General features: G+C 42.1%; 2 protein-coding genes and 1 pseudogene across 7 annotated transcripts; 2 read left to right on the plus strand and 1 right to left on the minus strand.

Annotated features, from left to right (window-relative positions):
* Nucleotides 1-15,562: 15,562 nt before the first annotated feature.
* Nucleotides 15,563-52,356, plus strand: CASP8 (caspase 8). 4 transcript variants are annotated; one of them, XM_012739007.3, is made up of 10 exons: nucleotides 15,563-15,930; nucleotides 18,404-18,611; nucleotides 37,056-37,393; nucleotides 41,026-41,131; nucleotides 42,254-42,392; nucleotides 42,509-42,553; nucleotides 43,631-43,695; nucleotides 45,709-45,850; nucleotides 49,747-50,248; nucleotides 51,778-52,356. In XM_012739007.3, exons 3-10 carry the CDS (start codon nucleotides 37,089-37,091, stop codon nucleotides 51,911-51,913), a joined length of 1,440 nt encoding a protein of 479 aa, XP_012594461.1. In that variant the 5' UTR covers nucleotides 15,563-15,930; nucleotides 18,404-18,611; nucleotides 37,056-37,088; the 3' UTR covers nucleotides 51,914-52,356. The 4 variants fall into 4 exon arrangements, with proteins under 4 accessions (XP_012594461.1, XP_075861917.1, XP_012594463.1 ...); XM_076005802.1 differs by having other exon boundaries at nucleotides 18,458-18,611; XM_012739009.3 differs by lacking the exon at nucleotides 18,404-18,611.
* Nucleotides 52,357-53,194: 838 nt separating this feature from the next.
* Nucleotides 53,195-99,367, minus strand: FLACC1 (flagellum associated containing coiled-coil domains 1). 3 transcript variants are annotated; one of them, XM_012739012.3, is made up of 17 exons: nucleotides 98,884-99,367; nucleotides 84,812-85,209; nucleotides 83,675-83,832; nucleotides 83,068-83,139; nucleotides 81,339-81,387; nucleotides 80,596-80,694; nucleotides 79,810-79,943; nucleotides 77,872-77,965; nucleotides 75,796-75,857; nucleotides 66,270-66,367; nucleotides 65,236-65,288; nucleotides 64,817-64,916; nucleotides 62,842-62,945; nucleotides 59,687-59,749; nucleotides 54,339-54,428; nucleotides 54,100-54,209; nucleotides 53,195-53,433 (listed from the first exon to the last, which is right to left on the minus strand). In XM_012739012.3, the coding sequence occupies exons 3-17, from the start codon at nucleotides 83,785-83,787 to the stop codon at nucleotides 53,307-53,309; spliced, it is 1,368 nt and encodes a 455-aa protein (XP_012594466.1). In that variant the 5' UTR covers nucleotides 83,788-83,832; nucleotides 84,812-85,209; nucleotides 98,884-99,367; the 3' UTR covers nucleotides 53,195-53,306. The 3 variants fall into 3 exon arrangements, with proteins under 3 accessions (XP_012594466.1, XP_012594465.1, XP_012594468.1); XM_012739011.3 differs by lacking the exon at nucleotides 84,812-85,209; XM_012739014.3 differs by lacking the exons at nucleotides 80,596-80,694; nucleotides 84,812-85,209 and having other exon boundaries at nucleotides 98,884-99,346.
* LOC105856962 (proline-rich protein 11-like) lies at nucleotides 86,302-94,023 on the plus strand (annotated as a pseudogene).
* Nucleotides 99,368-103,727: the final 4,360 nt, after the last annotated feature.

Below are 103,727 nucleotides of genomic sequence, written 5' to 3' on the forward strand. Positions count from 1 at the left end.
CTCATGACAAACTCTGAGTTTTAATTACTGGACAACAGCAAGGAATTCCAAGGGGAGAAATGTCTGTTTGCAACCAGCTTAAACAGTACTGCTGGGCCTTGGTGTTTTCAACAACTCCCAGGCTCTTCTTCACTTGGCAGAGACACTAAAACCAGCCACTGAATTTCTATTCTGAAAGGTACATCTATCAGGCAGTGAACGAAGAAATGTGGGGAGTAGAGGCAAGGGGATAAAGAAAATAAATAAATCTGGAAAGCTTTCCTGGGTCTCTTTCAGGCACATTATATATCCTCTGAATTACAGTACAAAACAATACAAAACAAACAAACAAAGAAACAAGCAATCAAACAAGAAGAGTGGTGTGACAGAACTTTTCAACTGAAGAATAAATTTAACTGAGAAGCAGTGTCAAATTATTTTTACTCCCCACTTAAATCTTTAGTTTTTGATTCTCTTTATCAAAATCTTTTAGTGTGTCTATCAAAATCTTTAGTGTGTCTAATCTTTTAGTGTGTCTAGTGTTTCTTTTTGCCAATGTGATCCTTATTTATTTATTTCAGATAGGGTCTTGCTCTGTTGGCTGGGCTAGACTGTAGTAACCTCATGAGAGCTCACTGCAACCTCAAACTCATGGGTTTGAGCGATCCTCTGCCTCAGCCCCCCAAAGTGCTAGGATTACAGGCATGGGCCACTGCACCCGGCCCCTTCTCTAGCTTTATGAAAACATGTAGCAAGATCTAGGAGGAAAAATAGAAAACCAAAAGATTGGACTGAGTTATGTCGCTTTTTTAAATGTAAAATTTGTGGTAAGATTTTACATAAATACTGAAAAATTCTTTACTTAAAAAGCCATACATGTACAGCTTGATGAACCATTTTGATACCTAGAGAGTCCCCCCCCCATTTTTTCTTTTTGTCTCCAAACCAACGGTCTCACTTCTTCTCCCAAGCACGTACTCCCCCCAAGACAGCATCCTGATTGGTAAAGTCATTTATTTACCTGTGCATCAGTGGCTGGTTCTGTGTCTCCTGGCTTCATCCTGGCCCAGAAAGACAGAAGTTAAAGTTGAGAGTAGTGGTCTTTGGTCTCTGTACCAAAGCTGCTTGTGGGCCAGTTTTGTGTAATGATCAAGCAACAGCCTTAGATGTCAGGTGTGACATGGGTTAAAGGCCAGCCTGGGGAACAATGGGAAGAGGCATTTTGCAATCTCATCAAATGACCTTGACATAAACCTTAAGAGCAGCTTGTTGGCAAATGAAGAGCAGCTGTAGGTTTCTGGCAAATGTGCAAGAAGAACTTGGACAAAAGTGATACCCTAGGCTGGAGCAGTCAGGGTGAGCTTCCTGGTGGAAGTAACAGTGTTTTGTGGATTTGCACTTTGGAGGTGTCAAAGTGAAGAGAGTCTTCCAAGCTGCAGCAACAAACAGCAAGGAGGCAAAAGAGCAAAGGGTGAGGAAAGAACATGGTGTTGCCAGGGACCTAAGGCTCAGCTGGAATTGAGATGACCCAGGAAAGAGCCCTGAGAAGACCTGGGGTGTCTTTTGGAAGAAGTGGGGAACTTGCTCTGTTTGAAGACATATGCCTTGTCTATATGGGATGTCACTTACATTGTCTAAAGGTTAAATAATGAGATCATTTCAGAGAATATTCACTCCTGCCTTCAACACGGGTGACACTGAAACTTTTATTCTCTTTTCTCTTCTGAAACACGTTCTTCCTCAACTGTTGGGTATCTTCATCTAATTTCTGGGATTTTTTTGTTGTTACTGGATTTGATTTTTACTTTTTGGTTAATAACAAACCTTTTTAGCGGTTGTATAGATAGTTATCAGCTTACTTTTCTAAAATGTTTCTCCTCAATTCTCAGGTATCTTGGATTGATTGTGCTTTTGGTTAATTTGCTTTTTCTTGGTTTCCTTCCCCCACGCCCCTCCAGCTTGAGAATTTTCACCCTTTTCAAGCGAGGGATCCTCCTTGTTGAGGCACCAGCGGTGATGGGCTGTCCTTACCTGGAACTTCCCGGAGCCTGCTCTTGGGGAGCTCGTACTGCAGCAGAACTGTGAAGCTTCAGATGTCATCCCTGGTGGCTTCTAATCCAGTGTGGGCCAGCAGACGTCTATGGATAAGCCAAACCAAGTTCCTCACACCTCGCTCTCCTTTGCCCTTCTTTCCAACACTAGTGAGCTCCTACTTTCAGAGTATTTTGGTGACTTATGATCCCTATGGGTACCTGTTCATTGTCCCTCTTCCCTGCCTTGGAGGTGAGTCTATAAATGAGCAAGCTCAAATTAGTTCATAGCTATTCCTGAAGCACCCAAGTTCCTGCAGACAGGCCCATTTCTAGCATGTGGAAGATGAGGCCTGGACCTAAATGTCTTGCAAGTCAGACAGAACCAATTCTGTGCATGGATGCAGATCTGACCCACGACACTCTTTCCTCCAGGGCCCACTGTCGTGGCCTGATTACAGAATGGGGGATGACATACACAGATCATATACTTAAGACGCAGACAGACAGAATTGGCTTCAGCCCCGGAAGAAAAAAGGACAGAGACAAGAGACGGTTTCGGACTGCAGCGCTGAAAAAGTGCTGGTCAATTTATTATATACGGTTTAATTGGGCAAGCGTCCCACAGCTATTTTCTCATGCCAGCTACTTTCCCAGCTACTTTTTGGTACGTGACTTCCCACGGCCAACAACACCTGCTTTTCCAGTCAAAGCAAAAAGCATGGCCCTCTACAAGAGATCTCTTTGATGTTTTGCACTACTTTCAGATAACAAATAATCTCAGCTCGAGTGCGAGACCTTGAATTCTAGACCATCTTGCAAGTGCCTAGCACCGCGTGCTGGTTACCAGGCAAGCGTGGCTTGCATGCAAGGCCATAGGTTCTTGGCCGTTTGCCTGGAGAAACAGTTCCTTCAGCCGGTCAACAAGCCATGTCCTGCTAATCATGGGAATAAGCAATGGGCTCCCGTTCTGCTGACTTGGGGTCTCAGCCAATCTGACCCTGCGAAGGCTCGTTTCAGCTTCCTTCACCCATTGTCTTCAAGGACAGAAAAGAATTTTAAGGCCCATTTATCATCTCATATTTTCTATTATATTTCTGTCTTTTCCTTTCCTCCCTACTTTCAGGGAAACATCAGGATCATTCCTCTTTAGAAGAGCAGAAATATAATGTTGCCTCTTGTCAGGGATGGAAAAAGATGGTAACTAAAAGAGCAGGAGTGCTCTTTTTATATTTATATTTATATCAGACAAAATGGACTTTAAGTCATAAACTGCCACAAGAGGCATAGAAGTACGTTATCTAATGACAAAAGGGTCAGTCTACCATGAAGACATAGCAATTATATGCACTCAACATCAGAGCACCCAAGTGTATGAAACAAACATTGACAGAAGAAATAAACAGCGACACAAAAACAGCAGAAGACTTCAATGCCCTACTTTAAATAACAGACAGAACGTTCAGACAGAAGGTCAATGAGGAAACAGAGGACTTAGCAACATTATAGACTGAACGGACCTAACAACAATATACAGAACATTCTACCCTACAGTAGCAGAATACACTTCTCAACTATGCACGGAACTCTCTACAAGATAGGTCACATATGAGGTCACAAAACAAGTCTTCACAAATTTAAGAAATTGAAATCATACCAAGTATCTTCTCTCACCACAATGGAATGAAACTAAAACCCAATGGCAGAAGGAAAGATGGAAAATTCACACTTACGAGGAAATTAAACAACACGCTCTTGAAGAATAACAATTAGGTCAGGAACACCAAAGAGGAAATTAGAAAATAACTTTGAGACAAATGAAAATGAAAGCACAGCATACCAAAACTTACGGGATGCAGTAAAAGCAGTACAAAGCGGGAATTTTATTGCAATAAACATGTACAGTAAAAAAGAAGAAAGACCTCAAATAAACAACCTAACTTTGTACCTCAAGGAGAGAATAAGTATAAGAAGGAGATCAACAACAATTACTAAGCCTGAAGTTAGCAGAAAGAAGGAAATAACAAAGATTAGAGCAGAAATAAACAAAATAGAGAATAGAAAAACAATAGAAAAAATTAACAAAACTCAGAATTTTGGTTTTTTTGAAAAGATAAAAAGAATTGACAAATCCTTAGCTGGACTAAGAAAATAAATGGAGAAGACTCAAATAAACAAAATCAGAAATGAAAGGGGAGATATCCCAACTGAGACCTCAGAAGTAAAAAGGATCGTGAAACTACTATGAAGAATTACACCCCAATAAACTAGATAACCTAGAAGAATTGCATAAATTCCTAAAATCATACAAGCTGCCATGACTGCATCATGAATAAATAGAAAGTCTGAATAGACCTATAACTAATATGGAGATTTAATCAACAATCACAAATTTTAAAACAAAGGAAAGCCCAGGACCAGATGGCTTCACTGGTGAATTCCCAAACATTTAAAGAAACATTAATGCCAGTCCTTCCAAAACTCTTTCCAAAAATTGAAGAGGAGGGAATACTTCCAAATTCATTAAATACAGCCAGCATTACCCTGATACCAAAGCCAAAGTCATCACAGGAAAAGAAACTACAGGCCAATATCCCTGATGAATATAGATGCAAAAATCCTCAACAAAATACTTGCTAATCAAATTTAACAGCACATTAAAAGGATCGTATATCATGACCAAGTGGGATTCGTCCTTGGGATAGAAGGATGGTTTAATATACAAAAATCAGTTAATGTGAAACACTGCATGAACAGAACAAAGGATACAAAAATCACATGATCACTTCAATAGGTGCAAAGAAAGCACTTGAAAACATTCAACACCCTTTCATAATAAAAACTATTGACAAACTAGGAAGAGAAGGAAATTACTTCAACATATAAAGTCCATATATGAAAAATTTTTTACCATTGAGTATCATGTTAACTGTGTGCTTTTCATATAAGGCCTTCATTATGTTTCAAAATATATTACAAAGCTACAGTAATCAAAACACTATGGTACCAGCATAAAGACAAATGCATGGAGCATTGGAACAGAATAGAAAGCCCAGAAATAAATCAGTGCATATATAATATAATACCTGAGTCCATTTTGACTGCTAAAACAGAATTCCATACACTAGGTGGCTTACAAATAAGATAAATTTATTTTCCTAATCCTGAAGGCTGGAAAGTCCAAAATCAAGGCACCAGTAGATTTTGTGTCTGATGAGGGCCTGCTCCCTGGTTTACAGATGGCCATCTCCTCAATGTGTCCTCATATGGTGGAAGGGTGACGAAGCTCTTTGGGGTGTCTTTATAAGACACTAATCCTATTCAGGAGGGTCGATCTTCATGACCTAATCACTTCCCAAAAGTCCCACCTCCAAATACCATCACATTGGGGATTAGGTTTCAACATAAACAACACACAAACATTCAGTCTATTGCAATACTACCTAAAGCAATCTACAGATTTAGTGCAATCACTATTAAAATCCCAAGGCATTATTTATTTATTTATTTATTTTTTTGAGACAGGGTCTCGCTTTGTTGCCCAGGCTACAGTGTGTGCTGTGGTGTCAGCCTAGCTCAGAGCAACCTCAAACTCCTGGGCTCAAGCAATCCTACTGCCTCAGCCTCCCTAGTAGCTGGGACTACAGGCATGTGCCACCATGCGAGGCTAATTTTTTCTATATATATTAGTTGGCCAATTAATTTCTTTCTATTTATAGTAGAGATGGGAATCTTGATCTTGCTCAGGCTGTTTTCGAACTCCTGACCTTGAGCCATCTGCCCACCTCAGCCTTCCAGAGGGCTAGGATTACAGGCGTGAGCCACCGCACCTGGCCCCAAGGCATTTTTTAAACAGAAAAAGCACTCTAAAATTTATATGGAAACACAAAAGACCACAAGTAGCTAAATCAATCTTGAGGAAGTACAAGACTAGAGGCATCATACTTCCTGATTTCTAAATATAGTACATTCCATGTACATAGCAGCATTTTTCACAGTAGTCAAGATGTGTAAACAACCTAAAATGTCCATAGGCAGACGAACGAATAAAGAAAATATGGTATGTACATACAATGGAATATTATTCAGCCTTAAAAAAGGAAATTCTGTAATGTGACCACATGAATGAATCTTGAGGACCTTATGGTAAGCGAAATAAGCCAGTCACATACACACCACACACACCCATTCCGCAACATCCCATTCACTTGCCAACACATCCCAGAGATCTTTCCATATCAGAGTTCTGTTCTCTAGCCTGCCTTCCTACTCTCAATGGTATCATTTTTCTGAAAAGAAGCTCTTAGTTCTAAAATTGGCCTGTTGACCATTTTTCCCTCATGGTTAGCAATTTCTGTGTCATGTTTTTTTTGTTTTTTATTAAAATTCTTTTTCTATTTCGGCATACTATGGGGGTACAAATTTGAAGGTTTCAATAACTGCCCTTTCCCCCCTCCCTCCACAAGTCTGAGTTTCCAGCATGACCATCCCCCAGATGGTGCACATCTCACTCATTATGTATGTATATACCCGCCCCCCTCCCCCCTCCCACCTGCCCAATACCCTATTACTGTAGTACCTATGTGTCCACTTAGGTGCTGCTCAGTTAATACCAGTTTGCTGGTGAGTATATGTGGTGCTTGTTTTTCCATTCTTGGAACATACTACTAACTTCACTTAGTAGTATGGGTTCCAGCTCTAACCAGGAAAATATAAGATGTGCTATGTCACCATTGTTTCTTAGAGCTGAATAGTACTCCATGGTATACATACACCACATTTTATTAATCCATTCTTGGATTGATGGGCACTTGGGCTGTTTCCACAGCCTTGCAATTATGAATTGTGCTGCTATAAACATTCGAGTATAGGTGTCTTTTTTATAGAGTGTCATTGGATCTTTTGAGTAGATGCCCAGTAATGGGATTGCTGGATCAAATGGTAGGTCCACTTGTATTGCTTTAAGGTATCTCCATATTGCTTTCCACAGAGGTTGAACTAATTTGCAGTCCCACCAGCAGTATAGGAGTGTTCTTGTCTCTCCGCATCCATGCCAGCATTTATTGTTTGGAGACTTTTTGATAAAGGCCATTCTCACTGGAGTTAAGTGATATCTCATTGTGGTTTTGATTTGCATTTCCCTGATGATTAGAGATGTTGAGCATTTTTTCATATGTTTGTTGGCCATTCTTCTGTCTTCTTTAGAAAAGTTTCTGTTCAAGTCCTTTGCCCACTTTTTAATAGGGTTATATGATTTTTTCTTGCTATTTTCATGAGTTCTAAGTAAATTCTAGTTATCAGCCCCTTATCAGATGCGTAGGATGCAAAAATTTTCTCCCATTCTGTAGGTTGTCTGTTTACTTTCATGACTGTTTCTTGGCTGTGCAGAAGCTTTTAAGTTTGATCATGTCCCATTTATTTATTTTTGTTGCTGCTGTGATTGCCTTTTGGGGACTTCTTCATAAACTCTATGCCTAGGCCCATGTCTAGGAGAGTGTTTCCAACATTTTCCTCTAGAATTCTAATAGTTTCATACCTTATGTTTAAGTCTGTTATCCAGCGTGAGTTGATTTTTGTGAGAGGTGAAAGGTGTGGGTCCTGCTTTAGCCTTCTACAGGTGGCTATCCAGTTTTCCCAGCACAATTTATTGAAAAGGGATTCTTTTCCCCAGCATATGTTTTTGTCTGCTTTGTCAAAGATTAGATGGCTATATGAGGATGGTTTTATATCAGGATTCTCACATCTGTTCCACTGGTCAATATTCCTATTTTTGTGCCAATACCATATTGTTTTAATTACTACAGCTTTGTAGTATAGTTTGATATCTGGCATATTAATGCCTCCCATTTTGTTTTTGTTGCCTAGAATTGCTTTTGATATTCGAGGTCTTCTTTGGTTCCATACAAAGCATAAAATTATTTTTTCTATATCTGTGAAGAATGCTGATGGGATTTTAATAGGTATTGCATTGAATCTGTAGATCAGTTTGGGTAGTATAGACATTTTAATGATGTTGAGTCTCCCGATCCATGAGCATGGTATGGATTTCCATCTGTTTCCATCCTCTGTTATTTCCTTCCTCAGTGTTTCATAGTTCTCCCTGTAGAGGTCTTTTACCTCCTTGGTTAAGTATATTCCTTGGTACTTTAATTTCCTTGTTGCTATTGTGAAGGGAATTGAGTCTTTGATTTGGTTCTCAATTAGATTGTTGTTGGCGTATATGAATGTCTCTGATTTCTGTGTATTGATTTTGTATCCTGAGACTTTACTAAATTCATTTATCAGTTCTAGGAGTTTCTTGGTTGAATCTTTGGGGTTTTCTAAATATAATATCATATCATCAGCAAACAGTGAAAGTTTGATCTTTTATGCCCCTATTTGGAAAGGTTTACTTCTACTTTCCTGTCTGATTGCTGTAGCCAGGACTTCCAGCACTATGTTGAATAGAAGTGGAGATAGTGGGCAGCCTTGTCTGGTTCCAATTCTAAGTGGGAATGCTTTCAATTTTTCCCCATTCAGTATGATGTTGGCTATGGGTCTGTCATATATTGCTTTTATCACTTTTAGGTATGTTTCTTCTATGCCTATTTTATTAAGTGTTCTTATCATGAAAGAGTGTTGAATTTTGTTAAAAGCTTTTTCTGCATCTATTGAAAGAATCATGTGGTCTTTGTTTTTGCTTCTGTTTATGTGGTGAATTGCATTTATAGATTTACGTATGTTGAACCATCCCTGCATCCCTGGGATGAAGCCCACTTGGTTGTGATGGATTATTATTATTATTATTTTAGACAAAGTCTCATTTTGTTGTCCAGGCTAGAGTGAGTGCCATGGAGTCAGCCTAGCTCACAGCAACCTCAAACTCCTGGGCTCAAGCGATCCTCCTGCCTCAGCCTCCCGAGTAGCTAGGACTACAGGCATGCGCCAGCATGCCTGGCTAATTTTTTCTATATATATATCCATTGGACGATTAATTTCTTTCTATTTATGGTAGAGATGAGTCTCACTCTTGCTCAGGTTGGTTTCGAACTCCTGACCTCAAGCAATCTGCCCGTCTCGGCCTCCCAGAGTGCTAGGATTACAGGTGTGAGCCACTGCGCCCGGCCGGATTATTTTTTTGATAAGCATCTGGATTCGGTTAGCTAAGATTTTGTTGAAAGTTTTTACATCTATATTCATTAGGGATATTGGTCTGTAGTTTTCTTTTTTTGTTGCATCCTTTCCTGGTTTTGGTATCAGAGTAATATTCGCTTCATAAAACATGTCGGGGAGGTTTCGATTCTCGATGTTGTGGAATAGTTTCTGCAAGATAGGTACTAGTTCTTTGTAAGTGTGGTAAAATTCGGGTGTGAAACCATCTGGACTGGGACTTTTCTTTTTAGAGAGATTTTTAATTGCTGTTTCTATTTCAGCTCTTGAGATTGGTCTGTTCAGGGAATCTATTTCTTCCTGGTTGAGCCTAGGGAGGCTTGTGTTTCTAGAAATTTGTCCATTTCCTCCACATTTTCCAGTTTGTGTGCATAAAGATTTTTGTAGTATTCATAAATTATATCTTGTATCTCTTTGGGATCAATTGTGATATTTTGTTCCTGATGGAGCTCATTAGAGATTTCTCTTTTCTGCTTTTCATTAGCTTAGCCAATGGTGTGTCAATTTTGTTAATTTTGTCAAAGAACCAACTTTTTGTTTTATTAATCTCCTGGATAGCTTCCCTGTTTTCAATTTCGTTTAGCTCTGATTTGATCTTGTTGATTTCACTTCTTCTGCTGGATTTGGGGTTGGTCTGTTCTTCTTTTTCCAGCTCTTTGAGTCGTTTCATTAGATTATCTATTTGTGATCTTTTTGACTTTTGGTTATAGGCATTTATGGAGATAAACTTTCCTCTCAGAACTGCTTTAGCTGTGTCCCAGAGGATTTGATAACTTGTCTCTCCATTGTCATTTTCTTCATAGAATTTTTTTATTTCCATCTTTATTTCCTCACTTATTAAGTAATCATTTAGTAGGAGGTTGTTTAATTTCCACGTTTTTGTGTAGAAATGCGAGTTTCTGTTAGGGCTGATTTCTACTTTTATTCCACTGTGATCTCAGAAGATACATGGTATGATTTCTATTTTTTTTTAATTTCTTGAATTTGTGTCCTAGGATATGGTCAATCTTAGAGAATGTGATCTGAGAAAATACATGGTATGATTTCTATTTTTTTAAAAATAGAAATATTTTTGTGTCCTAGAATATGGTCAATCTTAGAGATCTGTGATCTGAGAAGATACATGGTATGATTTCTATTTTTTTAAATTTCTAAATTTGTGTCCTAGGATATGGTCAATCTTAGAGAATGTCCCGTGAGCTGATGAGAATGTATATTCAGTGGATTTTGGGTAGAATGTCCTGTAAATGTCAGTCAGACCCAATTTTTCTAGAGTTTTGTTTAAGTACATTATTTCTTTATTAATTTTCTGTTTGGAGGATCTGTCTTGTGCCATCAGTGGGGTGTTGAAATCTCCAGTGATTATGGAGTTGCTATTAATCCATTTGCTTAGATACAATAAGGTTTGCTTTATGAATCTGGGTGCACCTAAGTTGGGTGCACATATATTTAAAATTGTTATCTCTTCTTGTTGAAGTGTGCCCTTCACCATTATATAATGACCCTCTTTGTCTTTCACTACTTTTGTTGGTTTGAAAACTAAATCGTCTGAAATTAGAACTGCCACGCCAGCCTTCTTTTGGCTTCCACTTGCTTGGAATACTGATCTCCACCCTTTTACTTTTAGTCTATATGCATCCTTGCAGGTTAGATGTGTTTCCTGAAGACAGCATATATTTGGCCTGTATTTTCTTATCCATTCAGCCAGCCTATGTCTCTTGAGTGGAGAGTTTAAGCCATTCACATTTATTGAGAGAACTGATAGGTAAGATAGATTATTGTTCATTCTGTTGGGTTGGATGTTGTTGCTTTGATTTCTGTCTTGAGCCATTGTAATATCTGGCCTTTAATCTTTGGGTTTTGGTTGTTTTTATATTCGTGAGTTTTTATTATGGTGTTCTGTGCATAGCACTGTTTTGAGTACTTCTTGTAGGGCTGGTCTTGGTGAATTCTCTGAGACTTTGCTTGTCTGAGAATGTCTTTATTTCCCCTTCATATATGAAGCTTAGTTTTGCAGGGAAGTAGATTCTAGGCTAGGCATTGTTTTGTTTCAGAAGAGTGAGAATGGGGCCCCAGTCTCTCCTTGCTTGTAAAGTCTCATTAGAGAAGTCTGGTGTTATTCGAATTGGCTTTCCCTTGTATGTTACTTGCTTCTTTTGTCTTACAGCTCTTAGAAGGGCCTCTTTAGTTGATATTTTGGTCAGTCTGATGACTGCATGTCATGATGCCTTCCTGTTTGCATTGAATCTCCCAGGGGTCCTCTGAGCTTCTTGGACTTGTATATCGAGATTTTGAGCAAGGCCTGGGAAATTTTCCTCTATTATACTGTGGCTTGCCTTCACTTTCTTAACTGTGTCTTATGAAGAGCAGGTGTCCATGAATATCTGTCCCCTATAACATGTCCTGTCAGGTGGAGGATGACTCATTTCCTCAGGAACTAGAAGTTTGTGAAATAACATTGTAAACCACAGCTAGTTAGTTTTATAACCTAGGGTGTACATCTACTGAGAATGCAATGTCATCTTCCCTAATAGTTTTAAGGAAAAAAATCATTGTCCTTTTCTTAAATCGAATGTGTTTTCATTGTTACTACCATAGATATTCTTGAAATCCTCTTTTTATAGAGAAAAAAATGAATTTCCTTTGCAGAAAGTGAGGAGTGAATTGTTTTAAAATGGGGAAAATATCTATTTCAGGGAATAATCCTCCCATCTTTTGATTTTCTTTTAAGGAAACAGTTGCTAGTGCTGTATGTAGACATAGTAGCTGTGTAGTCCCAGCTGAGTCACTTCACTTTTCTGAACTTTCATTTCCTTCGTATCTTCCTCTTCATCTGACATATATATACCCTTCCACCCCTTAAACAAAAATCATTTGCCAGTGAGGATCAAATGAGATAAAGTAGAGAAAATGCTCTAAAACTGTATAGTGCTTCATGCATGCACTGTTATGGCACCACGAGAAGTGATTCTTGGGGCCAGCGATGGCTGCACAGCAATGTGACTGCACCTGAGGCCTCTGAGCTGTACACTGACACACGGTTACAACGGGAAATTTTATGTTATATGTATTTTATATGTAATTTGCCACAATTAAAAAAATTTAAAAAGTGACTCAGCACTTATCCTTAGGGTGCCCCATTTCTTGAGGTGCCCTGTATCCTTGAGGTGCCCCATTTCTTAGGTACAGGCACATAGTGAAGCAAGAACATTGAGGACCCTCATCTCTTCTATGTTCGGAACTTCAAGAAAATTCTGGCAAAGCTATATCAGTGACATGAATTTGGGAATCAGAGCCTAACAGTGATCTATTTCTTTCTTTCTAGATCAGGGGTATGATTTCTTGTCTGCAGTAGTTTCTTTTGAGAAAATAGAGGTGACAGGTGTTGGCAATCAATAAGATTGCAGAATACACATGTTGTGGTCCCTGGTTGTAAATTCCTCTGTATTAATACATATGCTCATGACTGTCTAATCATTTCAATACCAAAATGAAAAACAAATAACTTGGAATCCCAGCTGCTGAAAGCTTTGTATTAAGATAACTCTTTTTTTTTTTTTTTTTTTTTGAGACAGAGTCTCGCTTTGTTGTCCAGGCTAGAGTGAGTGCCGTGGCGTCAGGCTAGCTCACAGCAACCTCAAACTCCTGGGCTCGAGCGATCCTTCTGCCTCAGCCTCCCGAGTAGCTGGGACTACAGGCATGCGCCACCATGCCCGGCTAATTTTTTATATACATATCAGTTGGTCAATTAATTTCTTTCTATTTATAGTAGAGACGGGGTCTCGCTCTTGCTCAGGCTGGTTTTGAACTCCTGACCTTGAGCAATCCGCCCGCCTCGGCCTCCCAGAGAGCTAGGATTACAGGCGTGAGCCACCACGCCCAGCCTAAGATAACTCTTTGAGCATTTCCTGACAAGGCCCAGAAGATGAAATAGCTAGGTTCGAGTGTGGTCTCTTTTCCCTTCTCTCGCCGCACTCTGGAGGAAGAGCCCAGGGCAGTGGCCAAGGTCAGCTGCCAGAGAGTCAAAGAAGGGAGTGGAGAGACCCAGTCAAATCCACAAACTGTACCACCCTGGCCCATGGGTTAGTTATATACTACTTAACAAGGAAGCAACAAACAAAAGAACATGCACATTCTGGAGATTTCTGTTTCACTGTCAGTATTTCTCTTTAAATAGTGTCCTGTAGTTCAAATCCAAATGAATGAGAAGAGTGCACTGCAGTTGAGCTTTAGTTGAGGTTTAGTTTTTCTTAGATTTCTTTAGGAGACTTACAGATCCAACATATTTTTAGTGGATTAGTAAGCATACTAGTAGACACAGTAGTCTCTGGAACAGGCCTTAGGTGGGAGCTGAGATTTAGGACGGTGGCAACCACCTGGAGAATGAGTCACACCAGGCTGTCTTCACCCTGCACTGGGCAGAGGCCAGCTGCCTGCCCCCTGTTCCTGCAGGGTATGGCAACAGCTCTGGGTCTTCCAGCTTCCCTGCATAAAGACCATGCACATTATTAATTTTGATATAAATAATTGTACAGACATATCTCAAGATGGGAATGAGAAGCTAGTTAGAGCAAATGAAGTAGGAATGATCCTCGTAGATCACAATAACCAACATGAGGTTCATGATTCGTTTATTAGTTATTCACATTCCTTTTTTAAAAGAAGTAAGACGGGGGAATCTAGGATCAGTGCCTTACAAATGGCAGAAGTTGAAGCCCTGAGACATCCTCCCCCCATCCTCAGTACTGCCCACTGTGTGCCTCCAGCAACTCACCTATCTCTGCCAGGCAGGGCCTGGGTCCAGGCAGTGAGGTGTGCACAGGGGCCGAGAGTGGAAATTCAGGAGTGAGACACTCCTGAGTTCATGCGCTGGCCCTGCCTGCCTTTTGTCAGCTAATGACATTGAACTTAGCTCCTGCATTTATCTGTACACAGGCTTAATAATTTATAGCCATCTTACAGTTGTGAACTTACTGTAACAATGGTAGTGAGTATTTATTGAGAGCTGTCAAAAGCCCAGGCACTATTCTAAGTGCTTGAACTGTTTTATCTCCCATGATTTTGCTCAGGTAGGAATTCTGAAGCTGGAGCCTGAGGGCTGGTATTTTTGGAGCCTCTCCAGTTAATTCCAAGGTCAGTAAGGTTGAGATTCATGATTGTGTACTAATGTTTACACAGTGATGAATCATTCAAGTCCTTAATGATGAACAGACTTCACTCTGTCACTCTCTAGCAGAATGAGGTTGGCCAAGTCTTTCGACCTCCCCAAGCCTCAGTATCCTCATCCATAAAATGGGAACAATAGTAGCATCCATTTCTGAGAATTGTTTAGAAGTTGAAATGAGCCAGTGTGGGTGATCACGTCTGGCATACACAAATGATTTGATAAGTGTGAGCTCATGCCTTTAATTAGACCAACTCCTTTTGCTAGGCAACTGAGAGAATCCAAGGACCTGCCGACTTTCGTGCACAGGTCCCTGTTTGTTTAAATTTGTTGTTCTTCCGTCCACATGGTGCATTCCAAATCCCAAGTATTGGGGAGTTATTGTGTTATTGAGTTATTGTGTCATAGTAGAAAAATCTTTGCCTTTGGCCCAACAGGACTGAACTTGAATCCACGTGACCTTTTGAGGCTTAGTTTCCTCATCCATGATAACATGGGGGAACGATACCCCTGCATTGGTGTGAGAAATGAGATAGTTCATGAAAAGGGTGCAACATGCAGTTATTGTATCATTGTTGGTGCTTTGGTTATAAAATGTACACGATGTGGAAACAAAAGGGCAGAAAATCCTTTAAAAAGTTTAAACAGGAAACAGAGGCAGAGGGTGGGGAGTGGATGGCAGATGGGGAGACGCAGGGGAAGGCCTGTGGCAGGGACAGCCTTGGGGGCAGAACTTAGTGTCCCCACCGTTCCAGGCTCAGCACTGCAGACACCGGGTACCACTAAACCCAAGAGCAGGGCCAGGGATGGGGGCTGGAGTGTCCTCGCCCCTACTCAGTGTTGGGCCACAGCCCTTCCTCCCTTTTGTGCACAATCTCCCCACATTTCAGCTACAGGCTGGCTTTGACCAAGAAGAGCCCCTGAGACATGATGGGGTGCAGGGGCTGTTCACGGCTTCAGTGCTGAGATTTGGACCGAGGCAGAGGGAAAATTCCTCTCCCCAGACTCCTTGCAAGGAAGAATGGCATATAGCTAGCCACAGACAGGGGTTCATAGTGGAAAATGGAGTCAGTATAAATGCTTTCCAATAAAGCATGGCTGGCTGCCTGGTTCTTAGTTTGCATATCAGTGAATTGTCCGCGACCTCCCTCTTCTGAATGGTTGGAAATGGGCACTGGTTCCTTTAAATATCAAATTTCCTGTTAGAGTGAGTCATTTCTGCTCTCCCATCTTAGGAACAAAGTTTGCTCTCTAGTTCTTTCTGTTGAGGATTTTTCTTTCTCTCTTGCTGAAGACCAGATTCTGGTCAGATTCACAGATTCTGCTTCTTTTATCTCTTGTGATTTGTTAAAGCCCTGCTGAATTCACTGCTTAACTCAACAGGAAGTGAGTCTACTGAGGGAGGCAGAGTCCAGTGAAGAGCGGAGGAGCTGGAGTGATCAACTGAAAGTAAAAGCAAGCTCCTTCCTGGTGGTGGTTTCCTCCTCCCTTCCCCCACTGGTTCCTGGGATTTGTTCTAGCAGTGAGCAGCGTAGGAATTTGAGCACGTGGAATGAGGCAGTTTAGGGGACTCAGTGGCTGTCCTGGCGCTGGGAAAGGGTGAAGCAGGTAAGTGCCTGGTGCCACGTGGCTTCTTTAATGGGAAACCTGAAAGTACTCCTGGCTTCATTGGCTCACTCCAGGCAGCTCAGACTTGCTCTACGGAGGAGACCTCTGGGTCCTGCCGAGCCGAGCCCAGCTGTCCTGTGGGTTTTCTCTGGGGCCACAGCCACCGGCCTTGCTGCTTTGCCACTCAGAGGAGTTCCCAGGTCCTCTGCTTTTTGTCCTCAGACACAGTCTCCCTCCTGTGCACCCATGTGGAGATTCCAGAGAACGTTTTTTTTACTTAAGTTTGTTTTCTTTTTCACTTGTTCCTGGGCTAATGAGTGGGCCACCTGCCAGCTCAGGATGCGCCTGAGGCCTGCAGCCTTCTCCCCTCCCAAGTTTTAGGTACTTCCTCCCCCCTCCCCCCTCCTTGCTCCCCAAGACAACTCTAGTGCTTTGGTTTGGATCCCTGCATTTATCTGCACCTTTGCAAAATCGAGTTTTGCTTTGCGTTTATATGCTATTTTTTTTTTACCTACGTGACCTCGGACAAGTAAGTAATTCCTCTGGGCCTCTGGTTCCTCACCGTTAAATGGGATTAATAATGAACACCTCTGTGAGGTGGTTACAAGGTTTGAAGCAGATAATCCCTGTAAACCACTTAGGACGGTGACTGGCCAACTAAGCACCCGTGGGCATTAGCACTAATAATACTATTTGTATTTTATTTTACTCATCCTGTTTCTTACTTTTTATTTATTTAGTTATAATTGCAACAGGGTCTTGCTCTGTCACTTAGGCTGGAGTGCAGTAGCAGGATCATAGCTAAATGCAACCTTGAACTTGGGCTCAAGTCATCCTCCCTCCTCAGCCTCCCAAAGTGCTGGGATTCTAGGCGTGAGCCAGCTTGCCTGGCTTTTTGTTTTTTTCTTTAAACTAAGCACGCTGCTCTTCAAATTCTCTGTACTCGGCTAGGCCCCAGTTTCTAACCACCGTGCAGTGTTACTGGTAGTACGGCCTCCACAAATCCTATCCAAGGGCAGCGTAAGAACTTGGCTGGTATGTGGGCCGTGGCATACGTTGATACTTGATCAGACTGAGCTCTGCTCACTGGCTTCCACGAGGCTTCCATTGTCCTGCCTGCCTGCCGATCCTTGGCCGATCCTACTTGCAAACCTTTGCCAGTGCAGTAGGGATAAAGTGGGTATCTTCCTGCTTTGTTTTGCATGGTCCAGGTTACCAGTGTGTGATCACCCCTCCTACCCTTGAGCTCTTTGAGTATCCCCATTAGGGAGCTCCATGCTCACACCCATTGCCCTTCTACAAAAGTTTTATTTCTTGTTGATTTGCAGGCAATCTTTGTATGTTCTTGACATTGCTGTTCCTGCGGCAGGTCCTGGGGACAGAGATACAAAAGATGTAGTCCCCGCTCTCATGAGGCTCACAGCCTAAGATAGGAAATAGTCACAAAATGGTGGTGCAAATGCTGGAATGGGGGCTGGGCAGATGCAGGGGAATACCTCTTGGGGCTGGATTTAGTCACTAATAGGATTTCACTCTGTTGCTATGTTCCCCATAAGACTTACCTGGGCAGAATCAAGTGTCAGATAATGGCATGGATATTATGAGGTCACCTTTTCCTAACCCTTTAGGGTGAACAAGGCACTTTCAGATACTTCATTCAATCCTCTCAGCTATAAGATGGGCCCCTGCCCTCTGTAAACTCGTATTCTACAACCCTGATCCTACTTGTGGGGATCGGTGGGCAGTTAGGGCAATGGAAGCCTCATGAAGCTTATAGACTACAGGCAGATTCAAAGAAGAGAGGTGCTTGATTTTCTTTTCCTACTTTTTTTCCCCCCTTAAGGAGATGGGTCTCATGTTGCTTAGGCTGGTCTGAGCCTCAAGCAATCCTCCTGCCTCTTTTCCTACTTTTAACATTGGACAGCAACTCAACTAACTCACAGTAGGAAGGTAGGGGGTTTTGTATGTTTTGTTTACTGTTATATCCCCAGAGCCCGGCATGGTGAGGGCCCAGGGTTTGCCTCTATGGCAAGATCACCCTGGTCTTCTGGGAGGAAGGCCTTTGGTTTCAGAGTTTTTTAGGCTGTTGAAGGTGGGATCTGGTGGCGTTGGAGCCACGGAGCTTATCCTTGAGCAAACCGTGAGATTTAGCAGTAGGAGTCAGTAGAGTTCTACTAACTGAGAACCTTGATGCGGGCCCTGCAGTGTCCAGATCTCAAGGCCTCTTAGAGGGGCCCGATCAATATTTATTGAATAAAAAAATTAAAGTTTTAATGATGAACCCAGAAAAATTCTTTAAAATCTTTATATATGAAAAGAGAGGGTCTTTAGTCTTTAGTTCAACTTCCTCACTTTGGAATGTGGAAAGGAGGCTGTAAATGTAAATGACTCATCCAGTCACGTCATGTAGCCAGAGCCGAAGCGGGGTGCCAGGTTTCTCACCCAGCTCTGTGCCCTGTTCCACCTGCCTCAGGAAGGAGCCTCTGTCACTCAGGCTACTCAGAGGCCAGCCCTCTATTTTCTCCAGCGCTGGCTTGTGACTCAGGAGTTTGAAAAACAGGAAGTACATCAGCTGCGGGGCCTTTGTGTGAGGCTTCTGGCCACGACTCTTAAGACTCCCATGCACAGACGGCAGCGAGGAGAACTGTGAAGAAGGTGCTTTCGCTGTGAAGGCCTCTTTGGTAAGGACTTGCCTCTTCCGTAAGGTCGGCTGGGCCTTCTGGGAGGGAGGCCTTTGATTCTAGAGTTTTCTAGGCTGCTGGGGGTGGGATGGAGGCGATCCGTGTGGGGGGTGTGGATGGGGGAGCCATGGGAGTTAGCCGAGGGACTTAGCGGTCCCTCTGAGCGCCCTGCCGAGGGCCCCGCTGTTGCCAGATCTCAAGGCCCCTCCAGCCTAGACTGATGCAGTCCTGGGGGTTCTGAGAGCTCCAAGGGCCACATCCTTACCCCCGCCAAACTGGGCAAGGAATAGAAGCCAAGGCCGGGCGCGGTGGCTCACGCCTGTAATCCTAGCACTCTGGGAGGCCGAGGCGGGTAGATTGCTGGAGGTCAGGAGTTCGAAACCAGCCTGAGCAAGAGCGAGACCGTCTCTACTATAAATAGGAAGAAATTAATTGGCCAAGTAATACATACAGAAAAAATTAGCTGGGCATGGTGGCACATGCCTGTAGTCCCAACTACTCGGGAGGCTGAGGCAGGAGGATTGCTTGAGCCCAGGAGTTTGCGGTTGCTGTGAGCTAGGCTGACCCTACGACATTCACTCTAGCCAGGGCAACAGAGTGAGACTCTGTCTCAAAAAAAAAAAAAAAAAAAAAAAAAAAAGAATAGAAGCCAAAATTTAAATCTCAACTGACTTTGTTGCTACAGCTATCGACCCCCCCTCCCCCCACCGACAGACTCACCGCTGGCATAAACATGCACGTACACACATGCAGGCGCCCGCAAAGTGCTGGTAGTGCAATTATTTATTTTTTTGAGAAATTAAAAAGCTATAGAACAGTCCTAAGAATAATGCAATGTGACGCATAAATAGACTAAATCAGAAGCCTCTACTCATGGGATTAAGCATTTACAGGCGAAGTTATGAATTTCATTCTGTTTGAAAATTACGGGATTATGTGTTTGGTTGAGGTTTGAATGCCTTTACTGGATTGTTTGAACACCCTGGCTGCAGGGCCTTGCTGTGGACCGTGTTTGTGTGCAGAGGGGACATCTGTCAGGTTGGGGGGGGCGGGGAGCCCACAGTCGGCGGCAGCCTGCCTGCATGGAGGGAGTGGTAAATCTATGGGTCAGGGCTGCAGTCCCCAACCCCGGGGCCGCAGCCTGGTGCCGGTCTGGTCCCAGACCTGCTAGGAAATGGGCCTCGCATCACCCCACACACCTCCCTGCTTCATGGAAAAACTGTCTTCCATGAAACCAGTCCCTGGCTGGGCACCAGTAGGTTAGGGGTTTGGGCCCGAGAGTGAGTGGCTTTCAGGTACTCTTGAGCTTTGGATGAGATGCAGATTTTTGTCTCAGAAGGTTAATGCAAGTTTTGTTCTTCCTCCCACCTTTTGGGTGGTTATCCATATCACTGAAGGAGCTAGGATGCTGCTGGAGTATTGCTAGAAAGACTGCTTGTGATTAGATGGAATCTATTTGCAGTGAAATTGTGGTATACGAGACAGTAGTAGAATGGGACTCTGGGACTCTAGCACTTCCTCTGTAAGGCTCTGACCCTCTCTCTACTGTAGTGGATTTGTTAAGAACTCCTTTTTTTTGTGGTTTCGCTGTTTTGTTTTTTTTTTCCGCTCTTTTAAAATTTTAATCTCTAAACGTGTTATGTAATAATTTTAGGTCTTTCTTCATTAGATTATTTCACTGCCTTTCAACTGCAATAGAATAAAATCTAAATCTTTATAGAGTCTGTTATTGAAGCCCTTAAGTGAGATACTTAATTGGGGCCTGACTTTCTCCTAGTAACTTATTTCTAAGCTGTAATTTTTCATAGTAGTAAAATGGGGATGATCATAGCAATTTCTTCAGAGGCAGTAAATTGAGATAAGAAAAAATATTTTTATTTTTATATGAGATATAAGTAATAAACATTTATATTCCATCATGTAAACATTTATTTATATCTAAATACTTTGGGGCATAAATATGTTATATGAAATATTAAATATATTTATATAATACAAATATATTTATATCAAGTTATTACTTACCAGATATATAAAATATATGTCTTGTATGGCAAAATATTCAAATTTGTTTTATATATATTTTATATATGTGAATAAAATTGGGAAAAAGCCACAAAATATGACCAAAGAATTACTTCTAAATGGCTAGTTTTTAAGTAATTTTTAATTTTCTTTTTATACTCTTCTACACTTTCTCTGTGGAACAAGTGTTGCTTTTACTGTCCTTAGGAACAAAAAATATAGCAAAAAAATGTTATCTTATTAATTTAAATATTAGCTTAACAAAGTTTCTAGCACACAAACTTGTGCAGAGAATCTAGGGCCCATAAAATAAGAACTACAGTGTGGTCTCTGTTCTTACGGTGCTGGACAGCCCGTTGTTAATGGTGTCATAAATCCTGTGCAAGTGACTGCTTTTTGGGTACTATGACTGAAGAGATGGTACCTAAACAAAAACCAGAAAACAAAAAAGACTGACTATCATAGATAGTGTGTCCTGGAAAATCTGGGCCAGAAAAGAAGCCACATTAGCATTTTCCTTTCTAAGTGTCAATTATTTTGGTGGGAAAACCACTTAAAAAGCATTGGGTCACGTTACGATGAAGGTAACAAAATTAGGGAGATAGAATGGCTACGGAGGACAGGAGCTAAACACCAATCACGTTACATCCAAAGTCATGTCATCCTAGCTTGTGTTGTTTTTTTATTGTATCCCATCTAAAAATGCTATTATGTAATAAGAACCTGAAAAAAATTTATTTCTTTTGATCCAGTAATACTACTTTTAGGGAATCATTCTAAGAAAATAGTCAGAGATGTACTTATAGATTTGCATTTTAAGTTCATCCTAAATGTAATCAGGGACTGGTTCTGTAAATGATGGCCATACAATTAAATGCTTCACAGATATTAAAACCCATACTGTAGAAGAAAAAATAAAGACATCAAGATGTACTTACAAGATATATTTCTTGGTGAAAAAAATCAATATTACAGAAATTTGCTGTCTTCAAATATAAAGAAAATATATACACATAAATTTAAAAAAAATTCTGAGCAGTTTATTCTCAAGTCATTACAATGTTCAACCAGTTTGGCATATGAAGATAGCAGACATAACAGTAAACACTGGGAGGCACATATATATCCCATTCTGAAAGAAGACATGTTATATATACACAGAAAAAAAATACAGCAAATATTAAGGCATTCAAAGTAATTTTTTGACAACTCAGAAGTGACATATTTACAAAAGTGTAAGTTTTAAAATAATTAAATAATTTCCATAGACTTATAAAAGAATTGAGATAAATATTAGGAGACCCTGACAATTATAAGAACATTTCCTATGCTACTGAATAAGGGTGATTCTATAAAAAGTCCCAAAATCAAGCTAATATTTTGCCAACATGAAATATATCAAATTGCCAATAACAAAATATGCTAAAATGAACACACAGCGTGGAGGCTGTATCAAAGAAAACAATATCAGCCTCTTGAATATTGCAAAGTGTCTATCTAAAATTTCTTAGGTGTGTTCATAAAAAATAAACTTTCAAAACAGCCATTTTAATAGACATATCAGCAGAAGAAATGATAACTACTTAAAACTTTTTAATTCTATCATTTTCAAATGTAGCTGCAAAAGAGAAAAAATCTAAATATAACTTTTTAAAAATGTTAGCTTATGAAAAAAGTTGAGTGGTGCATTCTTTATGCATATGGATTTTTAAACTGATAATATATAGTTCTAGAATAAAATAATGTATCTTAAACTCTAGACCCCACTGTTATAGTAGGAAATTTCTCTTTCTCTTTATGTCAGACAAGAAGTCATCTTAGAAAATGAAAAGGGGAAATGGTGATATGTATGAATTCAAAACAAAATGGTACTGTAAAATGGCAAAATATGGAAAATAGCAGCATGTGAAAATCAAGACTGTTTTCTTAAAATAAATGTTTAAGACTGAACTGCAAAAATGGTACATGCTCGAACTAGTCTATAATTCAACACCTGAAACTAAGGATTCTTTAGAGAAGTACTTATATTTCTGATAGCCCTATGATTATATGTCTACTCAAATTTGCTTTTTAAAAGTTATATATTGCACAGGTAGTAGAATATCAGCATTCTGATATTTCTAACATAAAATGCTATCTTATTTAACACAATAAACTATGCTACTGAAAATTTTATCCCAATGTTTAAAACCAACTATGTAGGACTATTAAGCACATTAATATCAAAATATTCCTAAGCAAGATGAAAAAACATAGGTACTGGAATATAGATTATTAGTGACAAAAAGTAGAGGCCCCAACAATTTCATGACTAAGGGCAGTTATATCTTTACATATAAACTTGAGGTCTTTCACTGATCCAAATATAGAAATAAGAACTATTTACAAAACTTTGATAAGAAAATCAGATCTCCCCAAAATTTCCTACCAAATAATTTTCACTTAATGAAAGCACTGACTGCTACAAGTCAGGATTAAATTTTTTTAAACAAATGTCTAAGATACAGTGGTTTGAATTCTAATTTCCCCCCTTTCTCTACCCCAGTACAACCCACAACCCTCATGGATATTAATAATATCCTCTATATATATCCATAAAATATTTGGTAGAAAAGACATATTATTAGGTATATATCTTTGGATGGTGGAATTATATGTAATTTTTATTTTCCTTGTTATCTTTTCTGCATTTTTCTAAATTGAATACACTATGCATTGTTATCCTCAGAGAAAAATAATTGTGGGGAGGAAGAAGGAGGTCCTGCTTTCATTTGATTTCTTGGTTGATTTTATTCTATAAAATAAGATTTTAACAAAGGTTAGAACTGATTTAAAATTTCAAAGACAGTTGACCTAATGACACTAGACAGGGCAGAACCTAGTTTAGATCCTTTCCAGTATATGATTGAAAATGGGTCTTTAAATAGAGATTTTATTTTAGGTATAGATACATTTAGAATAAGTAAAGAACTACATGCACATGGTAAAAATTCAAACTGTACAAACTGTCCAGAAGGGTATGGAAACAGCAAATCTCACTGTCACCTCCCCCTCAGGCCTCCCCACACCCATGCCCAGCTCTGTGCTTCCTCTCTCCTTAGACATTACCCAGGCAACTTCCGGTGTGCTTTTGTCAGAGCTCTTCTGTGAACACACAAATAATGCACTAATCGATACATTATGTAAATCACTTATAGTCAACCGCATTGCTCTTCCCCTTTTAATAGCTGAATAGAGTCCCAGAAAATATGATTCATAGCTTACCCAGCTCTTCTTATACTGATCAATAGTTGTTTCTGCTGTTTTGCTATTTCAAGCTGTGCTACCATGATTCTTAGCCTTGTATATAATTTCGAGTACATTTAACGTTTAATTGAATGTAGGAAAAACTGTTGGAAATTAAATTGTGGGACCAAAGTGTATGAGCATTTTATATTTTGACAGAGATGACTAAATTACCCACCTACTTGTTTGTTTTGTTTTTTAGGGACAGGGTCTTGCTATGTTGCCCAAGCTGGAGTGTGGTGGCTACTCACAGATGTGATCATAGTGCATTGCAGCTTCTAATTCCTGGGTTCAAGTGATACCCCTGAGCAGCTAGGACTACAAGCACACACCACCACGCCTGGCTCTTATCTCCTTGTTTTTATTTCCACCATCTCACAACACTATGTGTTGCGATTTTTGTACTTTGTCAATTTGGTAATTGAAAATGGCCTTTCAATTTGTTTTTTTCTTATTGTAAATGAGGTTGAGCATCTTTTCAAGTCTTTAAAAGCCATTGGTCTTAAAATAGAAAGCTGTTGGGACTTACTTTTCTCTGATCTGTTTGCTTGTGATCCTTATCTATTTATGCATTGAGTTACTGTCTGCTTGCTTGTGTTCTTTCTTTCCTTTCTTTCTTTTTTGAGATAGCGTTTTGCTCTGTTGCTAGGCTGGAGTGCAGTGGCATCATCATAGCTCACTGTGGACTCAAACTCCTGGGCTCAAGAGATCCTCCTGCCTCAGCCTCCAAAGTAGCTGGGACTACAGGTGTGAATCACTGTGCCTGATCTCTCTTTTTTTTTTTCTAACTGACTTACAGGAACTCTATTTTAAGAAAACGAGCACCTCCCTTTTAAAATCATATACGTTGCTATTTTTTCTCCCAGTACAAAGTTTATTTATTTTAAAATTCTGTTTGGGTTATTTTTTCAGGATTTTTTAGTTATTACATAAAGAAATTTTTCAATCTTTTCTTTAATGGCTTTTAGGTTTTTTATTATACTTAGAAAGGTTCTTCACCACTGCAAGATGATTTTTAAAAATTCAATATTTCTTTTCTGAGTACTTTAAGTTTAGATCTTTGATTCATCCATCTGCAATTTATTTTGACATAAGGAGTTTAGTATCCATTTCAGTTTGTTCTAAGAAGTCTGCCTAATTATTCTAAGACTGTGTGTTGAAAAAGCCAACTTAATGTGGTTCATCTTTTTTGTAGTGTATTTGACTTGGCCATTTTTCATTAGTAACTTCTAATGCCGTTGCACTATAGTCAGAGAATATGGATTGTATTATTTCTGCTTTTTGGAAATCTATTAAGATGTCCGTTGTAGTCAATTTCTGTCTGCATATGTTTGAAGAGGAGGTGCATTTTCTACTGACAGTACATGCCTGTTAGAGTTTGTCTGTTGTGCTACTCAGTTCCTTTACATGTAGTCTTCCTTATATTTAATCTCTTAGATTTTTTAGTATATGAGAGAAATGTGTGAAACTTTCTGATTTTTAGGAAAATAAGTTTCTAGTTTTATGTTCTTTTTTAAATAAACTTTTAAATAAAACCTAAACGGTTTTAATATTTTGTTTTAAAGACACAGTGTGATGGAGCTACTCCCCGGCAAGCTCTCCCTACCTGGCGGAGGAGGTCACCACCCTCCCGGCTGACCCCACAGTCTCATTTCCTGCCAAGAACACACCCAAGCTAGTATTTTACCAGTAATTTCATTTACACAGATAATAGCTCCAGATGTTCACTTAACACATTATAGAAAATAGCAAATCCCTCTTCCTCACTCCTTTACCCCTGCATCCTGGTTTTCTTCTCCCTTCCGCAGGGGGAACATCATTACGTTTTTGACGTGTCTCCTTCCAGAACCTCCTTACCTTTTATTTCCTGCTTTTACATATCTATCTATAGTCTCTGAAAATCTCTTATATTGCTTTGAGTGTTTTTTAAAAAATAGATGGTATGATTTTTTTGTTATATTACAGCTTGGTTTTTTTCACTCTTTCCAACGTATCTTGGATAGCTGTCCATTTATACTTTCGAAGGTAGAGTGTATTATTCTTAACTGCCTCATACTATTCTGCATTCTGCCTGTACCTTAGATTGTGTAGCCATTCCTTTCTTGAAGGACATTTGGGTGTGTCTAGTTAATCAGGGTTGCGCATAATACCGTAGTGAGACTCCACGTATGTGCCCTGTCTAGCACATGTACATTTCCATAGTGTGTATGTCAAGGAATAGGTTTGTTTGTTCCCTTGTATGCCCAGCAGTTTTTCTTTGTTGTACTTTGAGCATGGGCTGTTAGGTGCTGGCCACATATTTAAAATATCTTTTTTTTTTTTGAGACAGAGTCTCACTCTGTTGCCCGGGCTAGAGAGCCGTAGCATCAGCCTAGCTCACAGCAACCTCAAACTCCTGGGCTCAAGCGATTCTTCTGCCTCAGCACATGTACTGAGACTACAGACTATAGTAGCTGAGACTACAGGCATGTGCCACCATGCCCAGCTAATTTTTTCTATATTTTTAGTTGGCCAATTAATTTCTTTCTATTTTTAGTAAAGATGCAGTCTCGGCTCTTGCTCAGGCTGGTCTTGAACTCCTGAGCTCAAATGATCCGCCTGCCTCGGCCTCCCAGAGTGCTAGGATTACAGGCAAGAGCCACCGCGCCTGGGCAGTATCTTTCTTAATAGAAGTATTTTTATAATAATTGACTGCTTTTGCAGTGGAAGATTTAGGCTTTCCAGACTTCATGAACCTAATGCAATGTGTATCTTCTGAGTCGTTTTCCCTGTCAGTTTCCTAAATCAAGAAAACTTGCCTACACAATGATGTAAGCTCTAAGTCAAAAGGGAGGAAAGAGGTTTTAAAACCTCATAATTCTAACAATTTATTCAAGGAAATAATTCAGGATAAATGAAAGGCCTCTCAATGCGACACTATTTTTAACAGTGAAGAAATCAGCCAGGTGTGGTGGCTCACGCCTGTAATCCTAGCACTCTAGGAGGCCGAGGCTGGAGGATCGTCAAGGTCAGGAGTTCGAGACCAGCCTGAGCAAGAGTAAGACCCTGTCTCTACTAAAAATAGAAAGAAATTAATTGTCCAAAAAAAACATATAGAAAAAATTAGCCGGGCATGGTGGTGCATGCCTAAAGTCCCAGCTACTTGGGAGGCTGAGGCAGAAGAAATGCTTGAGCCCAAGAGTTTGAGGTTACTGTGAGCTAGGCTAATGCCACGGCACTCTAGCCTGGGCAACAGAGCGAGACTCTGTATCAAAAAAAGAGAGAGAAAGAAATAGAAGATTGCTTACAATAAACTTTGACATGTCCACATGTCAAAAATCAAAAAAACATTAAAAATGTTCCATAGAAGAATATTTAATGGTTGAGGGTAAATGTCCATATGAAGTGGGAAAAAAACCAACAGGTACACACACCTGCATATGCAGCATTTTTTTATATCAATGTATCTTTTTTGTTCTTTTTTTTTTTTTTTTTTGAGACAGAGTCTCACTGTTGCCCTGGCTAGAGTGCCGTGGCATCAGCCTAGCTCACAGCAACCTCAAACTCCTGGGCTCAGGCAATCTTCCTGCCTTAGACTCTTGAGTAGCTGGGACTACAGGCATGCACTACCATGCCTAGCTAATTTTTCTATGTATTTTTAGTTGGTCAATTAATTTTTTTCTATTTTTAGTAGAGACAGGGTCTTGTTCTTGCTCAGGCTGGTCTTGAACTCCTGATCTTGAACAATCCACCTGCCTTGGCCTCGCAGAATGGTAGGATTACAGGCGTTAGCCATCACGCCCAGCCTTCAATGTATCTTTTGTGTGTGTGTGTGTGTGTGTGTGTGTGTGTGTGTATGTGTGTGTGTGTGTGGTGTATAATAGTGTGACCATATTATAATTTATGTATTTTCAATTTTCACAAACAAAACCACTGCTACAATAATGCGGGGATGGGGGGGGAGGGGGGAAGGTGTTTTTGAAAGGGAAAACTAAAAGTTTTCAAAATCTTTTGGACCACCTTTAAAAACTTTGAAAACTTAGTCTAATGTCTGAATCAAAAGTATTTTTATTTTAGCATCAGTTGTAGAAAGTCTATGGGTTGCGGTTCACTTGATCACTACCTGTAAGAGTTCGGGTCAGGGTTTGTGTTTTCATCCATGAATGTTAGCAAATGCAGGGAGCTTAAAGATGCAGGAACCTCTCTGCCTTGTCGCAGGGAGGAAACAGGTCCGAACAGGTGAAGGTCATGTAAGGTAAGGAGGTAGCCAAGGGTACAGAGTCTGTGGAATGGTGGAAGCAACGGAGCAGCACGGAAGGGAGAGGTTTTCTAGTTTCGGTTCTCACGTGGTAGCCATCCAGGGCCACCTCTTACGGGAAAGGGAATGTCTGAGTAAGGCTTCGACAAGTTCTTCCACTTTGAAGATTTGGAGAATCACTGCTTCCAACAGAATTTTCACATTTCAATTGAGGAGATGGGAAAACAGAGAGAGTGAGAGAAGTGATCAGGGTCTTGGGATCTGAGGGTCAGGGCCCCACCCACAGGAGCTTTTTCCTTCTTTTAGGCTTACATTTATTCGGCATTCTTTAGTTGCTGGGCATCACTCTAAAGGACTTCTGAATGCATTATCTCACATAGGCACAACGACTTCAGGAGATGGGTGTTTTGCTGATCTCCATTTTACAGAGCAGGAAACTAATGCTTTGAGAAAGTGAGCTGCCCACCCGGCACTGGTGTCACAGCCAGGTTGGATCGAAGGTTAAGCCTGTGCTCTTTTTTTTTTTTTATTTCGGCATATTATGGGGGTACAGATTTTAAAAAATGCCTCCCCCCAAAAGTCTGAGTCTCCATCATGACCATCCCCCAGATGGTGCACATCTCACTCATTATATATGTATATACCCGCCCCGCTCCCACCTGCACAATACCCTATTACTGTAGTACCTATGTGACCACTTAGGTGCTGCTCAGTTAATACCAGTTTGCTGGTGAGTATATGTGGTGCTTGTTTTTCCATTCTTGGGAAACTTCACTTAATAGTATGGGTTCCAGCTCTAACCAGGAAAATATAAGATGTGCTATGTCACCATTGTTTCTTAGAGCTGAAGAGTACTCCATGGTATACATATACCACATTTTATTAATCCATTCTTGGATTGATGGGCACTTGGGCTGTTTCCACAGCCTTGCAATTATGAATTGTGCTGCTATAAACATTCGAGTGCAGGTGTCTTTTTTGTAGAGTGTCATTGGATCTTTTGGGTAGATGCCCAGCAATGGGATTGCTGGATCAAATGGTAGATTCACTTGTATCGCTTTAAGGTATCTCCATATTGCTTTCCACAGAGGTGAACTAGTTTGCAGTCCCACCAGCAGTGTAGGAGTGTTCCTCTCTCTCCGCAACCACGCCAGCATTTATTGTTTGGAGACTTTTTGATAAAGGCCATTACTGGAGTTAAGTGATATCTCATTGTGGTTTTTTTTTTTTTTTTTTTTAATTCCAGATTTAGAATTTATTTACCATTTTGTAATGTTTTATACATAGAACCACACTTAGTCAAGTAAAACAAACAAGAAATAGAATCAAATGAATAGTAAAAACCTTCAACATTATGAAACACACCGGGTTATTTTACAAAAAAATCTATAGATTCAAACTACCGATATATATATATATTTTTTTTAATTTCGGCATATTATGGGGGTACAGATTTTAAGGTTTCAATAAATGCCCATTTCTCCCCCTCCCCCCAAAAGTCTGAGTCTCCATCATGACCATCCCCTAGATGGTGCACATCTCACTCATTATGTATGTATATACCCGCCCCCCCCCACCTGCCCAGTACCCTATTACTGTAGTACCTATGTGTCCACTTAGGTGCTACTCAGTTAATACCAGTTTGCTGGAGAATATATCTGGTGCTTGTTTTTCCATTCTTGGGATACTTCACTTAGTAGTATGGGTTCCAGCTCTAACCAGGAAAATATAAGATGTGCTATATCACCATTGTTTCTTAGAGCTGAATAGTACTCCATGGTATACATATACCACATTTTATTAATCCATTCTTGGATTGATGGGCACTTGGGCTGTTTCCACAGCCTTGCAATTATGAATTGTGCTGCTATAAACATTCGAGTATAGGTGTCTTTTTTGTAGAGTGTCATTGGATCTTTTGGGTAGATGCCCAGCAATGGGATTGCTGGATCAAATGGTAGATTCACTTGTATCGCTTTAAGGTATCTCCATATTGCTTTCCACAGAGGTGAACTAGTTTGCAGTCCCACCAGCAGTGTAGGAGTGTTCCTCTCTCTCCGCAACCACGCCAGCATTTATTGTTTGGAGATTTTTTGATAAAGGCCATTCTCACTGGGGTTAAGTGGTATCTCATTGTGGTTTTGATTTGCATTTCCCTGATGATTAGAGATGTGGAGCATTTCTTCATATGTTTATTGGCCATTCTTCTGTCTTCTTTAGAAAAATTTCTGTTCAAGTCCTTTGCCCACTTTTTAATGGGGTTATTTGATTTTTTCTTCCTAATTTTTGTGAGTTCTAAGTGTATTCTAGTTATCAGTCCCTTATCGGATGCATAGGATGCAAAAATTTTCTCCCATTCTGTAGGTTGTCTGTTTACTTTCATGACTATTTCTTTGGCTGTGCAGAAGCTTTGTAGTTTCATCATGTCCCATTTATTTATTTTTGTTGCTGCTGTGATTGCCTTTGGGAATTCTTCATAAACTCTTTGCCCAGGCCGATGTCTAGGAGAGTGTTTCCAACTTTTTCCTCTAGAGTTCTAATAGTTTCATACCTAGGTTTAAGTTTGTTATCCAGCGTGAGTTGGTTTTTGTGAGAGGTGAAAGGTGTGTGTCCTGTTTTAGCCTTCCACAGGTGGCTATCCAGTTTTCCCAGCACCATTTATTGAAGAGGGATTCTTTTCCCCAGTGTATGTTTTTGTCTGCTTTGTCAAAGATTAGATGGCTATATGAGGATGGTTTTATATCAGGATTCTCACATCTGTTCCACTGGTCAATATTCCTATTTTTGTGCCAATACCATATTGTTTTAATTACTACAGCTTTGTAGTATAGTTTGATATCTGGCATATTAATGCCTTCCATTTTGTTTTTGTTGCCTAGAATTGCTCTTGATATTCGGGGTCTTCTTTAGTTCCATATGAAGCGTAAAATTATTTTTTCTATATCTGTGAAGAATGCTGATGGGATTTTAATAGGTATTGCATTGAATCTGTAGATCAGTTTGGGTAGTATAGACATTTTGATGATATTGAGTCTGCCGATCCATGAGCATGGTATGGATTTCCATCTGTTTACATCTTCTGCTATTTCCTTCGTCAGTGTTTCATAGTTCTCCCCGTAGAGGTCTTTTACCTCCTTGGTTAAGTATATTCCTAGGTACTTTAATTTCTTTGTTGCTATTGTGAAGGGAATTGAGTCTTTGATTTGGTTCTCAATTAGATTGTTGTTGACGTATATGAATGCCTCTGATTTCTGTGTATTGATTTTGTATCCTGAGACTTTACTAAATTCATTTATCAGTTCCAGGAGTTTCTTGGTTGAATGCTTGGGGTTTTCTAGATACAATATCATATCATCAGCAAACAGTGAAAGTTTGATCTCTTCTGCCCCTATTTGGATACCTTTGATTCCATTTTCCTGTCTGATTGCTGTAGCCAAGACTTCCAGCACTATGTTGAACAGAAGTGGAGATAGTGGGCAGCCTTGTCTGGTTCCAGTTCTAAGTGGGAATGATTTCAATTTTTCCCCATTCAGTATGATGTTGTCTATGGGTCTGTCATATATGGCTTGTATCATTTTTAGGTATGTCCCTTCTATGCCTATTATCTTAAGTGTTTGTATCATGAAAGGGTGTTGAATTTTGTCAAAGGCTTTTTCTTCATCTCTTGAAAGAATCATGTGGTCTTTGTTTTTGCTTCTGTTTATGTGGTGAATTGCATTTATAGATTTACATATGTTGAACCATCCCTGAATCCCTGGGATGAAGCCCACTTGGTCGTGATGGATTATTTTTTTGATAAGCGTCTGGATTCGGTTAGCTAAGATTTTGTTGAAAATTTTTGCATCTATATTCATTAGGGATATTGGTCTGTAGTTTTCTTTTTTTGTTGCATCCTTTCCTGGTTTTGGTATCAGAGTAATATTCGCTTCATAAAAGGAGTCGGGGAGGTTTCCGTTCTTCTCGATGTTGTGGAATAGTTTCTGCAAGATAGGTACTAGTTCTTCTTTGTAAGTGTGGTAAAATTTGGGTGTGAAGCCATCTGGACCAGGACTTTTCTTTTTAGGGAGATTTTTAATTGCTGTTTCTATTTCAGCTGTTGAGATTGGTCTGTTCAGGGAATCTATTTCTTCCTGGTTGAGCCTAGGGAGGCTGTGTGTTTCTAGAAATTTGTCCATTTCCTCCACATTTTCCAGTTTGTGTGCATAAAGATTTTTGTAGTATTCATAAATTATATCTTGTATCTCTTTGGGATCAGTTATGATATCTCCTTTTTTATTCCTGATGGAGCTTATTATAGATTTCTCTTTTCTGCTTTTTGTTAGCTTAGCCAATGGTGTGTCAATTTTGTTTATTTTTTCAAAGAACCAACTTTTTGTTTTATTAATCTCCTGAATAGCTTCCCTGTTTTCAATTTCATTTAGTTCTGATTTGATCTTGTTGATTTCACTTCTTCTGCTGGGTTTGGGGTTGGTCTGTTCTTTTTCCAGCTCTTTGAGTTGTTTCATTAGATTGTCTATTTGTTATCTTTTTGTCTTTTGGTTATAGGCATTTATGGAGATAAACTTTCCTCTCAGAACTGCTTTAGCTGTGTCCCAGAGGAGTTGATAACTTGTCTCTCCATTGTCGTTTTCTTCATAGAATTTTTTTATTTCCATCTTGATTTCTTCATTTATGAAGTAATCATGTAGTAGGAGGTTGTTTAATTTCCACATTTTTGTGTAGAAATGTGAGTTTCTGTTAGGGTTGATTTCTAGTTTTATTCCACTGTGATCTGAGTAGGTACATGGTATGATTTCTATTTTTTTAAATTTCTTGAGATTTACTTTGTGTCCTAGGATATGGTCAGTCTTAGAGGATGTCCCGTGAGCTGATGAGAAGAACGTATATTTAGTGGATTGTGGGTAGAATGTCCTATAGATGTCAGTCAGACCCAATTGTTCCAGGGTTTTGTTTAACTTCATTATTTCTTTATTAATTTTCTGTTTGGAGGATCTGTCTTGTGCCATCAGTGGGGTGTTGAAATCTCCAGTGATTACGGAGTTGCTATTAATCCATTTGCTTAGATTCAGTAAGGTTTGCTTTATGAAACTGGGTGCACCTAAGTTGGGTGCATATATATTTAAAATTGATATCTCTTCTTGTTGAAGTGTGCCCTTCACCATTATATAATGACCCTCTTTGTCTTTCACTACTTTTGTTGGTTTAAAAACGAAATCGTCTGAAATTAGAAATGCCACGCTAGCCTTCTTTTGGCTTCCACTTGCTTGGAATACTGATCTCCACCCTTTTACCTATAGTCTATATGCATCCTTGCAGGTTAGATGTGTTTCCTGAAGACAGCATATACTTGGCCTGTATTTTCTTATCCATTCAACCAGCCTATGTCTCTTGAGTGGAGAGTTTAAGCCATTCACATTTATTGAGAGAACTGATAGGTAAGATTGATTACTGTTCATTCTGTTGGGTTGGATGTTGTTGCTTTGATTTCTGTCTTGAGCCATTGTAATATCTGGCCTTTAATCTTTGGGTTTTGGTTGTTTTTATATTCGTGAGTTTTTATTATGGTGCTCCATGCGTAACACTGTTTTGAGTACTTCTTGTAGGGCTGGCCTTGTCTTGGTGAATTCTCTGAGACTTTGCTTGACTGAGAATGTCTTTATTTCTCCTTCATATATGAAGCTTAGTTTTGCAGGGAGTAAGATTCTAGGCTGGGCATTGTTTTGTTTCAGAAGAGTGAGAATGGGGCCCCAGTCTCTCATTGCTTATAATGTCTCATTAGAGAAGTCTGGTGTTATTTGTATTGGCTTTCCCTTGTATGTCATTTGCTTCTTTTGTCTTATAGCTCTTAGAAGGGCCTCTTTAGTTGATATTTTAGTCAGTCTGATGACTGTATGATGTGACGCCTTCCTGTTTGCATTGAATCTCCCAGGGGTCCTCTGGGCTTCTTGAACTTGTATATCGAGATTTTGAGCAAGGCCTGGGAAATTTTCCTCTATTATATCTTCAAAAAGCTTGTCCAGCCCTGAGTGTTGTCTTCTTCCCCTTCTGCTAACCCTATGACCCTCACGTTAGGTTTTTTCACATAGTCCCACAGCTCTTGTAGGCTTTGCTCTTTTCTCTTGTTTCTCTGCTCTATCTCTGTGACTGATTTATTTAATTGTAAGGTGTTATCTTCAATCTCTGAGATTCTTTCTTCTGTTTGATCTACCCTGTTCTTGAGACTTTCCACAGTATTTTGTAAGTCCCTGAGTTGATTCTTCATCTCCAGGACTTCGGTTAAAGTTTTCTTCACTGTGTTGATCTCTTTAGTGAACCTTTGTTCCATATCCTGGAGGCTTTTTGTGGTTTCTTTGTGTTGGTTATTGAGTTGTTGTTGTAGGTCGGTGAGTGTTCTTATGATCCACATACGAAATTCCTGTTCTGTCATATTGGTTGCCCCCACATACGAAATTCCTGTTCTGTCATATTGGTTGCCTGATTTCGGTTCGACTTCCAGGTGTGTCCTTTTTCCCCCCTCAGTGAGGGCTGGTCTAGGAGAGAGTCTGGGCGGAGCTGGGTTGGGTAAGCCTGCCCTCAGGCACCACCAGTGCAGTTAGCAGGGGTCAAAGTTCTGTTCTCTGCTTCCAGGAAAAGCTGTCAGGGTGGGGCTGGAATGGCCCCACTCAGTCAGAGAGTCTGCGTGTGGGGGTGGGGCTGTCTGAGACCCACAGTCTGGAGTGGGCCTCGCTTCTTTCCACCCTCCCCAACTCCGCAGCTACTCCTGGGCCTCTGCCAGCAGGCCAGACCACACGCCACCAGGCCTCCCCGGACTGTGATGGCGTTCCCTGAGCAGGAACGCCACCTGGGCTGGGCGTATGGCCTCCTTTTGGGAGGAGGGTTGCCCTCTAGGACGCTGATCTGCCCCTGAAGGCACACACACCTCAGTAGGCTGTTCACGTATAACCCTTCTGTGCCCCGGGCAATGCTAGACCTTGGTGCACAGGATCTGGTCTGCAGGTCTGACCTCTGGGTCCCAGAGTTCAAACTGTATCCCCACCAGGGAGAGGAGTTCTGGTCCCAATTCACCCACAGGGAGCCCAAGCTGGGTCTATGTCTCTCAGCCTCTGAGTCAGTACCGTTCTCCTGGGAACACCGTGCCAGCAGCACCTGGGAGGGCTGGCAGGTAGGGAGCTCACAGTCTGAGTTCCCCTTAGTCAGCAGTAGGGTCCCAAAAGGGAAGGTCCTGTTCCCTGGTGGTGCCTCCAGCTGGTGGCTGTGGGCAACTGGAGGCATCCGCAGCTGGTAGTTGCGGGCAGCTGGTGGCTGCGGGCAGCTGGTGGCTTTGGGCAGCTGGAGGCACCCGCAGCTGCCCAGCTGCGGGTAGGGTCGGCGGAGGGGAGGAGGAGGCAATATGGCGCCTGCCGCACGGCTCGGGTCTATGTACACGGAGGTGCCGGGAGGGAGTTGGGAGCCTGGTGCCACGTCCCCTATAGGCTCACCGCTGGCTGGCGGCAGCCGTTTCTGGGCTGGTGTCCGCAGGCCTCTCCACCTGCTGGGGAGCCCACCAGCAGTCTGAGATGCAGGGGAGCGGAAACAGCAGATCCACCTACCCTTGCCGCTGGTCTCCGGGCTGCTCCGGCGGTCTCAGCCTCCAGTTCTCCTCCGCAGCCTCCTCCCGTGGTGTCTCCCGGTGTCTCAGGTACCCCTCCTTCCGGCCCTCGTCTGCTGTATGCTTGTCTTCTTGCTTCTTTTTTCTAATTTCTGCTAGAATCTGTCTTTTCTGCAGAGACACTCTGTCTGGCGGTGTTTCTCGTCCGCCATCTTGATCCTCCCAAGCCTGTGCTCTTAAGCACTGCACTGCCAACTTCCTGGGACAGTGACGCTGTAGCCTGCATTAGGGGGCCATATCCAGGTATAGTTTTTATGAAGAATCAAGCACAAACGCTGCTCCCAGGGTTCCTTTCCCTCTCGGACAGGGCTGGTCAGAGCAGGAAGGGTGGGGGAGACATTGTTCCAGGGGGTTGAGCCTTGGGACTCAGGAGAAGACCTGGATCCTGGGCCACTGGTGTCAAGACTGCTTGGGATTGCCTGAAGCACTGCCCTCTCCTTTGGAAACATGCATACGTGTGAAAATGCCACGTAGCCTGATTTAGAGACTGTTAATAGTGGAAAGCGCTGTCAGGGTTGACTGGTTCAGTTTCCAGGCTTGGGTTTCTGAGCAGCTGTATGGCCTGGTCCTTGGGCCCTTTGGGGACAGCGCTGCTCCATGTCCTCCTCCCGTCACTGTTTCAGCCAGACCCTATCAATCCTGCTCTCCCCTGCCTAAATGCCTCCTCCTAATAGGTCCTCGGAGGTCCCCTGCCTCCAAGTCTTCCAATCTGTCTTCCACGCTATAGGTGTTAATCCAACAATGGATGATGTCATTCCCATTTTGCAACCCCTCCCTTCCTAGTTCCCCACCCCTCCAGAACAAAGCCTAAACCCCCTGCCCATAGTGTGAGGTTCCTGTGATGTGGTTCCTTGCTACCACTCCATTCCTTTGTCCCGGCACTCTCCATCCCAGCCCCTTTGTGGTTACTTTTTGGAGCTCCTTGAGCCCATTGACTTGGAAGTTCTGCCTCCGCCTTTTGCATAAATTGTTTCCTGCCAGAACTGTGGTTTCTCCACAGGAAGCCCTCTCAGGCTGAGTTAGGGCTCCTCCCTCTACATTCCTACTGCACCTGGTCACAACTCTGTGACCACTGACTCCTTTGTTTACCTACGTTCCTACATCATGAGGAGGAACTTGTCCTGTGCCGTTTTTTCCCCCTTCCCTATATCCACAGCACAACATAGGTGCAGTGGCATTTGAGGAAGGGACAAACCAGTATATGGTACTTTTCTTCCTCATCTGAACGTAACATTACATTTTAACCTAGGCTACCACTACATTCTACTACCTCTTGACAAGGATGGATTTCAGCGGATGTCTCTACAGTATCGGGGAAGAAATAGACAGCGACGAGCTGGCTTCCCTCAAGTTCCTAAGCCTGGACTACATCCCACAAAGGAAGCAGGAACACATCAGGGATGCCTTGACATTATTCGAGAGACTCCAGGAAAAGAGAATGTTGGAGGAAAACAACCTGTCTTTCCTGAAGGAGCTGCTCTTCCATATTCACCGGCTGGATCTCCTGTCCACTTACCTGGGTACTAGCAAGGAGGAGATGGAGAGAGAACTGCAGACCCCTGGCAGGGCTCAGATTTCTGCCTACAGGTGGGTAGAAACTCCACAGTGTGGGGGTTGGGAGGTGTGGGTGGAATGGACGATCTCTGTGGGCAGGGCTGATTGGGACTTGTTTGGGGACAGTCTCGGGACAGTAGAGAAAAACCACCCCCCAAACTGCAAGCGAGAGACTGAAGAATGACCCCAACAAATCCAGTTTCGAGTGTTAAATGAGTTTATTAGAGGTTACTTATCAGAGCACTTGCACCTCGATGGCGCAGGAATTTCTCCCGCAGGAGCCCCTTGCTAGCAAAATTCTCTGCCGCCCACGCTGTGGTGTGGCTTTAAATCTCTTCCCAATGAGAAATGCAAAATTTTTGCATTGTATCTTTGCTTCTTCCCAGGGCCAAACAAATCTCACTGGCACAGTACTATTATCATGAGCTGTCATGTGACCCACGTTATGTTAATGATATCATTTTCCACTAGGTGGGGATTTTAGTATTATAATTAGCTAAAGGCGCCACAGCACAGCCAAAGCAGCTGCAAAGCAGTCAGGGCCCTCTGTCTCAAGGCAAGAAAGTGCCTGCTGGGCACTTTCCCCAGGCCAGGTGGTAGTTGCAGTATCTTGGTCCCTGCCTAATCTGTTTTGTAACACTCTGCTGAGCTCCAGACTAGCGCAGTGTTTCTGATACATGGTGCGTGCGGAACTCGCATGTTCCTCTCAGGGCTTGTCCATGAAGTGTCACTTGGGAGACGATAGGAAGATGTTCCACCACGGCCAGATTAAGAAACTGAGAGGGCTTATGCATAATTCTGGGGAAAAAAATGCTAAAACCATAAAACAAAAATTTAGTTTTCAAAGTGAAACTTAAGGCGTGATGAAATTAAAATAGTTTTTCTAAGTGTTCCAATTTCTCTCTCTCTCTCTCTCATATCTTGGTGCCTCTGCCTTGCTGCTGCCCAGGTCATGTGCCCACTTTGCCTATTCGTGGGCAAAGCACCACTGCTTCGCACCTGCTTGGGGATGCCTGCGGAAATGCTCGGTGGGGTCTAAGGCTTTTCTTTCACACTTAAAGACTCAAATGACAAGGTTCTCCAATGAGGTGTGTGCTGCTAGGCCTGGCCCTGCAGACACTGCTCGGCTCCCGGTGAGCCTGGCTGTGCCATGACCCTAAGTGTCTACAGGAGGGCAGCATGCCTCGGGTCGTCCTGGCAAAAGCCGTGGAACTCAGCTTCGGCCACCCTCGGGAGAGGGGAGAGTGGGCAACCACGAGCTGTGTTAGACAACAAGCCTCATTCAGTTGCAGCTTTGTGATTCTATGATGAGACATTAAAAAGTAGAAACACATTGTCACCTTCTTTCTTTTAACATCCCCTGTTATCAGACACTCAAAGTATTTTTCAGCTTTACTTTCAGAAAACTTCGACTTAAGCCTCAGCTCTGACCCATAACATCGTCATTAACTGGGGCATGTGAGACGGAAAGGCAGCTGACAGTCACTGTCCTCTGATGGTCCCACCTATTAATGCCCTGGTCCTTTTGTGCTCCGAGACCTGAGCTTCTGGCATGTTCCTTGTCATATGTCTCCTCTTTTGAAGCTTGACCATTTTGATTTTAAGTGACGAGAGATATTCTGGGTGTACTAGTTTCCTAGGGCTGCCATAACATAGTATGACAAACTGGATGGCTTTAAAAAGTAGAGAAATTTATTCTTTCATGGTTCTAGAGCAGGGGTCCTCAAACTTTTTAAACAGGGGGCCAGTTCACTGTACCTCAGACTGTTGGAGGGCTAGACTATAGTTTTAAAAAAACTATGAACAAATTCCTACGCACACTGCACATATCTTATTTTGAAGTAAAAAAACAAACGGGCAAAAACACTCGCATGTGGTCTGGGGGCCGTAGGTTGAGGACACCTGTTCTAGAGGCTCAAAGTCAAGAAATCAAGATGTGAATAGGGCTGGTTCCTTTTTGGAGGCTCTGAGGAAGAGTATTCATCATGCCTCCCTCCTAGTTTCTGGTGGTTGTGGCAATCCTTGGTGTTCCTTGTCTTGTAGACGCACCACTCCAATTTATGTCTGGTTCTCTTCTCTGTGTCTGTTTGTCTGAATTTCCCTCTTCTCATAAGGACACCAGTCACTGGATTAGGGCCCACCATAATGCAATTCGTCCTCATCCTTAACAAGATTTTATTTGCAAAGGTCCTATGTCCAAATAAGGTCATATTCTCATGTTCTGGGTAGACATGAATTTTGGGGGAGAGGGGAAGATACTATTCAACCCAGTACCGGATAGCTTTGGTTTACTAGAAGTGTGAAGTCTTTATAAGAAATTTATTTGTTAAGGCCCCAGCAAATCCTAAGAAACCACAGTCCCAGAACTAGGAAAGCTTGGGGTTTCATCTTGTGCTCACTGTCTTGGACTCTGAAGGTTCCACTTCTGCCATGTGAGCTAGGCTGAGGCGCCTTTCTGGCAGAGGGCTGATCGTCCCCTAACAAGGGCAGGTTCTGTCTGTTAAAATCTTTAACATATTGGCTTGGAGACAAAAAGGTCAGCACAATCACGACCTACTGCTTGTTCACCATTGTTGGCTATGAGCCAGAAGATAAAAAATATACTAGTGTGGCCACTTTAAAATTACAAGAAAACACTAGAAATTTTATGTTCAAATTATAATTGCTACCTATAAAATCAGTATCTTATAAACTATCCAGGTTTATTACCAGACGATGATGGCACAAGAAAGCCTGTAAGTTTCAATAATGAAAAAAGTGAAAGGGCAAGGTACCTTGTAACAAAGTTAAAAGAATTAGAGTAGGTTTTGATGGCATCCAGTCTGGCCAAACTGAAAAAGCTTTAAAGAAATATATCTAGGGTTGAGATTCCATGAGAAGAAAGATGAGGCAGATGTGTGAGCGAGGCTGACGCCACGGCACTCTAGCCTGGGCAACAGAGGGAGACTCTGTCTCAAAAAACAAAAAAAAAAAAAGAAAGAAAATTAAATAAAAGAAAAATCAGAGAATTATAATATGTGTGGTATCCTCCCAGGGACACTCAGGCACAGTGAAGTGAATGCGGCCCTGGGGACACTCAGGCAATGCCTGGGCTGATTGTCTGTGGGGCGTGGGCGACTGCAGACAGACAGGGGACGAGGGTGTGGGGACTCAGCACAAAGTAGGGAGACGGCAGTGCAGCAGGGTGTGTTTTGGGCTTCTGGCCCTGTAGTGGTGGTGGCCTATGGGGGCAAACGTTTGACCTTCCTCCTGAAGGTAACAGCTGACCAGTTTTCTTTAGAAGTGTGATGATCCAACTTGCATTTTGAAAAGCATAATTTCCAAAAGACAAAGCTTTTTCCTATTGTAACAAGATCTTGATTTTATAGGGAAAGACAAAGGAAAAACAAGATTCACTTAACTGAAACGAACTGAAAGACAAAGTTGATGAAACTTTAAATTGTTAGGGTGGGCATGATAAATTGATAATCGCTGGGCATGAGTCAGTCGACTTCTGTGTCACCATACCAGCCTCTTTCCAAGGACTCGACTCAGGAATCTTGTCATTAACTGCCTTTATTTTGAAGGGGGAGGGGGCATTGGAGTCAAGTCCACTGTGACTGCATTTATCAAATGAGAAATTATTTAGGAAAGCATTTCTAAAGCGTCTTCATTTCCTATCACAGGGTCATGCTTTTACAGATTTCACAAGAGGTGCCTGAATCGCAAATGGGAGTTTTTAAGTTTTTATTGAGAAAGCACATCCCCAAATGTAAACTGGAAGATGACATGGTAAGACCTGGCATCTTGTCGAGATTCAGTCCTGAGAGTTGGTCAGCCAGTGGGGATGTCTCAAGGTTGTCAGGCAGGGTGTTGTTGATTCGATTCCTTTATGCTGTGAAGTGCTGCTCACACTAATCAGGGAGCAAGGCAGGGCTGGGAGCCAGGAGGAGGCTGGGGGTGCAGCCACAGCCCAGGGTGGGACCCGGCAGAGCCTGCAAGGGCAGTGGTGGGCCTGACATTGTGCCCACTTCTGCAGTCCTGAAACAAACTGGGACCTGGAACTGTGTGTGTGTGTGTGTGTGTGTGTGTGTGTGTGTGTGTGTGTGTGTGTGGTGTGTCCGTGTGTGTCTTTCTGTGTCTGTGTCATGTGTCTCTCTGTGTTGTGTGTCTTTGTGTGTTGTGTATGCCTGTGTTGTGTATATGTGTTATATGTGTATCTCTGGTTTACATGTCTCTCTCTGTGTGGTGTGTGTCTCTGTTTGTGTGTGGTGTATGTATCTGTGTGTGTTTGGTATGTGTGTCTATATTTATGCCTCTGTGTTTGTGTGTGTGTGTCTCTGAGTGTTGTGTGTTTCTGTGTGTATCGTGCATGTGTCTCTGTATGTCTATGTGTATGTCTCTCTGTGTGCGTGGTATATGTGTCTGTGTGTCTCTCCATGTCTGTGTGGTGTGTGTATATCTTGTGTCTGTATGTGTGTATCTTTGATGTGTGTATGTGTTGTATCTGTGTGTGTTTGTGTGTCTGTGTGTCTGTGTGAATGAGGTCTGGAGGGGGAGTGGGTGCCAGAGTCACTGCTGGGGTGTGAGGCAGTCCTCCAGGCCGTCACCATGGTGACCGGGCTGCTGTGTCCCAGCCATGCATCCTCACTAAAGGCATCCAGAGGCGGTTTGAGCACAGGGCTTGGGGATCAGACATCGGCTTCCCCTCTGTCTTCTCACTTCTGTCTTTCTGGGCCAGACAACAAAATCGCCTTGCTAGTAGTCTGCTGCCTGCCTGAACTCTCAGGGGGTCTGCTTGCTTGGGAAGTGAGGGCAGACTTTTGGTTTGGGGAGAAAGTAGAAGTAAAAAAAAAATCTAATCTGAAAGCTAATATGGCTCAATCCAGTTTTCCAACTTTCTCTCTTTCCTAGAGCTTGCTTGATGTTTTCATAGAAATGGAGAAGAGGGTCATGATAGGGGAAGGAAACTTGGACAACCTGAAAAGTGTCTTAAACAGAATCGACAAGAGCTTGCTGAAGAAAATCAGCGATTATGAAGAATTAAGCACAGGTAGAAACGACCTGACAGCTGCAAATCAGCCACGTGTATTGTGAATTGACAAATTGTCCCATGTCACAATTGTTTCTAATCAAATATTGGCGGGGGGTTGTTTTCTTTTAATTCAGAGAGAAGATTGAGCCTTGAAAGATCGCCGGACGAATTTTCAAATGGTACTGGTTGGAGATACGTTTTAAAGACCTATTTAGTTAATTCACTCTCTGCTGAACTCATGCCTCCTCCCCACAACCTTCCACCACATCCACAGCTTAATGGACCTGCTCTCCTAATACCAGGAGGACGGTGCAGTGGGGACTCGTAGTCACCTTCTCTACACTTGAAAGGTGTAGAAACAGTTGTCAATAGGCACAGACTGCAAAGTTTGAAATAGGTGCAGAATTTGTAGTAAGAAATATTCAACTTATTTCTGTGTGGGGTCTTTGTCCCTCGATATGTGCTGCCTGTATTATGCATGAGGTAGCTAGATTCAAATTATTTTTCAGAACTTCCTTGATTAAGTCACTTCCTCTTTTAACACTTTTAACACTAAGTCACTCCTTTGAATTTCCTCTTTCTCTTTTTCCACCTGGGTAAGCTAGCCTGGACCAGGAAAAGGAACTGTCAAGGATCACCTTCAAAATTTTGATTAATCAAATATTCTTTCTGATTATAAAAATTATATATACTCACTGAAGATGATTTTAAATTCAGAAAGATTTTTAACAGCCCAGTAAAGCCATCACCCCATAAGTATTAATATTGCTAATATTTTTGTTGTATTTTTACCCTGGCTCTTTGTGGATCTCCCTTAAAGGTTAAGTCTGAGTAATGTCCATGAAGCTAGTCCTTCCCTGTTCCCACGCCTGCTTGAGCCTAAGACTTTAAGAGTACTTTAAGGAGTAAAGTACTCCTAAATCAATAGCTCTTCCTGAGCTAGTGGCTTAATTAGTGAATATCTCACAAATACCACAAAATTCAACCTGCCCATGTGGAGGAATGTAGAACTAAGGCACTATTTGGTATATTTTTCCCTTTGGTGATGAGACTATTTGATCTTGTGTTTCAGAAGCGTGTTAATTGCCTTGCCTGCAGAATCTCTGTGGACTGAAAGGAGATTACGTTCAAGGCAGTCTGTAAATTTTCATTTTTAAAGGGACCTTATGTTGTCCTAGGTGCGACATACTTATTTCTTTACCAAGGTACCTTTCCTGCTATGTCTCATTCTAGACGTGTATCTTCATTGTTTATAGGGGAGGAGACATTCAGAATGCTGGAAATATCAGACTCTCCAAGAGAACAAGACAGTGATTCACAGGTACATGGAAACCTCCAAATCCTCTTTCCCTTTGCCTTGCAGATTCTAGTTATTGTATTTGTAAGCTTTTTTTCTTTTTTTTTTTTAAGCTGCCAGATGAACCAATAAGGGGCAGAAACTTCTTGAAAGTTTTGAGAACTGTAGAAAACCCACAAAAAGACATGTTAAAAAAGTGACAGTTTCTAAAATGTGACCTCTTCAGTTTCCTATGCATTAAATTTTTAATTTTAAGACCAAAGACAAAAGTGTTGGAATAGTACTAGTTATTCCAGGTACTGGAGGGGAGGGGTGAGAAGCCTCCTACTTCGTCTAGCAGCAGTGTCAGCCTCAGTGGGTGAGGATTTGGGGGAAGAGTCTAGCAGGACTGGAAAAAGCAAAGCCTTTTTTTTTAGCTTGACATTTCAAAAATGTTTCCCGTTTGTAGTTAGGTGTAAGTAGCAGACCCTCATAATCTGGCTGTCTCTGTGTTCTCATCTCAGTGAGCTAGCAGAAAAATTTCCTTTCTAGACATAATGGCTTCTATTTATGTAACCTTCAACAACCCACCAAATATATTCTCACTTATTAGCCCATTCACTCCACACCATCCCCCACCCCCATGACACAAAGCAGAGAAACCCCTGAATACCTCAAATAGGCTTGAGAGAAACCATTCACTAGTGTGGGCTTCTGAGAAAATTACCAGACTTCTCTCAGTCTGAAAGTTAAGGATTAAGCAAAGTAATGTGGCACTTTGTAAGCAGTATAGCACTCTATAAGCATTGTCCCCTTCGAGTAGCTAAAGATGCTAAGTTTCAATATCTTACTAAATTTTAGTATCTCATTGGCTTAGCAAATACACTCAATATACTTGGCAAATACTTAGCATACTTAATAGTAAATACTTAATATACTTAGTAGGTATTAATACTTAATATCTTAGTAAACATACTAAGATACTAGGTTACTTGCCCAAAGTCTTAAGTGTATGAAATAGCAGAGCCAGGAATTTGGCTTCCCAGCCTAGAGCCCTTCTCTCTTCCTTGAGGGACTATGCAGACTTCCAGCTATATGCTGAGTATCTCAGCACTGAAATAGCCCTATGAAATAAGCAAGACACAGGGCCACCTCGGACTGGTCCTGTCAGGTACTGCGGTCTGGACTATAACCTACAGTGTAGCCGAGACCTGCCTCACCAGCCCATGCTTCCCCACTAGCCCCTGTGGTCCTGACAGCTGGGTTATGCCATCAGCTTTAAAAATCCTGGGACTGGCTGGGCGTGGCGGCTCAGGCCTGTAATCCTAGCACTCTGGGAGGCTGAGGTGGGAGGATCGCTGAAGGTCAAGAGTTCGAGACCAGCTTAGGCAAGAGTGAGACCCCGACTCTACTAAAAATAGGAAGAAATTAATTGGCCAACTAAAAATATATAGAAAAAATTAGCTGGGCATGGTGGCAGCCCCATGCCCATGGTGGTAGTCCCAGCTACTTGGGAGGCTGAGACAGAAGGATCCTGGGACCACACCATCTCCTGCATGAAGAGCAGGCCCTCAGCTGTTAGCCAAGATGCACAGATGAGTTGAGTACTTAGCCAAGAGAGTCACAAGGTCATAGCCCAAAGACATGTACTCAGTCAAGAACTCTGGGTTGAGCTCTCACAAGTTAGTACATCCTAAGTCATTGGCACAGATGTTATCTGCCTCCAGGAGTCTTCTGTATGGTAAGGGAAGCAGAAATGAGAACAAATAATGATAACACAATATGATGACAACATTAACATATGTGCAAAGTGCTCAGGAGGCCCAAGTATTGCGACACTGACTTTCCAGCTAACGTTGGGGCAGAGGTCTGAGGGATCCTGTGTGGAGAATGGGTGGAAACCAGTTCTTCAGGGAAATGACCCCAAGTTGGGTTGGGGCAATGGAAAGTACTCTTGCTGTCTGGCTTAGGTCCAACCTTTTACTGGGGAGTTGTGTGTTCCCATCTCAAGTCTTTGACCCACAGAGTTAGCTCCTGGGTTGGCTTTTTGTTTTCCAGACATCTGACAAAGTTTACAGAATGCAAAGCAAACCTCGAGGATACTGTTTGATCTTCAACAACCATGATTTTAGCAAAGCACGGAAGTCAGTGGACAAGCTTCAGAGAATTAGGGACAGAAACGGCACCCATTTGGATAAAGGTACAGTAGAATCCAAAAGAGAGAAATGGAATATTTCTTATAGTTTTTTTTTTTTTTTAATCAAAAGAGAGAGAACAAGAGCTGTACTCGAAGGGCCACATATTTCAGGAAAGTAGATTTAAACCTATTTCCCTATGAAGGTGAAGAACATTCTTATGTATTTGTTAGCTTTCTGATTTTTATATTTTAAATAGGTTTTTTAAATAAAATATATGTATAAAAATTAAATATCAAATCTTACTAAAAGACATAACGAAAATCAGCAACAAGGTTTGCTTTTAATTCAACTAAATGAATAGTGCGTCTGTGGAGTGCATTAGGTAAAAAAATTGCCTTGGTATCAAGACTCTTATAGAGGCTGGATTTATTTAAGTAGGGCTATTGAGTGCAGCAGAAATTGTGGATTCTTTTTTTTTTTTTTTTTTTTCTTCTCTTCTTTTTTTTTTTTTTTTTTTTGGATATTTCCACTGTAGTGTAGAAATTGTGGATTCTTAATAGAAATAGCATTTTCAAATGTTAAACCAGTTAGAAATTCTTCTGCTTAGCCTATTTAAGCTAAGACTGAGAACTTACAAGATAAGTGAAAAAATAACTTGTGGTCTATGAATATAAAAAATGGTTTCAACTAAAAATAATAATGAAAATCATCTAACCCAGCCATTGAGATATTCTTATAATAATTTTGATTTGATCAAAGAATTTTTGAAAATAGTGTTCGTGACTCACAGCATCAGTTATTGAGTTATTCTGTAAATGGAGTAAAGTTTAGAAAATTAATGCTGATAGATTATAATTATCAGGACTTTGTAATGGTTTCTGTTAAATTTGATTTGTTTATTCAAGCAAATCTATTCTAAGGTTTTAAAAAGCCACAAAACTTAAGTCCATTAGCTGGGCACGGTGGCTCACGCCTGTAATCATAGCACTCTGGGAGGCCGAGGTGGGAGGATCACTCAAGGTCAGGAGTTCGAAACCAGCCTGAGCAAGAGCAAGACCTTGTCTCTATTAAAAACAGAAAGAAATTCATTGGCCAACTAAAAATATATAGAAAAATTAGCTGGGCATGGTGGCGCATGCCTTGTGGTCCCAGCTACTTGGGAAGCTGAAGCAGGAGGATCACTTGAGCCCAGGAGTCTGAGGTTGCTGTGAGTGAGGCTGACGCCACGGCACTCTGGCCCTGGCAACAGAGTGCGACTCTGTCTCAAAAAAAAAAAAAAAAAGGGTGCATTGATGACATCATCTGTCATCATGCACTTGGTATTGAAAAAAGTTTCAGGCCTTTGATTTCTATTCATTAGCTATTTAAAAATTTCAGTTTAATAACATTTGATTCTATTTTGGGCAGTTCATTTTCTTATATCTGGTCCGTGATCAACTGTTCTCTGGTTGGCATTTGAGTTTGCATGTCCTGCTTTTCTGTTCCTGTTCTTATGTTCATGCTGAATGAATAAAAGTAGACCAGCTTTGTGAATCATTTCTTCTGAGACGTGCCCCACTGCCCCCATTCTGCTGCAGTGCCTTGCGACCTGCTTTACAGCCATTTTTTTCATTAACATATCATACTTCCAAAGGAATCAGAATTATTCCACAGAATCAAGGCACTACATTAGTCTTGCCAAAGTTCTTCCAAATCAACACAGATCCACTGCAGCTCAGTTATTTTTCTCTATTCATAATGCTAGATTATCTCTGGACTGATTTATATTTAGCTCTGATGTGCTAACAGGGACAAAATGCTAGAGAAGGACTACAAAATGTATAATATAGGAATTACACCACAGAAATGGAGACGACAGCTAATGAAAGGTTTCAAACAATTTTGGGGTCCGGGCACGGTGGCTCATGCTTATAATCCTAACACTCTGGAAGGCCAAGGCTGGCGGATGGTTCAAGGTCAGGAGTTTGAAACCAGCCTGAGCAAGAGTGAGACCCCGTCTCTACTAAAAAAATGGAAAGAAATTAATTGGCCAACTAGAAAATATATAAGAAAATTAGCCAGGCACGGTGGCGCGTGCCTGTAGTCCCAGCTACTTGGGAGGCTGAGGCAGAAGGATGGATTGAGCCCAGGAATTTGAGGTTGCTGTGAGCTCGGCTGATGCCATGGCACTCTAGCCCAGGCAACAGAGTGAGACTCTGACTCAAAAAAAAAAAATAAAAAAATTGTGGTGTTGAAATAAAGGAGGAGATGTAATAGACTTAATAGAACAGAGAAAGCTACAACCAAAGTGATTGCAGAAGGGAACATGGAAAAAAGGGAGAGTTACTCCTCGGCATCCTGGAAAAATTTAGGAATTGGAAGTACAAAGTGTAGGTGAGGCAATGAGCTGAAAACAGGAAGATTCTTTGAAAGCCTATATAAGGCACCGTGATACCCCTAGATCCATACTCTTATCTCATAGAGCCAAGAACTGTCCCTGTTATACCATAGTAAGGAATAGGGAGTTTATTTTCTTATAAAATTGAACGAGAGTCTCTATACTTGGGCATACCGGGCCCAGCAAAGGAAGCAGTGAAGCATCTTATTGAAGACAGAAAGATCAAAGAAAATTCATTCCACTGGCGTCATAAAGTTAGATGTCTACCCCAACTTGGTTCCAAGAGCACTGGTAGATGTGGATTCTCCTCTGGAGAAGCTGAAAGCCCCAGATAAAAGACCTGCAGATAATGGCATCTGGGGGAGTCCCCTAATGAAATGGTCAGGTCCCCAACCAATCACCCTGTTATGAAGTCCACCAGTGAACAAACCACACTCATGAAGACAGAGTTTTCAGTCAACTTTTTAATTGACTAATTAGTTAATTTATGAATGGACAGCCAAAGATCATCAGGCATATGAAGAAAGCCTCTAATAGAAAAGAGGCAATACAAACAAGAAAAAAATGAAACACAATGGGAATGAAACAACGATAATGTTGGGGAAAAAGGCAATCTTTAAAAAGGCTATATTTAGTATTCTTAGAGAAGGAGTAAAAGGTCGATAAGAGAATAGGATGTCATGCAAAAGGAACAAATAAGAAAAAATCCTTAAAAATGTAAAAAATGAGCAACAAAATGAAAAATTCAATAATGTAGAAGATAAAGTCTCAGAAAGTAGGACAAGAAGACAAAAGAAATCCAAACTAGAAGACTGGGTAATAGGGAGAGATAGAGAGAGGATAACTGTTTTTGTAATAGGTCTTTTTTTTTTTTAATCCAAATCTTTTGATAAACAGAAATAACTTTGAGAGAGTTCAGCATAAAATATCAATCTTTTATTAAAAACATTTTTTTCTGATTATGTAAGTAATATAGTCATCTTTTAAATTGGTTTGCTAGTAAGCCTAAGTCATAGTGTACTCATCTTGTAAACTAGTTCAATAACACTCAATACTTTCCCCTTCCTCATTTGCCTCAGGGTTTGGGAATGTTTTCAGCTGGTGCCAATAAATATTAAAAGCCTGTAGAATCCAGCTACTATAACAATATAGAGGATCTTGTTCATTAATTTTTGGTTCAATTTTTTTTTTTTTTGAGACAGGGTCTTGCTCTGTTGCCCAGGCTGGAGTGCAATGGCAGAATCATAGCTCACTGCAGCCTTGAACTCCTGGGTTCAAGCAATCCTCCTGCTTCAGCCTCCTTAGTAGCTGGGACTACAGGCATATACCACTGTGACTGGCTAATTTTTTTTATTTTTTGTGGAGACAGAGTCTCAATATGTTGCCTAGGCTGGTCTGGAATTCCTGGCCTCAAGTAATTCTCCTGCCTCCTGAAGTGCTGGGATTACAGGCAGGAGCCAGCGCCCCGGGCCTCTGGTTCAAATTATCATCTATCAACGATAAGACCACCATTCTCTCCAGCTCAGGGCTGTGGTCTGGGAATTATTGTGGTATAACTGACTTTTTTATTTCACTTTTCAGATGCTTTAAGCAAGACCTTTAATGAGCTTCATTTTGAGGTAGTACATTTTGAAGACTCCACAGCAAAAGAAATCCATGAGGTTCTGAAAGTCTACCAAAGCATGGACCACGGTAACAAAGACTGCTTCATCTGCTGTATCCTCTCCCATGGAGACAAGGGCATCGTCTATGGCTCTGATGGAGAGGAGGCCTCCATCTATGAGCTGACATCTTATTTCACTGGTTTGAAGTGCCCTTCTCTTGCTGGAAAACCCAAAGTCTTTTTTATTCAGGCTTGTCAAGGGGATAATTACCAGAAAGGTATACCAGTTGAGACTGACTCAGAGCGGAAGGAAGCCTATTTAGAAATGGACGTATCACTTCAAAAGAGATATATTCCAGATGAGGCTGACTTTCTGCTGGGAATGGCTACTGTGAACAACTGTGTTTCCTATCGAGACCCTTTGGAAGGGACCTGGTATATCCAGTCACTTTGCCAGAGCCTGAGAGAACGATGTCCTCGGTAAGACTTGCCGACCCAACCCTCCTCAGTGTTATATCATGTGGCCCTTTCCCCATCACTACTACTAGATATTCATATTCAGAGCCCATTAGAAAGGGCATCATGGTTGAGGCAATATTGACAGATCAGAGAAATGTTGAGTGGAGTGGTTTCCATTCATCTGTAAATGTCTAGCTGTGGATCACGTAGCTACGCTTCCCAGATCAGTTGGAAAGTGGGAGAATGGCAAGTGTTAACAATTTTAGTTTGTAGATGGAAAAACTGAGATACTTTTTTCCTTTATTCAAGCACCTCAAAGTACAGTCAGGGTATCACAGAGCTGGAAGGGACTGTAAAGTCATATAGTCCAGCTCTCTCTTTAGACAGAAATATGACTGAGCCAACTCAACTAGTTTTGGAAGTCTTCCAAGAAGGCAGCAACCTACATCAATGTTTAACATCCTCCAGCTCTGTCAAGAGTTCCTTTTCTTTTCTTTCTTTTTTTTTAAGACAGGGTCTCGCTTTGTTGCCTGGGCTAGAGTGCAGTGGCAGTAGCTCACTGCAACCTCAAACTCCTGGGCTCAAGCGATTCTCCCACCTCAGCCTCCCAAAGTGCTAGGATTATAGGCTTGAACCACCACACATGGCCAAAAGGTCTATAATAGCTAGCCAAGCTCCCTCTTGGTGCTTTGTGGGACATAAGTAGCAAAGAGTAGGAACGTTTTTATATTAATATTTCCACTAATTTGGTCTGTTTTGAAGCCACGAAATGTGGGAAAATATCCTTCCCTCATTTATTGTATCATCTGCTTCCTTTAGTTAAATTATGGTTTCATGTGTCACAGTTCACCCCAATGCACACACAACTGACAGATGAATAGCAAGGAATCTTCTGCAGGTTCTTTCCCACCCTGTATCTCATTATGTTTTAAGCATATGAAGAGCGAGAATTTCCCATGGTATATAAAAAGAGTGAACCATAACATCAGTGCGATGTTTTCATTTTGTAACTCAAACCATGAGTCCTGCTAGGTTTTGGGTGCTAGCTGCTAGCTCCTGAGGTAGATGAAGAGGTTGCCCAACAAAACTGCTAAGAGACCTTGGTGAGAAGAAAGTGGGGGGAGCTGCAGGAGGCATTCAACTTTCCCTTGCCCAGAGCTTGATTGCATCAAAGATGAATCTACAGAGGCAATGTCAATTTGAGGCAGAGAGTACTGGGGACATCGAGGCGATTGGTGGGGCCAAATAACATACGTGGAGCAGCGTGACATATGCACAGGTCAGGAGGGAAAGAAACCAAATCTAACACTGACACTGAGGTTTCTGATTGTCAACAGAGATCCTGCACAAACCAAAGGTAAGTTATTAAGCTCTGGGAAAACTAATTTACCTGGAAAGCTGGGGTAGGTCTTGGTTTAGCAACTTATTGTTTCAAATGACTGATGTTTTGAGAGAAAGAATGACAAAACTATCACTGAGCACAGCAATGAGTCAGTTCATCAGTTGTTTTTCCCTCGTGAATGGTCACGGTGTTATGTGATGTTTTTCAGAGGTGATGATATTCTCACCATCCTGACTGAGGTGAACTATAAAGTGAGCAACAAGGATGACCGGAAACGCATGGGGAAACAGATGCCACAGCCTTCCTTCACTCTGAGGAAAAAACTCTTCTTCCCCCTTAATTGATATTATGTTTACCTGTATAACACTATATTTGTTTTTTGATGTTTTATTTTATTGCTATTTTGCACAATTTTAGGTTAAAGTTAATATATTAACTTTCCTGCCAAAGCTAATTTTTACACTATGCAAACATTTTTAAATGAAAAATTTAATCTAATTCTTTTAAAATTATGATTATTTTACAAGCTTTTTAATACTCTATTGCCAAGCTCTTTATTTAGCCTCTCCTATGGCTGATAATATGCACATTGCTGCATATTAGACAACATATTTGCTTCGTACTAATGTTGCACTCCTCCTTTCATGCATTTGCACTGCTCTTTCTACCTGCACTCAGCTTATTCTATGGCTTTACAAATTATCTTTAAGATTGCATTATTTTTCAGAACTTTTTTTCAAAAACATATTTTTAATAGAATAAAACATAATCTTATTTTACTGTTCCTTGGAGATTTTTGTGTTTGATTGTGTTTGTGTTTGCTTACTTTTTGATTTTTGCCAATGGCGCCTCACAGGTGGAAAATGTTTGCATCATAGGCATGTTTCACTTGAGCTTCCCAATACTGGCTCACATAGTTGTGTTTTTACAATTTGTTGCCAACATTTAAAAAAATGGGAGATGGCACATCAAAACCAGAATACCTTCTTTTAAAAAATCAGAATATTTGACAACATAGACTCCATGCTCCTGTCTGGCAACGGGTCCAAGGAACACCCCTTCCGACAGGGTGGTCGCCCAGCTCTTCAACAAGCCCCACCCCCTAGGTCCCAGCCCCGCCCCCATAGAGGAATCCTCCTCTATGGAGGATTGCTTTTCCTCAAGTTCAGCCCACTTCACTGTTGCCTGCCCCGTGGGCATTTGAATGCTGGTGATGGTTTAGGGAAGGTGGCAAGAATCATCAGAAATTCCTCCTAAGTCATAGGTTAGGGAACATGATTGAGAGGCGGGAAAGGCAGCGGTTCGTGTATAAAAGAAAAAGATTTCCAAATCAAATCAATGAATTATCTTTTTGGCTAGTGAAATTCCCCAGGGGACACGTGATATATGCCAACAATCAATGTTCAACAGGAAGAAAGCCTCCAAATCAGTCTCTTTCTAATGAAATATGGAAAGGTAGGGGGAAAATAGTACAAAGCCCAGATAAAGCTTGGTTCCAGGTCCAGAGAACATGGCTTTGCAATGAAGAGCTGTGATAAGCTGTGCAGCTGAGATGAAAAGTCAAACATTCCCAACTGCTCAGGAGAAAGCAAATTGTGAAAAGACAAAAATAGAATCAGAGCAACTCAGGAACCAAACTCATCATATGCATTTCGCAAGAAAATATCACAAGAGTTCCCTAGGCCTACAGGATGGTGTGCCTGTCATCTTCAGCTACAGAGAGCCACCTTTTGTTTCTTATTCTTGTCCTTTGCTGTTACCATCTTCTAAGATGTCAGAATCATCTTCATAAACAGTAATATTAGAAGCCAGTCTCCCAGAACGTCCTTCATAAATTTCTTCATTCTTGGCAATTATGTTTTGCCTGTAAAAGGAAAGGGAGCATGTATCACTACAGACTCAAAAGGTAGAAAGGGTGTAGGGTATTTGGGGGGCAGGGGAGAAACGTGGCTTTATTCCTACATCAGGGGAAGTCTCACTCATTACTTGTAGTGGTTTTGAATTTAGTGACCAAATTCCCATAAGAAGAACTTTCTACTAAATCAATGCAATGAATACCTTTTCTTTATTAAACTATAGACCAAAATTTCTTCTGATGATTAAGATATATCTTCAGGTAAGGGTATAATTCCTGATGAGCAGTTGATTTCCACAGGCACCAGAAGCAGCTGAATCTAAGGCTAAACCACCAAACTCAGAGGGTTTGAAAATGACCCTCAGTTACAGAACTCAATAAATTCAGAAACTGGCAGATACATTTCCTGTGTCGTTTTGCATATAGACGGAGACACAGGTAAAGGAGAGAAGTCCAGACACAGCCCCGCTTCACCTCGGCTGGACTGCCTGGCCTCTGCAGGTTCCTCTGTGCCTTGGCTCAGAGCGACATACCCTCCTTCGGAAAGTGCCCCTGCCTTGGCATCGCTAGGGAGCACCTGGCTCCTGGCTCATCTTCCTAACCCACTCCTCACTCGCACTCCTTCCCACGCCTCGAGAGAATCCGCCACGTCTTTCTCAGCAGCAGCATCCACACCTTAGATTATTGTTTTCCATCGTCAGGATCTGTATGGTGTACTTATACTTTTCCTCAGCTTCGGCAAGCTTGGCCTGCAGCATTTTCTCCATATTTGCCACCACAGCTTTCTGAAAGACATACATTTTAATAGCTATCTTTTCAAACCCAGAGCCATCCGGGGCAGAGTCATATGACAGAGCGGTACAGAGACCCCAGGTCCTGCCCCAGTCCCCATCCCCACTACAGCCAGGACTCACCTCTCTCTGGAGTTCCGACTGGACATGGTAGAGGCTTGTGTTAACTGACTCTAGGATGAGAGCTTGTACCTGCAACTCTTCCTCTATGATCTGCAGAAGAAATTGTTTCAAGACATCCTACTGGTGCCTACCTATTTATTTTCTTCTCCAGGATACCTGGACTAGAATGCAAAGCAGAGACTTCAGCCACTCCTCCTGTACCACTTGCAGCCAGCCAGTCACCACACCCTGTTAATTCTACCTGCTCTCTGTCGTGCCCATCTGTACCCTTGTCTTCAGCCTCACTGTCACCACTGCAGAGCCAGCCCCAACCAGAGCTCACAGGGAATGTTACAATGGGTCTCAACCATTCATCCACTGCACAAGTCTTTATTAAATAGCTACTACTGATCCCAACTATATGACATCCTGGGAAAGGTGAAACTATAGAGATAGTAAAAGGATTCATGGCTGCCAGGGGGTTGGGAAGGGAAGTGAGGGATGAAAGCGGACTGGTGGGGGAGGGGAGGGCAGAGGGCATTTTTAGAGCAGAGAAACTATTCTGTATGATACTGCAGTGGTGTATACATAACATGATGCATTAGGCAAAACCCACAGAATGGACAACACAAAAGCGAACCCCAATGTAAACTACGGACTATGGTTAACAATACTGCATCAGTATTGGCTCATCAACTGTAACTAATGTACCACCCCAATGCAAGCTGTCAGTAATAGGGGAAACTGTGATGTGGGGTTGGGGAGTGTATGGGAACTCTCTCTACTTTCTACTTAGTTTCTCTATAAACCTAAACGTGCTCTAAAAAATAGTCTTATCAATTTAAAAAATCCTCTACTAAAGAATGAATAGCAGCCTGTGGAAAGGTCCTTAGAAGGCAAAATACTTAGTGTGTTCGAGGACCTGAAGGAACACCAGTTCTTTCCCTATTCCAGGCCGGAATAGAGACAGCAGGCAGGAGTGTGGGCCAAGGTGAGGGGATCCAGAGGAGCCAGGCCGTACCTGAGAGGCCAGGCCGCCTGAGAACAATGGCATGCCATCGAAGGGTGCCTGCACTCACGTCACTGCTCTGTGGAGAATGGATTAGAAGGGCAAGAGAGAAGGGGATCGGGAGGGGGTGCTGCAGTGGTGCAGGTGAGGAATGATGGATGAGGGTACGGTGGCAACCGAGTTGGAGAGCAGGGGATGAATTTGGAATATGTGATAGAGGACCGGCTGACGCTGATGGGTTGGATGTGGGAGAGTGACAGAAAGGAAGAATCAGGATGACTTTAGGTCTAGGCTTGAACAGCCGAGGGAATTGACAATCTGGGGGCTCAAATCTCTGGTGGAAAATCAAGACAGGCATTAACGTGTGAATTGTGAGGTGTCTATAGGTCACCTATGTGGAAATGTCAAGAGAGCAGCCGGATGTGCAGGCCTGGGGCTCAGAGGAGGGGTGAGGCTGGAGGTAGCAACCTCTGGTGTTGGCCCTGAGACCTTTTCCATCTATGTGGACAGATGAACGCACCTAAGGAGAAAGAGGAGGTAAAGAAGTGGGGTCCAGGACCAAGCCCTGAAACATTCTAGGCCTTGGGGTTAGGTGGATGGGAGGACCCAGCCAAGGAGATTGAGAAGAAATGGCCAAGGAGGTAAAGGAAACCCCAGAAATCTATGGGAGCTAAAAGAGGTGAGTGTTTCAAGGAAGAGTGATCAACTGCACCTGATACTGCAACGTCCAGTGAGGGAGGCATTCCTTGGATTTGGCAACTTGCAAGTGATTTTAGCAAGAGCGGTTTCCGTGGATGGAGTGGGGGCAGAAGCCAGAGTGAGGGGAAAAGGGAGGTGACCCTACTAACAGGTCCCGCCTCCCCTCATTTTCCCTCTTCAGACTCTGTCCTCTGCCTTGCTGCCAGAGTTCTTTTCCCAAGCGATACCCTCCTCCTGGCAAAACTCCAGTGGCTCCCACTGATGACACAATTAAATCCTGACTTATTGTGATGATGAATGGGGCTACTGAAGTCCTTGTGGGTGTAGTGTTAAACAAAAACAAACAAACAAACAAAAAGACGTCTTTGTCCTTGTCTATGGGCAAACTGGACGCTGAGTTCACGTTCTGTTCTGTTCTGTTCTGGAAAGCTACAGTAAAGGCGGAATGCCAGTAGGCAACATCGCTTAGAGGGAAACGATCCCAGGTTGGTGAGCTGCATCTGCACAGGGAGGCCTGGGGGGACACCAGCACCTGGTAGGAGGCCACGGCGTTGGGCTTCTCTGGGGCCAGGGACTCTTGAAACTGGGCATGACCTGGAAGATATGCCCCTGGATCTCTTACAAAGATATCGGGCAAGAGGCTTCTAAGCCAGGATAGCTCCTGCACCTACCTATGTGAGTCTCATTTCTCCTCACTGAGCTGTTTCTTCTGGGGCTGCATAAGACCAGCCTCGGACCACTGTGAGAACTGAAGAGAAATCCCCTGGTTCTGCCCTCCCGGCAGGCTGCGCTTCCTGTCACATAGCCTTCTAAGTGAACCCAACAAACGGTGGCCTGTGATGCCATGTGAGTGTGAGATTCCAACTGGAACTAAAAGCCTCTTAGCTGCTGGCCCTTAGTACCTTTCCTAATCCACTTTGCTGTTCTTTTCATACATCAGGTCCTTCCATTATGTCACCTGCTTCGCTTACATTCGTCTTTCAGGTTGGAACTCCACCCTCAGCCTCTCTATATTCTGAGATTCAGAAACACTCCTCATCTGCAAAACCAGCTGAAAGGCCAGATGGTAACCTTCCTGACCCTATCACCCACTCCACCAACTAGAGTTTCTTTCCTCCAAAGAATTATATTGTGCTTATATTTTATTGTAAATATGTCTGTTTTTTCCTATTTATGATCTTTGCAGTACCTCATAATCAGCACTTTCTAAGCTCCATATACATTCTGTTAGGTGCAGAAGAGTCTAAAAAAAACAAACTAGGTAAGTCTCTGCTTCCAGGTGTTAGCCCCACTTAACCCCTACATGTCCTCAGAGCCCTAGAGCTCTTCCCATATAGTGAGCACCCTCCCAAGCCGTATAAACTTGGGAGAGGCCATCATGTACTGCAGTTGCATTGTGCAAAGCACTATACCAGGTTATTTTGCATTCTTTCATTCATTTATTCATTCAACAATCAGTTATGTCTGGCCCTTGATGTGCCAGACATTATTCTAAGAACTGGGGATTAATAGCAAAGAAAACAGAAAAACATCCCTGCCTTCATTGAGTTCATCAGCTTAGAAGATAACAAATCCGTGTAAAAAAATAAAATGAAGAAAAGGCAGTGTTGGGGCAGGCAGCAGCTGGCCCTTACGTAGAGTGCTCCTGAGCAGGTGGCATTTGAGTAAAGACCAGAAGAGGAAAGGAGACTAGTCAGTCATGTGGATTTCTGGGAAAGAGCTTTCCAGGAAGAGAGAATATCAAGAAATCAGACCTCTTAGGCAGGAGCACTCTGGCCTGTTAAAGAAATAGCAAGGAGGCCAGTGCCTCTAGGGCAGAGTGATGGGGGGAAGAAAGAGAAGAAGAGGTTGGGAGAGAGAATCACTACCAAAGAGAATATGGAACAATCCCTGGAGCCAACACAGGACTGGGAATAGTTCACTAGTCCCACCAGCCAGAGTAGAAAAACCTAATACCGAGGGCATTGCATAGAGTACTCAGAAGGTACACTAGAGTACTAGAGTACTCAGAAGTACACTACTTCAGTAGTGGGACAAATTAGCTCTATGCTAAAGACTGCTTTAATTCTGCCTAACAAAGCTTAAAAGCAAGGCCGGGCGCGGTGGCTCATGCCTGTAATCCTAGCACTTTGGGAGGCCGAGGCAGGCGGATTGCTCAAGGTCAGGAGTTCGAAACCAGCCTGAGCGAGACCCCGTCTCTACCAAAAATAGAAATAAATTAATTGACCAACTAAAAAAAATATATACAAAAAATTAGCCGGGCATGGTGGCGCATGCCTGTAGTCCCAGCTACTTGGGAGGCTGAGGCAGTAGGATCGCTGAGCCCCGGAGATTGAGGTTGCTGTGAGCCAGGCTGACGCCACGGCACTCACTCTAGCCTGGGCAACAAAGTGAGACTCTGTCTCAAAAAAAAAAAAAAAAAAAAAAAAAAAAAAGCTTAAAAGCAAGGCTCGGAAGGATCAACCCGTTTCCAAGCGACTTAATTGGATCCTAGGGTAAAGCTCAAGAATATTTATTTTATTTTATTTTATTTTTGGAGACAGAGTCTTGCTCTGTTGCCTGGGAAAGAGTGCCATGGCGTCAGCCTAGCTCACAGCAACCTCACACTCCTGGGCTGAAGCAATCCTTCTGCCTCAGCCTCCCGAGTAGCTGGGACCACAGGCATGCGCCACCATGCCCGGCTAATTTTTCTATATATTTTTAGTTGTCCAGATAATTTCTTTCTGATTTTTAGTAGAGACGGGGTCTCACTCTTGCTCAGGCTGGTCTCAAACTCCTGACCTTGAGCAATCCTCCTGCCTCGGCCTCCCAGAGTACTAGGATTACAGGTGTGAGCCACCACACCTGGCCAAGAATATTTAAATGAATATAAAAATATTCAGCACCCAACAAGGTAAACTTCACAATGGCTGGCATCCAATAAAAAAAACTGTCAGGCATGCAAATAAGAAAATATGACCATAAATGAGGAGAAAAATGAATGCATAGAAATAGACCCAGATAGAATTGGTAGATAAGCTCACTGAAATAATTATTGTAATATACTGGGTCTACCTGGCTCCAAAGCCCATTTCTTTAGCTTGTAGGACACTCAGTCTGTTAGCCCCTCAAACAGAAGTCCCACCTGGGCCCTAAGATATCATTCCTTTATAATGCTTTCATAATGACTAATCTTTTCCCAAATACCCATTCTGGATCGAAATTAAATTCCCAGGGAAGAAAGAACCACGAGTTATTTTGTGGGTTTGAACATCTGTTCTCTGCAGCTGGCTCCCATAAAGTGCCACAATTTGTCTCAGAGGCATAGAGTTCCTTGAGGAAGCTGTCATCTGTGAGGTTTAAGGAGAGGCTTGGAGACAGAGCTCAAAGTCCTCTTGTGGTTTGAACCTTGCTAGAAAGGAAAGGCATTCACAATTGAAGATCACACAGTATATTGCTGATACATTTGCTCAAATCTAACTCTAAAAGACACCACTGGCTTTGTTTTACAGACTTTCAAAAATCCTTCTTGACTTACTGAATTCAGTAAATTCAGCTTTAGATCTTCCATTCTTTATTGGTTTTAGGAAAATTATCATAGATTCCATTTTACTGAGAATCTATCATTTTACGGATGTATTTGTAAGACACCAAGTCTACAGGGAAGGATGACAAAGCTTACCGCCTTGGTCTTTCTCAGCTCCTCTATTTGCAAGGTGTCTCTTTCATGTTGTTTCAAGAGCTCCTAAAAACATTTTAATTTGGAAAAGGTCAGCACCGTGGTTCTGACACTTTTTTCAGGAAGTTAAGAAAGCCAGAATAGGATTCAGAAATATAATATTCACCAAAGCTTAGACATTGGTATAATGAAGCCCATGGTATGAACTGAGGACATGACATGTTAAGGTTAATGAAAATCTTATGTACTTGCAACTTTATCACATTAACAAATATTTTAAAAAAATATGTTTCCATCAAAAGCTTTTTTAAGGGGCAATATTTGTAGCCCTAACAATATTTATACCCCCATAATATGATGAAATAAAAGGGAAAAGAACAAAAAAAGCTTTTTAAAAGTCAGTGTACATATTCAGTACTATTAAAAATTCAATTCTCCACAGATTAATCTTTAGACTCAATACATTCCTAGTCAAAATACCAGCAGGCTGTCTTGACAAACTAACTCCAAATTGACAAGCTAGTTCTAAAATTTATATAAAAATAAAGGATGTAGAAAGGTAAAATAATCTTGGAAAACAATAGCAAGTTAAATATGATCTTTGCTACTACTCAAGCTTTAGTAATTAAGACAATGTGTTGTTGACCTAAGTATAGACAAGCAGTCAAATGGAACAGAATGGAGAGTCTGACCCTCCCCCCCAAATGCAGCAAAGACACTAAGGCAACTCAATAGGGAAAGGAAAGTGTTTTCAAAAAATAGTGCTGGAACAACTGAATATTCATATAGAAAAACACAAAAATTATTCAAAATGGGTCATAGAATCAGAAGCTAAAATTGTAAAGCTTCTAAAAAATTAGAATATCTTTATGACCTTGGAATAAGTGAAGATTTTATAGAGGACACAAAAAACTGTGACCTTAAAAATAAAAATTGATAATTTGCCTTTGATCAAAATTAAAAGCTGCACATTGAAAGATATAATTAATAAAACAAAAAGGCAAACCACAGACTGGGAGACAATATTTGCAACATGTATGTCTGACAAAAAACTTGTATCCACAGTATGAAAAGTACTCCTACATGTCAATAAAAAACGATAAGCAACTCTAAGTTTTTTTAAAAAACAGTCTTACTGAAATATAATTCACATATCATACAATGTACTAAAGCAACTCTAATATTTTCAAATGACAAGAGACTCGAACAGACACTTTACAAAAGAAGACATATGAATGAATGGTCCAGTAAGAATATGGAAAATTGCCTTACATAATTAGTCATCACGGAAACTAAAACCATAATGAAATATCACTTCATACCCACTGGTATGGCCAAAATTGAAAGATTGTCAGGACTAATTGTTGTGGAGCATGTAGAGCAACTAGAATCCTCAGATGTTTAAGATGCAAGAGTTAAATGGTGCAACTACTTTGGAAAACAGTTTGGCAATTTCTTATAAAGTTAAACCTCTACTGCCCTAGAGCCCAGTAATAGCACTACAGCTATAGCAGCTATAGTCAAAGACAAGAAGGATATTTGGAGATGGGATTTGGGCAAAATAGGAAATTTCAGGTTCTGTACATTTAGCATTCTGCTATTTTCTGTTAATCACAATTTTTATCCCAATAACCCCGTGGTAAGACTGTCTAGTCTGTGGTAAGACTTTCCGACAACTCTGTGTAAGACTATCTTGTCTGTGGTAAGACTATTCGATAACTGTGGTAAGATTGTCTAGTCTGTGATAAGATGATCCAATAGCTCTGTGGTAGGACTGTCTAGCCTGTGGTAATACTGTCCAATAACCCAGCTGTAAGACTGCCTAGCCTGTGGTAAGCCTGTCTAGTAACTCTGTGGTAGGACTGTCTAGCCTGTGGTAATACTGTCCAATAACCCAGCTGTAAGACTGTCTAGCCTGTGGTAAGCCTGTCCAATAACACAGCTGTAAGACTCTCTAGCCTGTGGTAAGCCTGTCCAGTAACTCTGTGGTAGGACTGTCTAGCCTGTGGTAAGCCTGTCCAGTAACTCTGTGGTAGGGCTGTCTAGCCTGTGGTAAGCCTGTCCAGTGACTCTGTGGTAGGACTGTCTAGCCTGTGGTAAGCCTGTCCAATAACTCTGTGGTAGGACTGTCTAGCCTGTGGTAAGCCTGTCCAATAACTCTGTGGTAGGACTGTCTAGCCTGTGGTAAGGCTGTCCAGTAACTCTGTGGTAGGACTGTCTAGCCTGTGGTAAGCCTGTCCAGTAACTCTGTGGTAGGACTGTCTAGCCTGTGGTAAGCCTGTCCAGTAACTCTGTGGTAGGACTGTCTAGCCTGTGGTAAGGCTGCCCAGTAACTCTGTGGTAGGACTGTCTAGCCTGTGGTAAGCCTGTCCAGTAACTCTGTGGTAGGACTGTCTAGCCTGTGGTAAGCCTGTCCAGTAACTCTGTGGTAGGACTGTCTAGCCTGTGGTAAGCCTGTCCAGTAACTCTGTGGTAGGACTGTCTAGCCTGTGGTAAGGCTGTCCAGTAACTCTGTGGTAGGACTGTCTAGCCTGTGGTAAGCCTGTCCAGTGACTCTGTGGTAGGACTGTCTAGCCTGTGGTAAGCCTGTCCAGTGACTCTGTGGTAGGACTGTCTAGCCTGTGGTAAGCCTGTCCAGTGACTCTGTGGTAGGACTGTCTAGCCTGTGGTAAGCCTGTCCAGTGACTCTGTGGTAGGACTGTCTAGCCTGTGGTAAGGCTGTCCAGTAACTCTGTGGTAGGACTGTCTAGCCTGTGGTAAGCCTGTCCAGTGACTCTGTGGTAGGACTGTCTAGCCTGTGGTAAGCCTGTCCAGTAACTCTGTGGTAGGACTGTCTAGCCTGTGGTAAGCCTGTCCAGTAACTCTGTGGTAGGACTGTCTAGCCTGTGGTAAGGCTGTCCAGTAACTGTGGTAAGACTGTCTAGCCTGTGGTAAGCTTGTCCAGTAATTGTGGTAGGACTGTCTAGCCTGTGGTAAGACTGTCTAGCTAAAGGACAGCAAGATTGTCAGTCTACTTGCATAGGTTTCCAGGCAAGCTGGGAAAAGAGGAATATTCCCATAAAGACAGAAATATCACTTAATTACAGAGCACACCTGGGAACTTGGATATACTGCCTGGACTACACATTCAACCACTGATGTGCTTTGGACTGAGTTACCTCTTTCTCTCGAATGAAGTTCTCAAAGACAATATTGTAGGATTCATTTATTTTCTTCTTTTCCTCTTCTGTTTCTAACTCAAACTTTTTTGTCATTTTATTTTCTGTGGAGGTGAGAGGAAAGCACATGTATATGAAAATGTGGGAAAAGCTGGTGCAGAGAGAAACCCAGAATATCTAAAGATAAAAGCAATTCCAGGCTGGGCACAGTGGCTCACGCCTGTAATCCTAGCACTCTGGGAGGCTGAGGCGGGAGGATCATTTGAGCTCAGGAGTTCGAGACCAGCCTGAGCAAGAGTGAGACCCTGTCTCTACTAAAGATTGAAAGAAATTAGCTCGACAACTAAAAATATAGAAAAAATTATCTGGGCATAGTGACGCATGCCTGTAGTCCCAGATACTTGGGAGGCTGAGGCAGAAAGATTGCTTGAGCCCAGGAGTTTGAGGTTGCTGTGAGCTAGGCTGACGCCAGGACACTCTAACCCGGGCAACAAAGTGAGATTCTGTCTCAAAAAAAAAAAAGCAGTTCCAGACTGGGTCAAACTCACAGGCCTTTCAGCCTGCTGGCCAGCCTCTGACACCCATCTGCGATGTTTGAGTGTGAGGTGAGCGTGGTGGTTGTCCTCAACCACATTAGTCATAGGGATTTACCACCAACGTCACTGTTTGTGTGTAGTTTGTTTTGGATATGTTGCTTATTATTTTGTGCATTCACTCTACCTGCCGAAGCAACCACTATGCTTTCTTGGATATGCTTGTGTTAAAATAAGGCTCTTGGCTAATGTGACTTTGCCAGCAGTAACAATCATCTGTACTTAGCCCTGGAGTAGAGGTAGGCTTAAACTGTTTTCCTGGGCAGAGAAACCTGCCAGCAGAGCCCCAATATCAAACAAGAAGAAAGTCAGAAGGTGGGGAGGGGAAACACAGATTTCCTCAGTGTCGCAATTCTGGGGATGGACAGGGAGTCTCTGGGTGACAGGGTAAGCTCTGGACTCAGTGGCATGGTGAGTAGCTGGTAACCATTCCAAATGAGTGGTTACACCTCAGACTTTGACAACATGGGACAAGTGTCGTATAAGTAGCTAGAAATCTGGGAGGTGACCTGGGTGTTGTTGCACCTGGCTTCTAGGTAAAGCCTCGGACAGGAGTAGTTCCAGGTCACGTTCCCCAGCCTCAACTACAGGGGCTTCATGTTACTTCTGACAGTCCAGAGTCCCCACCGCAATGTGAATTAACTTTCCCATGGAGTATCTGGCTTTAAATGAGTGACCTGTTAAAATCAACTAAATACAAGATGAATGGAGTTGGAGTAGGATGCGGAATTGGTCTGTAGAGGCCCCGCTCCTGCCTCATCTCATCTAGTCTTCTAGGCCCGGGGCAGTCCCACACTTCCCTCACTCCTTTTTTCCATTCATGAAGGTGCTCAGTGAGGGGGGAGTGTACCTATAGGACACATCGTATGATCTGGGCTCTGTGTTACGTGCTGGGAATATTAAAAATATTTATCAAACACGTTCCTTTCTGAGAGATGTGAGGGTCTTGGGAGACCCTGGGAGATAGAGGCTCTTGGTATAATGGATTATGTTGTTCCTCCCTCCTCACACAAATGAATATTTCACATTCTAATTCCAGAACCCTTGGAACTTTGGGGTACCATGTATCTAGATAACAAAGCCTGCAGTCCCTATAGCAATTCCAATATTTGTTCCAGCCCATGATGGGCAAACTTGGACCCAGTGAGTTTTGGAAAGGTGTAGGCTTAGATCCCCTCCCCTTAAATCAGGTGATTGAACTTCAAAAAAGACCCTTCCCTTGTTGTCACTTTGCTTTCTTGAAAACTCCGGGGCACCTTCCATTTAGGAGTCTAGCATGTGGCCTGTCACCTGCAGTAAATACTGTCTTCAAGTGAAGACCAAACATCATGGTAGTTTTTTGATACACTTGTCATCAAAATGCTAGAAGTTTCTGTACTCACTTTGCTGTAGCAGGATCTTTTCCCGCTCCAACTTCTCATCTTTCTCCCATTCTGCCTTCCGCTTTGACCATTTTTCTTCCATTTCATCATAAATGCTATCCTGTGGAGGCACAAAGGTGCCATGAAGAAAATTGTATTTCCATTTTTTAAAAAACAACGAGCAGCTATCGCTTTTGTAATCACAAACGTATTTTTTGATAGGCCTCTTTAGGGACTGGGTGACTGACTTGTCATGCACAGAAGCCATTGGGTTTACACTTCTCCCTGGGTGCAGTTAGGGCCACTTAGATCCAAGGATGCTGGGAGTTTCAGGACATTATTCTCCGGACAAGAGCTCTAGATTCATCCCAGTGTTATCAGCCCAGAACAAGCCTTGCTTCCCTCACTCTCATAATCCAGCAAGGAGCTCTGCGTCTCACCTGATACATATGAAACATGTTCTTCAAATACTTATATTCCTTTTCCATCTCCTCTGGACAAAAGGAAAACAACAAGGTCATGATTATTTTCACATTTTCAAATTCCAATGTGAGCTCTCCTGTACAGTTTCCCCACCCCAAACTCATCCCCCAGACAGTGAAATCTTTGTGTGCCCCAGAAATCACTCGAAAACTTATTAGAAATGCAAATGCCTGGACCCCACGCTAAACCTGCTGAATTGGGGTGTCAGGAGAGGGGCCCAGGATTTGTTGGATTTTGATACACATCACATCTGAGAACTAATCCCCAGGGATAAACCAACATCTGTGGCAAAAGAGGAACAAAACCTAGTAGCATGCCTTTGCTTCTTTTTTAAAAAACATTTCCATTTTGTGCTGATTATTAAAATACTACATTGGAAACTTAGCAAAGGGTTAAGTATAAATAAGATACCATCTTTAAAAATATTTAAGGCAAAATTAAGGAAAAAAATGATTTCTCCTTTTCTCTGTGGAGGTTAGTCTACCCACCTGGAATTCTGAAGCATACACACTTGGCCTTTTCCAACAGCAGCATAAACAAATGAGATATCTGGCCAGTACAACCCTTATACATTATAAGGCGATAAAATCAAAGTTGTCAGTGAGAATTTAATGAAATACTATCATTTAAAGGTGAGGAAACTAGCTGAATTGAAATAGTATTATATTTGTAGAACTTTAAAATATACGTTAAAAAATACTCTCACGTTCTCATCACACTGTTAAGGACAGATATTTTTGTCCTCTATTCCCAAATGAGGAAATAGGAACTCACGAAATTAAGGAACTTTGTTCAGATCTTTGTTCAGATCCTCTTCCAGGAAAAGAAAGGATATTGGTAGACATGGTTTTTCCTCTTTTCAGTTTCATTTTTAGTCACTTTCTTCCCCTTCCACAGCCCATCCATGGCCATGGGAGTTCCTTGACCCTAAACCCACAGAGTAGCCTCTTGTCCCTTCACCCAGCGTCATTCTCCCAGGTCCCAACAGTACCTAGCTTCTTTTGGGCAGCCAACTTCTCCTCCTTCAAGGCTGCTCTGTAGTTGTTCTCCAACTCACTGACCATCGTTTTGTGAGCCTCTTTGAGATCCCTGTGGGACCCCAGGAGAAGGCCACAATCATCAGTGAAAAGAAATCCAGGGCTGAGCTGTGACACTGACCTGACCCTACCCTTTTGCCCTCGCACAGGAAGTGGGGCCCTCACTTCCTGAAGCACTCTCCTGGCATCGATCCAGAGGGTGAGAAGACCCCTCTTTCTACAATCACTGTTCTGAGTAGAGCCAGCAGGCCACAAACTCTTCCCTAACAGTCAGATAGTCTTTGCTCACTTTCACTGTTTGCTCACTTGGGAAACGGGGCTGCATTCGTACCCAGAATAATTTTAGTAACCAAGGTCTCTTCAGCCTCCATCCAGGAGGTGGATGTGGGCAGTGTTTAAGATGAGTGTTAAGGTGAAAGTCTATATGAGCTATCAAGCCATGAAAAGACGTGAAGGAACCTTAGACACATGTCACTGAGTGAAAGAAGTCAGCCTGAAAAGGCTACATACTACAGGATTTGACATTCTGAAAAGGGCTAAACTATGCAGACAGTAAAAAGATCAGTGTTTGCCAGGGTTTAGGGGGATGAACAGGCAGAGCACAGCAGATTTTTAGGGCCATGAAACTATTCTGCATGACACTATAATGGTGGATACGTGTCCTCATACATCTGTCCAAACCCATTGAATGTATAGCACCGAGAATGAACCCTAATATAAACTATGGACTTTGAGTGTCAATGTGGGTTCATCAATTGCAACAAATGTACCACTCTGGTGGGGACGTTGATAATGAGGGGGGCTATGTGTGTGGAGGGGCAGTAGATACATGGGAAATCTCTGTATGTTCTCCTCAATTTTTCTGTAAATTTATAATTGCTTTAAAAATAAAGTCTATAAATAAAAGAATGAATCCATAAATGAAAGGTTATGAATCAACTAGGAGTGCTGTCTCTTCATCAGGATTTCTTTTTTAAATTGCAAATAGACAGTTTATAATTGTATATATTAATATTTATGGAGTAAAAGTAATATTATGATTTATGAATACAATGTGGAATAATTAAATCAAGCTAGTTAACATATCACCTCAAATACTAAATGTTTTCTGTAGTGAGAACATTTGAAATTTACTCTCAGCAATTTTGAAATGTACAATATTATTAACTATATTCACCACATTGTGAAATAGATCTAAAAAAAATCCCATATATCTCCTCTGTGAGATTTTGTACCCTTTCATCATCATCTCCCCATTCCTCCCAACCCCCAGCCTCTTTAACCACCATTCTACTCTCTGCTTCTGTGCGTTCTTTTGTTTCAGAGTCCACATATAAGTGAGAATATGTGGTGTTTGTCTTTCTGTGCCTGGCTAATGTCATTGGCATAGTTTCCTCCAGTTCCATCCATGTTGTTGCAAATGACAAAATTTCCTTCTTTTTAAAGGCTGGATAGTTTTCCCTTGTGTACACATACACATTTTGTTTATACACTCATTCATTGATGGACACTTGGGTTAATTCTATAACTTGGCTATTGTAAATACTGCTGCAATGAATTTGGAAGTGCAAACACCTCTTTGAAAAACTGATTTTAAATCTTTTGGATAAATACCCAGAAATGGGACTGTGGGATCATAAAGGCATTACTTACTTTTAGTTTCTTGAGGAACTGCCATGCAGTTTTCCATAATGGCTGTACAAAGTTACAATGCCATCGACAGTGTGTAAGTGTTCCCTTTCCTCCACATCCTCACCAACACTTGATATCTTTCATCTTCTTGACAGTAGTCATTCTGACAGGTGTGAAGGTATAGCTCAATGCTGTTTTAATTTGCATTTCCCTAAAGATTAGCGATGTTGAGCATTTTTTCATATACCTGCTGAACATTTATATGTCTTCTTTTGGGAAATGTCTATTTGGATTCCTTGTTGATTTTTTTTTTTTTTTTTTTGAGACAGAGTCTCACTCTGTGGCCTGGGCTAGAGTGTGGTGGTGTCAGCCTAGCTTACAGCAACCTCAAACTCCTGAGCTCAAGCAATCCTTCTGCCTCAGCCTCCCAAGTAGCTGGGACTACAGGCATGCACCACCATGCCCGGCTATTTTTCTATATATTTTTAGCTGGCCAATTAATTTCTTTTTATTTTTAGAAGAGACAGAGTCTCGCTCTTGTTCAGGCTGGTTTCGAACTCCTGATCTTGAGCAATCCTCCCACCTCGGCCTCCCAGAGTGTAGGGTTGCAGGTGTGAGCCACCGTGCTTGGCCCCTTGTTGATTTTTTAATGGGATTTTTTTCTTGTTATTGAGTTGTTCGAGCTGCTTATATATTTTGGATATTGACCCCTTACTAGATGTATGGTTGATAAATATTTTTTCCTAATCTGTAGGTTGTCTCTATACACTGTTAATTGTTTCCTTTGCTGTCTAGAAACTTTTTAGTTTGATGTAATTCCATTTGTCTATTTTTGCTTTTGTTGCCTGTGCTTTTGGGGTCAAATCTGAAAAATCATTGCCCAGATCAATGTTATGTAGCTATTTATTTATTTATTTAGAGACAGAGTTTTCCTCTGTTGCCTCAGATAGAGTGTAGTGGTGTCATCACAGCCCACTGCAACCTCAAACTTCTGGGCTCAAGTGATCCTCCTGCCTTGGCCTCCGAGTAGCTGGGACTACAGGGCATGCACCACCACACCTGGCTGATTTTTCTATTTTTTGTATAGACAGGGTCTCGCTGTTGTTCAGGCTGGTCTCTAACTCCTGACCTCAAGTGATCCTCCCACCTCAGTATCCCAGAGTGCTAGGGTTACAGGTATGAGCCACAGAGCCTGGCCACCTTTGTGTTTTCTTTCTAGCAGTTTTGCAGTTTCTGGCCTTATGCTTAAGTATTTGATCCCCTTTGAGTTTATTTTTGTATATTATGTGAGATGAGAGTCCAATTTTCTTCCTCTGCATGTATATATCCAGTTTTCCCAACACACTTATTAAATAAACTATCCTTTTCCCATTGTATATTTTTGGCACCTTTGATAAAAATCAATTTGCTGTACACACAGGGGTTTATTTCTGGGCTCTTTGTTCTGTTCCATTGGTCTATGTATCTATTTTTTTGGCTAATACCATGTTGTTTTAATTACTGTTACTTTGTAGTTTGAAATCAGGTAGTGTGATATCTTTAGATTTGTTCTTTTTGCTTAGGATTGCCTTTGCTATTTGTGGATCTACAAGAATTTTTAAATTGTCTCTATTTCTATGAAAAATGGCACTGGAATTTTGACAGGGATTGCACTGAATCTGTAGATCACTTTGGGTAGTATGGCCATTTTAACAATATTAATTCTTCTAATTCACAAACACGGGTCTATCTGTCCATTTATTTGTTACTTCTTCAATTTCTTTTATCAACATCTTATGGTTTTCTGTATAAGTCTTTCACCTTCTTGGTTAAATTTATTCATTCTTTTGTAGCTATTGTAAATAAGTTTGTTTTCTTGATTTCTTTTTTGGATAGTTGATTGTTGGGGTATAGAAGCATTACTGATTTTTGTATATTTATTTTGTATCCTGTAGCTTTACTGAATTTGTTTTTTAGTTCTACGAGTTTTTTGGTGGAGTCTTTAGGGTTTTCTCCATATAAGATCATCTCATCAGCAAACAGTGACAATTTTACTTCTTCCCTTTTTATTTGGATGCCTTTTATGTCTTTCTTTTGCCTAATTGCTCTGGCAAGGTCTTCCAATACTATTAATATGTTGGATAAAAGTGGTGAGAGTGAGTATCCCTGTCTTGTTCTAGATCTTAGAGGAAAGGCTTTCAATTTTTCCCATTGAGTATAAAGTTAGCTGTGGGTTTTTCATATATGGCCTTTATTGTGTTAGGGTACATTCCTTCTACATCTAATTTGGTGAGAGTTTTTATCATGAAAGAATGTTGAATTTGATCAAATGCTTTTTCTGCATCTAACGAGATGATCATATGGTTTTTGTTCTTCATTCTGTTAAAATGATGTGTCAACATGATATATTGAACCATCCTTGTATAAATTAAAATAAAATCTTAAGCCTAACAGCCAACTGAATGGACCCTCTCTTGGCCAAGGGAACGCACCAAAAAACTCTGAAAGCTGAGTTGCCGACCATGAGAAGAAGGGAGGTCAGTTATGCCCTGTCCTTTTTGGAGCTATTCTTTGTAACAGTAAGATACAAAATCATTAACAAGCCCAAGGCCATGTAAGGCAAAGGTTAAACCACACCTACAGGTCATAAATTTACCTAACAGATCACTTGAATCTCAGTATATGTCCAGTGGCTTGTCTTTGATTAACAGACTTTCTTATCTTAACTGAAAACATTTGAAATGTTTAGATAAAGCTTCATTTCTTTAACCAAGTACAAATCAAAGAATCTTTAAACCCACCTATAACCTGTAATCTCCCAATTTGAGATGTTTTGATTTTTTGGGCCAAACCAGTGTATATCTTCTATGTATTGATTTATGACTTTATATGTAATTCCTATCTCCCTAAAATGTATAAAATCAAACTATAACTCAATCATGGTGACTCCACTTGTTCCAGGATTCTTGGGAATGGCTCTCTGGGCCATGGTAACACATATTTGGCTCAGAATAAACCTCTTTAAATTATTTTAAAGAGTTTGGGCTCTTTTCCATTGATATTTGTATTCCAGGGATAAATCCTACTTGATCATGGTGAATGATTCCATTTAATGTGCTGCTGAATTTGGTTTGCTAGTATTTTTTTTGAGGATTTTTGCATCTGTGATCATCAAGGGTATTGGCTTGTATTGTTCTTGCCTGGCTTTAGTATTGTTAAATAATATGTGACAGAAAACAAGAGTCATACTCAGTTGAGGTTTATTAAGCCAAGATTTTGAGGACACACCCAGGAAAAACACAGCCCATAAAGTATCTGTTATGGACTGGGCTCTCTGTAGAAGGATTTGACAACTTTGCATTTAAAAGAAAAAAACCGGTACACAGAAAAAGGGAAGGGGTGAAGGAGATGAGCAGTGAAGTAATTGATAGTATTCTTGTGAGATTCTATTTGGTGCCTAGTAAATATACATAAGATAAGATGAACATTCAAAAAAGAGGGTAGAGGAGATAGTCAATGTTGTGATCTTCTCAGAGTGAGTAGACAAATGATATCACTTCATTGGTTTGCACTGTGGAGATACACTTGTAATTGACATTTAAGAATTTATTTAGGCTACAGCTTTAAGGCTATAATTGACGAGCACTCATTTTACAGAGGCTATATATTTTGAAGGGTTTTTTAGGGCTAAAGAAAATAAATATTTTACTTCAAAATACATATCTTTTACATATTTTGAGATGGCTATGGGCAAACAGAAATAATTCTACAAGGCTGTCTAGGTGGGGAGGCTGGGGGAGAAGTTTGCATGATTTAAATTGGTATTTAGAGAGAGATTGCACTAAATCTATAGATCGCTTTGGGTGGTATGGCCATTTCAACAATATTAATTATTCTAATTCTTTCACCTCCTTGGTTAAGCTCATTCCTAGGCATTTTATTTATTTATTTATTAGCTATTGCTCATGGAATTGTCTTGATTTATTTTTTAGAATCACAAAATAAAACTTAATATCATTTTTATACCTTCTCAAAGGTATACCTTTTATATCTTTTCTTTTTTACATTGTTTTACTGAGATATAATTCACATAACATACAATTTGTCATTTAAAAGTATACAATTCGGTAGTTTTCAGTATGTTTACAATGTTGTACAACTATCACCACTAATTCTAGAACATTTTAATCACCCTCAAAAGAAACCTCATACCCATTAGCAGTCACTCACCACTTCTCCCTACTCCCAGTCCCTAACAAACACCAATCGAATTCCTTTTTCTATCGATTTGCCTATTTTGGGTGTTGTATGTAAATGGATTTATACAATGTGTGGCCCTTTGTATCTGTCTTCTTCCACTTAGCACAATGTTTTTGAGGTTCATGCACATCATAGTATGTATCAGCACTTCATTCTTTTTTAAAAAAAATATTAAGGGTGTACAAATGTTTTTGTTACATGGGTTGAGTTAGGGCTATAAATGTGCCCATCATCCAAATACTGTTCATTGTACCCATTAGATAGGTTTTTGCCCCTCCACTCCTCCCCACTTCCCTGTGTTTGATTTTCAATGACTTTTACTTCCCTCTGTGCACTTGTGTATTGGTTAGTTCCAATTTATTAGAGAATACATGTGGTGTTTGCTTTTCTATTCTTGAGATAGTTCACTTGGGATAATGGCCTCCAATTCCTTTCAAATTACTGCAAAAGGCATTAATTCATCCTTTTTATGGCTGAGTATACTCCATGGTATACATATACCACATTTTGTTAATCCACTCATGAATTATGGGTACTTGGGCTGATTTCAGATCTTCGGTATTGTGACTTGTGCTGCAATAAGCATTCGAGCGCAGGTGTCTTTTTGGTAAAATGACTTCTGTTCCTTTGGGTAGATACCCAGTAGTGGGTATCTACTTTTAGTTCTTTGAGAAATCTCCGTACTGTTTTCCACAGAGGTTGTACTAATTTGCAGCCCCACCAACAGTGTGTTAGTGTTCCTTTCTCTCCGCATCCACGTCAGCATGTTGTCTTGATTTTTAAAGATATTTAACTATTAGTGTATAGTAACATTGCTGAATTTTGTATGTCAATTTTGTATCCTGCAACTTTACTGATTTCGTGTATTGGTTCTAAGAGTTATTTGGTGAAGTCTTAAGGGTTTTCTATATATAAGATCCTGTGGTCTACAAACGATGCAGGGACAATGTAACTTTTTCTTTTCTAACTTGGATATCTTTTATTTATTTCTCATTTAGTTGCTCTGGCAAGAACTTATAGTACCATGTGAATCGAAGTGGTAAAAGTGGGCATCCTTGTCTTGTCCCTGATCTTAGACAAAAAGCTTTCAGCTTTTTCCTGTGCAGTATGTTAGCTGTGGGTTTGTCTATATGGCCTTTATTCTGATGAGGTACATACCTTCTGTACCTAATTTGTTGAGAGTTTTTATTATGAAGACATGTTGAATTTTGTCAAATGCTTTTTCTGTGTTTATTGAAATGATCATATCGTTTTTGTCTTTCTTTCTGTTAATGTGGTCTTTATTGATTGTAATGTCATCTTTATTGATTTGCACATGTTGAATCATCTTTGCATCCCTGGGATGAATCCCACTTGATCATAGTGAATGATCTTTTTAATGTGCTGTTGAATTTGGTTTGCTAGTATCTAAGATATTTTTAAATTTCCCTTTTAATTTCTTTATTGACCCATTGGTTGTTCAGTAGCATGTTGTTTAATTTTCACATATTTGTGAATTTTCCAAAATTCCTCTTATTATTGATTTCTAGTTTCATACCATTGTTGTCCAGAAAAAATATTTGATGGAACTTCAGTCTTCTTAAATTTTCAGAGGCTTGTTTTGTACCCTAACATGTGATTGCTCCTGGAGAATGTTCAGTGTGCAGTTAAGAAGAATGTATATTTTGTTACTATTGGGTGGAATGTTCTGTATGGGTCTATTCCATTTGGTCAAAAGTGTTGTTCAAGCTAATGTTTCCTTATTAATTTTCTGTCTGGATGATCTGTCCATTGTTGAAAGTGGGATATTGAAGTCCCCTACTATTAGTGTATTACTATCTATCTCTCCCTTCACACATCCTTAATTTTTAAAATAAATATTTAAGTGCTCTGATTGGATGCATATATATTTACAATTGTTATATTCTCTTGATGAATTGGCTCCTTCATTATTTTTTTTTGTACCTAATTTTTTTTTTATTTCAGCATATTATGGGGGTACAGATTTTAAGGTGCTCCTTCATTATTATATAATGCCCTCCTTTGTCTCTTTTTATAGTTTTGACCTAAAGTCTAGTTTTTCTAATGTAAGTGTAGTTATCCCTGCTCTCTCTTGGTTTCCATTTGTGTGGAATATCTTTTTCCATCCCTTCCCTGTCAGTCTATGTGTGTACTTAGAGCTAAGTGAGTCTCTTGTAGACTGCATGTAGCATAGTCTTTTTAATTTTTTTTTAAAACCATTCGGGCACTCTGTCTTTTTATCAGGTAGTTTAATCCATTTACACTCAAGGTGATTATTTATAGGTAAGGATTTACTGCCACTTTGTTAATTGTTGTCTAGTAGTTATGTAGATACTTTGTTTTTTTCTTTCTCTTTTGCTATCTTCCTTTGTGGTTTGATGGCTTTCGGAAGTGTTATGCTTCAAAACTTCAAAGCCTTTCTATTTCTGTTTTGTGCTTCTGCTAAAGATTTCGCCTTGTGGTTACCATGAGGCTTACACGGAACAGCTTGTACTTGTAACAGCCTATTTCAAGCTGATAACAACTTAATTTGATTGCCTGCAAGTGTACACTTTTACTCTCTCCCTCATTTTATTGTATGATGTCAGAGTTCACATCATTTTGTAATGTACATCTTTGACAATTTATTTTAGCTACAGTTGTTACTAATAGTTTTGTATTTTAAGCTTTGTACTAGGGATAAAATTATCTTACACACTATCATTGCAGTCCCAGGGTATTCTGAATATGGTTATGTTTTAGTTATACCATTGAGTTTTGTGCGTTTATATGTTTCATGTTATTTATTAGCAGCTTTTTGTTTTAGTTTAAAGAATTCCCTGAAGCAATTCTCCATTTCTCCTTCATTTCAGAAAAACATCTTTGCTAGATAAAATATTCTTGATTGGCTATTTTTTTTTCCTTCAGCACTATAAATATATCATCCCATTCTCTCCTGGCCTGCAGGGTTTCTGCCAAGAAATTATAGTCATATTGGCATTCATTTGTATGTAATGTGTTTTTTGTATCTTGCATATTTATTTGTGTCCTTCACCCTACATCTGCTCATTTCCTTCCCTCTACCTTGACTCTAGTAACCACTGTTTTATTCTCTATCTCTCTATGTTTGAACACCTCCTTTTAATTTTTGCTGGATTTGTCTTTGCTCCTGCCCCTCCCATACCTTCCTCCTATTTTGCCCAGGCCCTAGCAGGCAGAGAGAGTAGAGGTGAGAGGAGGAAAAAGAGGAAGAAGAGGAGGTAGAGGAGCATGAGAAGAAAGAGGAGGAAGAAGAAGAAGAAGAGGCTTGGTTGAGAACAGTAGTTATTTATCACAGAAATCTCATAGAGAACAAAAACTGGCTCTTCTCAGCAACCAACAAAAAAGATTGTAATTTAAATACTTGGACGATAAAATGCAAAAACAGGAATAACTTTCTTTGTGCTTCATTTTCATGGTATCGAATCAATCCATCCTGCTTTTCAAAGACACATGCCTCACTCCCCTCCTCCACCCCTGGCCACCCAACTCCATTTGGCACTGTCTGAAGCTCCAGCGAACTGAAACCCTGCAAAGGACATAGGAGCCTTAGGGCCCTCAGCACATAAGGGCTCAGGCCAAAAAGCATACCTGTTCTGGTTTTCAAAGTTCTGCTTCATGTCAGTACAGCGCAGATTCATTTCATCAGAGAGCTAGAAACAAAACTGACATTAACAACACAGGATTGGTGAACCCAAACCCACTCTGATCTGTACGTTCTGAGAAGCCCTCCAAATCATGGTGGACACCCCCTTCCCCCCCTTCTCTCCCATTGTGTTCTGCAATGCCAGAGAGCACATTATTACCAAAGGAACGGACCAATTCTTGCCTTGCTCCATGTTGTTGTTTTTTTTTTTTTTTTTTTTTGAGACAGAGTCTCACTTTGTTGTCCAGGCTAGAGTGAGTGCCGTGGCGTCAGCCTAGCTCACAGCAACCTCAAACTCCTGGGCTTGAGTGATCCTTCTGCCTCAGCCTCCCGAGTAGCTGGGACTACAGGCATGCGCCACCATGCTCGGCTAATTTTTTATATATATATCAGTTGGCCAATTAATTTCTTTCTATTTATAGTAGAGACGGGGTCTCGCTCTTGCTCAGGCTGGTTTTGAACTCCTGACCTTGAGCAATCCGCCCGCCTCGGCCTCCCAAGAGCTAGGATTACAGGCGTGAGCCACAGCGCCCGGCCTTCCATGTTGTTTTGTACTTAGTTCATAACATCGGTGCATCTCTTCCACTAACTGGTTTTTGTGGGTGGGTCTGGTCTCCTCTGCTAGACTGCCATCTCTTTGTAAGATCATGGTTTTGGGATTCTTGGATATGGAATTAAACTGAACAAAGCAATCATTTATTGAGCAAAAGGCTTGGCTTGGAGGAGCCAAAAAGGACTAAGATTCAGACCCTGTCTTCAAGGAACTTAAAATCCGGTGCTAATCTATCCTTATTGGCAGCATGGTGGGAATCGAGCAGACAGGATTAGCTCACCTTCAGGGGACACTCCATTCCGACATGTCAGTTCCCCTGGCCAGTGTCTCAGGAGAAATGGACAATTTAAACCACCAGGGCTCCCTGTCAGCTAAGACAAAGGTCTGGGGCTTGCCCTTCTCTCTCTGGCTACTGGGGAGGAGTACAGAGCACAGAGGAGCACAGAGGTTGGCCCGGCCACTCTGTCGGAGGCGGGCACAGCGGCTCGCCTCTGTTCCGCAGGCCACGCGACAAATCCATGTTTGTAAATGGGAGTATTCTCAGGATCACGGCGTAGGGCCCCTCCATGGAAACAGCCTCTAAACATTCCGTCTTCAGCCGGACCTCTGCTCCTGAGTCAATATGTGCATTTTGCCCAGTAACTCTTCACTGTTGAACTGAATTAGTTAACTTCCCTGAGCCTCAACGTCTTTTCTATAGAAGGAGACCATAAACCTGGATTATGGCAGGATTTTCAGACAAATAAAGGAATGAGTCATTAGCAGGGGCGGTCTCAGCCTTGAGTCATAAGCTGGGTCACTGTAGGATTCAGAGTGGTGTGGGACATATCAGAGGGCAGAGGCTGCCTGCTGGGGTGTGGAACCTCAAAAAAGGGTTTCAGTCCCACTAGGGAGGGTGTTTCTCAGCCTAGCACTGGCTGTCACCCCAGCCCAGGGCACCAGGCACACCTGCTTGAGGTGGGGAGGAAGTTGCTGTGATCAAACAGATGGTAAAATCTAAAGAGGTGTCACTAAAATTCCCAGGAAACATTAAGAGTGTGGAATGATGGCGGGTTCTGACATGTGGTATTGGCAGCTTAAACAGTCACCGAGAGTAAGCCCTGGAGGCTTCCGGGAGGCTTTTGGGCAGCACTGTGCCCCTAGTGAGAGCCCCCAACCTCTGAAGCTTAACGCACTGCAACGGCCAGACGGGAAGTGACCAGCGCCCCCCAGTGGGGGGAGGCACCTGGAGAACTCCGGGAAATGAATGAGCTAAGCCTTGAGAAGAGACTTAAGTGCTTGCAATTATGGATAACGATGAGTCAGAGAACACTACTGGGTGATATGGCCCTATCTTTAGAGTCCTGTCACCTGGACAACATGTCTCACATGAGTAAAGTGCTTGGCATCTTGCCAGGCACACAGGCGATCTGAAAATATTAGTCTCACCCTACCCATGAAGATGACAGCTAACACAAGGATCACTCACCAATTTCTGGGCAGACTGGTGGTCTCTGTTCATTTGTTCTATTATTGCTGTCAGCTCTGAGATCTGCTCTTCTAGGTCAGAAACGATATCAGTCCTGTAGGACAAATAATTCTTCTATCATCCACAGAGTTTACCTTTCCATGACAGTCGGGCTCCTGAGCATGGCTGGCTCTGGCCTGGTGCGAGCCGGCCACGTTTTGCACATGCTCCATGATTTGGGGATGACACAGAGGGAAGGGGGTGACCTTGAAAGAGGCATTTGGCAGGAGGGTGGCTGAACCTCAGATCTGGTTCTTTTAGGTAAGCAAATCAGATGTGTGAGCAGGGTGGTTTGGTGCCCTGTTGAGTAGAAGGGAAGCAGGAATATGTCAGAAATGTATCAGGGTTTGACCCTGATTTTGTGATGACAGTTAAAACAGAGGAAGGAGTTCTGAGGATTAGGAAATTAGAAGGTGGGGGATAGGATTGATGCTGACAGTGGATCATAGACAAGGAATGGGCCAGACATGGGACTAAGGGGATTTAAGAGAGTGGTTTTCAGAATAGGTGATATTCTGTGTTTCTGGGTCTAAGGAGGCCTCCATGTCATCTGTAAATTATTCAGCTCCATCTGGCTGAGCCCGAGTAGACAGGGTGGCAGGTAGTGCTCTATGCCATGGAGCCAAGAGGAGGCCCTCAATTCAAGAGGCTTTGACCCATTTGGCCAATTATTATTCATGTCTAACGGGCACAGGGAGAAAGTGGGGCGGGAAAACAAGGGAGAGCAATGGGGGTACAGGATGCTGCATGTGTGAAAGAAGAAAGGGCACGAGAAAGTTGAATTATGGGGACCCCCTGTCTTTTGAACACATTCTTCTATGTAAACAATACTCATGGCTTTATCAGGAAACACAAGAAGCATGGGCTATCATGTTTTATTATGTCACACGGGTGACAACTCTCTGATGAGGCCAAGAGGTGACCGAGGGTGTCAGTTTGACTGTGAGTGCATGACCCATTCTTCTTCTGCAGGGGCTCATGGATAAGCAGGGAAGAGTGGACGGGAAGACAGGGCCTGGGGTCTGACTTCTCTGGGCCGGGTCACATCAGGGCAATGCCGCAGCACGGCCCTCCGGCCTCAGCTGCACTCTGAATCTCTTGCCAGAGGGAGCCCTGCTGGCAGCCTGGCCGTACCCTTTCTGTACAGTAGCAGATTGTGTAAGAGTGTGTGTGTGTTTTCTATTGTTGCTGGTTTTTAGACTTGTGTCCTGGAAAAATAATTCTCACAGCAAAATAAGCCTTTAGGAAGAGACCCTTGAAGAGCCATTCAGCAGCGCAGGTAAAGAAGTAAGATGCCTGAGCTTGGGCAGGACAGTGGGAGAGAAGATACAAATGAGAGACTAAGAGGTGGAATTAAAGGTGTGGAGATATACGTGACATGGCACAGGAGGACACGGGTGGGGCTTGAACACGTGGGGACACGACAGAGAGGATGGCTGTGTGTGCTCAGTGAGTTGGAGCCTGGCTGGAACCTTCCATACCGAATCTTCCAGGGGCAGGAACTGAGTGGTATCTTTGGACATAATGAAGAAAGAGATGTGTGCGCCACCTCCCAGAAGCCCTCACTTCACTTTTAATTCAAATGCCCCAAATTCAGACTATTTTTTGAATATTTTATTTGCTCCTCACCCCCAGGAACAATTGCTCTCCTCCAAGATAACTCACAACTTTGTTATTTTCCAGGTCAGCTGCCTGCCTTGACCTTCATCCTGCCCCCCGGATCTGCTCCCATATGGGATTGGAGCAAAATGAGGTGGGTGTGGAGAGGGCCGTGGAGCAGCAGGGCCGAGGAGGGCAGGGCGCCCATGGCCCGGTATTGATGTCAGTGGCTTGTCCTTGACGGGGCCAAGCAGGATGCGTATAGCTCCAAGGAGCTGGGTGTTGCTTCGAATACATTACCTGGAAAATTTGACTTTGTCCATGATCTCTGATTCCATCTTCTTTTTCCTATCAAACATCTCATCCCCCAAGGTGACAGAAATCTGCTCCCGATTCCGAAAGAGTTGATAGCCAGGTGACACATTGATCACTTCCTGGGCATCCGGGCAAGGGAGGATACAATTGCAGACTTAGGGTGCTGAGGTTCCTCCAAATCTTCTCCTTTTGCCTCACTCACACCCTCTCTTAAGACCAGAGACCTGAGATGAGACTCCAGGGCCCAAATCCCGCCTGTGCCCTCCCTCCATTACCTCTCACCCTCTCCTCTCTGAGGTTCAGTCCCAGCACTTGGCTGGCCCCAGGGTGTCCCTAAGGGCCTGGGAAGCTCAAATCTCCCCCTCCCTTGCACTGCCCCATGCCTCCCAGAGGTCTGTCGAAACCGCTCAGGTTTTGGAATCACACAGGCCTGAGTTTAGATCGTGGCTCTGCCAACTACCAGTCACTATTCAACATCTCTGTGCCTCAGTTTCCTCATCAGAAAATGGGGATAATAACTCTTCCTCAAAGGACTTTTGTGAGGAAAAAACAAAATAGTCTATGAGAAACAACTAGTACAGTTGCAAAACCCCCCCAAAATATAGCAGGTTTCTTCTTCCCCACTAGAGGCCAAGTGGGAAGCCTGGGCAGGGCCACTGCTGGCCGGGCCAGGATGAGGCTGTAGCTGGGAGAGCTGCACAGCTCCCTGCCACCTGCAGCCCGCGAGTCCGCCACGTCATCTCCTGCTGTCTCTTGCCTGGCTCTGCTCACCCCTGCCTGGCATGGCCCAGGTCCCCCCATCAGAGGCCACCTCCTGACTGGCCTCTTTGCCTGCAGCCTGGCTCCCCCAGAGTTCATCCTCCTCTCCACCTGGGGGGGGAATTATATTTTTGTTAATTTTTTTACCTGACCATTAAAGGACTGCGTGATTCTCATTTAAGAAGAAACTAGATAGAAAATAGTAAAAAGTACCAATAAAGTCCCAGCAGGGGGCGCTTTTCCTATATAAAATGTGAATCTTACGAGGACGTACTCCTGTGTCAGGCCAGTAAAGGCTCCCCCGACAGGAGAAAGACCAGGTAGGTGTCATGGTCCTTCTGGGTCTGGTCCCCATCTCTTTCTCCTGCCCCTGCTCCCCTCAGGGGACCGGACAGCCTCTCCCTCAGCATTGGGGGCTTCCGGGTGTGGCAGACGGTTTCCTGCATCTGGGTTCGATCTGTACCCTGGCCTGGACTAGCTGTCACTGGCTTCCCTGGGGTACTGTCTTCATCCTGCCCAAGGCCGTAGAGGGTGGCAATTAAATGCCCACTCTGGAGCCTGACTGAGCTGAGTTCGAGTCATGGTTCTTCACTTACCAGCCGCGTATAACGAGCGTAACATGCAATAATAACAGCACTTCCTCCTAGGGTCATTGTGAAGATTCAACAAGGAGGTATGTGCAAAGAGCCCATGCTTGCACATGGCAGGTGCTCAATAAATCTTAGTTCCACTGCCCTCTTCCTATTTTTACTCACATAAGATGATTTATTGCTCTCCTCTTGCCTTCCTAAATGGAATTTCACTCTGCAAGAGAAAGACATGCTCAGAAAACAACCAGAGAGCAAAGAGATGTTCAACACTTAAGAGATTCGCCCTGATGCTGCCATCCTCTGACTTCTGCCCTCTAAGCTGTGGTCACCTGACCTTCTTAGGGGCTCCCCCAACTCCCTGAGGCAGGGCCCCTGAGGGCCCAGGGAGGCAAAAGAGCTGTCTTGTGATGTTGGGGCAATTTCTGTTTTGGAGGAGTATAGACCAGCCAGAGGGACCGTTACACACTGCCTGCAGCAAGGCTCCGTGAGTCAGGTGACACCGCCACACACACGGGTGTGCACACACATGCACACTTGACTCAGAGAACGGTGCGTAGCTCTCTTCGTTGGGGAGTGAAACATTCTTCATAAACAAATGTTCCAGATAATGCATTCCATTAAGAGCCATTTGTTTAGCTTGTTTTTCATGCAAGGCTTTAAACATGCTATATGTAAAATGAATACCATATAATTTGTGTTCATAGTGGCCTTTTCCTCCGTCTTCAAAGCCAGGAAGTTGTGTCAATCAGACCTCTGCTTCTGTTGTCACATCTTCTCTGACTCTGACACTCTGACTTCCCCTTTCACATACAAGGAAGGACCTTTGTGATTACATCGGGCCCAGGATAACCCAGGTAATCTCTTTAACTCAAGGTCCCCTGAATGGCAACCTTAATTCCATCTGCAACCCTAATTCCCCTTTGGCAAGTAACATGCCCTATTGGCAGTTTCCAGGGATTAGGGTGAGAAGGTCTTTGAGGGGGCCATTGTCCTGTCCCATATCTATCACCTGGGTACCTTCTCTGAGCCCATCTGCCCCTCCCTCTTTGCTCCCTCCCCTCTTGCCACCTGGCTTCTGCCTTCTGGGCAGGCCAGACACACTCTGCAAGCCCCCGCTCAGGGGCCTTTGTACTTGCTGCCCCCTCTGCCAGGAGTGCCTGCCTCAGGCATCCGTGTGGCTCCCCACTGTCCCCTTCACACAGGGACTTGCCCTGGCCCCCTATATAAAGTCACAGCCCCACCCTCTCAGCCCCTACCCTCTGCACCTACACTGGTTTTCTACACCAAACTCCCCAACCTCAGGTGTGATAACTTGTTCATGATCATCTCCCGCCCCTGCCCTGCCCAGTGTCAGCTCCAGGACAGCGAAGACTTTACTGTGTTTCTGGCTGTTTCCTCTGTACATGAAACAGTGCTTAAAGAATAATAGGTGCTCAATAAATATATTCCAAACAGAAAAATGCAAAAAGCTAAAACTGAGGTACATTTCTGAACTTGTAAAATGTGGGTAAAAATTTTAATTTGTGATTAAAATCAAGACGCAATCTGCAGAAAATCTTAGACACAGGAAAGTAATCCGCTAAAGGCTGAACCGCCCATGGCTCTGCGCTAATGACGGCGTCAGGCACTGGGCTCCTGTAGGGCAGGAAACAGTTACTGGGGGCATCCAGCCGAGAGGTCACTTGCAGTGACTGTGGAAGCTGTAGGTGCAGAGGACTCTGGAATCTAAGTGTAGGGTCTGAAGTTTGAGGGAAATCATAGTAGATTCTGGCAATTCTCTAATGTCCCTGCCAGCAGTGAGTTCAAGTCAGGCAGGACTACAGGGGCTAAGGGAGGAGGTTATTTTATCCACATGTCTCAAACCATTCCTGTCTCAGGGACATAAAATACTTACTTAGGGGCAACAACAGGTTTTGTTAGTTGGAGGTAATTGTGTTGTTTTGAAACTGGTAGAAGAGGAGTTAGCCTGAAAGTGAAAAATAAATGACTATTCAATAAAATCAGAAAATTGGAAATTCAGAAATCTGTTTTAACACTCTTAGATTAAGTACATCCCCACAGTGACTCAAAATTAAAATATATGTTCTGACACCTGGAATCTTTAAAATCTGAGGCCTTTAAAACCTCAGGCCCAGGCCTTGGCGTTTGTTCACTGTCCCAGGGAGTCCGCAGACTGGCAGCACAGCTTGTCCTCCAGTTCCCAAAGCTCTTTGTCCCACATGGAGGGGGCAGCTGCCATCAAGGCCCTTGGTTGGAAGCTGCACTTTCCCTATCGCACCGATGCTGAGTCTTTCACATTTAACGTGCCACTAAGCCCAGGCAGGTCTGGCAAGATGAGAGTGCAGCCAACAGGCTGGCAGGGAAAGCTGGGTAAAGCTAGGCCTCTGGCCCACTTGGGATTTTGCTGCCAAGCTTACTGTTTTGGAAATCTTACGAAAGAAGAAAAGTTTCAAATGTAAACCATGCCCCCAAGCACCTACCCCATCCCAGATAATTCTTACTTGGACCTCCCTATGGGGGCCTTATTTGGTGGCCGAGGGGTCTTGATTAGCTTCCGTGGTCCCAAGTTCCAGGGGTCGGAGCAGGTGCAATAGATGAGAGGGTTGAGGTTCATGGCCAAGTTCAGAGCAGCTTTGGCTGCTAGGTCAGGGAGCTTTTGCTGAAATGGGAAAACAACAGCAGAGAGGTAAACCATTTAGAATCAAAGCAAAAATACTTAGAGACAAATTGGGAGGAACCCAAAGAAGACCCAAAGAGCAATCAATGGTAGATTCCAGAAGCTATTGATCTGGTTCAGGGTCTTGATTATAGAATAACAACTCACCTCTTGCTACCCAATAGACTTGACTTGAAAGCAATTTAAAATGTGCCATAATTGTGTGCTTACTGTGAGCCAGGTACACAACAAGTGCTCACTTATTACTATCCCAATTTTATGGAAGAGTATACTAAGACTCAGAGAAGGCACAGGAGTAACAAGGTGCAGAGTTGGGAACAGACACTTCTCCCTGGCCCCCAAGCCCAGGCCCTTCCAGAAGGCCACACCAGCTCTGGCTGAAGGGAAGAGAAATTCCCACAGCAGGCCCTGCACAGAACTTTCTGGAAAATGAGCTCAGTTGCTCAAACTATAGTGTAAATGAATCTCCCAGTTTCTCATTCCTGGTCGACTGTCTGAATTACAGAGTGGAAAGTCTTCTTCCAGGGCACCATAGAAAGAAAATCCCTATTGTGAGGGTCTATAGGAAAGACAACTGTCAGATAAACATGGAGGCTTGACCACACTTGCTTATCTTCTTTCTTTCCCAGACCCCACTAAAATGAGAACACAAGATTAAAAGAGGTTTCATTCCATAAGAACAAGAAGAGGGGAGAGGAGACAATATTGCACAAGGGAAGTGGGGCCCTCACCACAGCGCGCTGTGGCCTGTGTGCCTGCAAAGGGGGGTTGAACAAGAAGGCACTGATTTGCACATCAAAGGTCCCCAAAGACTCAGGACTGGGACCCAGCAGATTATCTGGTGGTACTGATAGGGGGTTGACAGACCCGCTGGAGCAAGTGGTAGGATGACTACTGTCCCCTTCCTTTCCCACCCCCCAAACATGTCCATGCCCTAATCCCTGGAAACTGAATACATTACCTCACATGGCAAAAGGGATTTTGAAGCTGTGATTAAATTAAGGATCTTAAAATGAGGACATTATCGTGGATTGTCAGAGTCGGAGAAGATGTGATGGTGGAAGAAGCGGTAGGCGTGCTCAAGGAAGGGGCCATGGGCCAAGGAATTCAGGCAGCCTCTAGAAGCTGGAAAAGGCAAGGAAATGGATTCTCCCCAAGAGCCTCCAGAAGGAACTCAGTCCTGCCAACATCTCGATTTAGCTCAGTGAGTCCCATCCTGGACGTTGACCTTCAGAACTGTAAGGTAACAAGTTGGTGCTGTTTGGAGCCACTGAATTTGTGGTAATTTGTTACGAGTAACAGGAATCAGACGTTTGGTGGTGGTGGAGGGATGGGGAATTGGCAATAGAATGTAGAAACCTAAGAAAATAAAATGTGCAATTATTAATACTTCAGCTAAAAAATATTGTATGAGAAAGTAAACATCATCACAGTATGGTACATGCTCATGTATCAGTGTAAACACTTCAAATTGATTTAACCAAAATGTGGATTGTGATGATACTGGAAGAGTGTGGGGAGAAGAATGGAGGGAGGATGCACATGAGCCAAATCCTCATCTACAACACCAGGAAGTCGATAGAGAAGGTATAAGATTGAAAAGTTAATGAATGGAGTAGAGGCAAATTATTTAGAAGTATGAGTTGAAACGAATTGCCTCTAGGGAGCACGCTGAGGAGTAGAGCAGCATGGTAAGGAGGGTGGGGCAGAAATTATGACTTTTCCTTAATGAATTTTTAACACTATTTGATTTTGAAAATGATGCCAGTAGATATTTCTTAAAGATTAAAGACAAATGCCAAAAATGTTATGAGAACCTATAGGTCAACAGAAACAATAACAGCAAATTTAACTCAAATTTCTAAGTCAATGACTGGTTTTCAATATGATACTGGAATAAATTTGCTTAAGAATCAGCTGAAAAATGAAATCGATCTTTTTCTATAACAGGACTGATGCTTGAGAAGCCCAGTTATGGGTCTAATGACCTTGGAAGCTAGAGGGGACCTTAAGATTGAATCTACTTTATGGATGACGCTACTGAGACTCAAAGAAATGGAGCGACTGCTCACCCACTTATAAACGCTCTTTCACAGCGTAGATCCATATAGGCTCATGCCGTGTGCTGGGCTAGATGCCAACTGGATGCTGGAGACTTGGACCTTGCCCTCAGGGAACCTGCAGTCAGGAGGGGAGTCAGCAGAGAGAGTTGAGCTGCTGCGGGCAAGGGCAGGAGGGCTGGCCTTGGAGGAAAGGCAGGGTGTGGAGGTGGAGGTGGGCGCAGGGGTCAGCTGAGCCAGAGGTCTGGGGCCAGGGGGCCTGGTGGAGTAGAGGACAGGGCTGGACGGGAGGCCAAAAGACTAGATTGATAGAATTTTGAATTTTTCTTTATGCCGAGGGAGAGGCCACTGCCTGGACTCCATCTAATCCCCAGGCTTTTAGACTAAAATCATGCCCAAGTTCAAACAATGAAGAAGAAAGCTAAAAGCCAAAGCCAAAAGATTATTCAAAAAAAGAGAAGCCTCTCACCTCCAGCCCAAGCTAATTACACCACCTCCTCCACCGCCCTCACCTGAAAGAGTGATACTTTCTTCAACAGATATATCCCATAGCAGAAGCTGGCTAAAATCATCCTGGAACTTCAACTTTCCCAACATCAGAGAGAGAATAAAACTCTGGACAAACAGAGTATGGTCTATATACACCTAGTGCCAGAACTGCATAGCCCAGAGTTTAGAAGTATTGAAAGAAACCATCTTTGCATCTCGTATCTGCCACCGAGAACTTCAGAGTCTAAAACAACAGTTTTACATTTTAGAAAGTGAATTATGCAAGCTCTAGGAAGCACTGAAGGCCATCTCAGAAAGTTCTGCATGTCCAAGCTGTGGTCAAACGTGTCACATGAATAGTACAACTGTGCCTGCCTGTGCTGTCACCACCCCTGGAGAATCCAGAACTGGAGCTGTACTTCCTCCCACACGGACACAGCCAGCCAGCTATCTTCCTTCTCCTCTACCTCCACCGCCACCACCACCCCCTCCACCTCCTCCTCTACCTCCTCCTCCCCACCACTAGCGCCTTTGCTGCTCAGAAAATCCAACCTCACGGGGGGGGGGGGGAGGGGGAAGGAGGATCAAGATGGCGGACGAGAAACACCGAAAAAGTGTCTCTGCAGAAAAGACAGATTCTAGCAGAAATTAGAAAAAAGAAGCAAGAAGACGAGCTTACATCGGACGAGGGCCAGAGGAGGAGTAACTCAGACGTCCGGAGACTCCACGGGAATAGGTTGAGGAGGAGAACTGGAAGCTGAGATCACCGGAGCAGCCCGGAGACCAGTGGGAAGGGTAGGTGGATGTGCCATTTCCCCTCCCCTGCATCTGGGACTGCAGGGGGGCTCCCAAGCGGGTGAAGAGACCTGCGGACACCAGCCCAGAGATGGCCGCCGCCAGCTAGCAGTGAGCCAGTAGCAGATGAGGCACCAGACTCCCAAATCCCTCAGGGCACCTCGGTGTACACAGACCCCAGTCACGCGGCAGGCGCCATATTGCCTCCTCCTCCCCTCCGCCATCCATACCTGCGGCTGCCCAGAGAGACAATATAGCCACCAGCCGGAGGCAACTCCAGGGAATGGGACCTTCCCTTTTGGGACCCTACAGCTGACTAAAGGGAACTCAGACTATGAACTCCCTACCTGCCAGCCCTCCCAGGTGCTGCTGGCATGGCAATCCCAGGAGAATGGGGCAGACCCTGAGGATGAGAGACATAGACCCAGCTTGGGCTCCCCATGGGTGAATTGGGACTGGCACTCATCTCCCTGGTGGGGATACAGTTTGAACTCTGGGACCCAGAGGTCAGACCTGCAGACCAGATCCCGTGCACCGAAGTCTTGCATTGCCCAGGGCACAGAAGGGTTATACAGGAACAGCCTACTAAGGTGTGTGTGCCTTCAGGGGCAGATCAACATCCTAGAGGGCAACCCTCCCCCCAAAAGGAGGCCATACACCCAGCCCAGGTAGCGTTCCTGCTCAGGGAACCTCCCCGTTGGCATCACAGTCTGGGGAGGCCTGGTGGCGTGTGGTCTGGCCTGCTGGCAGAGGCCCAGGAGTAGCTGCGGAGTTGGGGAGGGTGGAAAGAAGCGAGGCCCACTCCAGACCGTGGGTCTCAGACAGCCCCACCCCCACACGCAGACTCTCTGACTGAGCGGGGGCCATTCCAGCCCCGCCCTGACAGCTTTTCCTGGAAGCAGAGAACAGAACTTTGACCCATGCTAACTGCACTGGTGGTGCCTGAGGGCAGGCTTACCCAACCCAGCTCCGCCCAGACTCTCTCCTAGACCAGCCCTCACTGGGGGGGAAAAAGGACACAGCTGGAAGTCCCAGGGCCCCACCGACCGCCTGAGGCACTAGAGTGCCTCCCTACAGGAACAAGAGCTGATAACAGGACACAGAAACAACAGCATAGCCTGTTCCTCCAAGCAAGCACCACCTACTGACAGGGAGGGCATTCTGCACAGCCTGTTCACGGCACCCACTGACTCATTATACAGGGAGTGGTCGAATCTCACCCACAGACACCACCTACCGGCTGAGAAACTAAACAAGGCATGTGAATACCCAAACAAAAACCTAAAGGAAAGAAACAACAACTGATCAACATGGAAGAACCAAACGGAAAACACACCCCCAAAGAGGAGCACCAGCCCCCTAGAAAAGGACAACAGCCCAAATCAGACAACCCAAATGACAGAAGAGGAATTTCATATGTGGATCATAAGAACACTTACGGACCTACAAGAACAACTCAATATCCAACACAAAGAAACCACAAAAAGCCTCCAGGTCCTAGAACAAAAGTTCACTAAAGAAATCGACACAATGAAGAAAAGTTTAACCGAATTCATGGAAATGAAGAATCAATTCAGGGAACTACAAAATAGAGTGGAAAGTCTCAAGAACAGGGTAGAACAAACAGAAGAAAGAACCTCAGAGCTTGAAGATAACACCCTCCAATTAAATAAAACCATCACAGAGATAGAGCAGAGAAACAAGAGAAAGGAGCAAAGCCTACAAGAGATGTGGGATTATGTGAAGAAACCTAATGTGAGGGTCATAGGGTTACCAGAAGGGGAAGAAGAAAACACTCAAGGATTGGACAAGCTATTTGAAGATATAATAGAGGAAAATTTCCCAGGCCTTGCTCAAAATCTTGATATACCAGTTCAAGAAGCTCAGAGGAGCCCTGGGAGATTCAATGAGAACAGGAAGACGTCACAACACGCAGTCATCAGACTGACCAAAATGTCAACTAAAGAGGCCCTTCTAAGAGCTGTAAGACGAAAGAAGCAAGTAACATACAAGGGAAAGCCAATTTGAATAACTACAGACTTCTCTACTGAGACTTTACAAGCAAGGAGAGACTGGGGCCCCATTCTCACTCTTCTGAAACAAAACAATGCCCAGCCTAGAATCTTCTTCCCTGCAAAACTAAGCTTTGTATATCAAGGAGAAATAAAGACATTCTCAGACATGCAAAGTCTCAGAGAATTCACCAAGACAAGACCAGCCCTACAAGAAGTACTCAAAACAGTGTTACGCACGGAGCACCATAATAAAAACTCATGAATATAAAAACAACCAAAACCCAAAGATTAAAGGCCAGATATTACAATGGCTCAAGACAGAAATCAAAGCAACAACATCCAACCCAACAGAATGAACAGTAATCTACCTTACCTATCAGTTCTCTCAATAAATGTGAATGGCTTAAACTCTCCACTCAAGAGACATAGGCTGGCTGAATGGATTAGAAAATACAGGCCAAGTATATGCTGTCTTCAGGAAACACATCTAACCTGCAAGGATGCATATAGACTAAAAGTAAAAGGGTGGAGATCAGTATTCCAGGCAAGTGGAAGCCAACAGAAGGCTGGCGTGGCAGTTCTAATTTCAGACGATTTCGTTTTTAAACCAACAAAAGTAGTGAAAGACAAAGAGGGTCATTATATAATGGTGAAGGGCACAGTTCAACAAGAAGAGATAACAATTTTAAATATATGTGCACCCAACTTAGGTGCACTCAGATTCATAAAGCAAACCTTATTGTATCTAAGCAAATGGATTAATAGCAACTCCATAATCACCGGAGATTTCAACATGCCACTGATGGCACAAGACAGATCCTCCAAACAGAAAATTAATAAAGAATAATGGACTTAAACAAAACTCTGGAACAATTGGGTCTGACTGACATTTACAGGACATTCTACCCAAATCCACTGAACATATGTTCTTCTCATCAGCTCACGGGACATTCTCTAAGATTGACCATATCCTAGGACACAAAGTAAATCTTAAGAAATTTAAAAAAATAGAAATCATACCATGTACCTTCTCGGATCACAGTGGAATAAAAGTAGAAATCAACCCTAACAGAAACTCACATTTCTACACAAAAACATGGAAATTAAACAACCTCCTACTAAATGATTACTTAATAAGTGAAGAAATAAAGATGGAAATTAAAAAAATTCTATGAAGAAAATGACAATGGAGAGACAAGTTATCAAATCCTCTGGGACACAGCTAAAGCAGTTCTGAGAGGAAAGTTTATCTCTATAAATGCCTATCACCAAAAGACAAAAAGATCACAAATAGATAATCTAACGAAACGACTCAAAGAGCTGGAGAAAGAAGAACAGATCAACCCCAAACCCAGCAGAAGAAGTGAAATGAACAAGATCAAATCAGAACTAAATGAAATTGAAAGCAGGGAAGCTATCCAGGAGATTAATAAAACAAAAAGTTGGTTCTTTGACAAAATTGACACACCATTGGCTAAGCCAACGAAAAGCAGAAAAGAGAAATCTCTAATAAGCTCCATCAGGAACAAAAAAGGAGATATCACAACGGATCTCAAAGAGATACAAGATATAATTTATGAATACTACAAAAATCTTTATGCACACAAACTGGAAAATGTGGAGGAAATTTTTAGAAAATTTCTAGAAACACACAGCCTCCCTAGGCTCAACCAGGAAGAAATAGATTCCCTGAACAGACCAATCTCAAGAGCTGAAATAGAAACAGCAATTAAAAATCTCTCTTATAATAAGAAAAGTCCCGGTCCAGATGGTTTCACACCCGAATTTTACCACACTTACAAAGAAGAACTAGTACCTATCTTGCAGAAACTATTCCACAACATTGAGAAGAACGGAAACCTCCCCAACACCTTTTATGAAGCGAATATTACTCTGATACCCAAACCAGGAAAGGATGCAACAAAAAAAGAAAACTACAGACCAATATCCCTAATGAATATAGATGCAAAAATTTTCAACAAAATCTTAGCTAACCGAATCCAGATGCTTATCAAAAAAATAATCCATCACGACCAAGTAGGCTTCATCCCAGGGATGCAGGGATGGTTCAATATATGTAAATCTATAAATGCAATTCACCACATGAACAGAAGCAAAAACAAAGACCATATTATTCTTTCAATAGATGCAGAAAAACCTTTGACAAAATTCAACACCCTTTCATGATACGAACACTTAAGAAAATATGCATAGAAGGGACATACCTAAAAATGATACAAGCCATATATGACAGACCCATAGCCAACATCATACTGAATGGGGAAAAATTGAAATCATTCCCACTTAGAACTGGACCCAGACAAGGCTGTCCACTATCTCCACTTCTGTTCAACATAGCGCTGGAAGTCCTGGCTATAGCAATCAGACAGGAAAATGGAATTAAAGGTATCCAAATAGGGGCAGAAGAGACCAAACTTTCGCTGTTTACTGATGATATGATATTATATCTAGAAAACACCAAAGATTCAACCAAGAAACTCCTGGAACTGATAAATGAATTTAGTAAAGTCTCAGGATACAAAATTAATACACAGAAATCAGAGGCATTCATATACGCCAACAACAATCTAATTGAGAACCAAATCAAAGACTCAATTCCCCTCACAATAGCAACAAAGAAATTAAAGTACCTAGTAATATACCAAGGAGGTAAAAGACCTCTACAGGGAGAACTATGAAACATTGAAGAAGGGAATAGCAGAGGATGTAAACAGATGGAAATCCATACCATGCTCGTGGATCGGCAGACTCAACATCATTGAAATGTCTATACTACCCAAACTGATCTACAGATTAAATGCAATACCTATTAAAATTCCATCAGCATTCTTCACAGATATAGAAAAAATAATTTTATGCTTCGTATGGAACCAAAGAAGACCCCGAATATGAAAAGCAATTCTAGACAACAAAAAAAAAAAAAATTGGAGGCATTAATATGCCAGATATCAAACTATACTACAAAGCTGTAGCAATTAAATCAGCCTGGCATTGGCACAAAAATAGGAATATTGACCAGTGGAACAGATGTGAGAATCCTGATATAAAACCATCCTCATATAGCCATCTAATCTTTGACAGACAAAAACATATGCTGGGGAAAAGAATCCCTTTTCAGTAAATGGTGCTGGGAAAACTGGATAGCCACCTGTGGAAGGCTAAAACAGGACCCACACCTTTCACCTCTCATGAAAATCAACTCACACTGGATAACAGACTTAAACCTAAGGTATGAAACTATTAGAATTCTAGAGGAAAAAGTTGGAAACACTCTCTTAGACATCGGCCTAGGCAAAGAGTTTATGAAGAAGTCCCCAAAGGCAATCACAGTGGCAACAAAAATAAATAAATGGGACATGATGAAACTACAAAGCTTCTGCACAGCCAAAGAAATAGTCATGAAAGTAAACAGACAACCTACAGAATGGGATAAAAATTTTGCATCCTACGCATCCAATAAGGGACTGATAATTAGAATTTACTTAGAACAGAATTTACTTGAACAGAAACTTTTCTAAAGAAGACAGAATGGCCAACAAACACATGAAGAAATGCTCCACATCTCTAATCATCAGGGAAATGCAAATCAAAACCACAATGAGATACCACTTAACCCCAGTGAGAATGGCCTTTATCAAAAAATCTCCAAACAATAAATGCTGGCGTGGTTGCGGAGAGAGAGGAACACTCCTACACTGCTGGTGGGACTGCAAACTAGTTCAACCTCTGTGGAAAGCAATATGGAGATACCTTAAAGCGATACAAGTGAATCTACCATTTGATCCAGCAATCCCATTGCTGGGCATCTACCCAAATGATCCAATGACACTCTACAAAAAAGTCACCTATACTCGAATGTTTATAGCAGCACAATTCATAATTGCAAGGCTGTGGAAACAGCCCAAGTGCCCATCAATCCAAGAATGGATTAATAAAATATGGTATATGTATACCATGGAGTACTATTCAGCTCTAAGCAACAACGGTGATATAGCACATCTTATATTTTCCTGGTTAGAGCTAGAACCCATACTATTAAGTGAAGTTTCCCAAGAATGGAAAAACAAGCACCACATATACTCACCAGCAAATTGGTATTAACTGAGTAGCACCTAAATGGACACATAGGTACTACAGTAATAGGGTATTGGGCAGGTGGGAGGGGGGAGGAGGGCGGGTATATACATATATAATGAGTGAGATGTGCACCATCTGAGGGATGGTCATGCTGGAGACTCAGACTTGTGGGGGGAGGGGAGGAAATGGGCATTTATTGAAACCTTAAAATCTGTACCCCCATAATATGCCGAAATAAAAAAAAAAGAAAATCCAACCTCACTAAAGCACTTCAGACTAGACCATTAAAAAAAGATGAACCCATGCAGATAACAGTTAAAAATCTACTCACTGTGAAATTAAAGAAAACACAAGGTTTTGATGAAAGGAGGAAGCTTGTACCATCACCAAAGGCACGGAATCCACTAGTTACTGTCTCTGACCTGCAGCGTGTTACCCTGAAACCTAACTCCAAAGTGTTATCAACTCGAGTTACAAACGTCTTAATTGCTCCTAGTAAAAGCCAGATAGATCTGCGCAAACTACTTAGAAAAGAGTAGACGTAGAGAGGAGCCCAGGTGGTACCCCCCCTTACCAATAAAGAAAATATGGACACAGGAACTGGACTAACCCCAGTAATGACCAGGGCCTTGAGGAGAAAGTTTCAGCTGGCTCATCCTAGAAGCTCAACTCAAGCTCTACCACATTCTACAAGCAGCTTTGATGAACAAAACTGATGCCACTCTGCCTAACTCTATGTGGTGATCCATAAAATATACCAAGCCAGGCACAGTGGGGGGATCCTGTGGTCCCAGCTACTTGGGAGGCTGAGGCAGGAGGGTTGTTGTAGCCCAGGAGTTCCAGGCCAGCCTGGGCAACATAGTGAGATCCCATCTCTAAAATAAAAAGCAAAAAACTAAAATATACAGATAAAATCACCCAAATCCTTTTTTAAAAATGTAATAGGGTGTTACAAATATATTAATGTAATTTAATTTGAAGAATTAGAGTATATATGGAGCCCACATATACTGTGGTATAAAGTAGGTACAGGTATTTGGATATTTTGTAGTTTGTATAATCAGCAAGAGAACCAGAGTGGAAAATCCAGTCCAAAATGATGCTTATCCTGGAATTACCCAATTTATTAGAGAGGTTGTTCAAATTTAGCTAGATAACTCCAGTTGGTACTGTATGGATGCGGTTATGACATTAAGAAAATAACCTGATTCCTGTTCATCCTGAGTGTTCTCAGGTAAATAAAAAGAAAATTGGGCTGGGCATAGTGGCTCGCGCCTGTGGTCCCAGCACTTTGGGAAGCCAAGGCTGGAGGAGCACTTGAGGCCAGGGGTTTGAGATCATCCTGAGCAATGTAGCGAGACCTTGTCTCTATAAAAAATTTAAAAATTAGCTGGTTGCAGTGCTATGTGCCGATAGTTCCAGCTACTTGGGAGGCTGAGGCATGATGATCCCTTGAGCCCAGGAATTTGAGGTTGCAGTGAGCTATGATGGGCCACTACACTCCGGCCTGGGCAATAGAGCAGGACCCTGTCTCCAAAAAAAAAAAGGAAAAAAACGAAGAAAAGAAAAGTATCGCAGCCTGTAATGCACACACATTCATTACTACAAACTTGATCAATAGAAAAGACCATCTAGATTTTCTTTTGAATTCTGTGTCAGCTGGAGAGATTTTATTTCTATAATTGTTTTGCAAACAATTGAGAGGTAAGATCATCCTCCATTCAAATGCAACTATTTTCTAAAAATATTTGAAGTGAAAGGCCCAATGTGACCTTAAAAATTAGACTGTAGCCACGCACAGTGGTACACACCTATAGTCCTAGATACTCTGAAGGCTGAGGCAAGAGGATTGCTGAGCCCGGGAGTTCTAAGTTGTAATGTGCAATGATCATGCCTGTGAACAGCCACTATATTCCAGCCTGGGCAACAAAGAGAAACCCCATCTCTAAAAGAAAAAAATTAGAATGTATCATTTGTAACACCTTAGGTAGGGTAGTTATATCTGGCTCACTGAAGTCAGAGATATTCTTTATTTTTTTATCTGCTGTCCACATTCATGCAGCTAAATAAAAATTTATGAACCCTATGTTTTCCACAATGCCTTGCCAAGGATTCTCTGAAGTCCATGTTGAGTTCACTGTGAGACCTGGTTCCCTGTCCTCACCAGCCTATGCATTCAAAAGCTATATCAGTTTATCGTCCTGCCAGTCTAGGATTGCCAGATTTACTAAGTACGAATATAAGACATCCAAGTAAATTTGAATTTCAGATAAACAACAAATAATTTTTTTTTTGAGACGGAGTCTCGCTCTGTTGCCTGGGCTAGAGTGCTGTGGCGTCAGCCTAGCTCACAGCAACCTCAAACTCCTGGACTCGGGCGGTCCTTCTGCCTCAGCCTCCCGAGTAGCTGGGACTGCAAGTATGCGCCACCATGCCTGGCTAATTTTTTCTATATATTTTTAGTTGGCCAATTAATTTCTTTCTATTTTTAGTAGAGATGGGGTCTCGCTCTTGCTTGGGCTGGTCTCGAACTCCTGGGCTCAAATGATCTGCCCACCTAGGCCTCCCAGAGTGCTGGGATTACAGGCGTGAGCCACTGCACCAATAACTTTTAACTATAAATATATCCCATTAAATGACAAATAACTTTTTTAGTATATGTATGTGCCAAATATTGTACAGGACATGTTTATACTAAAAAAAATATTCATTATCTGAAATTCATATTTAACTGGACATCCTGTATTTTATTTAGCAATCTTATCAGTCAGTCCTCTGCAAAGTTGACAAATACTGTATTTCTGAGAGCCCCCAGTTTGCCAGATATGTCTGCTTAGCCATGAACACTACTAAGTTTTGGCCAAGATCCCCATCACATATGTACTAAGTAACATGGAGGAAGAGGAATTCTCATTATGGTGAGTGTGACTAAAGGCACAGGGTGAGCTTGGATGCTGTTGTCATCCTCTGCAGTTCCAAGAATGAGGATAGAAGCTCCTCACTGAAAGGAAACAAGGGGTTTCAGATCTTTACTGAACTCTCTAGTCTTTCAGGGAAGAGCTACATGATATTCTTAAAATATTCTCAGGTTAGCTTTGGCTAAAAAGATAACTTAGCAATTTCCCAGAAACACTTGTATTTCCATGGATAAATATTGCTTTGAGGTGCCAAATAGAGTGTTGTTGGAAAGTCACCAGACTGGAAAATAGACCCGGAGACCGTGTACCTAAGACAGTCCTGTTTATGAGACCCACATTTATGTTTATAAGACATTTATGGGTGAAAATTAAATAGGTAGTGAAGTTAATAGGAAAAGTTTTTCTTTTTAAAGCCTGCTAGCTGCATTTATGTTAAGAATAAAGGGAATAATCACTGATAATAAAGCTGCTAAGTATTTGTAGCAGAATAATGTTTTATGGGATACTTTTAATGTTCATAATATTATAAAACACCATGTATCTGTCAATTTATTCTAAATGATTTTATCATTCTTGTGGAATAAAAGTTTATAAGAAAAAGAATACAGAAATCATACAGATAAACATTTGCAAAGGTGCTACTGCCATTGTACCAGTATTAAAATATGTTCTATCTTGCATCTTTTACTAATTTTTATAATTTTATATTGTAACCATTTGAGAACCCTATAGATATTATAGCTTCATTAAACTATTATTTATCATAAAAAAAAGACTAGAGAGATAAAGAGCAAAGACTAAAGAGCAGGTGGCAGGGCCGCCGTGGATAACTGTCCATGCTCCGCTGTGCTTGGGGGCCTGTCAGGAGAGCCCCTGTGTCAGGACGAGTCAAGGAGACAAGGTCAGGGGAGCAGAAAGGGTTGAATGGCCCAGGTGGGAAGATGGTGCCACCAGGGCTAGAACACAGGTGAGAAACTGAAAGGAGGCTGCAGTAACAGCAAGAAAGCAGCTTTGCTTCTGCTTAGGACCTTGTATCTGCTTCCTGTGAGGAAAGGGGCCCACCCTGAACTTGGGAGATTTAGCAGGAGTCTCTGGGGCACGAATTGAGAGCCCAAGGCAGGCCTGCTCCTGGCAAGTGCCTTCTCTCTCCCACGTCTTGCCTGCTCAGTGGACTATATGGTTCCTGAAGTCTGGGCCTCCACCATGGCGCCATGCATGCCCCCAGTGAGCCTGTCAAGGCCACTTGTCCACAATGAGTATTTGATGAATATTTGTTACCTGACTAGTAAACTGGGTGGATGTAACCACAGGGACCGGGTCAACAAGGAGAAGAGATGTACAGATGAAACTGCCAAAATGTTGTCCTCATCATGACCATGTTATAGATTATAGTAAATGTCAGAGTTCAAAAACCAGAATGCATAGGTAAATTGCATTTAATCACTCTGCAGAGATTTTAGATGATCATTGATGGATGGTTGTTTCCTTTTTTCTCCCCCATTATAAATAGTGCCCTGGTGTATATATTCTTTTGCTTTTGGAAAGTAAAGGCCTCTCCCTCTGAACACCCATGGGGGTGATATTCAAATATTTAACAACCAATAAGACAAGGGTATTGAACAACCAACCAGGGTTGGAACAAGGTCCTGGAGGACCCACTCCCACACCCATGCCAGGAATTAATCTCTTGGTTGCTGAATCATGAAGAGGTCTGGGGGTTCCAGGGGAGGAGCTGGGGCAACCAAGGTGGCAAGGAGGACACTCAAGGCACTTGGACAATGGTCATTTACTAACCAGTAGAACAGTATTTCAATATCTCAGTAACTGCATACCAGCTAAACATGAGCCCTTGACTTCTAGTCCCTACCAAGAGGGAGCTATTGTTAACAGTTTTTTGGGTATCCTTCCAGAACTGTTGTGAATATATATAACCTTTGAATTTTTTACATAAATGAGAACATACTTCGCACACTATGCTGCACCTTGCTCTTTTTATGTAATAGGATATCTAAGAGATATTAATATTTCCATAGATAGATCTGCATTTGCAGTGGCTTGATGTTACATTGTATAGCTCTAAGAATATAGGAGTGTGTGTGTGTGTGTGTGTGTGTGTGTGTAAGGGTTCTTTCTCCCTCTTCTTTTTTTTTTTTTTTTTTTTTTTTTTTTTTTTTTTTTGAGACAGAGTCTCGCTTTTGTTGTCCAGGCTAGAGTGAGTGCCGTGGCGTCAGGCTAGCTCACAGCAACCTCAAACTGCTGGGCTCGAGCGATCCTTCTGCCTCAGCCTCCCGAGTAGCTGGGACTACAGGCATGCGCCACCATGCCCGGCTAATTTTTTATATACATATCAGTTGGCCAATTAATTTCTTTCTATTTATAGTAGAGACGGGGTCTCGCTCTTGCTCAGGCTGGTTTTGAACTCCTGACCTTGAGCAATCCGCCCGCCTCGGCCTCCCAGAGAGCTAGGATTACAGGCGTGAGCCACCGCGCCCGGCCTCCCTCTTCTTTTCCTTTACTGTCCTTCTCCCTGAAGATTTCACCCAAGGCCTACCCTAACTGTAGTCACCAGAAAGCCATCAGAGCCTTCAGAGAAATCACAGGTTGGTATTAATAATCAGCAGGAAACATCATATAAAACATCTTTTTCAAAGAGCTTACCTCAGACCTCCCGAAGATTTGTTTTTCTCCTGTGGTTCTTTAAGTCAAGAGTCTTAAAGAAACCACGATCTTGTAGAGAAACAGTTGCCCATCAACACAAAATCAGAGGTCATTTAAAATAGAATCCAGAGCTTCCAGAACTCAAGACTTTAGTGATCATTCCAAGTGCTTGAAATGCCAAAGCAGAACATACACAGCATATGTTGTGTAGAAAGACAGATTGCCAGTGCACTGAACTGGCATGAACGTGAACTTCCCTCCTAAAGACAAGCCAGTTCAAATTTCTTGGTATTGCAATGAAAGTCAAAGTAGAGGAAAAAGTCACCCCTCCATTCAGAGTCCTTTGATATGGGCCTGAGTTGTGAGGTTTGCCCTTATGAGATGTCAGGCCAAGGTTTGTTTCTTTTGTTGCTATGGAAACAGAACGGCAGCACCTCATTGGCTCAGAGCTCTGTTCTTAAAGAGAGAAGGTTGGAGAAACAGCCAGTTAAATTCTCCAAGACCCAAATCAGTGACTAAACTCAACAGCAAGAAATCCACACTCCTAACGCTGGGTTTCCATTTTCATCATCAACCATGAGACAAAATAAGCTTAAGATATATTTTCAGAGGAGACAGAATTAAACAGCATTCCTAGGTTTAATTGGCAATAGTTGACAGGCAGGATCTGAGAAGGATTTTAAATTCCTCTGTTATTTGCTCACAGAAACCTAACGCTCTAAAGTAGGCACATTATTTCTTAAATTTAAAGCTTTGAAATCTGTAAAAGTACAAAATATCCCCAGGCAGGAGTCTTTTTCAGGTACTTAGGGTTTTAGGTTTTTGTTTTTTTTAATCTAAATAAATCAGCTTTTCCTCACTATAGAAAAAGTGTTTGCTTATTATAGCCCAATGGCTTTCATTTTGATTTTACTGCAACTCGTTACAAGAAATATATTGGACACATTTTATAATAACAATTTTGTGAAATAGTACCCTTATTGCTTGCTATTCTCTTCTATTTCTTTTTCTTTTTAAAATGAAAACTGATTGTAATGCACAAGAGTGATTTCATGATAGACTGATGGGTCACAACCCACAGTTTATAAAACGTTGTTATAAATTGATCTGTTCATTCAACTCCACATTTATTATCTATTGTGTGCCAGGCACTGCTGTTAGGTGTGGGGATATACTTTAGTTCCTGTGCTCAACAGAGCTTAGAGACTAATGGGAAAACAATAAAAAAATTCAACAGGCCAGGTGCAGTGGGTCAAGCCTGTAATCCTAGCACTTCGGGAAGCCAAGGTGGGAGGATCACTTGAGGCCAGGAGTTTGAGACTCGCCTGGACAACAAACATAGCAGGACTCTGTCTCTACAAAATATAAGAAAAATTAGCTAGGCATGGTGGTGCACACCTGTAGCCCCAGCTACTAGGGAGGCTGAGGCAGGAGCATCGCTTAGGCCCAGGGGTTGGAGGTTGCAGTGAGTTGTGATCATGCCACTGCACTCCAGCCTGGGTGACAGAGTGAGAGACCCTGTCTCAAAAAAAGGAGGGGAAAAAAAGCTCAACAAAAGCACAGTGAATCTTATGAAAGATTCAGTTATTAAAGATTCACTCACCAGATGCAGGGGAGTTTAGAGCAGGGATTACTCTTCTAGGACAGTGGAGTCAGGCAACAGTGTTAATCAGAGAAGGGATCTGACTGGATCTGCACATCAGAACGATCATTCCGACTGCGGCGTGGAGAAACAATTGGAGAGGAGGCAGGAAACGCAGTGAGGAGTGTGTGGCAAGGGTCCCGATGAGGCCTAATGATGGTCCCCCGGAGGGAGTAGCAGTGGGATGGAGAGAAGACACCCTGGGTTGGACATCGAGGTAAGGGAAAAGGACGAGGCAATGGTGATTCCTGGGTTTCTAGCTCGAGCTATCGCGTCAACAGTGGTACCACTTATTGAGACGGGAAGGTCTAGGGGATAAACAGGTTCAGGGGGCGCAGATCATCAGTTCCGTTTTTGAGGTGCCAGGGATACAGCCAAGTGGTGATGTCTATTAGAGTTGTTACAGGTTTCAGAAGTTCAAAAGGAGAGTCTGGGCTAGAAACAGGTGTAGGAGACTCCAGAGTAGATGCTATTTTAAGCCCAGGGAGTGGGTGAGATCACACAGGGAGAGAGTATCGTGCAGGAAGAGAAGTGTCTAGAACAGAGCCCTGAGGACCCGGGTATTTTTTATGACAATGTTGCTCATAGTGCACGCCCTGTGTTAGTTAAAATGCGTAGAGCTGTTACTTCGGTACAAGCAGCTTATATCAAAGAAGTTTATTAACTTTGTGGAATTCAAAGTCTGGAGGTAGTGCCAGCAGAGCCGGTGCAAAGATTCAGCAATGTCCTTGGAGAAGCGGGCTCTTTCCCCTTCTCATCATGCCGGCCCCGGTGTGTTGACCAGGGACGCCTTACGGTGGCACTGTGGCCGCCACGTCTCCAAGCGCCACGACCAGTCTAGATGGAGACGTACTTTCACAGCTTAAAAGGAGGGAAAGAAATTACAAAGACAACAATGGATAAATTTGACTAGTCAAATCTGTATCCATGTAGAGATGGGATATTTGAGTCTATTGTGTAAATTTTGTATCGAAGTCCTTTCTTATGATGTAAAAGAAAGCAGGATATGGATCTCAGGTGAAGGGTGGCTAAAAACAAAGATGCAAAGGAAGCAGGTGCTGAAGGAAAACCTCAGCCGCTCAGCCTGGCCGGGGCTTAGCACTAACTACCACTGCTCTGGGAGTTTCCCCTTTCCTCTTTTCGGACGTGAGTGCAGCTTTGCCAGCTCCAAAACAGCAAGGGGAAGGAAATGAAGGCTTTAAGGGGCTAAGCGTTAGCTGCTCTTCTGTTTGATTGAATTTAGTGAAGTGGCATTCTCAGTATCTTCCCCCAAAGCCATGCGCCTTAGTATTTGGAACAGTGGGGAGGGGGGCAGAATATCAATACTGTGACAAAGTGTAAGTTGAGTGAGTGAAACTGTGACTTAATCCAGTTTGTTGTATTATCAAAATCAGTGTGCACACGGGTAGGGGGAATGGACCCCATCTGTGCAATGCTGCCACCCTCATGAAGTGGCAAACATGGTCAGCTGGGAGCATTTGGCAGCTTTCCATCTGTGTAGCCCTATATGTGGCACTATGAGGACACTCCCAGTGTAGAAAAGACAGCACTCTCTTAAGGAGCTTTTAACTATCTTCAACTTGCCCAATTCTCATTGATCTTTTCTTATTTTTCAAGATCTGACTTTAGGGTGGTGCTATGCCAACACCCACGGACTCATTCAGCTGTTCCTCCACAGCCCCAACCAGGAAGCCAAGGAATCGTGTGAAAGCCTGCAGTGCTACCCTTGTGCCTGGAAAGGGGCCGCTGTCGTGAGACCTAGGCTCTAGAGGGCTCTGCATGGCACAGGCACACACAAAAACCGGAGTTTATTAAAGAACACTCGGGCACAGCTCTGGATCCATGACCCTAAACATCTGCTCTCATCACTGACACCACTCAGGTCTCCGGGAACACTTCACCACATCTCTTGCTCTTTACCTTCAAAACAAAGATGACTGTGCATCAGTGCTGTGGGGTTTGTGGGTCTGGTCGTGCTGCTGCTAAGATCAGAGACAGACTGCTTTGGAATGCAGGAGGGCAGCAATGGTACGGTAAGTGTAAAGGTAACTTTCCAAACCCTCTCAGATAGCATGAATGCAAGATTTGTGCATACAGGAAATACTGTTTTCCAGTGGTGTTGAACATCCATTTCTTGCTTCTTTTAATGCTTTGTTTCCACAGGTACTCATATATCGGAGTGGTGTTTGCAAGGACTGCACGTGGTGGCTGAAGAATGCTTTGCAACATGAATTCTGATACCCTTAAGTTTATATATATGTAGGTCTAAATGGAACATGAATGAAGCATGGTACTAACTCTTCATATTACTGGATGGATCTAGAGATTGTTTGAGAGTTGGTGAAAATAGCCATATAAATTGTAGTGAATTATATGCAATGGAAATACTCTGTAAAATTTTCTGACTCATAATGTTTGAATGTGATGTGAAAATTTTGCTTTTTAACAACTTAGTGATTTTGCTGAGAAGGCAAGAAAATCAAATTTTGTGAAATGGTACTTTGATTTTAATATATTTGGGTTTTATTTTTCATAAACATCCCATAAAACTTTTGGGGTGCTTTACTCATACTTTCTTAAACTAAAAAACAAGAACACTTCATGCTATTGCTGGCAACAGTTGTATTTCAGCATCATTGCCAAACTTGCACAGTAACATTTATTCATTTGAAAATTCTGTGGCATTTTGGCCCTTGATTCATAAAAACTAATAAAAAAATAAAAAACAAAACTTGACATTAGCATAACTCAAACTTAATATAGTGAAAACAGAGATGGAGTCAACAGGATGTTCAAAGCTCCAGATCTTAACTTTCATCAGGTTTTACTGACATTCATTTGTGAAACAAAATACAATTAAAAATGCTGAGACTAGCAGTAAATTTCATATCAAAGTAGAGTCTCACACATCATTTATTAATATCCATTTAGAATTATGAACATTTTGTGAATGGGCTTTTAAAAAATACAGAAATTAAATTATGAAGGAGATAATAGAATATCAAAGGACCTTTTTTGTTAGAGTCTAACATTGGTCAATTTAGTTTCTTATAAACAATTTCTAAATAGATAAGAGTGTCAACAGAAAATTGTGGACTATAGGAAAATAATTGCTTCACACTTTCTGAATCTTCTCAAATAATATTTGCATATCAATAACTTTAAACTTTTTGTTGCTGTTTTTGTTTTGTCAAGGAAATAT

This window comes from Microcebus murinus, chromosome 8, assembly GCF_040939455.1.
Source record: "Microcebus murinus isolate Inina chromosome 8, M.murinus_Inina_mat1.0, whole genome shotgun sequence".
Classification (NCBI taxonomy): domain Eukaryota; kingdom Metazoa; phylum Chordata; class Mammalia; order Primates; family Cheirogaleidae; genus Microcebus; species Microcebus murinus.

Bases quoted from the DNA above. Each gene is read 5' to 3' on its own strand.
- CASP8 (XM_012739007.3), top strand. From the start codon at position 37,089: ATGGATTTCAGCGGATGTCTCTACAGTATCGGGGAAGAAATAGACAGC. The intron at 41,132-42,253 runs GTAAGACCTGGC...TCTCTTTCCTAG, and splicing joins GTAAACTGGAAGATGACATG to AGCTTGCTTGATGTTTTCAT. The intron at 43,696-45,708 runs GTACATGGAAAC...TTTGTTTTCCAG, and splicing joins AACAAGACAGTGATTCACAG to ACATCTGACAAAGTTTACAG.
- FLACC1 (XM_012739011.3), bottom strand. From the start codon at position 83,787: ATGAACCTCAACCCTCTCATCTATTGCACCTGCTCCGACCCCTGGAAC. The intron at 75,858-77,871 runs GTGAGTGATCCT...TTTTGTTTCTAG, and splicing joins ACCAGTCTGCCCAGAAATTG to CTCTCTGATGAAATGAATCT. The intron at 53,434-54,099 runs GTGTGGATGCTG...TTCCTTTTACAG, and splicing joins ATGGAAAACAATAATCTAAG to GCAAAACATAATTGCCAAGA.